This window comes from Phodopus roborovskii, unplaced genomic scaffold (genome assembly GCF_943737965.1).
Source record: "Phodopus roborovskii unplaced genomic scaffold, PHOROB, whole genome shotgun sequence".
Classification (NCBI taxonomy): Eukaryota; Metazoa; Chordata; class Mammalia; order Rodentia; family Cricetidae; genus Phodopus; species Phodopus roborovskii.
Window position 1 is genome coordinate 12364892 of NW_026126567.1, and position 144179 is coordinate 12509070.

At 45.6% G+C, this 144179-nt stretch overlaps 1 protein-coding gene across 1 annotated transcript; it reads right to left on the minus strand.

Annotated features, from left to right (window-relative positions):
- Nucleotides 1-2064: 2064 nt before the first annotated feature.
- On the minus strand, nt 2065-109055 carry Fer1l6 (fer-1 like family member 6). Its single transcript, XM_051202647.1, has 40 exons — nt 108976-109055; nt 103774-103894; nt 100009-100063; nt 99781-99912; nt 96488-96550; nt 92729-92807; nt 92248-92404; nt 91294-91480; nt 90231-90423; nt 87382-87731; nt 82437-82545; nt 80302-80485; nt 75550-75670; nt 73917-74017; nt 70847-70937; nt 68238-68357; nt 65831-65983; nt 59280-59457; nt 55178-55302; nt 50626-50760; nt 47522-47671; nt 38598-38708; nt 38166-38327; nt 36680-36860; nt 35079-35302; nt 33256-33381; nt 31480-31516; nt 30307-30431; nt 28643-28774; nt 27648-27773; nt 24928-25055; nt 21282-21452; nt 19353-19513; nt 17665-17807; nt 16597-16685; nt 16124-16222; nt 13913-14154; nt 12903-13066; nt 4232-4332; nt 2065-2256 (listed from the first exon to the last, which is right to left on the minus strand). The coding sequence occupies exons 1-40, from the start codon at nt 109052-109054 to the stop codon at nt 2070-2072; spliced, it is 5592 nt and encodes a 1863-aa protein (XP_051058604.1). The 5' UTR covers nt 109055; the 3' UTR covers nt 2065-2069.
- Between the last annotated feature and the right edge of the window lie 35124 nt (nt 109056-144179).

The following is a 144179-nucleotide window of genomic DNA, read 5'->3' on the forward strand; positions in this document are numbered from 1 at the left end:
GGCCATGTATACTTCTCTCCCCTTTTTCTCCATAGCCGGGAGACAATAAATACTTTTCAGTGGACAGAGGTAAGTTAATGTTTATTAAATTTTCTACATTAAAATACTACACTCTTATTACAGAAGTTTTGGGGAAAGATCTGTAAAAATAGAAAAATAAGAAGGAAAAGAAAGGATTATACTGCTTAGACAACCACTGTTCATATTGCTATATTTCTCTAGACATTTTTCCATTATTGTATATATATTTTTACAGCATGCTTTATAGGTTTTCTAATATATATACAAATACAATGAATTTAGTATACATGCAACATGGCAGAGAGATGCATATTACTGTACAATGAGAATTGGCCACCACTGATATAGCCAATCTCACTAGGAAATAAGCCAAGGCTACAAACTTGTATTTCTCAGCACTTCAGGAAAATGTGACGGTACAGTTGCCAGAGACAGAGCATCAGCAGCCAGAACTGAGTGAACAGTACTTAGGTCTAAAACCACAGGGCCTGTAAATCAATAGTGTAATGCCTGCTCAGGATGCGCCAGGCTTTGGGCTCGAATACCAGCGCTACACCTTTGTATTCTTTAATTGCTCAAAGCATACTTTCTGTGTTCCTAGGATGATTTTCTGTGTGGATGGAAGCACCATTGCCTTTAGAAAAGTTACAACTATGCAATGCTATTAAAATCTACATAGGTAGCCAAGCATGGTGGGGTATGCCTGTAATCCTAACATTTAGGAAATGGAAGCAGGCGATCAGAAGTCAAAATTATTCTTGGCTACATAGGAAGTTTGATCTTCAAATGGACTATACCAGACCCCATCTCAAAAAACAAACAAACAAACAAACAAAAATAAAAGCCATAGTCGTGATGCTTCTAGCATCAACGGGAACCCCAAGTTAGCTTCCCCAGAACTACTCAAATGACCCTTGGTGATAGCAAGAAGAAAAATGTGTGGGGATGAAAGTCCTGCAAGGGGATCAGGGCCAAACATCCCTGTTCTTTTATATCCTCGCTGTGACTGAGAAAAGTGGCCCTCGATCCCACGCCCACGTACACAGCCTGGAATGCAGTGCATGTGCTTCAGAGACCAGAAGTTTCCTTACAGATGCACTGATGCGTGTGTAGGACAGGTGAATAAGCTGTTGTTCCTAACACTCGTTTTTACATTCTCTTCTTGAGACTTGCGTTAGAACCTGGCTGTCCTGCTGGTCGGGCAAGGGATGAGCAGAGGCATGGGAGGCGGTTCATGGCAGTCATGTGGTCAGTGGGGGGGTGCAGTACTTGGTGGGAGGTTGTGTATCTAGCAAATGAGAATCCCACATGGCAGGGACCCCCCCACACACACACACATGCTGTCATATCTCATATGCCTTAGGACAAATTGTGAACACTGCAATTGGAAACCACCATAGAACAAATTAAAATGAACTTCTCACTGCCCACTACGTCTACTGCGCATGATCAGTTGACTTCCGAGGCAACCGACTGCATTTTGTCTCTGTAGGGGAATTTCAAAGGTGAAGTATTTTAGATGATCTAAACACGTTTTTTTGTCAAAAGGGGGAATGTGTCTTGTGACTGTGAAGATTAAATCAACTGATATTTGGGACACGTTAAACAGCTAGTAATTTGCTAAGTACATTCAGTCTATTTGCTAAGACGTTTTACTTGAAATATGAGGCTTCTAATCAAATCTCAGACTCAGAGTTTAATTGTTTTGAATAGAATATATTACATGAGGAAAGTTTCACTGAGGTCGACGAGAGGTCACTGTTGATTAACCCCGAGTGAAAGAGTCACTGTTTCAGGTTACTCCTGGGCAATACCAAGATTTGGGACTTAGGGGTCTGAAGAACGGCAGGAGGGACTTGGGCAGAGAGACCGCCAGAGTCCAGTCTTCCTAGAGAAAACCTTTGTCCTGGGACCCAGGGGTGGTTATTGGTTCTTTTCAGTCTATTCTTCAGCGTGCACCACAGCATCTCCCATAGCATGTGATCTTAGAGGTTCCCCTAGGAAACCCAGAGAGCATTCCTGAACAGGCCTGAGTGGTCTCCACTGCCCTATGAGCCTCCCACGACGATCCTCCGGCTGATGGCTCCGGGCAGGGTATAGATGAAGAGAACCAGGAAGATGACGAGGATGAGCAGGATGAAGGCGATGATGATGTACTTCTTGTAGTTCTTCCAGATGAGGTGGTACAGGCACTTGAAGGGGCTCACGAACCACGAGAAGGAGGTGTCTGGGCGGCTAGGGAAGAAACCAGGGAAGGGGTCATGTTCCAAACTCAGGAAGTTCCAAGCTCCCCTGAAACACTTCTGATGTGTCTTTCTGGGGGCACAGGGGTGGTCTAAGAATAGGTGTGAAAGGCCAGACACTCTGTCTAAAGCAACAGGAATAGAACACTTCACCAGGTGGTCCTTAACGACTCCTTCCTGGTGTTAAAGGTTACTCTGAACAGAGCCAGAGCTGTTAGAACCCAGCCTGAAGCCCACACCCTCATTCCCCATCTGTCCCTCTGTGGCCAGTTCAAGCCCACCTCCTGCATAAAATCTACGCTGACCACCGTGGCCCATTGGGACTCCTCCTCACTCAGAATTCCCGCCTCACCTTGATTGACCCTCTTCCCGAGTACAGCATCTCTGTCTTCTGTGTTCCTATTACTATTTTATGGGTCTCCATGCTATGTCTCCTAAATAAGCTTCTGGAAGGCAGAGCTTATGCCTTATATTTCTTTTGTGCCCTTCAAGTATTTTTAATTTTTAGTTTTTAATTGAAAAAAGTTTTTCATATGAATATTATGATCACAGTTTCCCCTCCCCCAACATCTATCAGACCCTCCCGACCTCCCCACCCACCCAACTCCATGCCATTCCTTTCTCTATTTAGAAAATAAACAAAAAACAAGCCAGGATAAAAGCAGAGAGTGAGAGGAAGAAAGGAGGGAGGAAAAGAGGGAGGGAGGGAGGGAGGAAAGAAAGGAAGGAAGGACAGTCACAAAATCCATAAAAACACAAGACTGGAAACTGGAATATTAAAGCAAAAGACCAATAAGACAAAAACCGTGCCAAAACAAAGCAATATGAGACACAAAATCTACAAAAATACCAATGAGTTTCTTTGGTGTTGGCACCTACTGCTGGGCATGGGGTCTACCCTTAAGTGTAGTTTATATACCCAATGAGACTCCATTGGATAACAACCCTTAAGTGTGGTTTATATACCCAGGGAGACTCCATTGGATAACACCACTTTTTCTTTTGCAAGCAGGTAGCTTCTTGGTTAGGGATGGAAGCCCGTGCCGCTTCCCCCTCTCAGCACTGGGACTCCGCTTTTGCCTGAGCCTGAGCAGAACCTACGGGTGCTGCCATAGTCTCTGTGAGCAAAGCGTGTTTAAATGGAGGCTTTAATAAACAACTCTGAACTAATGAGTAACTAAGCATCCATTATATTCCTGACGTTATGAGAGGTGGACTGTGGGTAGAGAGAGCATCACGAACCCCGGGTCTGGGGAGGCACAGGGCCAGCATAATTCCAAAAGTCATTTTATGCACATATTTCGGTTTTTAGTGGCTATGTAACCAAGAATCGAGTGCGATCAAGTACTATTATTTTTCTAATAACTCTGATTCTGGGGCATTTCGCTTTTAAAGTAATGATGTATTAAAAAAGAAAATGTGTTCACCATAGCAAAAAACAAAAACAAAACAAAAGAACAACAAAAAAGAAAAAAAGAACGAAAAAGAAAAAATGGCAAGATCGAGTTGATTATCTGATTGTGGGGTGATGACCAAGTCGACGATGGGCACACGTTGATATGGGACATTGTGCTGGTCTCAAAAATCCTAATTGGACCAACTCTGCAATGAAGCAAAACTTTGCAATCGAGTGTGAAGTCAATCCTGTTAGTTTGGTTAGAGGATACATAACCAACCAGCTCACATGTATGTAACACGGGCGGAAGATGGAAGTACCTCTAGGAAGGCTGGCGAGGCACATCACAGGTGCATATCACTGCTCCGTCTGCAAACAGTCCGGGATCTTTAGGGCATTTCTCAATTATAGAAACAATAAAGTACACAGGTTGGGCAGCATTGACCTCCTGACCCCTGACTCCTGAGTTCTCTGTGAGGTATCAGGCAATGCCAAGGCCTCAGAACCCCCTGGGGGCTGCAGAGGCCCTGCCCTTGCCCCAGGTTCCCAGCTGCAGCCCAGCCATACTCACTTGGGCTTGGCCAAGGGCTCGGGCTCCTTCCGGGCTTTCCCAACAGGGTTTTTCTCTGCTTCTTCTGCCGTGACCAAGTGGAACTCAGCTTCAACCTTGCCCTGCATCAGACAGAGATGTCAGTTTCTAATCACACAGGCCTGTCGGGGGAAGGCCAAACTCTCTAAAGGTGTCATCGTATCAGATCAGGGTTTTGACAAGTCTGTTGGTTTCTTATACGAAGGATCTAGTTTTCTTTGGTTCTGGGAGAAACCAACTTGTGGGGAATCATAAAGGCCCCAGGGTGGACCTGGAGAGAGGGCTCAGTGGGTGGAAAGCTTGTTGAGAAAGCCTGGAGACTCAGCTCAGATCCTTACCATCCACATAAAACCTGAGGTGGCAGTATCTATGACCCCAGTAGTGAAGACAAATAGAGTAGCGATCCCCGGAGCCACTGGACAGCCAGTCCAGCTGAAGCAGTGGGTTCCGGGCTGAGTGGAGAGACCTTGTCTGATGTAGAATATGATGATGAAGATACTCCAACATCAACTTCTGGTCTCTACCCATGCATACCTGGGCACACACACCTCTGCACACATGTGCACATGCCTGTATTAGTCATATACACCATCACCACCACCACAGAGGCCCGTAATGATGCTACGGTTGAGTTTTGTGCATGGAGAGGGTCCCACATGTGCAGATAGACACAGATACACAGACACAGACAACATACATAGACCACTCTAGGATCATCAATATGAGAACAAATACGACTAATGTTGGAAAGCGGACAGTTGTTAGAAAGGGAGCTGACGACTCAAGTGGCAGGCCTCTTTATATCTGCTATTTCCTTTACCTTCAGTTGTCAGGAAGAAATTGGTAGCTGTGACCCTGAATTTCAGAATGGCTTTCTGTCACCCAGCGCTTGTGTGTGTGTGTGTGTGTGTGTGTGTGTGTGTGTGTTCACAGGCACTCACTAATGATATCAGAGCTAATCTTTTACTTTAGAACTACCTCTGCCTCCTCTGTGACAAACACTCTCTCTGATGTGAGTGCCCGCTGATTCTTTCACGCACCAAGCCAAAGTTATTGGCAGTGATTTCAATCCTGGACTGGCAAGCTACGGTGCAGAAATCAAGTTGTTCTTGTTCAATCACTCATTCACCACACAGCTCTGCTAGCCACTGCCGGTCCAGGCTCTGGGGACTCTGATTGACTGGGAAACCTGTTCCTACTGGAAGAGCGTTTCTCTCCTCCTGCCTCCTTAGTTCTTGTACACCGAGACCCAAGGTGATGCGGCAGGGAAGGGCAGGAGAGCTGGCAGGGGACTAAAGCATCACAGAAGCATTTTAATGCCTGCAATCGCTGTCACAGCTTCTCTCTCTGGGTCTCATGTGGATTAAAAATTATATGACTATTTGGTTGATTTCTTATTACACTCAACCATGGCCTGTGATTTAGAAATGTGTCTTAACACATGACTATGTGTCGTCTCTGATTCCCAATGAGAAATTATGGCAGTCAATGACCTACCTTCGAAGTGCTCAGGGAATATTTTAAAGCTAAAGGAAATAAATGATATATAACTTCTGTAGCTTACAGTCGCTCTTACAATTATCAGCAAATAATAATAATAATAATACCGAATAATTCAAACTGCAGTTATACATCCTCTCTCTGGCTCATTTATTCTATTATCTCCAGATCTGTCTCAAAATCAGGCAAGGTAGCTATTCCTTTTGTAGATGGAAAACTGAAGTCAGAGATCAAACAACGTTTCCAAGGGTACACACGCAGAATAAGCTATCCAAGTAGTCTGAATCCTGGTCTGGAAGACACAAAGTCTTCTGATATATCCATGGTAACCAACTGTCTGGCAGCTCATCCACTCATTTGGTGGACACTGGATTAGCAGATTTAAAATGCTCTTCTCCAATGATTTCACGATGTAACCGTAACCACCAGCCAATGGAACTTGTCTCCTTGAGTCTTGATCTCCCCATCTGTCAGCCGCTCTAGAGTGAGCTGCCCGTGGCATCTGGGATGTGCAGAGGTAGAGCTCCAGGGAGCTCCTTAAGACTAGATGATTGGAACAAAGCTAACAAAGCAGCTTCGTGGCTTAGGGAGTAGTCTCACTACACACCCAGAGCTTTCTCCCAGGGCTCTGTTACAGGTCGCCTCAACTCTGTTGAGCAGTGTTTGGCTTTAACAACTTCATACAGTTGCTTTAATTTGACTGAGAGTCAGCTTGAGAGGTGCTGGGCAATTACTGAGCTCTGGAATTCTTGGAACAGGATGGAAATCATCAGGGAAGACTCAGGACAAGTGTAAAAGAACCAAAGCAACTTCTGAAGACTCTAGTGTGTAATGATAAGCTCGGCTACAGAGCTCTGAGCCGAAACGGTGTTCCATTTGTCTATGATCCAAAGTACCCAGCTAAGTGGACAGCATTTCCATGTCCATGTTGCAGACAGAGAAAGCTTGGAGCTGCTTGCTAATCTCTGTTGCGCGGTTATGATGAGAATCCTGAGACTTACATCAAGACTCATTGCTCTGCTACTTCATATGTCCAAGCGACTTCTTGCTGAGAACAGACATTGTTTCCAGGGATGTTTAACCAGGAGAGAAGCCTTGCCCTGGATTTGGGTGGTTCCCCACCATGAATAAGGAAGAGGAGAAGAAGTTCACCTCTCTCTACTTCTTGACCGTGGATACAATGTGACCAGCTACGGCTGCTATGCCTTCTTCGCCATGCTGAGCTGCATCCCTTAAACTGAATTAAAATAATGATTTCTTCCTTTTGCCAGGTATCTGTCACAGCGAAAGGTGCCTAACGCACACAGAGAATGTGGGAATAACCAGTGTCTCAAGCATAGTTTTCACAAGATGACATGCATATGTGTGAGTTCTCTGCATCCCGTGTGCTTGCTTTTCCTGTGAACACATGCCATACACATTCAAACTTAACACCAGGCTTTATAAGTGCTGAGTGGTGGTAGCACACGCCTTTAAACCCAGCACTCGGGAGGCAGAGGCAGGCAGATCTCTGTGAGTTCAAAGCCAGCCTGGTCTACAGAGTGAATGCCAGGACAGCCTCCAAAGCTACACAGACAAACCCTGCCTCAAAAAAAAACAATACAAAACAAAAACCAAACCCCCAAAAACAAAATACAAAACAAAACAAAAACAAACCCAGCCTTTATGTATGAACACTCCCCTCTGGTCTTAGAAAATTGGTATCTGCCACTTGTGTCATGATCTGTGTGCAAAACAGCCTCCTTGGCCAAGCTGTGAACTCAGAGATGTCAGGAACTCACCCCCTCCATCACTGAACCCTTAGCTCATAGCCACTGGGGATGCTGACAGCTGCTCATTCAACCTGAAGTACAGTGGCCTCCTCTTTAATTTAGGGCTTCAAGGCCCTAGGACCTATCCGAAGATATATGCTAATTTGTGGGATTTGCCTGTGGAAGGAATTCTCTGACCTCCATTATCTTAAAGGAGTGATTTATTCAAAGATGGTCATTTTCCCTTATTCAGTATTTTACTGTGATATTCTTTATACATTTTGCAGTTGCTATATTAGGATTTAGCATGATTTTAACTGCTTATCAACATTCTTGGTCATATCCATTTATGTCCATGTATATTTACTTTTATTAGGAGTTAATTTTATTTATTTATGGTTTTTTTTTTGTTGTTGTTGTTATTGTTTGGTCGGTTGGTTGGTCTGGATTGGTTTAATTTGGTTTTTCAAGATAAGATTTCTCTGTGTAGCTTTGGAGCCTGTCCTGAAAATCACTTTGTAGACCAGGCTGGCCTCGAACTCACAGAGATCCGCCTGCCTCTGCCTCCCCAGTGCCGGGATCAAAGGCGTGAGCCACCATACCTGGCTCAGGATATAAATTTTGTAAAGTCTAGGAAAAGCTGACAGGTTTACAAAACTATCCAACCGAAACTTATACATTTACTTTGCTTCATATACTTAGCAATATTTAATATTCATTTATTTGGAGTTCTTTCTTTTACTCTTTCTCATGCATTACATCCCAGCTGGAGTCTCCATTCCCTCCACTCCTCCCAGTCTCTCTCCCATCTCCCTCAGACTCACTGTTCCTCCATTTCCCTTAAAAAAAAAATCAGGCCTCCCAGGGCTATTCACTGAACTTGGCCTAACAGGTTACAGTACGTCTGGACACAAGCCCTCATATTAAGGCTGGATGAGGCAATTCAGTAGGAGGGAAAGGGTCCCAAGCACAGGCAAAGGAGTCAGAGACATCCCCCACTCCCACGATGGAGTTGGGCGAGGACATCAAGCTACACTAACAGGAGGTACATGGAGAGGACCTAGCCCAGCCCTGTCTGTGTGTGTGTGTGTGGGGGGGGGGTCCATGGTTGTCACTTCAGTCTCTGGGAGCCCCTGAGAGCCCTGCTTGGCTTTTAAGAGGACTAGTTGTTGCAAGAAGTATGTGAAACAGGGTGCAATGTGTGCATGTGCCCTTCTGCTCTGCCAAGGACACCCACCCTGAGCAATTCCTGCAGCCAGCTTGCATTGACTCCAAGGACAGCACACTGCACACTGGGAGCTGTGTGAACCCAAGTGTCTAAATTATGCAGCTTGGGCTACAGATAAGCAGCTTTAAAAATAAGCCTGGCAGGTGTCGAAGATTGTAAACAAATCCCTTCACCCCATCAGTGACCTGGCACAAAAACACTGAACATTCCCAACACTTTGTGAATGAGGTTGTGTGTGTGTGTGTGTGTGTGTGTGTGTGTGTGTGTGTGTGTGTGCGTGCGTGTGCGCACGCCCACTTTTGAGATGGGGTGCAGTGAGGGAGTCCTCACCCTAGCTCAGGCTAGTCTGGAACTTACAATGTAGCCTATGTCAGTTTCAAATTTATCTTCCCAAGTGCGGGGAGAACAGGTTGAGCCATCATCCCCAACACTATGAATAAGATCAAAGCACAAGAAGACCCACCCAGAGTTGGAACTTGATAATGTGCCACAAAACAAAACAAAACAAAACAAAACAAAACAAAACAAATAAGCCACCTGGGGCATCCAGCTCAGCCCTTGCACCTTCAAGGGGCTGAAGGCGATCCAAATGGCTTAGGTTTTCCTTTACGCTTTGCTCTTGGACAACCCAGCTTGTGTCACTTTAGGAGAAAAGTCCTGGGACACCTGGCTTCGTGGTCATGTGTGTTGATTGGTTACAGAGCAAACAGGAAAAGAGGGGAAGCTGGGGCAGGACTTTCAGGACCCGGCCGGAACTCAACCTGAATTTAAAATGAAGTCATTTCACATTAAGAAGCATAGGGGAAATGCAGATTTAAAAAGACGTGACTCTTTTTGCTGATGACAAGGGAAGAAAGCCAGGAATAGCTCAGGAATAGGAATAGGTTTGCTTTTACAGATACAAGCTTAGCCCTCCATGGAGAAGATAGCTAATAACTCAGGACCAGGGTGGGTAGGAGCAGGCTTGAGTTCCTCCATTTGCAGGAGTTTCTTCCATAAAGGGAAGTGTTGTACAATGGTTAAGACCAAGGAATTTAGTAGTGGACTCTTGGGTTTAAACCATGCCCTTCCTTTACCAGCCATGTTGGAGTTGTGTGATGACCTCCCTACGCCTCTGTGTGTGTACATGTGTACATATATGTATGTATACACATATATCATGGAGATTTAGCAGATGAATGAATTCATAACCATTAAATGTTAAGTTCTATGGGAAACACTGAAGCCCACACAAGTGACACTAAACAGAGACTAATGAATCACAGCTCCATCACTTGTCAGCCCCCATCACTTTGGCATGACAGAGACTCAGAGAGGCAGGCTGTGGAGAACGTAGCATGGCCAAAGGGAAGCTTGAGTTCTATGTGGTTCACCGCCTGGGAAAAGAAGAAGCAGACTAGCTATGTGGTTAGTTGCAGAGCTGGTGCCCTGAACCAAACACGACCATGCGAGACCGGTCTCTGCAGAGGCTGTGGTTTGGTTTTCAAAGACTGGCACTATGGCGGTGGCCAGAGAGCAGCCTCGGCTTTTGCGGTGACAATGCGGCCTCACTGCTGTCAGTTTGCATTTTCAGTCCTTCACAACCTGTCCGGCACACTCAACCGCTGTCAACAATACCTGTCACCGCCACAGACAGGTCACACCCTGCTGTGTCAGCTGGAGGCTACAGGCTGCTTTTCTAGTTCGTCTTCCCAAGAGACAGCAAGCTCCTTGGGGCCGGGGGCTGCTTCCTACTCAACAGTCAGGGGTACCCCTAGGAAAGCCCTGTCAGGAGGTCGCTCCCTGTAGCGACTGAGATAAAATGACTAGCCGACACACCAGTTAAATGACCTACACTCGAAAAAGAAACGTGGCAGTCGGCAGAACCGACCGAGCCACATTTAATTAATAGCCCCTAGACTCCATAAACAGCCTTGATGACAGACTGTCCGCTATCTTGGTCAATTTAGCGGAAGTGTTGTTTGTAAGTGTTTGGTGAGAATGGCTCTATTTATCGACCCATTAGGAGTGGACGCCGCTGTTTATAGATCAGATACTTAGCCCTTTTGGGAGGCAGTAGTGGGGAGGCTGAAAACATTGCCATACCAGGACACACAAATTCTGACATTCGTTGAACACTTACAATGTTCCAGACCCAGATTCTGTGCCCTTTCAATGTCACCACAGCCCCACCAGGTACTCGTGTTCATTGCCTCTGTTTTTGCAGGTTAAGGACACCGAGGCTGGGGGACAAAGTTGCCTGAGATCACGCTGAGGGCTAATAATGAGGCCAGGCTCTGCACAGGAGTCGGCCTGCAACCTACTGTTCGAACTCCCTTGCACCAGTCAGCAGTCATATCTCTTCCCTCCAGACTCTGTAACCTCCAGAGTATGTGGTGGAATGCCTATTCTGTACACTTTATATAGACAGAATCGGATAGCATGTGGCCTCTGTTCCTGACTTCTCTCCCTTGCCGTGATGCTGCCGAGGTCTGTCCATTGTCATTACTCCACCCCTTTCCATGGCTGGATAGTAATTTTCAGTTGTATATGTGCATTGTTCTTTATTTATCCACTCATTAGCTGATGGACGCCATAGTGTTTCCACTTTTAGGCTGTTGTAACTAATGCTGTGGTAACTTTTACAGTTCCATTTTTAAAAGATTGCTGGGACCCTTTCTGCTGCTCAATCCAATGGACACATCCAAATAATGTACCAGACACAGGCTGTGTGGATCAGGCCTCACTGCCGTCTTTTCAGGGTGTGGCGAGGCCGGCGGGAACACGTAAGAATGGCCTCACCTGGATCTTGCTGTTAGAAGTGCAGGGTGATGGGCCTCCCCATATACTGAATAAGGACCTTCCATTTAACAGCTTCCTAGGGAATTCTTACATACATTAGACTTCCTTGATGGGGGTCAGAGAGATTCAATGGTCTATCTTATGTTCCATGTGCAGAGTCATGACTGAGAGCATGCATTTAGATTTGTAAGGCAATTTCCTTTCTATGGGATTGTGGTGGTTTTGCGTGAGAGATGTTCCCTATAGGTTCCAGTGTTTGAGCATCTGGTCTCCAGTTGGTGGCGCTGTTCAGGCAGGTGGTACAGCCTTGCTGGAGGAAGTATGTCACTGGGGGGTGGGCTTTCAGGCTACATAGCTTTGCCTGACTTCTAATGCACTGTTTCGTGTTTGTGGTTGAAGATGTGTTGTTCCGTTTGCTTCCTGCTCCGGCTGTGGCCACGCCTTCCCGCCGTGACAGACTCTTAACCCTCTGGAACCAGAAGCCAAATAAACTCTTTCTCCCCTAGGTCTCTCTGAATCATGGCGTTTTAACATAGCAACAGCAGTAACTGACACAAGGAAAAGCTCAGCAGCCCTTCTTAGAGAAAGTCCTCCCTGGGCTTCTGTGTTAGCCCATCTCCTCGCTTTACCCCTCCATCCTTAGCCTCGGTCTGGGATTGATCCTCTCCAGTCAGTCTTAACTCCTAAGCCCTGGGCCCAGAACCAGCATAGACTTATCGCGCAGTTAGCTCAGAGTCCTAAAAGATTCTAGAGCATGGATGCTATCTCAGTTTCCCTAGGCATAGGGAACTAAACTAAGAATAGAGGGCAGAAGAACATTTTCCAGGAAACACAGCAAGAATAGACACCAGGGCACCAGCCCATCAGCTTCCAGGGGCTGTGTTGTCTTATAGCCTCTGAATCCAGAGCAGAGAAAGGCTGGCCGGAGAGAGCCTGCTGCCTGCCTCAGTGCCTTTGTACAACCTACATGCCCACTTACTTATACAAGCCCTCCATCTCCACAGGGGAGCAATGGCATAGAGGGGGTGGGGAGTTTTAAGAAATGTGAAAAAGAAGCATCCTGCCCAATATCTTTTTCTTTCTTCTTTTCTTTCTTTTTTTGTTTTTGTTTTTCAAGACAGGATTTCTCTGTGGCTTTGGAGCCTGTCCTGGAACTAGCTCTTGTAAACCAGGCTGTGGAGAAAGCTTATGAATTGAGTAGGCTGAGGTATGAAAGGGTTATTAATGCATTTATAATACTTTAGAAAGTCCAGCTTCTTGGCAGAACCTTTGGTAGGAGTGCTCTAAAAAGCCACTTCAAAGCACTTAACTTGGAGCTTACAAAGTGACTCGCTAAGAGAGCATGATGGCCCCTCACGGCCCCCCCAGCCCACCTGCCACAGCTGTCATTTACCGTGAGCTCTTTGCTTTTTGCAAAAGGCCACCAGCCACGCACACGCTTTTGCTGGAATATGGAGATCTTGCTCTCCTCGCTTGCGTTTTCAAACTTGGACAGATCACAGGATTTTGCAGATTTGGCCGCCCGGGGGAAGCTGTTAAGATTCATTTCCAGGGAACCTGTAAAGACATGGCAATAACAGTTACGGAGGGGCTCTTCAGCACAGACACCGACACTCACCAGTCACCCAGTCTGCGTTGTATTGCATGTGAGATGTGCTAGCTATATGAGTAGGTGTAAATGGGATGGAGACGTGTGGTGTGGTGCCATCGAGAGGTAGTAACATGGTAGCAGGTGGCAGGCAGAGGAAACTGATACAGGAAGTTTCAGCCTTCCATTTGGAGTACTGTTACTTCAGGGCGTCTTCCCGGGTCTCCCTGCAGCTCCCTGGATGACAGGCCTCAGTGCTGATCTCCCTGTGACAGCCCCCCAAACATCACAGCCAAAGACCTTCTGATTTGCATCTATTCTCTAGGATAGAAGAGGGCCTCCCAGGTCACTGCAATATTGCTTCAGGGTAAGATATTGTCATAAAGGAGTTGTGTGTCTCACTTTGACAACTTCCTTATTTGGGGGGGGATTGTTCAAGACAGAGTTTCTCTGTGTAGCCTTGGAGCCTGTCCCGGAACTCACTCTGTAGCCCAGGCTGGCCTCAAACTCACAGAGATCTGCCTGCCTCTGCCTCCCGAGTGCTAGGATTAAAGGTGTGGGTCACTACCACCAAGCTTGTTTCTTAGTGTTAAATAGAGCAAAGACTAACTTGCCTGACTGTGTTAGGAGCCTATCATATACATAGACTGTAATTTTGCCAGTTCCCTAGTAATGGCTGATGATGATGATTTCTGTTTTTGTAATCACAAATAGCACTAAAATTATTGTGCTCATAAAACATCGAACTCAGCTCTCCAAAAGCTAGGGTGGCATACTTAGCATTAATAACATACTTGAAAAGGCCACTGGCTTACCTAGGAAGTCATCTGAGGACAGCCTTTCAAAATCCCAGACCTGCAGAACCAGCACAGCTGGGGTCTTACACTCCATCTTCTCCAGGGAAAAGATGTTCTCCCGTTTGGTGATGACCATTTGCTTCTCGGCCGGCAGATACTGGAACGGAAACAGGAACCTCCAGTTGAAGTTCCCTTCTCCAGTCAGGGAGTTGTAATGGACATCGGTCTCCTGCTTGTCATCTTCCAAACCCTTGATCCACCTGCGTGAAGATAAGGAAATTCAAACACACAGAGTGTGTTAGTCAGGTACCAGCAGAGTCAAGGGTGGCATAGCCAGCTTCCTTCCATGTGCCTGAGCCACAGCTTCCCATTATATGAGGCTGGGCTCAGACGGGAGTTTCCATACTAATGTGAAAGAGAGAAACTGGGATCAAAAGGAGACATCCCAAAGCAGGCTGTGTAGGTGTTGACTGTTCATGGATCAGAAGCTCTGTGCAGTTAAGACAGAAATAGGACATGGATGTGTGGTTGGAGCTCTTGTCGTGCTGGGAGTCCCCTTTGTAAGGGCTGTCGTCTCTATTCCAGAGTACTAGAACACCATTACATTGAAGCCTCTATAATTGGGTGTGTAGACCCGCTGTCATGGCTGGGACTCACCTCTCCTCTCTGGCTCTGGTCCTGATAGTGAAGCAGGTTTGTGTCACTGTGGCAGGGGTAGGAGGAGTGGATGTGTGTATGGGGGTGGGGTAGATAGGCTGCCCACAGCCATTTATCTCCCAAATTCTGGCTGTACCCACTCACCATGTGGCCACTGGTCAGTTATGTTAGGTCTTTGTGTCCTACACTTGTCTGTAAACATGGAAGCTGATTTGGCTCCCGGGTCACAGGGCTGCTCTAAGGAATTGCATGACACATCTGTTAAGGATCCTGGGGACTCCAGATGACCTATGACACACTTTCTTCTTGGTAATATCCATTGCTTTTCCTCCATGCTAAGAATGATGCAAGCTTCAAGTAATATGTTCCCCTAGTACTTCGTCCACTGTTAACTAATTCAGAAAACAAGTGCTTTTTATTAAACTAATTAAGAATTCAAACAACTTGTGCTTTTTTGAAAAAAAAGATTTATTTTTATTATTTTTCATTATGTGTGTGTGGGCATGAATAAAAGTGTGTATCAGTGTCCAAGGAGGCCAGAGGTGTTGAATTCCCTGGAGCTTAAGTTAGAGATTCCTCTGAGCTGTTGTATGTGGGCACTGGGGGACTGAACTCAGGTTCTCTGGAAGAGCAATGTGTGCTCGTTACTGCTGAGCTGTCTCTTCAGGGCCCAAACCACCTGCTTTCTAAAGGCATCCACCACTCCTCCCTAGAGGAGAGGAAAAGCCTTTTCTTCACAGAGGAGTGGTACCATTTTGGGTTTGGGCACACTTATTTAGCTAAAGACAAAAAGAAAATGGCAGCGAGACAAAATAGTGGAAGGAGAAGGGGCTCAGGACAACAACTTAAACTATTAACTGCAGGATGGAACTCTGAGCTTCCAACCCCTGAGAAATTAATGACCAGCCTAGGAGTAAAACAGTAAGAACACACTGCTGCGAGGTTAAGAAAGAGAGTGTCTGCAAAAGGGGGCAGCCATGTTGGGCATCCCTACCGCACAAGAAGAGAAAGACTAATGAAAAGGACAAACCCAGGCAGATCCATTGGAATTGGAGATAGGAGATCCGTGTTTGTGCAGTGCTGGCAAGGGAGCCAGATGAGTTATGAGAGATGAGAGATGAGGGAGAGGACAGTGAACACGAGCATCTTTCTATGCTGGACTGAGATATAAGAGAGATATTAAGTGCTTTGCACTAGGGTCCCAATGTGGCAGCAATGGGAAGACCTAAATGCAGGCCTTTGCCTTAGCATTTCAATCTGCTGAGCAAGTGACTTATCCCTCGATAACACTCATGTTGCCCCGCCTGTTTCAGATGAAAGGCTGATGAGCTTTTAAGGACACTTAAAAGGTTAGGCACCTAACATTTAACTGAAAGATTAAGTCACTAAAATGTTTTCATAAAAGAATTCTTAGCAACATGAACCAACAAGACAAAGTTTTCACACAGAAAGTGGCCTTGCTTAATTTAAAGCAGAACAGGTCGTTCTGTGAATGTGGGTAGCTGGTCCCATGAGGCACATACTGGCTAGAGACTGAAGAGTAATGACAGAGAAAGGAAGGATGGAACTTACCCTTTGACATAAATATCACTTGATTTTTGACCTGTGAAGATATTCTCATCTTCTAAAATGACATCTTCAGTATTCCAGATGGTCACCCTCAGCTCATACCTGGGGTGAAGATACACTATGTTAAGTAAACAACATGGAAATGGGGCCAAAAAGCATTGTGCTCTGTCTGTAAGCCTTGTCTCTGTCAAGTTCATTAACATCAACACTGGAGGTTGGTCTGTTAGAACCACATAGATCTCAGATTCACAAGGGGATGGGTGGGGCAGGGTATCTCCTCCTTTTATGGATCAGCATTGTCCAGATGAAGAGCTTGATATGGAAGCCATTGCTTCAACCACCTCTGTCACCATAACCCATACACCAGTGTCACTGGCAGGGTTGGAATGCTTGGGAGCGTATCATCTCCCATCTTAAATGCTATAATCTTTTATTCTTGAACCATGGCCCCCTCCTGTCATGATGAACACACTTACCCTTTGGGTTTCCTTGGTGAAATGTCAACAGGGGGTCCAAGCTGAGGTGTGTCTTTGGGAAACATATCTACCCACATCTGTAGACGGCCCTTGTTAACAACAACAAAAATTCCTTTAGCTTTGATAAAGGTGAGACATGAAAATGGAAAATGGACCATTCAATGTTTCAAAAAATCTCTTTTAAAAAATGGAGGCTAACATGATATCTGAATCTTCTTCGAATCCCCCATGACAGCGTCCCTTACCAGCAGGAAATAGTTTGGAAAGAACGACGCCCAAATTCCCAAATATTGTGTATAAATGTTTGTTTTCATTTAATTGGACTTTGTTATATAAAATTAAATAAAATAATAATAAAAAAATGGAGGCTAAATACGATTTGGTGTTTTTATATACATGCAGCTTTTTTAAAATAACAATAGTAGAGGCCTCTCTCTCTCTCTCTCCTTTCCTTTCTCCCTTCTGCCCTTCCTTCGATAGCTAGACTCTCATGTAGCCTAGGCTGGCCTTTGAACATATTCTATACTTAAAGCTGGTCCGGAACTCCTGATATAGCTGCTTCTACCTCCCAAATTCTGGAATTACAGGCATGCACTACAGATAACTTACATTTTTATTACAAATTTACTAACACCCGAGTTAAGAGCCAAGGAAAGGCAAGGACACCTTCATTGAGCCTTTACTATGCAGTGGGCATGGCATTATGCACTAGATGCATATTGTCTCTTGTATTCTTGCAAATCAGTTAACTTTCAGCATCTCAAATGCCAGAGTTCTTCCAAAGGACTTTGATAATTGAAATTATAAAAACGAAATAAAGCAAAATGAAGCAGTACTGACTAGTTAAGTATAGAGACCTCTTGAATTGTACTAAGCCTAAATGTCATGCCAGTACTTTTAACACAGATTTGGGGTTCAATGGGCTCCTTTTATTGTCTTCCCAATGTAGACACATTTAATAAATCTTTCTTTGCTTTTCAGTAGGACTTCGTTTGATTTGCCTACTGAGGATGAGTAGCCAACCCTAACTCCTTTAGGCTCTGGCATTAACAATGCTGGTAACACTACCTGCTCCATTCCTGGCTTATCCTTGTGGTACAATGGCCGTGTTTCTATGTGCTCAGGAACCAGCCTACATCCGACCTCAGGGATGTCCTCCCAAGAGTGTAAGACCTTTAGGGCCAAGTGTTCATAAGACTCCACCATCTCCTCTGAAGAGAGCAAAGACAAGGAAAGATGATCATTTGATGCTGTTTCCCCAAAGAGTTAGGGCTGTATATGCTTCTTAAGTTCTTCCTGTAACCATCCATCCTAAAGATGCTAGGAGATGGGAACAAAAGAAAATCGAAAACAGGAAGAGCTGGAGGTAGCACAGTATGAAAGAGAAAAAGACTGAATATGGAGACAGAGATCTGAGGCCAGGTGATTGACAAGAAGACAGAGACAGCAATCACACCCTGGAGTGGGGATCTCTCTCTCTCTCTCAACCAGACTCCCAGAGATCCCACAGGTCAGAAAAGATAGATACCAGACTCTAAAAAGGGTTTGATTGCTAATGCCATGGCATGGGGGCCAGGAAATCAGAGTGGCCTTAAGTAAGATGGTGGCACAAGGTGTGTCTGTGGATGCCTTCACTCTCCCGGGATCTCCCAACTGTGAACACCTAAACTTCATTCCACCAAAGGAGGTGATTCATGATTTAAAAGATAAAAACAAAAACAATAATAACATTACTGGTGAAAAGAATATCATGAAACAAGACAAAATTATTAAATGAATAAAATCTTTTGACCAAGCTCACTATGGCAAAAATTGGATATAAGATGATCAAAGCTGACTATTTATAAAGGTACCACAGAAACAATCACCTGGGGGCAATAATTACATTGGTAAGAGCTGATAGAGTTAAACAATCAACGAAAAGAATCTTTATCTTAAGGGTTTAATCACTCAGCAACTGACCTTATGAACATAATTTCAGATTTTAGTGGGCAAAATGGTAACTATTTAATCATTATTTAATCAAATGTAGACTTTTGACCAAATAATTGCATCACTCTAAGAGTGTACTGTAAAGATTTTTTTCAGCAGACATCCACATCAACACATCACCAATACACTCTCTAAATAGCAACAGCTCTGCATGCAAGAACCTTCAGTGTGTTCTTAGCTACAAAATAATGAAGTAAAAAAGAAATAAAAATGGTGGAAGTCAATATCGCAAAACAGCCTCTACCACCTTAGCTTGAGTCTGCAGCAGAAGCTTTATACCAGAATTGTGCTGTATCATTAAAAATGCTCCCCCCATCCCAGCCTTCCCTCATCCCAGCCTTCCCCCTCATCCCAGCCTCCCCCCCATCCCTTATCCCAAATTTATGGAAGCTTCTTTGGGATCCCCAGGGCATGTCTGTGTCGTGATACTCATAGAAAAATATCCACCTAAAATGAAATAGTTTGGTACAGTACTTGAGGGGTAGTGGGTTTTTCCTAGTGTTTCCTACTATATGATATTCACTTTCTGCTATTGCTTGCTTTGCACATTTACAAGTCCTTAACAATTAGCGCCCACATGCGGAACAGTAAGCAGAACTTTGTCATTGTGAGCGCTTGTCATGAGCCTACTTGATTTTCCCTCTTTGCTTCTGGGAGCACAAGTACTTTTGTAATCAGATAGCCCAACATCCACCCCAGCTTCACCCCCACTGGAACCAGACCAAAGGACAGCTACATCAGCAGAGGGCTGTTCTGGGAGTTACCAGAGTCTTCCTCGGTGAAGACAGTTTTTCCGGAAAAGATCTTATTTCCGATCTGTATCTTTCCGGGATGAAAGTGCGGCCCATCCAGCTTGTTGTCTTTGCAGAGCTTGGTCAGGATTTCTGTGGGTTTGGATGCATCCCTCCAGGCATTGTACCCTTCTCTGAGAAGCGGAGAGAGGGCAGAGGAAGTGAGGCTGGCTGTCCTCTAGGAGACACCCTCTGAGACCCTCAATGGAAGCTCCACTCCAGTTATACACCTGGGCTAGTGCTTTTGGCTTTATTTCCTTTCCTCCTCTCTCTAGCCAAGCACCTTTGCATGTGTACAGCTTGCATGTAAGACAGGGCTTGCAAGCAGCTTGACCAAAAGATGGTTTGCGGGAAATTTCCAGGTTCTTTTTGTTTTGTTTTGTTTTGTTTGGTAAGTCTTCTTAAAAACAAAACAAAAAACATTGAAGTGAAATTCATGCAACAAAATCCATCGTTTGAAGTTCTCGTCCAGTGATGTTGGATACATTCACAATAACATGCATTCACTCCTTCTGCCTAGTACAAACAGCTGCTATCACCCTCAGAGAAGACTGCATCCAAACTGAGGCTATTATCTGTTCTCGCTTACCAGCTCCATTAGCTTGGACCAGTCTGTTTTGGTGCTGCTGCAGGGTCCGGGCAAGTTTAGCCAGTGTTCAGTCATTGTGTGTACTGAAGAGGAAATCCTAGCTTATTACCTCACTGTCTCTCCTCCCGTCCTATCCGTTCCCTTACACAATTCATCTTACAGATGCATATCTCTGGCAGAAGGTTCTGGCATGTCTTTCTAACCAGTGACTTTCCTACTGGACTCTTGTAGATCCCCCCCAACCTTTTCATCTTTTAAGAAATCATTAATTTGAAGAAGCATATCACAGAACAGGGTGGATCATGGTTTCTACTCACCCCTTGCATCCTAGCCTACCACAATAGGAACGGCCACTGTCTTACAGACCTTACACATCTGCCATACATCTTACAGATCAAAATTTAATTGGCTATACCACTTTATCACATGTTCATATGGTGGAATACTATACAGGCCCAGTAAAGCAAAGACTCAAGCAATATTAAATGACAACTACAAAATAATTAAGCTACAAAGTAAGAACAATAAATATGGAAAGCGTAATCCAAGTTCATAAGTAAGTAGTATAGTAGAAATACTAAAAGGAAATAAGCAAAAATATTTATGTGAATGTTAAATTTTTTATCAATTATGCAAAATAGTGATTTGTGCAAATTACTTATATTGACAAACTATGTAAATTAGTTACCATTTTCCATTTTTTTTAAATTTCAGAATGAAACTACAATGAAATGTCAATATTTTATTAGCTATAATTTATAAGATTTTGTTTAAAAATATAATCAGATTCAACATACTTAAAAAGCAAATCAAGCTGGTAGCCTACATTTAAAACCAAACCGAAATTGCAAATCTTTGTAAAGGATGTTGAATTCACACTTCCTCCACTTATAAAGTGGGGTTAATAAAACCCCAGTGAGTTCTGGGAGAACTGATGAGCTATTCCATGCAAAGTTCTTAAAGTAGCAAGTCATACACGCCTACAGATGTTGTTTATAGAATGCCCACACTGACGTTTGCTTTGTATTAACCATCTTTCATCTAGCACCATCTCCAGGGAACACTGACCACCACAGGTGGATACACACCACATCACAGCCTGGCTCTTTTCTATTGAAGAACCTTCTCTGGGTTTTTAATCAGAGCTGCTTCTTCAACCCCATTGGCTCTCAAACGCATGGAACAGACTCCCCAACCCAGCTCTGCTGTTATGTCTGCCTTCCTCAAGATGGATAAACACATGCACAGTCCAGATCCCCTGCAAGACTGTGGCCCTGGATACCAACAGGGTCTCCACAGGAGAAAGAACTTACATCTCATATTGGCTCTGTAGACCGCAGATAGCTCTGTGTTTGCTGTAGAAACGGTTCTCCAAGTCGATCTTGGTCTCCCCAATGAGGTCATCAGACCCAATCATGTCATGGTCATAGATCAGGACGGAGAGCAGGGACTCCTTTGGCAACGTGGCCTGGATCTCAAATGACCTGAGTCCAAGCAGAGGACTGGGAGTCAGAAATGTTTGGTAGGATGGAGCTTCACCAGCTTCCTTTCAGTTAGCTTACTATCTGGGTGGATGCTCTGACTGGATCATCAATTCAGTCAGCATGGACAGGAATCAGGGTAGCTTATTAACCAGGTACAGCTAACTTCAGATTCCTTTGTCAAACATCCATAGACAATGATGCCTTTTCATCAGCCATGTCTCAGAGTGGCTTATTGGGAACTTTGGTCTGATTTTCAATCTGATTCTGGACCTGAACATTCTGGTTGTTAAACAGTGGGTATGTTACTTCATCTCTTCCACCCTCCTTGTATGAAGATGAGAACAAATAGGGCTTCTTTATAACATAGTGTGGTGCTTAGATGCAAGGTTGATCATCCAGAACACACATTTCACGTCCAAGTTTTCAGCTCAGACTCAGTAGGAATATTACCATTCCTTTCTGTTACAGCTTTATCAAGAAACACCAGCTGGGGTTTTCAAAAAGAAAATCTTGCTGGTGGAAACAGAGACTCTCAGACTGTCTCCGCAAGACTAAGCGCCTTAAAAAACAGACTGCTGTTCTCTGATTTCGGCATTGCTTTGCTGGAGCTTAGACTTGACCTGCAGAGAATACACATTCAATGGCTATTTCTTTGAACTATAAAGCATATGAGAAACCTATATCCAATCCTCTATTTTGTAGATAAGGAAATCAAAATCTAGAGAACCCAAGTGAAGAACCATAAAGTTACCCTTCCTGGATCATGTGTAATGAAATCCCAAGGCTAGTATGGCAGAGACTGCAACCCATTCAGGAGACAATTACCCTTCCCCCATGAGAAAAACAAACAATCTACAGCACCAGGTGTTATAATTGATGGAGCATGCTCTAAAAGGTTCTGGTGGGGCTTCACAGAGATGAAATACAGATGCTCTCCATCTGTTACACATGATAGTGCCTTCATTGTTTTCAAATCCTGGCTTCTAGATTGCAGTGGCTATTCTGGGGGGGTACATCAGAAGCAAGCACCCAGCATCCATCACTGAGCTTTGCTGTCTGATGGGAGATGTCATTCTGTAAATATGTTTCTCTTATTGGTTAATGAATAAAGCCCTGCTAGCCAATAGGAAAGCAAGATAGGTGGGACTAGGAGACAAGGAGAATTCAGGGAGAGGTAAGAGGAGATTCAACATGTAGGACTGAGAGAGCAGAACTCCCGACCAAGTGGAAACACTTAGATTAATAAAAATGGGTTAATATTTAAGACAGTTAACCAATAAGAAATACTAGGAACAGGCCAACAGCATTATATCTAATACAATGTTCCTGTGTGTTATTTGGGGCTGGTGCGGCTCTGGGGCTTGTCTGGTGGGAAAACCTGCTCGTAACAGCTGTCTCCATGGTAACCATCAAGGGAGGGTTCAATAAGGGTGTCACTGACCCTGGCAATTTTAGTCACTGACCCAAGCTATTTTAGTCACCCAGGTTCAGCAATTTGAGAGCTGTGAAGAGCTGCCAAAGACCATGGTCATACTCAACGTTAATACAGAGTTCCATTAGATCTCACCATCACGGGAAGGAAGTTTTGTCTGTGTACCTATTCTTTCACTCATTCATTCTGTCATAATAGCGCTGTCCAAGGTGCTGGAGAAGTAGTACTACCCACATGAGCTCATGCACAAACAGATCTAGTAGAGAGAAGACAGTGAATGGACACACAAACAAGTAAACCAATGCCAGAAGCAATGAAGGAGAAAGAGAGGCAGCTCGAGGAACCAGGATGTTAGCAGAAGGGGCTGTGACATCCTCACATGAACAAGGGAGCAGGTGTTCCCTTCAAGAAGGGGGGTCCCTAAGCCCCAGGTTAGGCACACAGCCTTCTGGAACACAGTAGGTTGAGCCAGGAATGTGTGTTCTGGAATAATAATGAAAGATGTATCCCACCAGTCATCTGTACCTAGAGACTATGAAAGAAGCCCCATGAAGCTGTAGAGAGATGTAAGGTGCATCCATCACACCGGCCTCCAACTTTCCAGAGCCATAAAATAAGGCTGAGAAAGCAAGTCTAATTCACATATGGGAAACTGTAATGGCAGAAATGCATCAGTAGTTACATAAGTGACAGATTGCAGTAAAGGTCATCTCTGGATCAGAGAGACAAGGGCACACTTCCCCAGTACAGTACTGTCATTTTAATCGTTTCCCTTAATTCAGACATGCTTGGTCATTTATTGCCTCATTTCCCTGGCAGCAATAAAATCTAAGAAGCTGATGCTGATCAAATGCCATGGGGTACAAAGCCAATACAAATGGATATGTGAATTTATATGCATCTGGTGGAGATTTCATCCCGTGCTCTAAGTTCCTCAAGAAAAAAAATAAATATACTTAAGATATTGCTAAAGTAACCAAGGAGGGAGGAATGGTGTCGGATGTGTGTTGAACACCGTACCATAGAAGTCTCACGCATTCTCCCAATGGAGTCTAGAGTCTGTCACTAGAACTTTATAGATGAGGAAAACTCCAATCAGAGGCAAAGTTAGCTTCATGAGATTACAGAGTGTCCATGACTGTGAACCCCATGTTCCAATCCCAAGGTCAGCAGTAGCCAGTGCATAAACTCAAGCAGGAAACATGTATGGTATGTCACAATAAAGTCAATGGGCTGTGACCAGAGTGATGGCTCAGTGGTTAAGAGCACTCATTGCTCTTGCAGAGGACCTGAGTTTGGTTCCTAACACCTACATGGTAGCTCATAACCGTCCATAAGTCCAATTCTAGGAGATCTGATGCCATGGGAATTGTACACATGTGGTATGCGTACATACATGTAAGCAAAACATACACACACACAAAATACTAAATTTTAAAAAGAAACTTGTTGCCCCATACCAGAAAATTCCTGTGTCTAGTTCTACTGCAACCCATGCATACAGTGTATTTTAACAATTTTCAGGAAAATAAAACTAGGGAAAAACAACTAGGGAATGTCAGTTCAACTTTTGGACCCCAGGACTGCAAATGGATGGCAAAATGATATGATTGAAAACCCCTCTCTAGTATGAGACTGAAAAGCCAACATCAGTCTCTTCTAATTCTAAGTTGTGTGGATTTGAATATAGTTCTTAAACTCTTTGGATCTTAGATGTCTTAATTGTAAGAAGTGCTCTATACAGAACCAGGAGATGGTATTAATGACCCTTCAAGACATTTTTAAGTTTAAGATCTAGGAAATAGTTGCTACAAAACTATGTGTCTGAAGATCTCTACATCAAATCCCAACAGGAAATCTTTCCACATTTCATAGGCATTTAATTGGCTGTTATCAAGAGCACATGTCAATACTGAATCTTCAGCTTCTTCTTTACCCTTGACACCCCTCCACAAACATTAGCCATTTCCCCCAACCCTCCAGGAAGAAAGCAGCAGCCAATGCAGAAAAGGACAACACAATCCAACTGAAATGGCCACTGACCTTCCAAACACTGGATTCAGTTGTTTGGGGATGTATTTGTCTCTGTCTTTGATTTCTGTTTTGCCAAGTCTGAGGACGATGTAGGGGTCTGATTTGCCATCTGGATCGGCTGGGCTGAGATTAAATGCCTGGGGAGGAAAAAGGGAAATGGCTGTGACCCAGTGGTCTTGGCTGTGCATGGGGACACTTGGGTGCCAGGTTCTATCTTGAGACGTTCCAGCTTTGGGACTTTTAGTGGCTCCTTAGATTTTACAGTGCAGCAAAAGCAAAGAACCACTTTTTCTTTAGCATCCAAGTCCGGCTGTTAAAAAGAGCCACGTTGGCATCATCTTTCTCTACTGTCATCTGCCCAGAGGAGGCCAGTCCTTGGGACACGCCAGTGAGGAACATGTTGGAGCAGGGAGCAGAAGACATGGGTCCATGTTCTAGTTCTAAGTGATTGTGTCATCGTGGACAAGCCATGCTGTTCCTGGATCTATCTATAAAAACCACAAGGTGGCCCTGAGGACACTGTCCAGCACCAATGGTTCCTGAAGGCACTACCCAGTGAGTCTTGCCGTTGGCCATGGCTCCCTGAATGGTAATGTGTTTCAGATTGTGAAGCCTGACTCCAGACTGGCCTGGCCCTTAGGCTGCCAAAAGTGAATATGATGTAAGGAAAGGCCACAGTAGGAGGCCAGTAAGACATAGGAGGCACCAGCACTGAGAAACTCGGTAGTGAAGAAAGCTGAGAAACAGCCCCACATTTAAGACTGTCCCCCAGAGACAGAACAGGATAGGCAGATCGTCCACTGTGCTGTTGCTTTGTCTAATTTTATACTTCCTGGTCCCCATACTACTTGGAATTAGCGTGTGACCTCCATGAGAATGAGAGTACTGTCCTGCTCGTTACTTTATCTCAAGGACGTGGAACAGGCTCTTCTCAATATTTGTTGTATGAACAAGTGATATTATAGCTACTCAAGAAGACGCCATATGGCCGCTAAAAGCTGTGAGGTCATGTACTGCTAATGTCTGTGCTATCTTGTGAAGTGAGAGGAACACAGTTAAAAACTTTGATTTCTTTCTGTACCCATTTTCTAGTTGTTACTTTTTAAACAGCTTTTTAGTGTTTGGTAAATTATTTTAAAAACCAGTGTATCATATAACCAGCTAATTGTGTATTAATACGCGATAGAAAAGACACACACAATCACCACTGCTAACAAGGTCCATGCCAAACACGGCCTCTCCATCTTGCAATGACTTTTATTCAAGTCCTCCGTGTCCTCAAACTGCAGCCCAAGCCAGACCTCTTCTGTGCTGCCAGCCCCTGAGCCGGGCGGGGACCGGGTCTACAGCAGCCCTGACCTTTGTACTGAGAGCCCTCGACAAGAGAAGCGCAGGGAACGGTGTGTCTCACTGTAATTCAGTGAGAGTAAAGGGTGGTGGCCGGAAGTGGAGACAGTGCAAAGGAGGTAGCAGTTCAGTTGCTTGCTTCCTGAATTCTCTGAGTAACTTCCATAACCTCCAGAGTTAGAGCAGAAAAATCAATTCTTGAACACAATATTTCTCAAATGTACTCGAACATGCACTGTGTTTCTTGAGGAATATATATTAATTATCTCCCAGGACACCAGGAGCTTCCTGGACAACATTTTGAATAGGCTATTGTACAGCACCCTGTAGGCAGGCATTTATTATAGGCTACCAGCATTGTCTGAGATTTAGCATAAGCGTGGCCACCCTCTCTAGCTAGACTGCCTTTCTAAGGACAAGACCCCATCACACTCACCACCTGCCACACTCACCACCTGTGGCTGTGCTATGACACCAAGGACAGAAGGACACCCAAGAAGTGCACAATGGAAGGAGAGTTTGTTTTCTCTTCTTGTTAAAGTTTGTTTTCTTCTTGAGACAGAGTCTCACTGTGTGCTTGGCTAGCCTGGAACTCTCTACATGGGCCAGGTGGGCCCAGAACTCTCTACATGGTCCAGCTGGGCCTGGGACTCTCTACATAGGCCAGGTGGGCCCAGAACTCTGTACATGGGCCAGGTGGACCCGGAACTCTCTACATGGGCCAGGTGGACCCGGAACTCTCTACATGGGCCAGATGGACCCGGAACTCTCTACATGGGCCAGGTGGACCCGGAACTCTCTACATGGGCCAGATGGACCCGGAACTCTCTACATGGGCCAGGTGGACCCAGAACTCTCTACATGGGCCAGGTGGGTAACCTAACAGCTGATAAAACTTCTCAGACAAGTCCTGTACACCAGGAAGCAAAAAGCCAGGATATGTCTGTATTCCTGATCAGCCTTCATGCCGTGTAATGGACTGATCTGGCTGCTTTTAACTGCACGTGGTGAAGCCTAACTGTGTTGGACCTATGGCTGGTTATAGCCAGGTGACTAAAATCAATAACGTTCCAGTAGGCAGGTGACTAAGATCAGTAATGTCACAGGAGTGGAGCCGCAGATTTCAGACGTTGCTCTTTCTCATCCCCAGAGAAACGGCCATGTGAAGACATGGTGAGGAGGCAGACACCTACAAGCCAGCAGGAGGGGCTTCAGGAGACACCGACACCACCAGGTGTCCCCCAGAACTGTGGTGAGCATGTACTTACAGTCCTCAGAGCTGTGATGAGCACATTTCCATTGATAAGCCCGTTTGTGATATTTTGTGACCGCAGCATAGATAAAGCTAATCTACCCACTGAGACCAAAGGAGGACGGCTTACCGCTACAATGTACACCCTGATCAGTACTTGGATGGGCTGGTTGGGTGGAATTCCTTGCTGGATCCTCAGCTGTCCACTGTCCTCTGAGGTAGACTCCTCTGGGCTTTTGTAGATGCAGAAGGATCCCTGAAACCATAAGCCAGAAAAAAGAACTGTCATATGACCCCCAAAACCCACAGTGAGCCCCACTGTCTGAGGGACATGGGTGAATGCCAGCCACCCTTTATCACAAGGGAGGGGGTGTCCTTGGACAGTTTGTACAAGCTGTCTGCCTCAGCACTTATTCGTGGCACACTAGTGGATGGGGTTAGTATGTTAATGCTCTCATCACAGGGCCATCACAAGAAAGAGTGTCACAGATGAGATCTGAGGGCTCTTCATGTATGGACTACTATGCCCAGGCTTCTCTACTGCCCCCCTCTGTCCCGAGTACAGTATTACTCTTTCCAGATACAGCAACTGAAGCTTCGGCAGGTCAAGAATATTGTTAGAGATACTAGCTACTACATGCACCGAGCTACTAAAATAAACCAGATTTAAATCCAGGTTGGAGAACCGAGTCACCCAGGGTATTAAAGGCCCAGCACACAGCAGAGAACTGCAAATAACAGAGACTTCTTGGTGATGCTGAAACCCCAAGTCTGCCCCAAAAAGGGTTTGCATTGTTTGTGTTATCTTAGTTTTTCAACTGACGAGTCTGCATAGATCACATATTTAATGTGCTACAGACAGGGCAGCAAAGCAAAGGACAGTGTTCCTTATGGGTAGTGACAATGTGTCCTTACATTACACAGAGTGAGTTTAACCCACTGTCCAGAAGTCAGAAGTCTCTCCAAAGGCTGTGGCTCAACCTCGTGGGGTTTCAGAGAAGGTGCTGGGTGGGCGTTGAGGACCCTCCCAGCTCCCATACCCCGTATCACAACCCCTTATTAGAACCGAGTGACAGCTGACATTGATGGACAGAGACGAAGGATGAGGTCCACACGAGAACTTGCCTTGAACTTTCCTATGACTCGGTCTCCATCCAGACCGTGATCATCTTCTGTAGCTTTGCCTCTGAAGAGTTCAAAGGTCTTCACCCAGTCTTCAAAGTTGTTAAATTCACTCTCAAGATCTCCATCGTATATCTTTGGAGGGAAGGGAGATTATGCTAAGAGGGCAGACCTTTAAATTCATTCTCATTCAGAGTTTGAAAACAAACCAAATACAGACAAATTCTTCACCAGGGTATAACAGGAATAGCCTCTTGCTCAGTCCCCGGTAGAGTCTTTGTTCCCATCTGAAACCTCTACATGTCAGCATTCTGGTCTTCCGAGTTTCACCAGAATCATCCATTTCTCTGTTTCCTGTTAGCCATGAAGGAATAGCTGTCTGCTACCTGATGTCATGATGATCTGTCCAAGCACACAGGCTGAGCCATACATGAACTGAACCCTCTGAAACCCTGAGCCCAAACAAACCCTTTCCCCAAGTTTTCCCCTGGTACTTAGAGCAGAGCTGTGCAAAAAGGCCTAATACAAAAGGTATAGTGTGGATTTAATGAGAAAGAACAGAATTCTCAGAAATTGGTCTTAAAAATATGCCCCAGGGAAAAGGTAAGTGACTTGTTGATTTATCCTTAATAAGACAAGGAAAACATTTAGCTAAACACTCCTAAAGCTAACTAGTATGGATTTTATAAAAATCCCTTTGCATAAAAATTTAAATTCCAAGAAGCATAGCCCACTGTAAACATTTTCAAGCGTTGCTCATTTTTATGTGTATGTTTTGCCTTTGTGCATGCATGTACACAACCTAGTACCTGCGGAGGCCAGAAGAGGGTGTCAAGATCCCTAGAACTGGAGTTACAGATGGTTGTGAGCTCCCAAGTAGGTATTTGGGAAGCAAACCCAAATCCTCTGCAAGTGTTGTTAACAACAGAGCTCTCTTTCCAGCCCACAAAACATTTTCAAATGTATAGGCATAACCCTTTTATGCTTAATTGATGTTATTGGCCATTAAATATAGACTGTAGTACTTTTGGTAAGTTGAAATCATTAATATTTGTTAATTCTTAACACATTTAAAATGGCAGAATATTTATTTTTATTATAATGCATGCAGACATGAATTTTCCAAGTGGGAAATAATATACAGGCTTTAGAAATGCAAAGTGGAATTCAATTTGGGGTTTAGAAATATAATTAAAATACTTTTTCAAATTTCCTCTCAAAATTACTTACCCAACTCGATTATCTACGTAATTGTTGTTCTTCAAATTTTCACATCTTTGCCTCCAGCTAATACCCTCTCCCTAATAGGAAGATTGGTCTGATGGAGCTGACTTTAGTTAAAGCTCCTGCTATTCTGAGTGCACACACAAAACAGTGCCCCAAGAGTAGTTGGAGGAAACTTTTACACCCCCCCACCCCACCCCAGGTTGAAGCTAAACAATGTATGTTACACCCTTTCTGAATACGGAGCTGTGGAGAAAGGAAATGAACACGCTTCCTTGTCCTGGCTTGCCCGCATGCTAGACTTTATTTCCCCACAGCAGTGCCTGTCATGAAGACAGCATGAGTCAACTGAAAGAAAGGAGTCACTAAAGTTGACCAAAGCACCAATAGAAACTGGCGCTGAGCTTTGTGACCCACCCGTGGAGGCCCTTGGGCCCACAGACCTTCAAGACAGCCAGATTTGGGATTCCATCACTTCCTTCATCTTTCAGTCTCTTCTTGAGCATTTTGTCTTTCTTCTTTTTGGGGCCACCATCTATATCCAACACCACCTCATCTGGCTTTGTCTCTGGATATTTGGCAGAAATTGTTATAGAATTGTTAACTGTGGGACTATGACATACAGCCCTGAAGGTCATATCATATGTCTATGCAGTGTTTGTGGCTACCCTGGGGCCAGGCCAAGTGTTGAGTGGGCCAGAGAAGGTACATTGCTTGCTCCCCCCCCCCAGCTAGGAGAGAAAAGACCCTGAATTTGGATAATTCTAAGACTTTTGCTGCCTTCTTCTCAAATGTCCTCAGGATCTTGAGAGCGATCTAGTTCAATATAAGGCCATGCTGAAAATGTCATTTAGTAAAATTTTAGCAGCATTTGTGAAGAAAAAAATGACTAGAGATGGGTGTTGAGCTCTTCTTTTTCTAGCTGTGTGGCCTCTTTGTATCTCTGTCTCATCATGTGTACAAAGGAAATGCTATTGGAGATGGCTGGTCATAGGAGGAATGGGAAATGAATCGTGTTAGTTAGGACTGGGTGTGCACACATGCGTTGGTGTGTGTGTGTGTGTGTGTGTGTGTGTGTATGACCATGCCATCTGAACCATTCCTGGCTGCTTGTTTTTACTGCTGTAGTTAGGCTGTGACCTGAACTGAGCTCTTGGTCATGTCCCAAGTTTCTTTCATTGGACTTCTGCCAAATCAGACCTAACCAAGCCTTGCAAAGTGCGTTTTGGATCCTGAATCCAGATCTTTCCACTCAGTACTACTCAATTTTATATAGTTGGTTTAGGCCTCTGCTTCCAGCTTGATCCTATTTTTAATCTGCTCCTTCTACGTGAAAGTTCTGTACAGGACATGAGCCCATAAACTCCAGAAATTAGTTTGTATTACAGACCAGTTCGGCTCCACTACCTATAAGACTTTCTTTTCTGGTACTATGGGACTCAACCCAAAGCATGCCAGGCAGGTTCTATCCACCAACCCTCTGGAAGACATTCGTGTTGCCATCTTCTTTATGTGGACAATGGAGCTGAACTATAGCGTATCTCCCATGAGTTCCACTCAATTCTTACTGTAATGGATCTGTTCTGCATCCAAGATCCCCCAGAATAGCCACTCACCCATGGCCCTTTTCTCCTTGGGCTTGTTCTCCTTTTCCTTAAAAAAAAAAAAAGAAAAGAAAAAGAAAAAAAATAAGATTATCAACACTGCTATGTCTAATTACTAATCCCAAGTGCTAACAGCTCTAATTTGATTGCCCCAATTCTCTGTGTCCCTGGGAATGCCATTTTAAGGATATTAAAATAGTCCCTGCAACAAAGCCTTACTGGGAAGACATGGCTTCTAGCTGCAGTGAGGATCTCCTAACCCTAGAAAATAGGTTTCGGTAGTCAAATACTCTACCACTGAGCTATATCCCCCAAAATAGGTTTCTGTACATCCAACAATAGTGTCATCAAGGTGGAGATCAGTGTTCTCTGTGACAGGTTCTTCTCAACTATAGGGAGGACGAATCTATTTTCAATTCCCCGCAGCACCCCAGCGGCGGGCCTGCCCCTGTGAGTTTTTCCTGCTGGTATTTTGGGCCCTTGGGTAGGTACCAAGGATTGAGGAGGGTAGTAGAGAAACAGCAAAGGGTTAACTGTTCATAGGAAGAGGAAGCATCCATGCAACAGAAGGAAGCTGGTGGAGGCAGGGGCTAGTGTTTGATTTGTTAATTCATGGCATGCCGGTGTTGAGTAGTCCTGGTTGAAAATCAAGTCTCTCTAAACTACAGATTCCAAACAGTCTCAGCTATGATAGCATGTGGCCAGTTCTTACTTTCTTTTTCACTTGGTGTTGCTGAATCTTAATAACACTGCTCCCCAGCTTTAACTTGAATTTCCAGGCCTATTCCCTATGGCTCTCCAGGGTTGTGACCTGATCCCTGTCTTAGTCCATGTACACGGGGCTCTGTGGTTCCTCTGGCAACTCGCCAATTGTTGCTATTTGCTATGCCAAGATCTTCCTTTACTTGGATCATTTCCTCTACAAATGTAGAATTCTGCCGAAGCCCTGATGCTCTGTGGCCCGGGTATCGCCAGCTACTGATGCTAACTGTTGAGACTTCATTTCTTCTTGCTGACCTCCCTAAGTCTCCCAGGGGTCAGAGCCTGAGGATACTGACTGTACTGAATGTCTTTCCAACAGAGCTTACGCACTATACCAGCTACAGCCAGAGGGTGGGGATCTTGTAATCAGGACCCCAGTCTTCTGGTTTTTTCCGTACTGCATTTAACAGAACCACATTTTTAAAAGTTGATCTTTTTAAAGTCAGTTCGTTGGTAATTTCATACAATGAGTTTTGATTCACCCCTCACCCAGCTCTGTCCGGCTTTGTGTCTTTTTCCCATCACAGTCACTCTGTGATGCCCAAATGTTCTCGGATGCTCAGTCCTATGGGCCATTTGTACTGCACCCTTCTTCAAAGGTTAGGGATCATCGTGGAAGAGAGGACCAAAAGAGAGTAATAGCCAGCAGTGGTAGGTGACTACCACAAGAAAAGCATGTCTTCTGTGCACAACAGGGAAGCTGCCCATATGGACACATGGGACAGCATGCACAAGACCTGTGCAAGCCCAAGCCAGACCAATTCCATGGAGACAGAATTTGAGCCTGAAGTTTTTCCCTTAAATGGGGAAAAACTGTTAGCAGTTTGGAGAGGAAGGATCGGGTTTCTCTAAGAGCTTAGCCCCAGATAAGTTGACCAGACCACAGCGGAATGTCAGACAGGGTCATGTTTAAGCCCTAGTCTCTTCACACTGACATTTAAAGGGAGATATGTGGCCTTGAGGGAGGAGGGAGAAGATGCCATGTTCTCTGAGTCCCTCGACTGTCACAGGCAGGGGAGACCCTACCTTCTGTGCTTTCTTTAGGGAGGCGTCATACTTGGACCACCAGTCGATGACATTCTCAGCAGACTCGTCTGCTATGGTCCTCTTTCTCCTTTTGGTGGATCTCCGGGAAGGCTTCCTGGGATCTTGCTAAGGGAGGAGAGGTAGGTTACTAGTTGGGCCTTGTTTGTTACATGCAGAAGCCAACTGGTTCTCTGAGGAAGTGAGACGTGGATAGAGGTATGTGTTGGTTTTATGGTAGCAGTTCTACATATTGCTTCAACAAATGAACATTTTAACCATATTTTCATCCATCCTTCAGTAAATTCAGCCAACAGTTATTAAGATGCTGTATACTGAGTTTGACTTTAGGGATGCAAAAGGACTTCAACACAAACCCAGAAATCTCCAAGTGCATTGGAGGAGACAAGGTTTCAGGCCATGTGACACAATGTCACATGGGAAGGAGTACTGGCTACAGACAGATTTAGGTTAACAATCACTAGGCAATTGACATGGGATATGTGATTCTCAGTTTTCTCAACCAAAGATGATGACACTAGCCTACTCACTGTGGGAAAGTTCTACTGACATGAAGTTAGCTTTATTTCTCATTTAAGAAGTGCAAGTGAGTGACCTCTAAAACATAAGTGGTGGGTGGTAGAAGAGATTTAGTCATATGTAATAACTATCAATACATATCTCAGGAGGCATTTAAAGAAGACAGCTGTCTACAGAAGACTCATAATGAGCCCACCATCCCTTCTGTTCCCAGCATCTCTAGTGAACCTACTGAGTGCTGGGTACTCTATCAAGGACCAGGAAATACAAAGACACAATGAGGATAAATCACATCCAAACCTGGCTAACAGGTTCATGATATTAACAAACTCTAAGACTCAAGACATGTGTGAGCATCTGGTGCATAGCTGGGACAATGAAGAAAACCTGGTGAGGAGACACAGAAGAAGAAGGAAGGATGTGATTGGTACAGCCTGAGAAAAATATCAAATATCCATCACTGTGGCATACTTGCTTTTGTGTTCCAGGTTTTACTATTTACAAGGCTAGAAACTCCTTGGGATTTCTTCTTCTTCTTCTTCTTCTTCTTCTTCTTCTTCTTCTTCTTCTTCTTCTTCTTCTTCTTCTCCTCCTTCTTTTTTAATTTTGAGACAGAATCACACTCTGTCTCGAGAACAGCTTTGAATTTGTGATCCTCTTGCCCCAGCCTTGTGAGTGCTGGGATTACAAATGTGTACCATTATAGTTGACAAAGAAAAGTTAAGAATGATCTTGGGGTTTGAAATTAAACCTGTGACTTCAGAAGACTGATAGCATCTTCGTTCTGTGTGGCCCTCCCCATCCTCAGAAACTCCCACCATATTTCAACCAGGACCAACCCTGATCAGCTCTGAGGTCAGTGACCGGCTGTGTTCCTGCTGCTATGACAGTAACACACCTTCCAGAAGCCCACTTAACTCCTCTTTAGACTTCAAAGGACACTTCTTGGCCATGTCTGACCTTGTGCAAAGGAGTCTCTAAATGTTTGTGCAGTAGTCCTGGACGAAGAAACCCTTGCCTTTCCAAGCTAATGAATTTAGAAGAGTTCTGTCCCATTAAATATTACCGTCACATCTGACTAGCACTTTAATTTCATACACAGTGACTTTCCAATCCTTCACAACACTACTTAGAGGTAGGCAACGATACCTTCACTGTGAATGAGAAAACTGATACCCAGAAATGTGAAGTTGCTGGCTCAAGGTCACATAGCTTGCACCTGTCTACATTTTCCAGTGCAAATTCCACTCAGCCTGGCAAAGAGGAGGCAGATTGCATTGACCGACCTTCACTTTCTCATCTTTTGGTGGTTCCTGGGATACAGGTTTGTGCTCAGGCTCCAGCATCGGAGAGGAGTCAGGGATGTCGACTAGGGTGGCTGGCTGGGCCTGGGAAGAGTCAGGTACCACTGTGGGAGGAGGCTCAACATCCACATAGATGTGATCTGATGGGGGATCCTGGGAGGACCTGGGTCCGGAAGACTCTATGTCTGTTTGTGAATCTGAAATGGCTAGAGGAAAGCTCGTTCGTTAGTCAAGGAGCATAGCTGATGGGAGATGTTACTCTATGTAGGTTTCTATTATCAGTTGATGAATAAAACACTGATTGGCCAGGCAGGAAGATAGTTGGGGCTAGGAGACAAAGAGAATTCTGGGAAGTAGAGGCAGAAGTCAGTTGCCATATAGCAAAGGAAGGAGTAACATGTCCAGACCCTTCTCAGGTAAGACAAGACTACGTGAAAATACATAGATTATTAGAAATGTGTTAATAATTAAGACAGAGCTAGCCAATAAGAATCCCTAGTCATTGAACAATAGTTTCATAATTAATATAGTGTCCATGTGTTCATTTGGGGGCTCAAGGGAGCAGCTGAGACAAAAAAAAAAAAAAAAAAAAAAAAACTCACAGCTGTTATAACAATTTAAATGTAACAAGTTCTTGACATTTCTGAATCTCATTTTCCTTAGTTCCAGGACGACAGTAACTTTTCCTTGGGGATAAAATGAGACCATGATGTATGGCATCTGTTGTACGATAGGCAGTCAATAAATGGCAGTAGTAACCATTTGTTGCTTAGAGAAACTGTGGACACTAGGTTCGTAAGAGCCAAGGTTTAGGGCAGCTCCCTTACATTGATTGACACCCCCCCACACACACCCAATGTGTATATCTGCAGAGAGTTTGAGCTTCCAGAAGTCAGTGAATGCCCAAGTAAAGGCGGTACACTGATCACATGATCGCATGTGCTTAGTGGAAGGCACAGTTACATCCTTGGACTCTATGAGATTCCAACTGGGCTGCTGATGGCATTATGGGTCATAACACTTGTCCGGAGTTGCCAACTGTCCGGAGTTGTACAACTCAGCACCGATGGGTATTTCTGAGTCTGGAGTTTCCATGGTTGTCAAGGCCTTCAGAGGTTCTCATTCCTCTGAGCATGGCTTTCACCAGCAAAGTTAATCCAACAAATTCTCATAGGCATCACTCTTAGACATAGATACCCAAGCTGAAGCAGACACCCACAGAATAGCAAACCTCCAATAACCAAACACAGCAAAACTCAACCCTCCAAAATTGGATAGCGGGAGGTGAAGAGGAGGAGGCTAGAGAGGAGGGTGCAGAAAGAGAAAAGGGGACCAAATTAGAATAACACAAAGCATGAAGCTGAGAAAAATGGCAGAGCACGGGGGCTGGGCAGAGGAATTTAAGGAACATTCAAAGATATCTCAATGGAGGACTTTATTCTGACACAAGAGAATAAAGGTGTAAACTCACCAGAAAGGCCCAGCCAACCACTTGAGAATTCTTTGAGGCAGATACCACTGTACCCACAGGCACCCTGACTCTACAGCTCTGTTCACCCTAGAATCTAGGATGCTCTTCCTACCTGGCCTGGCCAAGGCTGCATCTGTCTGTGAGGCCAGGGCAAGGGTCTCTCTGGATTTACACAGAAACTGCTTCAAGCAGTTGATGGTGTAGGTGCCCACAAGAGTGCTCCTCCCGAAGGCTCTCCAGTCGACCACACAGATGCTCAATGGTGGGTGCAGGAGCTCATTCTCAGGCAGCTCCTGCAGGAGAGGTGGAGGGGAAATGCCACTGCTTGTGTGGCTCTGCCTGATGCAGTCCTGTAGACCCATCTACAGGCAGGCGCAACTGGATGTTCGCCTATCTTCTCTTTACCTTGACATGCTAGTCCCAAGACCATCTCGGCAGCTTGCCCAAACTCTAGGGGACTGTCTTCCCAAGCCAGGAAATGAGCACTAAAACTATGATGGATATGTTCTAATAGCAATTCATTCCAGGTACAAATCCCTAAAAGATTTCAGTTGTAAAATATCTCCTTCTCCTGTCTTTCCATAGCAATATTTTCAGTCCTCCATATTATGAACAGCAAGAACCTTGATGTCCAAAGGTAATTTAGCCAGTCCCAATAGATAGAGGTCAAGCCATGGGACATGGAGCTAAGGTGACAATGCTCTACACACTTGTCTCTCCTAGTGCCCCGAGAGGACCCATGACAACCACTGTGGAGGGTTGCAGACACTCCACATGCTTTAGGGGCCCCGTTGATCATTTGGAACATGTATAGACAAAGAAAACGTTTTATAGCAAATTCCAAACCAGAGCAAAAAACACCAAGTATGCTGAAATACTGAAATAAATAAAAGCACGAGTGTCAAGAGACACAACTTTATATATGACAACCACTGACATTCTAAACACAAGGGACACTATTTAAATGTGGTCATCAAAGTAAGTTTCTATAGAGCCTCTTATAGCCAGCAGTTCTCAGAAGCAACTGGAGGGCTTGTTAAAGCAAGGAGGTCTGTGGCTCACTCCACACGCGTCTCTATTTAGTGTGTATGGGCATTGACCCAGGTCATCACACATGCGAGGCAAGCACCCTGCCACTGAGAGACATCTCCAGCCCTCTCTACTTTCATTTTTAGGACAAGGTCTCACTAAGTTGCCCAGGGTAGTCTGGAACGCTCCTCATAGCCTGGCCAGGCCTTGAACTTGTGTTTCTTCTGCTATTTCCTGGGTAGGTAGGATGACAGACCTGCCTCACGAGGCCTAGCTGAGAACGCGTAGTGGGTGAGGCAGGTGTGGATGAGTTGGGGGCTTTACGTCAAAGAACTCTGCGTAGGCAAACATTCTCTAGCTTTCTCGGATTTATTGTCAGAGCTAGACCTGAACATTTCAACAGGTACCCACTTTTTATCACCCTGAAGGCCTGGCTTTCCAGAATTAGGCTACTCGTTCAGGCGGTGTGCACCTACAATCTTGAAGCGTCTCCCCGGGCTAAGTGGGCGAAGGCGAGGAGCCCAGCTGTGGAAAGGGGCCCGAGTCGATGAGGGAGGAGAAGCCCATACCACGTCAAAGGCCTCTGCCTGCACACTGAAGTTGGGGTTGTTCTTGTAACTCTGGATCACGCAAGACTTCACGCCTCGTCCCCCACATTCAATGAGAACCTGCGGCCGGTCCACAGAGAGGAGCTGCACCTTCTTCATTTCCCGGACACCCCAGAAGAGGACCTGAAGAGAAGGTGGGCAAAGCCAGAGAGAAGCCTGGTGTATGACCAATGGAAGAACCACCTGGGACCCCTCGGAGTGACAGTGTGGTCTTCCAGATGCAAACCGCACAGCTGGTGGTAGACCTTGTCTTGTACAGTTCAGTTAGTGGGGCCACCTCTGGGTCACATGCTCATCCTGCCACACAGCTCCAACTATGCTGGTGGGACCCCACTACCCCACACACACACCATGAGTCCTATCCGGCAGGCCTCTCCACTCCCTGAGCCATACCTCAACCCGGTATTTACTCAGCACTGGTCGGATGTTGGAGGGAACAGGATAGATCTGTGTGATGTCTGGTGGGTCAATGGGAGGAAGGCTCTGTAGTCCAGAAGAAGGGACCTGCCATACACAACAGCCATTAGAGAGAGGGGAGGCGTGAGGAAGGGGAACCATGCTATGCTACCTCCTCGGCCAGATAGCTTTATTTCATCAGGACCTTGCAGCATTCTGCCTTCAGGCAATCATTACTGACAAGAACATTGATTGACAAGTGTTTAGTGAGCACTCCAGGGTAAGCCATGATGTTGGTAAGACATGACTTTCAGTAAACTCCCAGTAGACAATAGAGAAGGGAAAACCCCCACAAGTGTATAGATGTTCACAGCTTGATAAACGTAACACACAGAATTGCAACAATGGATGGGGGGGGGCTGTGATGGGAGGGGGCTGTGATCGCATGCTGACTTCCGAGAGTCAAGAGTGCCAGGAAGTTCATAGTGTACAGCTACAGAATGAGATCGTATTTAATGGAATAGGGATGTACTGCTAATCAGTGAAGCAGAAAGTAAAAATCTCTTGAGTATGGACCTCAAGAGAAAATGGGTTGCTTTTGTGGCCTTGGGTGCAGTGAAACTCCGAGACAATCAGCAGGCTTTGTAGAAACATTCCATAAAGAACCCAGAGAATCCCACTACAGACAGGGAATTTCCCACATGTAGACCATATTGCCATCTCTTCTAGACCTACCTCGCTGCCCACATGTGTCAAGAAGCCTTTCCAGACTGGGTCCCAGTTATTGTGGCCATGTTCCTGCCCTGTGTTCATTGACTGCATCACATCTTCTATAGAGACACCCAAGTGGGGGAATTGGGTATGAGTGACTCACTGAGCCTCAGACACTGAGCTGGCTGACACTTCAGGCCTGCAGGATTCTCTGTTAAATACTGTTTGGAGTCTGTGATTCAATTCGCTGCGGCTCTTGTCTGCCTACCTGCAAAATTCACAGAGCTTGGCCAAGAGGAAGTCTTTCTTTCTTTCCTTACCCTCAAGCAGTACTGCACACACAGCAGTGTCTTGACAAGTGTTTTACTAGCCGGCTGACACATTAGCTCCACATGCTACAAAGTGCCCGATTGCTCATCAAAACCGGCAAAGCACACGCATCCCCCATTTCATCATTACAGATGTATTCTGGTTGGCCATGGCAGATGTGGCTAAGCTAATTACAGAAAAGTCCCGAAAAAGACAAGCAGACGCTACAAATACCAAATAGGCCAGAGAATAGCGAAGCTGCAGAATGAAACAGAAAAAGAAGCTGGTTCCAGGAGGACAAGTTCCCAGACTCCCAGTGGGCCAAGGTGAGTGATGCTATCTGTCAACATGGCCTCACCTGGGAGGTCAACCGCTCCTCTGACATCAGTCACAGAGCCGTGAAAGCCTAAGAGGCACACAGATACCGGATGCCATGTGACTTCCCTCATTTGTATTTCTTAGAGTTTACGTAGGTATGTAAAGTTTTGTGTGCATATAAGACTTAGAAGTGAGACTGTCTAGATGGCCAAAGAGGACTATGGGAACAGGGAGAGAGGGTGCGTGCATTGTGTACTCGAATGAAAACGTCCTTATGTAGCCCAGCATAAAATAAAAATAGAAAAACAAAAAAACAAAAAAACAAAAAACAAAATAGCTGAGGCCATGTCAGGGGAGCAGCAGCTGCCTGTGGACATGCTTTGTATTCTATTTTAACTTGACACAGAACAGCTGACTCTGCATAGTTATACTGTATAAAGCAGCATGGCCTTTTACAGAACGTGGAATAATCAGATGGGGGCCTACCTATCACTCCAGGTAGCTATCGTTTCTTTGTGTGGGGTGGGTACTCAAACCCCTCAATTTCTACTCATTGCGTTTGTCCTACTGCTACAGGGACATTAGAAATGATCCCTCCCACCCAACTGAAGGCATCAATCTTTTCCCCAGTCCCACCCCCTTTATCACTTCCCAGGCTCTAAGAACTTTATTGGATATGCTTTCTACAATGTTCTGTGTATGGGGCTGCTGACCATTCCGCAGTTAAAGGCACTTGCTTCTCTTGTGGAGGGCCCAAAAAGTTCCTAGCACCTACATGGGAACTCACAACTATGTGTAACTCCGGTTACCAAATACCCTCTCCTGGCCTCTATAAACACCAAGCATGCAGGAGGTGCACATACATGGATGCAGGCAAACATTCATATATGAAAAATAAAATAAAAATAAAAAGGGCATATTTTTAAAGTATTTAAAAAAATAAGTGTGCTTTCTTATCCTGGGAGTTCTGCGATGTCAGCCTGGGCAATCCTCTAAAAAGGCATGCATTTATAGCCTTAAATATTCACCCCCAGGCCTTAAGGTGTCCCACAGCGTGGTGGAGCTGGAGTGGCTGACTGTCAAGGTTATGTTTCTTCTTAATGACATGGGTCAGTGTGGCCTGTAGGAATGTTTGTCTTTCCTCAGTGCATGGGGCCCTGGGAAAATGAGGCACTGTTAGGGAGTGAAATGATTCAATTCTGGGGCAAGCGGAGTGATTCGCTATGAAGGACATACTGTTCTAGCATCCCCGGGAAGATGAGACATGAGAAACTCAAAGAGGGTCTGGCTGTATAGCTAGGGCAAAGGTGAGGCGCGCGGGTGCCTGGCGCCAAAGTTAAAGAGCTGCTTACTCTCAGGGCCGTGCGTGGCCCTGATCCCAGCCCTGTACATCTAGATAATCAAGATGTTTAGAAGCCTTTCTCTATCATCTTCCACTCATCACCTAGCCTTCAACTGATTCTCCGACTCAGCACAGCAACGAAGGACCAGGCTTGAGCTCTCTAGCTGTGGGAACTTGGGAAAGTTACTTTGGATCTCTGCCTCTCAGTCCTGTCACCGGTGAAATGGGGACAATGACCTCTAAGTCACGGAGTTGCTGTGAGGAGGTGTGGATAGGCGTGTGCCACCCCCCACGTGCTTTCCCGCACAGAGAGTTCTCTAGGAGCAAAGCAAGCAGCATCTGCCCTGCAAAGAACAAGGCACAACTTTAAATTGTCTCTAATTGAAATTGTCCCTACCTATTGTTATATACAATGTCCATTGTGCGATAAATCATGGTATGTAAGGAGACAGGACAATGTAGCCAACTTCCAAGAGAAACAACAACCAAAGGAACAGATCCCAGTAAAAGATGCCGTGAAGGATTTCTGTAAAGAACTGAAAGCTAAAGGAAGAAGGAAGAAATGGGAATTCTGTGACCATGCGTATAGGCACCTTGGTGAAAGGCCGCTTTTTTTCAAGGAGCAATAACAAGAATAATACACAACTTCTCATCAGAGAAGGGAAGCCCAAGGGCAGAATGCATCTTCAAAATATGGAAAGAAATTGTCACCAACCCTGGCAAACTATAAAGGTCTCTGAGGAAATTGAGGAAATATACCAGGTCCTATTTCAAATAGCAAATGTGTGTGTGTGTGTGTGTGTGTGTGTGTGTGTGTGTGTGTGTGTCCCAGCTAGACACACACCTTAGTCACATGGGTTGCACAGAAGCAGATAATGATTCCTAGGAAGGAAATATGAAGGCAATATTGTCAATATACTGACATGTTAGCTACCAGTGGAGGCATGTGCCATCTCTGTGATGAAGTTAATGGTGGAAAGTCTCCAGGAGTCTGAACAGAATGTTCTAGAAGGCCTTAACTATGCTGGAATCTTCCTTCATGTTCCCCTAACCTGTCATTAGCTTATTTCAGGTGAATGGCTTCTACGAAATTCAGATCAGTAGATCACTAATTGATAACTTTAAAACAGAAATGACACACAGAGACGCTGTATAAGGCCAGCTCACTCACTTACTTAGACCACTAGTGAGCCAACTTAATGAGCAGCAAATATGAAGCAGGAGACTCCTACTTTGTTCAAGCCAAGTGGGAGTCAGTGAAAGGCACGGACAACGTAGCTTTTCTTTGACCTAGAAGTGGTTGGTGTAGGATCTAGGAAGGCAGATATGCCACTCAGGTTTATAAACACTGCACTGAGCAACTCCAGGGATGCTACTCATGCGTTCTTGGGATGTGCTGTGAGCCCCCTGGGTAGTTAAGATGAGAGAGCATTTCCAGGATTTGGAAAGTACAGTAGACAGATAATGGCGGCAAGAGCTGTGCTTTGTCTACTTAGGAACGTTCCTCGGGAACACACCCACACATAATAGACACTGAATAAATACATGCCTGGATGTATGAATCAATGAGTAAAGCAATCCCTGTCTTCAAGGAACAGACGCAGTGACAATGGCGGAGGTGAAGGCTGTTTCAATCGCCTGGGAACAATGGGCAAAGAGGCACAGCTCAGGATGAGCCAGGAGAGAGCCCTTTGAAATAGAATGAATGGGCACGCTTCCTGGAACAGACACCTATTGCTTCGAGTTTTGGTGACTCACTTAGACAGGCAAATGACTCTGTGGGAAGTGAGGGCAGAGTGGGGAGGCCTCACATCGGGTTAGTGGATTTGCTCAGCATGCTGAGTAGCTGAAGAATAAATCTATGTGATCCAGGAATCTGGAGGGGGTGGGGTTAAAGAGGCCATAGTGGCTGCAAGGTAGATGGGACTAATTAATGTGTGACCCTGAGAAAGTAGTTGGAGGACAACTTTTGAGACAGCTTAAAAGCCAGACTGAGAATCTGATATTCATGTACAGTCTAGATTTTTCTCTTCATGGAGTGTTAGCCATTATAATAAAAACAAAATGGTCTTGAGGTTACATTTGGAAATAGAAGGTTTTGAAAAAGATATTTTTAAAAATCCTTCAGAGAGCCTTTTCTGTGATAGCAGGTACTTCAAATCCCCAAGAGAAATGTTCCAGGAAGCACCTTTCAAACTCTATTCACCGCATTTGGAGGAACTGGTACTTTAGAAAAAGCAACATTTGGTATATGGTCTCATAGGTAAGGAGCGGCGAGCAGCTAAAGATGCAGAAGAGGAGCTAACAGATCAACTCGTGTCCTGGGAGGAACATGGAGAAGATACAAACAGGAGAACGGTTAACAAGAGAATTAGAAGAGTCCAGGGAACAGAGAAGGTGGGAAACAGGTGTGGAAGCCGCTACGGGGCTGCCCAGGCCATGAGCATAGATACCATGTGTAGAATTACACTGGCTTTGGGAACTTCAGCCAGGCTAACACCCGAGATGGGCTAGGACTGGGAAGAGAGAGGGGCAGCTAGCGTGGGTGGCCGATGGGAACAATGGATCTGGTGAGTACATAGAATCCTCATGCCACCAACTCCTGAGTCAGGGGAATGTCAGCATTGGAAGCAGGGAGATGAAAGCTGCCACAAATGAAGGCATCTCCAGGCCCAGTGCGCTCAGCATGTGTGAACTCCGTGTGCTAAGGCAGACCCACTGATGACCAAATCACTTTTTGAACAATGAGTGCAATGAGAAGTCCTAAGGAAACCTGGCAGATTGCTCACCTCTGACAATGCCTGTTGGCCACCTGTTGGGAAACAGCAGGTGTCTCATCAGTGTGCTCTGTTCTTAGAGAGAGGGTGGATAGGACCTGGCTGCCAAATGGCAGAGCCCTCAGGTCATCTTCAGGGGTCAACTTGTTTAGCCCCATATAGGAAGACTTCCACAGAGACTTGGAGACTCGGGCCAGGAGACACAAAGGCAGCTGTGTGTTGAGAAGAGCAGCTGCCTAGATTCAGCTCAGCTAACCTAGAACCCAGCATTCTCCGTGTGCATGTGTCCGGCCAGGTCTAGCTCTAACTCACACCCACAGCTAAACACTGAGCCTAACTGAACTCCAGCTGCAGAGAGGAAGGACAAGACCAGGCTACAGAAACCCACAGAGACAGCTGACCTGAACAAGGAGGAGCTAATGGATCCCCAGACTGATAGCTGGGAATCCAGCATTGGACTGACTCAGACACCCTGAACATGGGTCTCAGTTAGGCCTGGGCAGTCTAAGGGACCTCAGACAGTGGAACCAGGATGTATCCCTGGTGCACAAAAGGACTTTGGGGGCACATTCCCCATGGAGGGATACTCCCTTAACCTAAATCCAGATTTAGATGATCCCTCTTGGAAGGCATCACCCTACATGTGGAGTCGGGGGTGGGGTAGAATATGTAATATGGAACAATTATGGCGTTTCCCCACTCACTAGATTTGGAGGAACCCTAGTTCCTAGAAGACATAGGAAATGCTTTTCTGCAGTCACTGAGTCTGAAGTCTGCAGTCTCTTGGGAAAGGAAGCTGTCAGCTGATGTGACATTACGGAGGAACAGAAAACAAGGGCTTCCTCTAGAAGTGGGGAGAGCCATTAGGGCAGAGCCCCTCTTGTCTGGGTTCAGTGTTGTTTGGTGTCTCTCTGGGCTGGAACCAGAACAGCCTGCTGACAGCTCACACTCTCTGAGCAAGGCTGGACCAACGGATTTGGAGGTTGCCTTCCGTTGACACCCACCTTTCTGGGCAGCACTCAACTACCTGGCTACAGAGGGCGTTGTTGGAGACTGCCTGTGTTAAACACCCTGGCATCCTAGAACCTAGTCTTTGTCTTTCTGGTTCTATATTCCTACACTGCTAGACTTCAACTACTTGGAGTGGAGCTAAGCCAGACCTTGAGTTCTTGTTACCTTAGTACTACTTATTTAGACTCAGTTTCCCTGAAGAGTTCACTCTTTCTCCAAAGCTGCCATTTTCTCCATAAAAAAAAGTTTTTCCTTGGGTGACTCCAGTGACAAACTCTCTGTTAGGATGACCTTAAAAATGCACCACTATAGTCAACTGCAACTTCCAGGCTACAGATGGGAGGAGAATTTGGGTTTGAATGCAAGTATGTTTAACTTAAATTGGCTCCCGTAAGAATTTACACTGTCTAGCCCTCCGTTTTGGTTAGAAATCTGTCTACATAGAGTCTAGATTCTGACCACATTATTGCCTTTCTATTCATTTCAATTTCTAAAATCAATAGTTGGGACCAAAGATCTTGTTAAAATATCCTATAGCATAACAATATTATTAATAATAAAACAGCATGCATAGACTGCTCTGTACAAGATACTTTAAGTAGGTTGATCAACATTATACATTATTAAAAATTAAAGCCACATTAAGACAAGTAGTAGGCCTGAGATTTATCCCCACATGATCTAGCCCCCACCCTCCAACTTCATGTCCATTCATGCTGTGTATGTTAGGAATGTGTGCCTTCCAGTTTCTTCATCAAGTGAGTTGAGTTATTATTATTTTTGAACTGGGATTTCTGAGAATCAGGTTTTCCTATGAAAGATGTTATTGATCCAGTGTCAAACTTGGATATTCAAACTGTAACCCCATCATGATGACATTTGGGGTTCAGCCTTAGAGAAGAATCCAGAGTCTTCATGAATGTGAGGGCTCTTACAATTAGAGACCCAAGGAAGAACATGGCTCTCCCAGTCACGTACAGCAAGAAGGTAGCCGCCTATAAACCAGAAGGTGGGCTTCCATTCAATACCAGGCCTATCATTGCCTTTTTAGAATCCAGACTCAACTGTGGGACCACCTTAGAGTATTTGTTGTTGAGGTCGTTCGTCAATGGTGTTCTGTTACAGCAGCCTGCATGGACTAAGATGAAAGAAAGATTTGCCTGATCCAAAGGCAAAGAACCAGCAGCGCCTGGTGCCTCAGAGAGTGTAGGGTCCAGGAGAGAACCTCTGCAGAACCCAAGTTCCCTTACACTTGGTCCTTATCAGGTCCTGCTTGTTCTCTCCTGGACATCCAAATGTCAGAAACCCAGCTTCCCTTCCTCTATGAATGCACACACACATGTGCGCACACTCTAGGACGTCAGAGTCGAACTAGGGAGTTTGTTGACTTTGGAGAACAATGTGATATGGAATAGGAAGTAGAAGCTTTAATGGCCCAGGTTCAGAGCCGAGCTTAGCTGCCTATCTACAGAAGGAGATGAGGCTGGCCAAGTCCTCTGTTCACTGTCTCTCAAATAGGAATGGTAGTATGTGTCTCCAGAGGCTCAAGCAGGGGTCTAGTATGTTGAAAGGTAAGAGATGCCACAACCATAACTTCAGGCACATGGCACGTGGCAAGTACCCCACAAATGCCTGATGCCTTCTTTTTGTTCCATATCCTTCTATGGTCTGATGGGATTGAAGGAGTCTGCTGTAGCTTGTAGTGAGATATCCACCCGCCCTCACCTGTTGCACTGACCATGCCCATTGGGGGTGACAGGGCCAGACATGATGTGATGTGAAGGAACTAGGTCTGGGGTCTCTTGCTTCTTATGGAGACTTCAGCTTTCCAGCTTAGAACAACTCTATTGTAACTCTATTATGCCTTCATCCTAGGACTAGATATGTAGATCTTAAGTTTGTATGCTCTTGATTTTCCTTTTCATAGAGCACACTTGTTATTCACTGTTTTTGTATATAGTTTTGTATCAAGCCTAAATCTTTTCTTTAGATTAAATGGGGAATTTTAGTGAGGTATTCACTCTGTCCACACCTGTTGCATTGACCACGCCCATTGGAGGAACTAGGTCTGAGGGAGGGACCCTGGAGTGCTCTCTCGCTTGCTGGATGGAGACAGAGAGCATCCAGAGGCATCCTTAGGACTGGAACCTGCTGGCATTCATCTGTCTCTGTTGTAAGTTATTTCTCCCTGAATAAACATCCATTCAGATGACCCAACCCTTAAGGATCTTTCATTCTAGGATACTGATTTGTGGTACAGAGATTCTGGAAATAACTAGTGTTATCAAAATTCTTGAATGTCAGCTTCTAGACACACAGAAGAAAACACTCACAGACAGGGGATAACAGAGAGGGGCCAGGCATAACTTCAGTAACTAGAACATCCAGAGGAGCTGCATCTCTGGCTAACCAGAGCAAAGAGACTTCTGGTCCAGATGCTGTGGACCTCTTACCTGCAACAGCTCAAACACCGCAAGAAGGTCCCCTCCAGAGAGGCTCCCACAGAAGATGGGGTGATAGCACAGCTTGGGGGGCTCATAGTCCTGGTCAGCTAGTGTCACAACTGGCGAAGCCACCGTGGCACCCAAATATTCTGGCTTCCCCTAGAGAGGGAATGAGTTTATAATTAGTTCTAACCATCAGCATCAGCAGAAATTGAGTGTAGATGGAGTTTCTGTCCCACCTGGCCCCACAGCTGTTTAGCCCCAAATAAACACACAGAGACTTATATTAATTATAAACTGTATGGCCGGTGGCTCAGGCTTCTTACTGGCTAGCTCTCTCTTCATTATTAAGCATAACTATTAATCCGTGTGTTTCTCATGGCCTTATCTTACAGGAGTACATCTGGAGCATCCTGTCTTCTTGATAGCTAATGATGCCTCTCACAGTCCCTCTTTGCAACCTCTCCTCGCAATTTTCCTTGTCTGGTTAGCCCTGCCTATACTTTATGCCTGGCTACCAGCCAACCAGTATTTTATCCATCAAACGGGCACCCCCCCCATCAGTTGACCGCATCAGCTTTCCCCTCTCATCTTTTACTAAGCACCTCTTGCCCAGTCCCATCTGGGCTTGTGCTCTCAGGCTCCCAGTGAAATGCTAAGAAGATGTAACTTTGGGGCCTCACTGGCCCAAGACTCTTTCTATACAGAGCTTAATTAAAGTAAACAACCATGGTAGACAGGAAGAGGAAAAGAAAACACAAGATAAGAACAGATGTTCCAAGTCTCCCCTGTGGACAGGATCATGGGCTTTGAACATAAATCAACCTGGGTCTGTGGTCTCTAATCTGTCTCTTTCTAGCTCTGTGACCTAAGCCTGGCACTCAGCCCCTTTGAGGCTCATAAATAGGGCTGAAGTTTATTTCTGCTCATGACATCGTAAGAAGTAATCTTATATATCATTTGTATTGTGTGCTCAATCCATAGTAATGGAATATTGATGCTGATGGTAATGGTGATGACTGAGGTCAGTATGTTTAAATGAGGCAATAAAAAGGAGGAATTACCTCTGTACATATGTACATGTATGGGCTTTGACTTTCTTTAAGAGATATGGATGGCTCCTGCCTCTTTCCCAAGCCAGCTCTCGGGTCCATGCTCCTCCAGGAGAGGCAGGAGCTATAGCAGCTGCTCTGCTTTCCACAATCATGAGACTATGTGCTCCATATGGGTTGGACTTCCTGCCTTTTTCACCACTGCATCCTCTAGCCTGGGAACCCGTTCAGCGGGTAGCGGCTGAGTGACAGCTGGTAGACATGATCTGCTTAGACTCAGGACAGGGCCCACCTTCTATCTTGTTTTAGGTCAGGTTTTAGCAGCCTTGCTACATTGCTGACTTTGGATTCAGGAGCCAGAACTTGCACTGTCGCCAGGGGGGGGAGGTGGAAACAATTGGCTCAGCCACACTTGACAACAAACAAAACTGCCTGCTGATGTCCATGGGCATCCATTGGGAGAAGGGATGGGGCCAGGACAGCTTGGCACAAAACGAGTGTTGTGCTTAACGATTAGTTTGTTAATCATTCTTATGAGGCATAGTTAACTCAAATGAGCCCTGGAAATGGGAGCATAAACCCAGGCAAGCAAATTGCCGAGTGCGGATGCATTTCTTATAGCGCCAGTCAACACTCACAGATCACAAGCCATTAGAGAATGAGAGGACATTCTAGACTGGAAACACGTGGGCCAGAAGAGTTCTACTTCAATAATCTGATTACCATATATTAGGTTTGCTTTAACTGCTGCCCAGAGACATGAATAAAATCTTATGCGTGCCTCCCCATATTTCTGCAGGAGGGAAGCACAATCCCTTTTCCTTTATATTTTAAAGTATTAGCTTGGTTTGAATTAGCATATGCATGAAGAAAAGGCCCTCCAGTGGGGAACTGGAAGGGAAATGAAAATAGGGTAGCGGCGGGCTAGGGTAGCAAAAATACTCCAAAGATGGTGGATTCCTTTTCAAACAGAAAACAAACACTTAGGATGGGACTAGTATTCCAAGGAAGAAGTGTGAAAGGTATTTTCTTTGTGAGTCTTCCTCCAGAAAATCTGTCCTGCATGCTGAACAGGGAAATGAGACACACACATTCAGCCCCAATTCACAGCAGCGATGGAGGGGTGGAGGGAGGGGATGCCTCACTTGCTGCCACCAACTGTACATGAAGGAGTAGACTCAGGAGTTGCACGCTCCAGTCCTGACTCTGCCTCTCACTAGCTGTGACTTTTACGAAGGCGTTCGAACTTTCTAGATCCACCTTCCTTTCTAGAAAGCAGGAAGGGCAGGACAAAACCTTCATGTTCCACGTGGTCCATAAAACCCTTGGGACTCTCGCATCCCGTTGCCTCCCCGACACTGGCCCACCACAGGGCTACCTGGAGCACACCGAGAGTGGGGAGGCTTTGGAAAATCCTTTCAGAGCATTTTTTGTACTTTATAGACGTGAGCTTCCTGAGGAGATGGAGACGTCAAAGAAAAGAAAGAAATCTTTGTCATTCAGATTTCTTAACTTAGAGAAGAATGCTTGTCATAGTCATTTAAATTCATCAGTCGGCTTTGGGGGTCACCTAAGATTTCAGAGCATAAATGCCTTTGGAGAGGTTTGGTGCATCACCAGAGAGCTGTGATGAATATGCTCTTGCAGGCCCAGCTGCAGGCAGATAAAAGAAGCGACCCCGTTGCTCAGGCTGAACCAGTGAAGATGCCCATGCATTTCCCTCCTGCTTGGTGTGAGCAACACAGACCTGTCTGCAAACAGCAGTAACATGGGACTGACAGGGGGGTCATGGTAGTTGTGGGTTGGCTTAAGCAAGCATCATATCCCTACAAAAGTGGGAGTTGGCTAAATTTTGCTAATTGGATGCAACTTTGACTATAATATAACGGGGATTCTAAAGAACAAACCCTGAGCAGTGGCTCCCATCAACACAGTTCCGTATAAGGCAGGGCATTGACGTGAAAGCCACTGCTGGGCCCCGACCACTCACAGCGTCAGGACGTCATTGACATTCAAATCACTTCCTTCAGTAGAGCATCAGTGTTGCCAGGTGACACTTACCACCGCGTCACTGTCATAGAGTTCCACTACCACTAGGGGCGGGGACTCGGCCAGCTCCCTCTCCTCACCAAACAAAACCAACTCATTGAAGAGCAGCATCTGGTTCCAGGTCGGGGAGAGAGTCTGAGAAATGATCTGGAAGAAAACAACACGGGAACCATTTAACGGAAGTGTTCAGTGGACTCATGTTGGGCAAGGAGAACCCATTGTGACTCTTTATTAAGTGCTAGGGGATGCAAATTCGCAGTCTCTGGAAAACTTTGTATTCATAATGTCTTATCAGCGGAGTACTGCTTAACGTCCTATTTGCATGAATAATTTCAATTTGCCATGGTGCTGCCCTTTAATGAGTGCTCATAGTGTGCACCTGCAGCATCATGCACACACTCTCGTTCAAACCTCAAAACCTTCTGGGTACAGTTGTTTACACACATGTTAAAGGCCATGGAACAGGTTCACATGTCTAGAGTCTACAGAGGATAAACTGAAATTCCACCTGGATCATCCACTTTCACCAGGCATCTCCACTTTAGGGGTCCCCACCACTGAGAATGGGGGATCAAACATAATCTTGCCATCAAAGGCCCTACTGTTGGCTTTTAAATCTCATACACTTTATGTAGAAGTCTACAGCTTTGTGGCTATCCACTGGCTACTTTGAATAGACCAGAATCTTCCCTCCCCATTTGACATGACATCCTTCTTTCTCCGAAGTTGCTATGGCAGCAAATAGCAACATTGGTAGTGGACTGTACCCATCATACAGATGGAGAAACTAAAAATCAAGGAAGGATGATAACTTGAAGAATTTGTTCAAAGCTCATTAGAATTAGCTAAAGCTTCCTTCCCAGACTGCTCAAGAGGAACCTTCAGAAGGGGGAATGTTATTTAAAACTGAATTTCCTTCTTTGTTTATTTAGACACTGGAAAGAGGCCAGTTTCACAGACAAAGGGCTGAGTCGTTTGCTCCAGGACAGACAGGGCCCCATCAGTCTGTGAAGCCTGTGCTGCGAGAGTTCATGGTCACAGCTCTCCCAAGCTGGGCAGTCAAACGGGTTTCATAAGAGAATGTGTTCAGCGGCTGCTGGATCCTGGGGAAATTTCCACAGCACCTCAGAACTGTACCTTAGCCGCCACTGCCAACTCCAGGAGGGCTGGAAGGAAGAACCGGCCTACACTAACCATCAGACTTACATAAAACTGCTGGCTCAGTTATCCAGCCAGCTCCAGTTAAATTGTTGGCACTGTGGCTACGGAAGAATAGCTTTATTGCTCTTTATGTAAGCTGTAAAAGTATTGTGTACCTGCAGTCTGCCTCTCTGCTTGAGTTTTTAGTTTAGACTACTTCACATGTCAGAAACGATGAGTTTTTAAAACACTTCTGAAAAAAAAAAATTTCACTTTTCTAATATCAAAAGACCAAGGTTCAACCAACTGATAAATGGGAGTGATACTGTTGCAATGCAATGTTGTGTGCTTCCTGTTGCTTTTGTAGAGACAGGTGAGCTCTCCGCAGGGTACGCCTGACCGACAGTGTAATGTTGGAACAGTCTATCATCTTCATTTCACAGCATCCCTCCCTGCAGAGGCGTTTGGACCACTTCCTTCCCATGGGTGCGGGAAATGCCGTTGAGTAAGCTTCTAGAGGCCAGCATCCATGTACCTCCAGTATGCTAGCCGTATCCTCTGCAAAGTGGGCGCTCGATAGCCATTTCCATGGATGGATGAGTGGACACTCGCTTGTTCTCCAAGTCACCACCATGTGTGAGATGTCACCCGGTCACCTTGGAGCCGTGTTAAATGACTCACCTAAGCAGAAATCTCCCGCTTCTTCGCTGAACCACCCATGATCTGCCTTGTTTCTTAAGGCGCTGACAAGGGTTTAAAGGTCATTTAGAAGATCGGGGTGAGATTTAGTTAGTCGGATGTCCTGGAAGGAATATAGCCCCAGGAGCAAAAGCTCTAACTGGAACCCGGCTTAATTAACTACCCTGTGACCCAGTTGCACAGGTGACTTAACATCTCCAACCCTCAGTTTCCCCTCTTCAAATGGGCTAGCAGCATCTTGTCTGAGGTAAAGAATAGTCACTGCCTGGTGTACACTAGGTGCTCAATAAGTGCTTGCTACCCTCCCTAACTGTGCTCCATCTCAGTCCACATTGCTTAGAAGCGAGTAAACATTTAGGCCTAGGAAGTGGCTTGGGAGTAGAGTACCTGTCTAGTATTTGTCAAGCCTGGAGTCTAATTCCTTGCAACACTCAGTCAAACACACACACACACACGCACACACACACACACACACACACACACACACACACACACACACACACACACACCCCTAAATACCTACTCTGTACTACCCTATGATCTCTACCATCTAAGGTACCTCTCCCTGCTTCCTTTTCCGTCATGTCCTGTACACACATCTCGCTCCTCTCCTCATCCACTCTCAAACCCTTTCTCTGTAGTTGTCTTCCCCTTCCCTTTATCCTTCAAGTCTGCAATAACTGGACATCCCAGACCATCTTTGTAAGGGACTGACGTGCAGGTTGCTCTCTAGAGGCTGGCTCTTCCACACACCAGATGCTCAGTTCTCCTGGGAATCAGGGCCAGCCCTCAAGCTGGCCAGGCTCAGCTGGGCTTGCAAGGTCTCAGACTCAGATTTCTGCAGTAGAAGTATGACCAGGCTCTCAGTCACACACCAGGCCCTCCAATATAGCCCAGCATCTAGGCAGGAGAAGGAAATATGGAGCTTTCTAACCAAAATCAAGACAGAGTGGCTAGGACAAAGGCAGCCTCGGAATTGGAGAGACATGGGTCTCCATCTCAGCCCACCACCCCCAACTCTTACTAAAATGAGGACAAAGGCACGTGAGTCCCCAAGTTACAGTGAGGGGTGATAAAAAAAATGTACACAAAATGTTGATTGTTGTGTCTGGCACGTGAGAGCCTTGCATAAGTGACAGCTGTGGTTACTATTAAAATTGGACACATTCAGGGTCCAGCAGAACCTATTTTCCCTTTCTGGTGACTATTTGATAAACAAAGTCCATCTGTGCCCTTGAGATGTGTATCTAAGTGAAACCAACACGCTGTATGGAGATGAAACCCAGCAGGATGGTTGTGCAGTCTGGTGAGCAAACACGGACTCCCCAGGGGCGCTTCAGAGAGCCTGGAACTGCATGGTAGAGGCAAGTGGGTGTACCTTCTGAGACTGCTCTGGTTTGGGGATGGCAGTTGAAATAGCAGCCATCACGGCCAGTCAGGCAGGAGCTGTTCTAAGCCATCGACATTTCATTTCCTCTCTTTATTAGCGAGATGTATATGTTGCTATTGTGCCTTCCACAGATGAAGAAACGAAAGGGAATTCTGCTTAATGTCATATAGCTAGTAAGTATGAGATAGTGGATTTGGACCAGGGTGACAGAACTCTACAGTTGTGTATTGGGTGTGTGTGTGGGGGGATGCATACATATTTGTAGGGGATGCACATCTGTGTGTTATGTGTACACATATGTGGCAGCCAGAAGGTAGCCTCTGATTTCATTCCTCAAAGCCATCTATCTTGGTTTTTGAGACAAGTACACTCTCACTGACCTAAGGGTTGGATGGCTAGTCGGTGAGCCCCAGTAATCTTCCCGTCCCCATTCAACTCCACAGTGCTAAGATTAAAGTGTACACCACACTTGGCTTATCTAGAGAGAAGCTCAGGTCCTCACACACTTGCCTGGCAAGCACTTTGCAGGCAGTACTGACTCCCGGCCCCTCTCTAGGACCTATTGTGCAATCACTGTTGCGTGTCCTCTCAAAAGGCAGCAAACAGGAAGGTCTTCTGCCTTCTTGTTTCCACTAGACAACGGATGAGGATGAAGACACCTTCCCCCCAAGGTCTCTCTACACTGTCTCTGAGGCAGAAGGAACCCATCTCCCCAAGTGCTCCTGGAGGACTTTGCACACCCACACACAGAGCACTTAGCCTAGTGCGACCAGCCTATCTGCCCGGGGGACCACATCCATGCCTGCATCGTACATTATGCCGGAGGAGGGTCTGCCCCACCCACCATCTCCTAGAGCCCATGCAGAACCAATACTCAGCAGACACTGGCTAAACAGATGTGTTGCTGGTTCCTATCATGCTCTCGGTCTATGCGTGATAAATCAAACTATAGTTGAATCCATCACCTGGGCCACAGGGCCACAGGGCCATAGGCCTTGTCTTGGAGAAAATGTGTGCCCGTGCTGTCCGTGGTGGCTTCTCATTCTCATTCCCTCACTACTCTCTGTGCCTGGCGCTCCTGCAGGTGTCCAGGGCGTGGCAGGCGCCTCTTCTAATTCTTCTATTCTACCCTTGTCTTAGCTTGTCCACCTGCTTCAGGGTAGTGCTCAAGGGGACCAATAAGCCTTCTGCACCCATCTTTCCTGGCGCACAGCACACTGGCTTCTCTGTCGGAATGACTGCACACTGGGAGATGCAGTGGGCAGGGCTGGCCTTATCTTTCTCTCCCCAGCTCTGCTACAGCAGCAGGGAAGAGGCTGCCGGCTCCCTGGTTACCTTTGTGGTCTGGCACTGGGACAGGAATGTGACTTTAGCAAAGGGATCTGAAAGTCCGTTGCTGTCAGCTGCGATGAGGCCCCGGGCTTGGTACATGTGAGCTCTCAGCTGGAAGATGTGCTGGGCTGCGGAGAAACCAGGGAAAGGGAACACATTGGTAGGCTTTTAGGAGTAGTATGCGTGAGTGAATGTGTGTCGCTAGTGGCCGTGGCTGTGCATCCACAGAAAGACCACGGTGACATGAGTCCTGCCCTCCTCTGTGACCGGGCGGGGAGGTACCAGAGCAGAGTCTCTTAGAAGCACACACCCTGATGAGATTTTGTCACATTGTGGTTCTTAGTCATCATCACAACTATGTGAAAAATGTAATTATCTCCCCATTAACATATGAGGAGAATGACCCCAAAATGAAGGACACACTTTCCCAAGTATGCACAGAGCAGAATTTTCCTCTGCCTAATTCCAAAACCCACCCCTCCCAAATGTCATATTTTAGCAAGCTTTAAAGAGTGGCATGAATCCCTTGGAATCTCTTCTGTGTGTGTGTATATATATATGTATGTGTGTGTGCATCTGTGTATGTGCCCACATGAGCACGTGTGGGCACATGTATGCACAGGCTCACACACAGGTGTATAAGGCTGCTTTATAAATCACTTTTACTTCACTGAACTCAATAGACGTACTGAGTTACCCATCCATCTATTCTACTTTGCTGGTCATTGGCATTTTGTGTGCCTGCAATGTAGCATTTTGGTACTGGTCTCTAAGGCACAATTGATTGTATCGGCAACAGGACAGTCATTGCCCTTGGAAGCTCCCTAGAGAAGGCAGAAGATGAGAACTGGGATTACGGGATTGGGAGAGCGTGGCTGAACGGTTATGAGAGGTCTGGCCAAAGGGCCAGGAGGACAACCGAGGGTGAGCCCAGCAGGATAGGACACAAAGAGGGACAGGCTGGAGGAGGTGAGCACTCAGTGGAGGACAGTTCAGCTGTTTACATCCTTTGGTTTGTAGGACCTCACCACCACTGGCTCTTCCAACTCACTTCTTATTTTCACATTCCCTTATTCCCCGTTGCCTTCTTACCCACCCATTTCTGTATCGCTGCAAGGCACTATAGTAGTAAAAGCCATGTCTTTGTGTTGGCATGGGAACCACTGCGTAGAACCCTTATTTACTCATTGAAATAGTTTGGCTTACTTTTAAAAAGGGCACAAATATCCTCTGAGCATCCACTCCCCCAAACTTCATCAACTGACTCCAGCAACGTCTAGGCATGTCACACATGAACTTGAATACAATGGCCTATAAAATGGAGGCTAATCCTAACTCCTCACAAGGCTACTAGAGGAGGCGGAGGGCTGAGTAGGACAGTGCCTGGCACTGGAGAGTGGCATGAAGATGCTGGTGTTCTGTTCCTCTTGGTTGTGGTGATGCTGCCCACATTGATGAGCACCTGGGTATACCCTCAGCAGAATGGACAGGAGACATGTGTGCAGAAGTAAGGGTCACAGACAGTGGCAGTCACGAAGCATCAGACCTTGGACATGTGCATGAAGCGTTAGAAAGTGCGGTAGGCCCCGTGGGACTCTTGAAGAGGTAGGTGTGTGTGTGCGCGCTCATGCATGTGTGCACACACAGGGACAGATGATATCACAGCAAGAGGTCAGGAGAATAAAACTGTAGATCAGGCTCTCAGACAGAAGAGATGTAAGGGGTGGATCTAAGGAGTCAACAGTGCCCCTTGTAGGTGAAAGTTGAAGGACCAGATCGCTGCACACTGATGGAGGGATTACAATGAGAGGTTCGGAAGACCTCGATGCCCTATTGGGATGGTGGAGAACTGACTCCGACAGACAGGGTGTGGATGGACAGGGAAGGCGGGATGCCAAAGGCAATTCCTTAGGTGACTGTCATGAAACCTGAACATTTCTGCCTCTACCCTGTGCCTCTAAAAGTGTACAACCTTCCCAATCCCCGTTCTAATCCTGCAGGCAATTAGGACACCCGAGCTGTGCACATTGTCCAATTAAGCCTATTTCCGTTCTTACAGCGGAAGGCTCTGCAAGCTCCGAGCAAGTCAGCGGAACAAGAGAAGCGGTTTTGGGGTCTAAGTTCTAATGTCCTGCCTGTCTCCATAGACGCCAATTAGCTCTAACGTTGACGGGCTGGGCTCTGCCAACAAGAGTCCCTTAAAATGACAGCAGTAAACAGAGCAGCCCACAGCAGCTGTCACAGGGACACAGTAACAGGAGTCAGCTGGGAGACAGGCGTGTATTACTTCACATACTATCGAGTTCAGCGGATTTCTCAGTAACCCTTGGGAAGGTCCCATCCCTTGGGAGAATGCCCCTTAGCTGCCCTTGCAATGACTAATGCAGAGGATTTTAGCAACTGAAGCTACATAGACAGCATATTGCACAACTCTAGAGAGTGCCATTTACTTAGCCTACATTTTGAGTTTCTTTAGGAACCTTGAATCTTACCATTTCTGATCCTTGGGGCAATCTAGCCAGACTCCTCATGCTGTGGCAGGGGGCAACCTCCTGCCCCCGTGGTTATTAAGGCCACATCTGGGTGCCCTATTTGAAGTTAGGATCGCCTTTGGCTCATCTCTACACCCACCCCCCACCAGGTTTTCCAGCAGGCTTTCCAAATATAGATGCAAGGTAATTATTTGCTCAATGGCTATCCTCTGGAGCATAAAATTCACCAGTCTGTGTGGAAGGCAGCCAATGTCACCAAAGTCAGGGCTCGGCAGAAGGTCATTGGGTAACTCCATGCAAACGACATGCCTCATGGCTGCACGGCATCTCCTCCCCTCTGGATTGTTAGTGGCTGAAACAGTGAACACGTCTGGGCCTTTGGGTCTGCAGAGATGTTTGTATATGCAGACCAGGAGATAACTTGATGTGGGTGTTATTTGTCCAAGGATAAGAGTGCTCAATGGTTTAACAAAAGGCAAATAAGAAAGGAGTGTTTGGAGATGGTTTGCCCAACCCTTCAGCAGCTGAGTGTATTTTGGGCAATTTCTGGGTGTCTTAGAAATGTACTCTCCCCATCTGTGAATGAACAGATCCTCCCAGGCTTGGACCAACTCTTACATGTAGCATATATGGCAGTGAACTTGGCATTCTGTGTTACATGTTTTCCCCAAAGATAACACATGTGGTGACCTGGAGTGCAGAATATATGAGCTGAACCACTGTACACACATCTCCAGATTTGTGTCTTCTCTGACTATGGAGCCGCTTGGAATACACTGGCAGTCAAGGCCAACCGACACCAAAGGAAGGCACACTACAGATGAGACATGGGCACGTCTGTACTCCAGTGTTCACAGCTTTGGCTCAGCTCAAAACTCAGCTTCAGTAGAAGTGAAGGCAAGCTGCCATCGGCTTTGTCTGAATTCAGCACAAAAGTTAAAGTGATCTGACAACAGAGCAGAATGCAAAAGTAAGGCATCAATGCTAACAACATAATCCAAGTGTGTGCTGAAATGTAAACATGAAACTGATGAAAGCAACTCTATGGCCCGAGTAATTTCATAAACTGTGCTGCCCTTCTGTAAAGAGGCAGCCAAGCCAGGAACCGGGCCAGAGAAACACAAGCGACCTCGCCAATGCCAGTTTGCGTGGGTCACTGTGAGGAAATGAATGAGGTTCAAATCTCAATGCTGTGCAAAAGAGGGGGGAGGGGACCAACTTGATTTCATGAGTCATGTCTACACAAGAACTTAATGCTCACACTCTAAACTCATTTGAATGAAGTCCATCTACAAAGAAAACCCATACTGCTCTCCCTCTATTCACAGAAATGCATAAAATTCACTGCAGGTGTAATATTTCTAAAGGGAATGTCACTTTCTATTTAGGAAGGGAGGACTCGGGATTGTCGTAAGGAAGGCAGGAAGTGAGGGAGGACTCTTGGGATTGTAAAGAAGGCAGGAAGTGAGGAGGACTCTTGGGATTGTCGTAAAGAAGGCAATGGGGTTGGTCCCCAGTACAACACCACAAATGCTTGAATACTGTCCCACACTGTTTACACAGAAGCCCATTAGAGATCTCTCTTCCCTCTCTTTGCCCTGTGGGCACCATACCTTGGTACAGCAGGGCGGATGGAGGGTGATGGGTGCCAGATGTTTTGGAGGGCATTTCTGCTTCATAGCCTGCTGGTAAGTTGTCCAAAATGACATTAGAGTATCTGATGGAGCCCAGCCACAGATAAATGTCAACTTTTGCCTGTACAGTCCAGCCAGCTGGCCGTTTCCCGGGAAGCTGGAGAGAGGGGACAAGGAAGGTTGTTTTAGCACCAGAAGGCAAGCAAGGGCCCTCCCTATTCTGAAAAAGGGGATCCTTCCTGGACACATACCTGGAGGCCCTGTTTATATCATAAAGTTGAAAATTAAAATAAAAAGGCCCAATTACCACTATACATAACGGGGGGAGGGGGGGGCGGCGACCTCGGCTTGGAGGCTGTAGCCTTAAGCATCTTCTCTCCTAACCACTGCGTGAGGAGAGTTAGACTCAGACTCGAGGTTGAGTGGGCTCTTGGCCCTGAGCGCACAGCCTGTCTCTCTCTTCCTCATGCTTTTCTGTTTCCCTTGCTTGCCTTCCTAGAACCTTGGCTACTGCGGTTGCAGCCTGAGTGTCTGCCCCTTCACTTCATTCAGGGTCCCTGCCTTACTGCCCCATCCCCCACCTCCCCATGAGTGGAGGTCCTGCTTGACCTCCCAGCCCCTTCTGCCTGGCAGACATTTTCGGATCCTTCATCCTCCTCAGGCAGTGAGGCTTTACCCTCTCTCCTCTCCACTTCCTCTCTTGTGATGGCTGGCCTCAGATGTCATAAGGGTCGGGGGGAAGGGTATTTGTGTGGGGGGTGTTGTGCTGGGAGCAGGGAAGGGTGTGTGGGGGCAAATGTATGTGTGTGGGTTCGTGTACCCCAAGAGCATAAGGTGTAATCAGTGTGCCTCTTTGCTTTCTTAGTCACCAGGTTTGGGATCTCGCTGTCCCCACCTGCGAAGGTCCAGGCACCAGCTCTGGCTGTGTTCAGGGCCTCTGACAAGCAGAGCCGATGACACTTTAGACATGGCTACTCCTCCAGATTCTATTGACTTTTGTTAAGTGCCTCTTCATGGCGGGTTTCGGAATTCCTCTCAGTAACTTCTCTCCGATACTCGGTTCTTTCCACAGAGGATCAGATCACAAAGCCCTATTACCATCAGCTAGAACTTGTTCTGACAACTTCCAAAGCACCCACGGAGAGGCTTTGACTCTGAATTGAGTACAGCTGTTTGCTTTTGTGGCTTGCCCTGAAGGTCCCAGAGGCAGATCTGGAACAACTCATCAAACAGTCACTACCAGAACATCAGCTAAGGGACTGGAGCCAGGGAACACCGCAGACTCTGAGACTCAGCCCGAGAGTTCAAACCTGGACACAGGGACTCAGTCAAATGGTGGATGGAGAGCTTGATTACCGTCTTGATTGGCTTAATAGGCATCTGACTAATTAGTGAGATGCACACACCGTGGGCGTGTCTGTGAGAGGGTTTACATGTGAACAAGTGGAGGGAGTGAGGGTAAGACACACACTGAATGCCCGCTACGCCGTCTCAGAGCTGGAATTACAGAGTGAACAGAGAGGAAAAGGAGGAAGTGAGGTCAGCACTCTTCTTCCTGTCTATGAACAGAATATGACTACCACACCGTGCCCCCCCCCACCCCCCCCAGCCTTCCCAACGGGCTTTGGCAGACTGTGTGGCTTCAAACTGGGAGCCAAAACAAACGCTCCCTCTCAGGTTGTTGGGTATTTGGCTAATGCAAGAGGGAAGAGAGAAAGTCTAAGGCAAATGGTTCTCAACTTGTGGGTCGTGACCCCTTTGGGATCACCTAGCAGATACCCTGCATAACAGACACTTACAATATGATTCACAACAGCAGCAAAGTTACAGCTATGAAGCAGCAAGGAAGATGATTTTATGGCCGGGGTCACCACAGCATGAGGATCTGTTAAAGGGTTGCAGCGTTGGGAAGGCTGAGAACCACTGCTCTTTGGGAAAAGGTAGGAACATGCCTGTCCCATCCTTTCTTTAAGAGTCAAATGCACAGCTCTGTACTCAGCTTTTGCCTCCCCTTCTGCACATCCAGGGTCTCGTGGGCTAAAAGTTTTAAGCGGGAAATTTCAGAAATAAGCCATGGGTGAGGTTTACTGTAGTACACTGTTACAAATGTTCCATTTTATTACTAGTTACTGTTACAAACCTCTATTTGTCGACTAAACTTTATTATAGGTGTGCATTTACAGGGAAAAATAGTGTGTATGCTGTTATTGCATGTGAGGCCCCACTGGGTGTCTGGAACACTCTCAGTGGCCAGGAGGGCACACTTAGCTGGGCTTTAGTCGATACCTTAGAGTATGACCAGCCCAGAACACAAAGAGATCTGCTAGGTGGAGCTCACATTGAGTGCTTATGCTGTACCAAGAATGGTTCAGAATTTCAGACCAGAAGAGCTCACATCAGTGAGCACTGGGCCAGTACCGAGGAGTCGGGATTTAACCCTTAGGGAGAAAGATACTGTTATTTACTCAGCTAAAAAAAAATAAACTTACTTGGTTTGGGGTAAAGGTGACTACTCTACAGCCTATAACTTTTAAAAATTGTAATAAATAAGCTTCCTTCATCGTTTCTTCGATGAACTGAAAACTTTTCAGGTGAATACCTATTGAGAAGGCCAGGGACCTAATTCAGGGAGCACTGTTTGGTTCACAGCTGGACGGCCCTGGGTTTGATTTACAGCACAGAAGGAAAGTGGGGGGGGGGGAGGGAGGAGGAGAGGCATGGACGAAAGAGAACACAGATACACGGATGGGCATGTGTCCGCCTAAGGTCATTTGTCATAGTAACAGCATTCCTTCTGCCATTTGTAAGCCATCCCTGGGACATTAATTCACAAAGGCGAGGCTTTTTGTCTATTGTGCCACAGTGGTGTCTCCACATCTTAGAAAAGAATTCTTGGTGCCAGAAGAATGCAGCAAGTATTTGTTTAATAAATATTGTGATTCCCCCCCAAAATGATGACGCCTGACATTCCTTGAGAACTTAAGCTGGTCTAGGCCCTGGCCTGATTCTTGAAGAATGGTCTAGAACCTGCATGTGGCTGGTTTCATTGAGTCTCCCAGTAGTTCTGCAACACTTTTAACGAGTCTCTTTTGGAAATAAAGAAGATAAATGCCAGGGAAGCAATCACAATTTCCTAACGTCACAGAGGAAGACAGGATTAGTGTGAATACACACGCAACTCCTCGCGCATGCCCTGTATGTCTGTGCACATACATTACCTGATCATCTAGCGAAAGTGTGGATTCTGACCCTACAGGTCCAGAGTGGGATCTGAACTTTAATGATTCTCTCTGCTGGTGCTGGCCTGCTGACCTACAGATCTTACTTTTAAGTATTTAACCTGCATGGCTCTTACCATACTTTGCTATATTCCCTCCAGAGTAGGATGAAATGCTTTATTCTTTAAGGGAAACCAAAAGAATACATCATCATCTTATACTGATAATGACTAAACTGTGTGTGCATGTGTGTGTGTGTGCCCATGAGAGAGTGTGCGTGAACTTACAGCGAGAACCAAAACTCAATTCAAATCCTACAGAAGTATTCCACAGGGTCATAACATAAGAATGAATTTTCCAAACAAACAAAACCCGCCAGCGTATGTGACAAGTCAGAATTGCTCTCACACAACCAGGTTTGGTTTATTCAACCTTTTTAGACTAGTACCGAGAGCTGATAAAAACATAAAGAACGGAGAGGTTATATAAACAGCCTGATAAGCAACATCACAGTCCTGCATGAGGTGGAATTCTCGTCTTAGCCTTTCCCATGCCTCGCCTACCTCCCACCTCCCCGATCAGGCCCTAGACTAGAAGGTCCTTGAGAGTCCTTGCTAGAGTTTGGAAGGAGACTGTCCCTCCTGGACATCTGAACACTTGTTCCCAGCTGCTGGCTCTGCTTGGGGAGGCCGAGGAACCGCAGTCTAATTAGCAGGACGGGTGGAAGACGATCTCTTCTCCTGTGTTGGCCTGCTAGCTCTGCTCCCTAATCTGTACACGAAGGAAGCCTCTCTACAAGCTCCTGTTATCCTTCCTTCTCCACCATGAAGGACTGTGCAACACTGTGGGCCCTTAGGCTGAGCTGGGGCATTCTGACACAGCTATGGGCAGCGTGACTAACACAGTTGTAAGTAACAGATGTTCTGGAGCAATGAATTGACAAACCTGGCTTTCCTAAGCCTGGATGTTTCCTGACTGCAGACCTGTGGGCACTGTGAAATCCCAGCACTTTCCTGTATGACAACCACAACCTCCTCCAGCTCTTTGAACAGGGGAGGTTTACAAAGCCACCCAGCAGACAACCGTGCCATAGAATAACCTTTGAGGGATTCCTGGCTTAGAAATCATACATTTACAGCCTACGCTTTTTATATACACTTCCTATTCTCCACGAGGCACGCGGTATGAGATGGGGTCTCTCTGACACAGCCTTCGCTTTATTTCAGTTTTTTTTTTTTCCAGACTTACTATTTTAGGAAGGAGGAAAAAAAGAACGTGGTGGGTAGAAGTTGAAATGGAAGGTGACGGTCAAAGCAGGAACGGAAGAAATGATTTTGCTGAATCATCCTTTCACGGTGTTGGTGGGAGTAGAGAATGTGGGGGTGCCCCCCTTGCCACAGAAGTAACTGAACTCAAGTCATCCACGGTGACCCCAGAGAAAGATAACAGACGGGCTGGAAGCCTCTGGAAAATTCCTCCCACCCCAGCTGCATCTCTGTCCTGGCCTGACGTGACAGATGCTCTTTGCTCTAATTCTCACAGTGCCAGGACACATCACAGTATTTAGCGGAGGGGACCTTTATACCACTTTCTAGTATTTTTAGCGCAGGGCTTTTGGAAATGACTTGCTATTTTTAAGACAAACGTTCCTTGCTTCCGTAGCACACTTTGAATGGAGGAGGTTAAAGACAGTCTCTGATATTTGGGATGAATGACTTGGGTGAAAAAAAAAAATCTGCCCCTTTTTTCACTTACGATTTTACAGGAGCATTTCACAAGTTATTTTTACATACAGAACAGAAAGAGAGAAATAAGCCACTGGGTCAATAAGAAAGAAATAAGCAGTCGTCTTTCACCGCTGTGCCAAATTCCGGGAAGGTCACCTTCAGGAGAGAAGGAGTCGCTTAGGCTCGTGGTTTAAGGGAAACTACGGTCCGTGGAAGGTAATAGGGGTGGGAGGTGAAGTGGCTGTCCATCAGGTCCACTTCCGGTCCAATCAGAAATCAGAGACGGAGAGATGCCGGTGCTCAACTCTTAACCCATTTCCCCTTTTCTATTCAGTCTGAGATCCCAGCACGAGGGATGGAGCCACCCACACTTAGGGTGGGTTCTTCACACATCGCAGATACACCAGGCGGTGTCTCGCGGTCCATTCTAAAGCCAGTCAGATTAAACACCACAGCCACAAACAACAGACTACAGTGTCCCAGGCGCTGGGTGCCCATTGTTTGAGTGATTGCTCTGCGTGAAGTACAGGATGTGTGCTTTGCTTGAATTTCCTCACAGCCCTTCTCCACGCAGTGGATGCAAGCAGAATGAACAGCCTTGAAACAGATGACGACTATAGGATACATGTCCAGTAAACATCTGCCCAGAATTCTGTTACGGGTTGAATTATGTTCCTCCCCGATTCATCTGTTTTAGTTTTTAATCCTCAGCATTCAGATTGTTGCCATATTTGGAAGTAGGGTCACTGCAGATGTAATTAGTTAAATGACTATACTGGAATAGGGTGGTCCCTAAATCTGGTATGACTGATACCCTTATAAAAAGAAAGCTCTCTCTCTCTCTCTCTCTGTGTGTGTGTGTGTGTGTGTGTGTGTGTGTGTGTGTGTCTCCCCTTTCCTGTCCTTCACAAATTCCTTTTTTCTTTTTCTCGTCATTACTGGGGTGGGGTGGGGGGTTGACCCTAGGGCCTTTAGTGTGTTAGGCAAGTTCTTTACACTGAGCTACATCTCCCCTACATGTCCATTCTTTTATTTTTTTTATTAAGAAAATATTAAGACAGTATCTCACTAAGTTGTTTAAACTGGCCTTAAACTTACTTTTTAGCCAAGGTAAACCTTGAAATGCCTCAGATTCCTGAGTGTTTGGGATTGAAGACCTTCCTCACCAGAACAGGTTTGAATTTAAACAAACATCTTAATTGTATATATGAATGAAGTTTGTTAAAAATATATAGACTAAAAAAATATATACTAACTCCTCTGAAGAGAGGCCTTGGAAAAATTATACAGGAGAACCAGATAAAGAAAATGTCCAGGCTCACTAGTACTCAAAGGAGTGAAAAATCTAAGCTAGAGGGTTGGTCATTAGATTGAAAGAGAAATATACATGTGTCGGAAGATATGATAAGTGGAAAGCTAGAAGAAAGATCTGACCTGAAACTCAGATCAAGAAGCCTGAAGTCTCCCAGCTACCCTCTGTTTCTGAAAACATTGGAAGGAATGCTAGTCATGGACTCATGCTAAAGCTTCTAAGCCTCTCACCGTAAAAAGAAGTTGGTCATCTTTTGGTCTCAAGTCGACTTACCTTGAGAAAGTGGGTTTTGATCTTCCCACAGTGCTTGCCCATCTGCTCTCTGACGGGGGAGTAAAGCAGGTCTTTGGCAGCAATGCGGGCATATGCTACTCTCTTGTTGTTACTGAGCATCCAAATGAAGACATCCGGGATCGTGTGCTGTGGCTGTGTGGAGGAGGGAAATGATCGGATAGGTTGGTATTTAATGGATGCGTTTCTAGAGTTTACCTATCCCCAAAGACCCCTTCTTCTGCAAACAGAAGATAGAAGAAAACAATGTAGGTATTTAAACATCTGTACAAAGCAGTCACTGAAGTACCACTTCCTTGAGAAGAAATCATCTTGGCCGTGAGGTAGTGACTCCCATTGTGTTTGCTGGGCCTGGTTGGGGCATCCTTTGCCCCTATGGTTCTCGCTATGCCAAGCGAATGCATTTCTACCGATTTCTTTCTCAGTGTAGATACTGACTTAGCTTCAAAGCATTAGATTTCTTCAGAGCAACATTGCCAGAAAGTTCCGATGAAAAGAACAAAAGTGAGCTAATGCCTTTGAACCATTTCCCAGTTGCTTTTAGGAAAGCGAAAACAAATCTAGAGGAGCCTCGTGCCATGCCTGTGCCTGATCGAGTTGCCAAACAGCTGACTTCCATTTCAGCCACTGGAGACCCTCCACTAAACATTTAAAGTTTTAAAAATTGAGCTATTCAACAAGAAAAGGCAGGTTTCCATTTCAAGTGTTCCATGATCTTGTGTTTGAAATGTACATTTCTGGACCGGTGTCACTACCAAACCAGGAGGCACAGTGATTTGAGTTGGAAGTAAATGCTCTGTCTTGCTCACCCTTGACATACATATTTGATACTGAAAAGGGTTATCCATCCATTCTATCTGTTATGGACCAAAGACAAAGGTAAGGGATTCTAGCCAGCTCACAAAAATGGCTTTGGCAGGCCTTGCCCTTCTCCCCCATCCCCTCCGCCATGCTTAAAGACAAAAAACAAACAAAGAAACAAAACTATTAGTTTATATTCCTAAAGCTAGCCACCAAGGTCTATTCCCTTATCTGGTCACTTCCTCCTCCTCAGGCTGACTACCAAGGTCCAGCTATCGAAGATTTGAAGTCCAGCGATTAGAGCCCCCTTGGACACGCCCAATTAACATGCCCAATTAAAATTAAAGACCTCATCCTAATACGGGGTTCCCCCTTTTACCTTTATAAACTGCCATTTTCCTGTGTGTCCTGTCTGTTTCCTCTCTATCCAGGGGCAGTGCTTTGTCCATCCACGACAAATATTCCTGCTACCTTGACCTTGTTCCCTTCTCCTTCTCCCCCTTCCTGTCTTTGTCTCTTTACTCACTGTCCTTTGTCCCTCTGGGGTTAATACATCTCTTTGTGCTGAGAATGTGAGCCAATACCTTTCCTTTCAAAAGGATAGTCGGTTGACAGAAGTTTCTGTCCCACCCCATCCTGCCGCAGTTTAGTGGAAAATAAATACACAGAGACTTATATTAATTATAAACTGCTTGGCTGATGGCCTGGGCTTCTTATTGGCTCTCTTAATTATTAGCCCATTTCTATTTATCTGTATATCTCAACATGGTCTTGGCTTACCTGCCTCTTTCTTCCTCAGCAGCTACATGGTGTCTCCCTCTTGACTCACACCCTGCGTCCTTCTTCCCATAATTCTCCTAGTCTGGTAGCCCTGTCTATACTTCCTGCCTGGCTACATTCTGCCTGTCCATTGGCCAAAACAGCTTTATTCATTAACCAGTAAGAGAAACACATATTCACAGCATACAGAAGGATATCCCCCAACAAATAGTCTTGCAGACACATGCTGGACAGTTACAGACAGGAAGACCCCAATCCCAATTCAAACCTTCCATGTTCCTCATAAAACCCTCTTGTCAACTGTTTTTGACATTACCTGTCTCACTACTTAATGTACTTCCAGGGAACAAATAATAGGAGAGAGGACCATCATGTTCCCCAACAGCATTCCCCACGAAATCCAGTGCAGAAAGTATGCCCACAGCTGTAGGCTTCAAGAAAGATCTGGTATTCGACAGGATCAAATATGATATCTCTTAGAGATCATTCTAGAAGATACCAGTAAACATCCCTTGCTTTAAAATGGAATGCTGTTTGATCTTCATTGAACAGGAGTTTAACTACTCTCATGGTTGAAAACCTAATGAAGTCCCCAACCTCGGCGTCTTATTTGGACTTTTCTTGTGTTATGGGGCATGCGTTTCATTCTGCTGAGCACTGGCTTTATGAAAAGTCAATAAGCAATCTATGTTTCACCTAATTTCTTTTCCCATCACTAAGCAAACGAATGCTCAACTCACTCATTCCCTTCTCTGGGAAGATTTTTTTTCTCATGTGCCCAGAGAGATTTGTCTGAAGGGTCGATTACCTCATCCACAAGAAATCGAATCTTCTCTACAAAGCCCTGGGCTTCACAGATCATCTCATCAACAGATAACTTTTTCTTCTGTTGTTGAATGACCCCTTTGGCTTCCTTGGCCATTGCCTCCTAAAAAAAAAAAAAAAAAAAAAAAAAAAAAAAGACAAGAGTTGGTGTAGATCTTTCTAGAAGTCTGGTGAACAAACATTGCACTGTGGCTGGAGTGTCCTGAAGGTGAAGGTGTTTGCCAACTTCATACAAGGACTGTTTTGAGTCTGACATTGTGTACATTGACCATTGACTAGAAATTATGTAGGAATGTGGAGACGGTAGATACCATCTCCTCTGGTAGATAGATGAGATGCTGAGACCTAGAAAGTGAAGAAACTTGTCCCAGTCACATGACTATGAGACAGTAGCTGAACTAATCTTCGCAGTGCTTAATAACAGCTGTAATAACGGCTGCTACACTGTTATTACTCTATGCCACGCATGCTACACTGTGTTATTACTCTTTGCCACACATGCTACAGTGTGTTATTACTCTATGCCACGCATGCTACACTGTGTTATTACTCTATGCCACACATGCTACACTGTGTTATTACTCTATGCCACGCATGCTACACTGTGTTATTACTCTATGCCATGCATGCTACACTGTGTTATTACTCTATGCCACGCATGCTACACTGTGTTATTACTCTATGCCATGCATGCTACACTGTGTTATTACTCTATGCCATGCATGCTACACTGTGTTATTACTCTATGCCACGCATGCTACACTGTGTTATTACTCTATGCCACGCAATATTCTCTCATTGCCCCTCTTAGTGACCTTAGGAGGTGGGTACCATTATTTCCATTTTAAGGTGAGAAAAAAGTCACACGCAGCTCCTGGTCCTTTTCTCCAGCTCAGTCTGAATGTGTCTCTTCCAGTCCAAGCTACCCTCTGGGAAGCAGGAAGAGTCACTAGACACAATTATTTTATAACCCAGACACGATAGCACACTTCTGTACCCCAGTGTTTGGGACGGGAGAGTCAGTAGTTTAAGGTCATCCTGGTGAATTTGTGTTGCCAACTAAAATGAAAAGTTTCTACAGAGGTTTAACAAGAGAAAAGACCCACCCTGGACGTGGATAGCATCATCCGTGGGGCTGGATCTTAGGCTTAATAAAAATGTGGAGGTCCTCTGAACCCTGCCACCCCACTTCCTTGACTTCATGACCTGTGGAGATGTGGCAAGTCCAAGTTATAGCATTAACCTTTCAAACCCTGGGCCAAAATAAATCTTTCCCCTTATAACATCGTTCCCTGTGGTGAGAAAAGTAAGAGATATAAGGCACTATTAAGATGCCTCCATGATGGGTTGGACACAGGGGCGATGGGCAACAGAGAGAAGGCCACCAGGGGGCCAGAGCGGAAAGATCTCACAGGTGATGGGAGCTCCCTAGGACATGGGGGGGGGTCAGAAAAGGAATGTTCTGGAAAGAAAGGTGAAGGAAGAAGTTAGGCACCTGTGTTTAGTCTCTGGAACTGGATTGGCTAGTTGTGATCTCTTTAAAAAAAAAATCTTCCCGAATCCTGCTCATGCCTTTAATATGTCCCCCAAAGTCAAATACTGAGAGGTTCTTCTTGGCATAATTGTCACAGTATCACTCAAATGTCCCTCGCTGCTATTGCTGGGACTGAGAACTCAAGGTCAAGTATTTCAGGATCTGACTTGGACTGGTATTTCTCAGCTGACACTCATTCAACTAAGGCTGAGCATCTGTTAGGTAACTTTAAACATCCACAAGCATGGTACCAGTGGGCAGGACACAGAAGGAACTGGGTGTTTCCTGTCCTCAATCTTCTGGCAGCCCTTAACACAAACCACGATGAGGACCCGAGGAGGGGAGAATTGTCACCTCATCTTTTAGCTTCTCGGTTTGTGAGAGAGCCATCAAGGTGAAAGAATCTAACGACATAGCCTTAAAAAATAGTGCCAAAAAAAAAAAAAAAAAAAAGCTGGGGGTGGTCACGATTGCTTTTAATCCCAGCATTTTGGACACAGAGGCGGGCAGATCTCTGAGCGTTCAGGGCCAGCCTGGTCTACAGAGCGAGTTCCAGGACAGGCTCCAAAGCTACAGAGAAACCTTTCTCAAAAACAAACAAACAAACAAACAAACAAAAACAAACAAAAAAAAAAAAACAAAGCAAGACAAAAACCAAACAACGAAACGGGCACCATGTGCAATTCGTGCTGAGGCCAGCAGAGGGCATCAGATCCTCCAGAGTTACAGGCAGTTGTGAGCCTCTGCATGGGTGGGAGCTAAGAATCGAAGCTAGGTCCTCTTGAAGAGCATCCCTTTCTCCTAACCACCCAACCATTTCTCTAGCCTGGGTCTAACAGCTTTAAGAAAATGCGGATTTCGGGAAAAATAAGGGGGGATTCCAGCTCATCCTTAGGAATCCCGAGTAAATGCGAGTTCCTTTACCCACCGCAGGCTCTTTCCCACCGCCGTCTCTGCCTTGTCCTTGTCTGGCCTCCGACCTATGTGTCATCCATGAGGTTTATTTTTAGCGCTCATACTTTAACTCTGTTCAAAATATAAATAGCTTTTTCACATACCAGCTCTTGCCAGCAGAGCGTGAGTCGTTTCTTATCTAACGCAGTCTGGTTCAACATCTTCGGTTTCTTTTCTGCTTCAGAGATAAAGGCACTGGAAAAGAATATCCGTTTTGCAACCTACTTAGTAAAAATCTATTTGTGTGATCCCAGAGATTTGCAAAATCCAGTTCCTTTGTCACAATGGAAAGCTGATAGAGCCACAGAACTGAGGTTTTTGATTTAGGGTTAAACAATGGTGTGCTCACATTTCCAATAGAAAATAGAAAAAAAAAATCATACCCAGTCATACCCAGACCCTGTGCTTGTGTAGTCTTGGGAATTTATGAATTTCACTTTCTTTCAATACGAACCCATCACAGCTGCTATCAAAATTTGTAGCAAGTTTACATAAACTAATACAGTTCTCTAACTTACATAGCAAGACTTTTGTAAAATGTTACATACCAAGCAGTTACTTTAGAAATAAGACTGTGATATGTGCCCATCTTCTTGAAGAGTAATATTTTTGTAATGAAATTTTAAATGTGTCAAAAAGGAAATAGAGGCTACGAATGCAATTCAAGAAGAAATGTAAATGCCCCAAAACTCTTAAGGAAGTAACATTGTCTGCAGCGATGACTTAAATGATATTAAAACCAATGCTACTTCATTTATAAAATTAATATTTTGCAAAATGAGTGGTGGTGTGGGAGAGTACAGAAAAGTGTTTGCTGCTATAGAAGTAACTGATTATTTCCTGCAAACTACCTAATAACACCTACGAATATTTTAACATATTCATAATTTGATTTAAAAAATTACACTAGAATTCTTGACCCTTGGAAATAGTGGAATGATTTTGCAAGGATATTTTTATTTGTTTTAGTAATAATCTAAGTGGAACAGTAAAAAATTGTTAAAGACAAATTAAATGTATTATAACATATCTATTTGTAAAGATGCCTATGTTGTATTGCTGAGTGTAGAAGTAACCTGCTGGACAAATGTTGCTATCACTGTGAAGAAATGAAGTGTCCTATGAGTGTTTATATGTAAGGATGTGTGTCTGCAAAGGCAGGAAATACCAGTCCAGGAGGACAAATTAATCTCTCTTCTCTGAATGTAGGAATATAGAGAAAATTGAAAATGTTATTTTTAATGTCATATCCACAATAGAACTATGGAATGTGGAATATAGATGTACACATTATACAATAAATGTAATACCTTTGGGGTGAAAACTACCACAAAGGAAACTTACAAACAGGAGTGTAAGATGAGAGACCCCCATACCTGCACTCTGCCTGGTACCTATTGGAAACCTGGGCAGATTCTCTTTGGGGATACTATTAAAGAAACATTTCCTGTTTCTGTTTATGGAGAACAAGAGGATTATATCCGGAGATGGGAATACTCTTGATGCATTCCTGTGTTTGCTAGAAGTATGGGAATCCCATCCAGAAGTAGACACATTGCTCCTTAGGTTCTCTCCTGTCACACAGACGCTAGTGGAAAGACATTTTCTCTGCATCACAATTTGGGTGAGTGATAAGGAATGAAACACATTCCTTCTCTTAAACTGTGCACAACCTGGTCACCTCCTTGCTGTAGAGGAAACCCCAGAAGACCAACTGCTCAGCCAGGAAAGGAGCAGGGGGCAGGAATTCAAATCTGACCTTGGGTCCAACCTGCTTTCTCAGACCTGCAGTTAGCAACTATCAAACTACAGTTTTAATCATCAACACCCATGGACGTTCCTTCCTTCAGTTGACTGGAGCCGTGAAGACAAGGGGGGACCATTAGTTCTTACCCTCAAGTAACCCCTAGTGTAGAAGAGTTATTGGGCTATTACTTGCTTGCCAATACTCTCCTCCATGAGAGATGAGGTTATGAAGCATTTTAAAGATGCTTCAAGGGAATTATAGACAACACTTGGCTCACAGCGGGACTAGTGTTGAAAAATGAAAGCAAATAAAGAGAGCATAAACACCACATTTATTTCTTTGTTTACATATGTGTGTATTATATGTGAAGATAGAATTATACACACGAATTCACACACAGCAGAATATCTGGTGTATCTACTGCTGTCTCCTGATTTTTACTTCTATATAATTTAATCCCCACTAGCTTTCTTAGTAATTCTATTGTTAGCAAATTCTCATTTTTGCTTGTCTTGACTGAGCTAGTTTTAGGAGATGCTTTAAGCTGCTCCCACATTGGACAAGCTGCCCCTAAAGACCCTGAGAGAGCCCTCCCTACTGCAGAATCCCCCTGCTGTTAATGCAGGCTGCACTGGAGACTTGGTTCAGTCAAGACCCATTGTGCTTTCCAAAGACCCATTGTGCTTTCCACCTGACTGACATTCTCTCCGACTCCTCTCGTCTGTTCATCTTGATAAGAGTAAAGGGTTGAGGCTGGCCCAAGAAGAACTGAACTCTGTAGATAACCAAATGAGTGACTTGGGAAGTGGCTCCTTCCTGGCGGGGCCGAGAGATGCCATTATCCCAGGTTACCCAGGGAGTCCTGTGCTCAAAAACCACTTCTGCGTTCCTGATACATACAAGGTGTGATGTGATAACACTGTGACAAGCCACTAGGTTTGAGGGCGAATTGTTACTCAGCAATAGGTCGCTATACCCTGCTTTTAAAGGCTCATATTATATTGTCTGCCACCTGAAATAAAAGTCCTTAGTTGAGATTTTTTAATCAATTAATAGAGCATTATCATTTAATCAATCGACAGAGCATTCTGCACCTAATTGCCACACAGTTGTTAAGTATCTACCGAATGTAAAGTGCCTTGCTGGGAGCTGATGCTGGGATGACTTCTTCCATAAAGAATCTCAGCTGCGCGCCTGTTAATGTTGGCTTCTCCCTTTGGTTTATGTTGTAGTTGTCTAAGTATCAGGAGGGGATACAGCACTTTAGAGTGCCCACCCATCCATGTGTATGTGTGTGTGTGTGTGTGTGTGTGTGTGTGTGTGTGAGAGAAAGAGAGAGAGAGAGAGAGAGAGAGAGCAGCTGACAGCTGATTCCTCAAGGTCCTTAAAAGCTGAGTCCATCCGAGCTGTCTGATGCTGTTACCCACCTGCTTTGACTGATGAAGGCGCAGAGCACGGTCTTCATCTTCTCTTCTGGCGCCTCCTCTGAAACCTTGACCAGCTCCCTGACTTCTTCTATCCCTTCTTCCTGGAGACAAATACAGAGCTGTGGGACTCGTGGGAAAGGCCACTGACTGTCACATCCCAGAAACAACAGTCGCGCGGCTGTGTCACTGTGGTTTTGGCGAGGCAGGAAGAGCCCCCTCACCATCTTGAGCTTAGCCTGGAAGAACCGCTATATTCCTGCTTTGATCTACCCTCTCCTTAGGTCCAGATGAGCATTGCTGTATTACTGACAGCCATTATGTCCCAGGCCCATTCCTACCTAACTAAGCATCATACCATGTCACCCACCTTGTGGGAAACCTAATATCATGAGGAAATATTCCCTAATTTTAAAATTTATATGTTATTATAAAAAGTGTCAAAGTCAATATTTAAGTGAATTTTACAAAGTAATGTAACCCTCCTGACATTAAAAAATGACTCACTGTTTTGAGAATATCAGGTTTGGGGGACAGGGAACAGGGTAGGTTGGACAAAGCGGTGTCTATATGCTGATAACTTAATAGTCTTGCATTTTTCTTTGGGCCTAAGGCTAGGCTTCTACTCAGCATCCCAGGGGGAAATGGGGTCTGCAGGGAAATGCCAACATTCCTACTACTTTGCTAGAGTTTACAAAAGCTGCATTTCCTACCACCTGCCCAAATCTGGTGCCTTAGGACTCAGGCTCCATCCTCCAATACACAAAGAACAGGCATCCAATGGGGTAAGTAAGCTAAGGGTTTGAACTCTGACTTGGGCTACCTGGGTTCAAATCCAGGCTGCCACTTACTGGTAAACTAATCTCATTACACACAATTTCTCATTTACAAAATAGGAAATTAGCAGGAACCGTCTACACCACCACCATAAGGGGAATAAATGTAGTCATGGAAGCCAGCAAGGGCTGTTGACACTGAAAAGGGACTTAGAAGAACACTAAAGACTACTGTAGACTCTGGGGAATATTCTGGTTTGTTTTGTGATACACTGTATCTACTCTGTCTGAAGAATAAACAAGGCCAGCTTCTGGAAGTCTGTGGCCTCCACATTGTGTGAGCCTAGTCTAGACCTTTCCGGCTATTTCCAGGATCTAGCTTCTCAGCACCAAGAGTCCCACAGCTGGGGTACTACTTTACTTTACGGAGGAGAGAGATGCACGTTCTTTCCTTAGCGTAACTTCTAGGGGACTCAGGAGCCATCGGTGAGCCCACTGACAGTGAGTAGAGGACAGGAGACTTGTGGGTAGGAAGAAAATGAGAGTAGGGAAAGGGCTAGTTGAAGCCAGGATCTGTCAACTTTGTGAGATATCTTCCCCTCCTGCACTGGGCAGATAAGGAATCAGCCACTTCTTAGGTCCTGTAAGAGCAAAAGGCAGAGAGGGAACTCTGATCTGGATAGTTTGGTTTGAATTCCAGGGATTTTGTGTGACATTCTCATTCCTTGGGCTCCCCACAGTAGAAGCCATGAAACACAGTAGCCCCAGTTCAGTGACGCTTAACCTGAGGCCAAGACTCTGGTTGAATGGAAATGCATATCTTTATGCTAGTTTCCTCGTATGCCAATGAAGCCACCTACCAAGAGGTCAGCCATTTCCCCCAGCATGTTGGACCAGTGCAGTCTGAACGTCTGGTCTCCCCAGGAACTGGTGAAGGAGACGCAGGGCTTCTTGGCACCGAAAGGCAAATAGTTGTAATTTCTGTAAAGGCACATTAGATGTGGAAGTCAGTTGGTAACCAGTGGCTTTCAAGCATTTCCAGACATTTGTCATGTTTTCTGTGTTCTGTGGGGGTGCAGAAGGGTCGGGGAGCAACACTACTAATGCCATTCTTAGATCATAGTGGGATCTGTAAACAGTGAGAGCTATATGGCTACCACAAAAGGGTTAAGAGTCACCACCAGACCAATGTGGTGGTGCACATCTGATCCCAGCACCTAGAATGTGGATGCAAGAGGAGGAAGGAATTCAAAACCATCCTCAGCACAGGGTAAAGCTTAGAAATTATCCCCAGTGTGTAGAATGTACTGGGCAAACCTTCCTCAAAGGAGGCTTAAATTGATAAAGGAAAAGAACAATATTACTTTGTATCAATACATATTCTGAGCACATTGTATTGATCCATTGATAGGAATGAACTTTCTGGAAAAAAGAAAATCATATTATCAATGGGGATAAAGGTATACATCCCAATCTAAACCATCAGTTTGTCTCTCCATCCTTCCACTGATGCATTCACCCATCTATCCATCCATCCACCCACCTACCCGTCCATCCACACACCTATCCATCCATCCATGCATGCATGCATCCATCCATCCATCCCATACTTAGTGTTACCAGGCACCAGTGCCACTAATAGGGGTGATTTGCTTGGCTAGGAAGGAATAAGGCATATAAGCAACCAGCAAAGGTATGGAGCCCCAAGGAATGCCTGATGGTGGCAGTGAAATAAATATCCTTTAGTGCTGATAGGAAAAGGTCATTAACAGAATGAGATGGAAGTCAGAAAAGATAGGACTAATGTGTAGATTTGGTTCCCAAGGAGGGAGGAGGGGTTGGGTGGGTGTGGCGGTAGGGCAGGTACAAGCCAACACAACTGTTTGATGGTCAGGTTTTATCCTAGCCTCCCTGTAATTTTCTCACGAGCGTATGAGACTGTAAAGGGAAGTATGGATGGAAGGCAGAAGCAAATGCTCGATGGGTATGTGCTGATGTTTGAGAATGTGGACGTCGTTTAGAGAAACGGATTTATCGTGGTTTGGAGAGAGAGGGACAGAAATGGGGCAGACAGAGCCATAAGAGAGGGAGAGGGAGGAGGAGAAAGGGGAGCAGGAAGAAGAGCTAGGAGAGGGGAAAGGAGGGAGAGAAGGAAGGGAGGGGAGGGGAGGGGAAGACGGGAGGAGACAGAGAAATGGAAAGCACCGTAGAGGAGAGAAAAGGGAAGGGGAGGAAAACATGTTTTGAAAGCTAAAAATGAACATCCAATCTTTAGCCTGAAAGCCTGGATGTTCATTTTTAGCTCTCCAACCTAAATTTCTCTGGAAGTCTTTCAGAATTAGCAAAGGCCCCCTGTTCTGCTCTGTAAAATATAAACAGACCAGCAGGTGCCGGCTCAGAAAAGTAAGTCAAAGCGATTCTTGGTGGGGAACTGAAGTTGTCCTTTTAGCAGGAGAACAAGAAAGGCAAAAAGTCAGACACCGAAGCCCTCTCTGTTTTATCTCTAAAATCACCCACAATCCTGCATCTAAACAAGCACCCGCACACACAGTTGAATTCTGCTTGGTTGTTTTGTTTGCTTTTGCGTTGGGCTAGCTTGTGCTAATGGCACTCTGGGCCTTTGTCACTGTGGTTTTCAGTTTTGTTACTGTGTCTTCAAGGACCCGGCAGTTGAGCCTCATTGGGTGAACAAACCCCAGTGTAAATGGGAGAGCAGCAGACAAGATGCCTGCTTGCCTGCGGGATGTGAAGACCGCCAGGACAAACCATGCTGAGCACCAGCATGGTAGCTTGTGGCTTTGGGGGAGAATAAGCCTGTAATCCTGGGAATGTGATGATGAGCCGCCACTGGGTGCCACCTAGATTTTATTCCTCATCTCTACCTAGCACAGATTGTGTCAAATGCACACACTTTGTAAAACCAGAAATCCCAGAACATGTGCACAGTGGAATTTTATTAGTGGTAGCAGTCATGCATTGTGTGTGCGTTCATGTCTGTGTGTGCCCATGCATGCCCCCCCCTCTCTCTCTGTGTTTGTGTGTGTGTGTGTGTGGTGCTTCAGTTATAAAGTCAATGCATCCTCTGCCTCCCTGGCTCACTACTATACGGAGGAATTGAGAAATAAAAAGAAAGCTCCAAGGCGCAGGAAACCTCAAAGATCCCAGCATAACTTACATTGGTCAGCTTCAGCCAGCTGCCCAGTTCTAGCATGGAATCCATCCAAGGGCACCTGGACACTGTGTGCTCTAAACCCCTCCCATACAACAGGCCTGGGAGTCCCAGTGGCAGTCTACTATGGGACAGCCCATCCAGGCCGAGAACACCTGGGGACACAAGGCCCTCTGAGTAGTCCCAGTAGTCTTCCTGGGCTGCTGGCCCCAGGGGCAGGAACGCTGCCACTCTCCAGCTGCTGCAAATTAAAGTGTCTGTGACCCTGGAGGGCCAAAGAAAGCCCTCTGAAGGTGACCCATGGAAAGGCGGCAAGGTTCAGAAAATGCAGAGAATACCAAAATCCGAAAAGGAAAATAGCTAAAATGATTTTGATTTTACCCTATTTTGCCCAAGCGCTCATCTCTAACCCTGAAATCCCTCTCATCCTGTAAGATGTCATCTTCTCTATGAGTGTCTCAACTCTGTACTTCCTCCCAGGTAGAGTTACTCACCCATCCCTCCTCTCTGTTCCTATAGCATCCTGTGTCCACATCAACTCCTTAACTCACTGTAAACCAGATAGAGTGTCAGGTACCGAAATGGGCGAAGATGAGGTCCCTGCCCTTAAAGTGCTCAGTCTTACAGGCAAGAGAAACAGGTGAAACCATCATAGTCCAGCATGATTAGGGCTCACTGAGTCCCTAATAAGTACAGAAAGCGTAGTCAGACTTGGGACAGGGGAAAAGATCCTGGACCACAAGGGAAGCCAACAGGCAAGGTGTGGGCTTATTGCCAGGCAGTGAGGAGTGTGTTCAAAAAACCCAGGGGGCAGCAGAGGACAGTGCTCAGCTGTGGTCTTCCAGGAACATTAGATGGATGGATGGATAATCCATCTGAGGGAATGGCGCGCTAAAGCCAGGTAGACAAGTGTGCGTGCGTGCAAGTGTGTGTGTGAGTGTGTGTGTGTGTGTGTGTGTGTCCTTGAACACTTGGTGGTCACCACAGGCTTGTGCTGTTTTGGAAGGTTGGAAACGTTTTAGGAGGTGAAACCTCACTGGAGGAAGGATCACCGGATGTATTGCCTGGCCGCATTTCCTGTCCACTCTCTACAACCTGATAATAAAGGCCATGTGACCAGTTGCCGATCCTTCTTCATCATGGTGAACTGTACGCTTATGACTAGAAGACAAAATAAATGTTGCCTGAAGTTACTTTTGCCAGGTATTTTTGTCACAGCAATGACAAATACAATTAAGGAGACAAAAAAAAAAAAAAATACCCAAGATTTCTACTGAGTGGACATTATCATTTACTGGCTTTGGGCAGGACAGAAAATGGAGTACACTGCTCTTAGAGAGAACCTCACAACCTTCACTCTGTTCCAGGGGACTCAGCAGGCATCTGCTCTCACACACCTCACACAGACACAGACACAGTCTCTCCCTCTCTCTCTCACACACACACACATTTAAAATAAAATACATCTGTAAAATATCGAAAAGAAATACAACTGACAACCCCTGAACTGTGGGTTGGAAGACCCCGAGTGGAGGACTCTCTCAGAGGTGGGAAGCTTTTGAAAGACAGAAGTCTGGGGAATAGTTTACAAAGCGCACAAATGGGGGCGTCTGACCGGCCTTTTAGGAACAGGACTATCTGAGGACACAGACTGGGAAGTCGTTCCTAGGGGAAGGGTATGGGCTGTAAAGAGCAGAGGGTTAACAGGCAGTGGCATGGCCTTGATGTAGCTGTGTGGCGTCTCTAGATTCCAGTCTCCTCACATGTAGAGTGTGGGCAGCCATGTGCAACCAGGAAAACACATGGCATTAGCGATTACTCATGCGCATGACACAAGACGAGACAAGAAAAGTCTCGCGCATGTGCTTTCATTTCTTCTCCTGAGCAGAACCTGACGGTGCCTTTGAACCAACTCTACTTTTATTATCGGCTGAAATGTGCATGAATTAAAGAGTTGTGAAGCTGAGTATGGAGGCCCAGCTGTTTTCTAAGATGCTTGTCTCTAGTACCTTCCCATCACTCGTTAGTTGGTCAGTTACTGTGGCAAACTTAAGGTCAGAATTTACGCAGTCAATAATCCCACCAGGTCAAGTTCACTCCGTGGCACCCTGACCAGAAAGGTAACCATCAACCAGGTTTGGGCTGAATCTTAAAATCCTCTTCCTGGTTTACCACGCTCCTAAGCTGAGAGTAAAGGGCTTCATGCAAGGCAGCCATCATGGATGCTCTGCCTTTAGATGGGTTCCCTGGGTGGTGTCATTGCAGGGCTGAGGGTTTAATACAATGGTAGTTGTTCATACTTCCCCGTTCGCAACTTATTCCCAGCACTGAGATAAAGTTTGCCTTCCTTATTTGACTGAAAACTTGAATGAAACCGTCCCAGGGACTGGCAAACCTCTCACACGGTAGAAACTTTGTCCTCACTCGCCCTGTGTCCTCCTACCTGTTCCCCTCTGTCACCAGAGGCTTCTCCGGGTGTGTGGTGGAGGCCACGGAAATGACAGAGTCGTGGGCCACATCTTTTTCTCCTTCGTGCAACAGAGGAGTGGCGTCTTCTTCTGCCAGCTCAGCTGATTTCTTCTTACTGCCATGATGAGACCCTCCGTCAATCAGGTTCCCAAAGTTACCTTCAGGGATGATAGCAAATCGGGAGGGGCTGAGCATCAGCTACTGGATCAGTCAGCTGGGCATACCCACACGCTCTCCCAGTAAGGGCATAGGGTCTCAGGATAAAGGCAGAAAGAACAAACGATAGTGAACACGAAAATAAGATTGTCAACGACAAGGACGTCTTGTTTGTAAAAGCTACACATGTTGCAAATTAAGAAAGACAGTTAAGGAAAAGAAAATGCACTGGTGATTCTAAGTTTTTATAGCCATGATATTTTTTATGTATTTTAATTCTATTACATTATCTTGCGTGTGTGCATACACTCGCGAGCAAGTATGGAGGTCAGAGGACAACATGCAGGAGTCGGGGTCTCTCCTTCTATCTTTCCAGATGATCATCAGGCTTGGCACTACATGACTTTGCTCTCTGTGCTATGGGCACATTTAACGTCTTAGTGTATGTAGCCTACCAAGACTTGTCACAGAGACTTGAGAACTACCATTGCAGATATGCTAGTTTGTAATCAAGTTAAGAAAAGACTTCTTGCCTGAGTGCCCAAAGGCGACATCATGTTTTACAAAGTAAGAGTGCATTTGTATTGAAAGAGGTAGAGCATTTGTGGCGGGGGCAAGGGAGGGTTCCAACCAGGGCTGCTTCTGTGCTATACATGTCCTGGTATAAGATAATGTCTCCCCGACATTCACGGGGCCTGCACAGGCCTGCTCCAGTTGGGGGTCCTACAGCTTAAAGAAGAGGACACAGGCCCCCATCCCTAGCCCAGAAGCAATCTCAAATTGATAACTACTCTCACATGAAAACTTCATTCTCTCCAGGGAAGTCATACTGGGGAAACAAACTACTCTGAAGGCATCTGCTACTTCTTTGACTCATAATGCCATGTCAGGGCTTTTCATTTTTTTCCTGTTTTAAATTTAACCTTACTAATTCTTATTTTTATTTATGTATTTTTATTCTGTCTTTTTGCTCTTCAGGATATATATATATATATATATATATATATATATATATATATATTCAGTTTAGTGTTTTTTAATGGGATTCCTAAGAGTGAGAATGAATGGGTTTCTGTTACTTCGTGCTATCTCTTGGGCTCTTTTCCTTCTGTTTGCTTTGACCAATTGTGACGGGCTAATTTTTGTTTCATCATAGCATAGCAAATTATATTATACTATATTATTAATCCCTTAGAGGCCTGTTTGTTTTCTAATGAGAGACAAAAAGAAGGTGGATCCAGATGAGAGGGGGGGGAACTTGGAGTGGAGGGGAAGGAAATCAGAATCGGGATATAGTATGTGAGAAAAAAAAAATCTATTTTCAATAAATCAATAAAAGGGAAAAGTAGATAAAGCCCCTCTTGTCAGAGTTAACTTTCACAGTTCTAACAGACATCTGCACCCTGTGGACATGCAGACAGGGGCTCTGTGCCAGGTCCCCAGCTGTGAGGCTCAGGACTGAGACCCTTCTCTACTTCCTTCTGCCCTGTTACAACAGAACCGCCCAAATGTGAATCCATTCTTCTCTGACTGGAAGGGTCCTCTTAGCTGAGCTGCACATTAGCCAAGGAAGATGGCTAATTACATCTATCGAGTGTGTGATGTTTGCATCGATTCACCAACCCTTGCTGTTCTGTGAGGAGTTACTGTCTGTCCCATTTCATACATGAGGGAAACAAGACATGGAGAAATTAAGTCAGCCCAAAGTAATGGAAACAAGATTAGTAATCCAAGTCCCAGAACCCAAACCTATATCGACTACCATTAAACAAACAAATAGCAACAAAACCTATAGGAATAAATCTACTCTTTATGTGACATTGGGTAGACAGGAAACTGTCATTTCTTGTTGAGGCACCACCTACCATCTCCACCAAAGTACTTTATGTAAGGCATTAATTCATTTAGTCAAGAAATAAATGTGTCCCAAACATTGCATGTGTCTGCACTCACCAATAGACACTTCAAAGCTGATGGGCTTGTCTCCAATCTTCCGGTCAATCATGGTAGCTTCAAAAAAGGCTCCAAAGAGTAAAAATTCCTCATATTTTTCTGGTATAATCTACAGAGAGAAAAAATAGCTAGACAGAGCTGGCTTCCTTTTCTCACTAGAAAGCCCAGTTAATGGTCTAGTGTAATTTATAGATGCTTTAGTCTCTGTCACAGCTGGACATGCTATGTCTAGACACTAAGCAGACAGGCAGCAATCATGGCCAACAAACACAAGTCCAAAGGCAGCTAGCCACTGTCCGAAAACGGCACAGAATCACCCTAGAAAGAAGGCTGACTTCATGGCAAAAGGTAAGCTTGTGTGTCTTCCCGAGACACTTTGGAGGGCCCAGCACAGAACAGGTGTGTAGACCCAGAAATTCAAAGAAGAGCCACCGAGAGACACAGCGCTGAACCCTCGCACATGAGCATAACCGTAGATGAGGTGCTCACACACATTTATTATTCATTCCCTAGAACAACTTTGGGAGCGTGGAATCCGGACCATTCCCATTTTACAGGAAAGGAAACTGAAGGGATGGAAGCTTGTGTTGTTGAGTAACTTTGCCAGGAGTTTTGATCACAGACCCCGGGTTCTTTGAGCCTAACATGTGCTGGTCTGTAGTCAAAGTTTACTTCCTCAAATAATTAGAATGTAGACAAAAAGGCAGGGTGTTACACATAGGCAGAAGCACCACCAATCAACCCCATGTTTCTGGGGTGCTGCACACACCAAAGCTGTTGCAAGGGATCCACTTGTCTGTGTTTCACAGATGCTTTCATATTGCAAAGGGCATTAGAGATATCTATTCCAACCTCTACCAGTTTCCTATGTAAAGTAAAGCTAAGAAAGATTAAGGGGCTTCCAAGGTCACACAGCAAGTTAAAGTCGGCTAAGACTGAGGCCCGGTCTTCACCAAGGCTGCTTGCTCAAGGAGTCCACGGGTGGTCTAGAAGACTGGATTAAGGCAGGAGCCATTACACAGTGGTTCTCAACCTGTCTCCCCTCCCCTCAAAATTCACATTATGATTCATACTGCAGTTATGAAGTCGTAATGTTATGGTTGGGGGTTAGCACAGCATGGGGAACTGTATTGAAGAGCTAGAGCGTTAGGAGGGCTGAGAACTCTGCAGTGCATGGTAATACTCATTTCTTTGCAAGTAGCTCTTCCTAAGGTGGAACATGAGCAACGGATGTCACTGAGGCCCAGGCGCCCAGCATCACACTTCTGAGTGAAGACTCTATGTGAAGTAAAGGCCCCTAGCTTTGCAGCTGGGTTTATGAAACTCCACAGTAAGAGCAGAAAGGTGGAGCTAAGGGAAGCAAACAGCTGTGACCTCACAGATGTAGAGTTTGGTTGAGCAGGAGTCCTGAACCAGATTTCCGATAATTAGTTAAGAGGCAACCGATCTTTCCTGCAGCATTGGACAACCCAGGACATGTTTCTATCAACCAGAAACACAGGGCAGAGTGGGGCTGGGTGCTGGAACTTAGTCACTGTCCATCCTCCAGCCTCTTGTCTTGCAGTCCAGGGGCTGAGTTTACTCTCTGGGAGGAGGGTGAAAGGCACAGAGAAACTACAGGGAAAGCAGGCCATGGGACCTCAAGGGTGGCAGATGTCACAGCAAAGCAGCCAACCCGCCAGCTATTGGACTTTGAGCAAGTGGCATCCATTTTCCGGCTGTTGCTTTCCTTATTTGTGTCAAAAGTATCACAATAGACCCGGGAACACTCGGTGGGAAGCAGACACAAACCCTGCGAACAGCAACGGCAGTAAATATTTCCATAGTTCCAATGAATTGACCTTCTAATCCTCCATGTTCTTCGAGCTCCGATTTAAAGGGCCCTCCCTCTGGAAGCACGCCTTAAACTGGAAAAATGATGCTGCACTGATGCTCACTGAGCTCACAAAGTGAGCCTTCTTCTCTCTCCACTTCCTGCCTGTGGGTGCAGCGGGGCCAGCTGCCTCAGGCTTCTGTGGCCGTGACGTCTCTACCATGGTAGATTGTACCCTCAAACTGTGAGCCATAAAATCCCTTTCTTGAAGTTGTTTTGTCACAGCAAAGAGAACAGCAGCTAGCATAGGGGTTGAGTGCTCTGTCCAAAGAGACAGACAGATGCAAGCCTGTCTCCAGGGCTGCCCAGGGCGTGACCACTGCACTGTACTGACCCAATTTAAATCCAGCTGTCTTACTCAGAGGCCTAACGTTTTAACCACTGAACTTTCTAACCCCATCGGTAATAGCAATTTATAGCTCCTAATGCACTTCGTGTTGGATGCATTTTGCATGAGTCCTCCCCTTTTACATCATAAGCTCCGTGGAGTTAGGCTCTGGGTTTACTTTTGCCCTTGTTGAGCGAGATGTTTGTTATGAAATTGTTCACCCAGAATTCACAGAATTTAGAAACAGTACATTCCCAGGCTGGCTATGTTCTGTGAGAGTGAGGTAGAGGAGAGAGAATCTCCCACGGTAATGACGGAGACTAGGACAAGGCAACATCATAGGGACTCTTGGTGACCAGATGTGCGGTGAGGATGTGGCAGCCAGTGACGCTGGGGCTCTATGACTCTGGGAAGCTGAAAAGGAGAAAAGACTCAACAAGAAAGGCTTGAAGAGAGCAGGTTGATCTGCTCAGGCTGTGGGAAACATAGTGGCCCTGGGTAGTAACTTTAAAATTCTCAGCTCATCTTCCCCCAACTCTCTTCCTTCTGCATAAAGCCTGGATAAAATGATTCGTTCCTAGCAAGATGAAGGAAAGCAGCAGAATGTCAGCCTGTGACATCGTGGCTTGGTCATGACTTTGCCTCCTCTGAGATCACCACCCTAGGGGAAGGAAATGAACTACCATGACATAAGGGTACTCAGAATTTAAAGGCGGTCCCTATAGTAAGGAACTGCATTCCCGTGCCAATATCCAACAGGGTACCAAGGCCTCCAGAGTCACATGGCCGTCTTGAGATGGGTCCTACAGTCCTGTGATACCCTCAAAAGGTCACAGCTTCCGCCAAGATCTTAATAAAAGTTTCCTCCAAGGAACATGGGGACCAGAACCACTGTACTAAGGTACCCCCAATCTTCTCCTCACTCACAGAGAAAGGAAGCACTTGATTAAGTCACTACACTTTGGGGTGACTTGTTGAGCAGCAACAGATGACTAATGAATCTGTCAAGAAACTGCCACCAACAAGACACCGAGACAAGCAGAGGGTGGAGGCATAGAAGCGCCTGGGTTGTCCTGAGTCTACCTCCTTTTCCACAGTAGCCCAGCAGCCTTCTCTATACCTTGACATACAGAAGAGTGTACACCCTGCCCACCTCCCTTGCTTTCTGCTAGAATATCCTTCAAGAACCCCTAGCAAAGTATCTTAAGGATGCTGACTTAGATTATGAAACTCTCCTCGTAGCTTCTTTCTTCTTGGCTGTCCCTACCCAACCCAGCTCACAGCAAGAATGGTTACCAGACATATATGCTTGAGCGGCCACAATATACCACACACGCTACCCACGTGCAAAGTCAAGTTTCCAATGTTGGCTTATATCCTAAATACACATGCGCTTGCAGCCCCATGAAGACAATGCCAATTCCGACCCCAGCAAACTGATAAAGTACATGTCCAGAGAATCCAAACAGCAGTGTGGAGGAGTGGGAACACAAACAACAGGTGGCAAGCTCTACACAGCCGCTCCTTGGCGGAAGGGGAGGGCCATAGACGGCAGCCATAAAGACATAGCACGCTTAACCGTGTACATGCTGAGAGATCTGACGACAATTTATATATACTTTCTTACCAGTTCCCAGAAGTTGTCTACGACAGAGCAACCTATAAGACCGCACTTAGTTAAAGAATAGTGTAGGGCAGTGTTAGCATTGTAACCATGAGTAAAACCAACGCCGGGTTTCTAATCCATGCTCTAAGTTCTCCCCAGGGGTTTGTTAATTGGTTTGGTTTGCTTGTTTAGATTTTTGAGACAGGGTTTCTCTATGTAGCCCTAGCTGTCCTGGACTAGCTCTTGGAGAACAGGCTGGCCTTGAACTCACAGAGATCAACTTGCCTCTGCCTCCCAAGTGTGCACCACCACCGTCGGGCTTCCCCAGTGGTTTCTTAAGATCCCAGTTGGAAAAATAAATGACTCTACCAAGGTAAGAATGGCTCTCCTATTGTAGTCCTGGGATCTTCCCAGTCTTCCTAGTTCTGGGCAAGCAACTGTCATCTCCTGGAGACAGGACTAGCCAGGCTCGGCTGGAATCAACCCTCCTCTGCTACTGATGACACAGAGAACCCATTCCCTCGGTTGACTACAAACCATACAACTAAGATAAAAAGTGAGAGGATGCTCGCGGCTGATGCTCATCTTGACGCCCCAATCTCTTGCCCATCCTGCAGGGTGGGGCTGTGGAAATGCTGGTGTTTTAATGGTGGGAACTAGTTGAAGACGAGCATTCTGCGTGGTTGTGATTTTCTTCCTGGGTTTACGAGGTTTCTCAAGTTCTTTTCACCCAGCTTGCTGCCTACTCTTCTCCACGCTCTTTCCTCTTCCTACATGGTCCCACATCCAAAAAAAAAAAAAAACTCCAACATAATGATGCAGCAGAAAGAACTGGACGGCAGAGTTTACACATCCATCTAGCATCCACTTCCATCAAGATCTCCAACTACATTTATGCCTCCTTCTTTGAGTCCCCTTGGGATCCACACAAGAGATTCTAAAGGAATCTGTCATGAGCACACGACCACACTGCTTGCAAGGACAGAGGACGTACCCCAGGACTCAGCACTAGCCCAGCACGATTTTGCAGGGAAGAAGAAAAGGTCTTCTGGAGCATGGCAAGTGCTGTCTCCCCCCCCCACACATACACACACACCCTGGGCACCCTTAGGTCCCGAGGAGCAGAGCTCACACCTACCTCTGGGGGCACAGTGAAAGGTTCCACTTCCACCTCTGTGGAGTTGGTTTTGTCAGCAGCCTGCGGGGCTTTGCCATCGTCGGGCTTGCCAGTTTTGTCCTTACTTGAGCCTTTAGAAGACTTGGAGTCCTTGTTGGAGGGTAGCTTCAGCTCCTTCAGAGCCTTGGAGAACTTAGACTCTTGGGCCCCACCAGAGAGGATTTCTACAGCAATTTCCACCAAGATCCGGCCCCTGAAGGATACACCTTCCCCAAAGCCCTCATTCAACTCCTGGTAGTCATCCATCAGACTGTGGTTCCTGGGGGAGCCGTACAGGTTAATCCAGGCAGGGCCAAAGGTTGGAAGAAACCCTAGGGAAGCCCAAGCATTGGGTTATGATGAACTTTCGTGGCTACCATACGTTTGCTTTATAAAAGTTACACATAAAGATACACGATGTACGGGGCTGGAAAGATGGCTCAGAGGTTGAGAGCACTGGCTGTTCCTCCAAAGGTCCTGAGTTCAGTTCCCACATGGTGGCTCACAACCATCTGTAATGAGATTTGGTACCCTCTTCTAGCATGCAGACAGAACACTATATACTAAATAAAAATCTTTAAAAATATATAATATGCAGACATAAAAGGAAATGTTTTAGCTCCCCAAAGACAATATTTAAAAGGCATCCTCTTCAAATACCAATTTGCATCTGGTCTTCACCTGTGTAATATTACAGAGGGTGCTGTGCACGCTTTTGTCATCATTTAGACATCAAATGTTTGTTTACTCCTAACATGAGCTAGGCAACATGCTAGATGTTTACATTAATGTTTACATTATAGACGCTATGAAGGGGATACGCCCGGTGTCGCAAGAACAAACAGTAGGTTGATAGAGCATGGAGGAATGGGGTACGGGGCAGTGAGCAAACGCCAGGCTGGTGGAGCATGAGGAACATGGCAAGGGGGCCGTGAACCAGCTGGAAAGAGTATGGAGAAGTGTATGTGACAAGAGTTTGGACGGGGGAGAGGTCTTAAGGCCTTGTTAGGGGTTTTGCTCACTTCTTAACATCACCAAGAAGATTGTAAAGGGGTTACTCAAATTGATAATGTAACCGCGTCTTTAAGACCATTGCGACTACCACGTGAAGGCCTACAAAGGGGAAGGCTGCTTTGGCGACCGTATCACATAAAGCTAAGGGCACGGTAGCTTACACTTGGGGAGGGTGGTAGAGCTGGTGAGAAACGAATGCTGTAAAATATTTCCTAAACACAGAGCTGAAAAGACCTGGTGACTTATTTATTCCTGCCCTAAGGGTCTCTCTCCCTAGTAAAGGACATCTGAGAAAACATACGGCATCCATGAGAACATCCGTGAACACTATGTCTCGGTACTGGGACTCAAACCCAAGGCCTTTCACCCTGTAGGTAAGTGCTCTCACCACTGACCTACACCTTTGGGTCTATGCATGCTCCTTTGTGAAAGGCAAAACTGCATGGTGTTTCTGAAGAGTCAACTGGGTGGGGTTCAAATCCCAGCTCTGGGACTTTTCAGCTGCATGAGCTTGGACAAGTTTCTTAACTTCCTTGTGCTCCAGTTTCCTCATCTGGAGGAAAAGCCAATAGTGCCCATCTCACCTATGAAGATTAACAGGATAATATCTATGAAGCACTTCATATAGGCCCTTAAGACATTGCCCTACCATTATGAATAATGAGGGAGTCACAATTTGCTTATCAATCCTCCCACAGCTGGCAAGCAAATGTTTTCTCATATGTATGTGTGTGTGTGTACTGTATGTGTGTACACACTCACACACACACACACACACACACACACACAATCGTTCTGCCTAGAGTCTATCCTCGAATTCTGTTCCCCTTTGAGAAAACACAAAGAAGCAGGGAAATCATTGTTAAAGGATAGAAAGACTTCATGGTCCCTGCTGTCTGCTTCTAAAACACAAACATACATCTTTCTGAAAACCGCCAAGAGGCTCTTAACGCGCTGCGAATAAAGCATGTTAACGTCTAGTTGAGAAAGTGTAGATGGATGACCGGGATTTATATGAAGAGTGGTAAGTGCCGCTGCAATATCAAGAAATGGACAACATACATTTCCTGAGGGATTTCTGTAATGTCAGCCTGTGAAGGACATAAGAATGTGCAAGTCTCTGCTCTTGGAAAATATTCATCTAGTTAAGGAAAAATAAAGCTGTTAAACTAATGTCATCTCCACATGACACATGATTAGATAGACTTAACACATATATATAAGCATGTGTGTTTGTATTTGACCATTTAACTGTATATGTTTGTGCTTGTCAACTGACAAGTATTTGCAGTGCAGAGAGATATTGTTAGGGATTTAAATGGGGGTAATTTAGGACTTCTTACACATTACTGTGACTTTGCAAAGTCGTACACTGAGTAGGGGTTTTTCCCTGCCTGTCACCCTCAGAACTCCGTGGATTTCCTGAGGCTCTGACAGACCACTGAGTGCACAATCACCCACAGCCCTCCGCCACCCTCATGCTGTCATGTTCCCATCAAGTGACCGGGGGCATAATTTTTATGTAGCGGGAAAACCAACCGCTGAAACATGTGAAGACTGTTTATTAAACAAACAAACAAACAAAAAACCATGGGGCAGGACGCACTGGGCCTGTGGCTTTATCAGAACTCCATTCCCTTAAGGGAACAGAGACACACCACAGGTAGGTAACAATGGTCTTGGAAGACCTAGGACCAAAGTTTGGTCCCATCCACAAGCCAGGCCACAGACCACAGAACCATCAAAGGTGTTGTACATGCCTACATGGCCCTCTCTCTTTAAAGGGAACTATGGCTTTGAGACACAGGAAAATCTACCTTTATCTCCATCCTGCTCGTTGGAGATTTTCTTCAGGTCGATGAAGTGGGTTGCCAGGGCTACGTCATTCATGCTGCCTTCATCCCACACCTGAATTTTCACCCTCCGGCACAAGGGAGGGAACATTTCCTTGAAGATCACCTGTTCGTGCCACACGGGATCAGCACAGTTCTTTTGCACTGAGGTTCGGCCCTAAAAGTACAGCCAGGGAGACGTGAGCCACAAAAATAAATGGCTAACGAAACACTTCAAGCACCCTGGGGATGGGCTTGCTTCTCGTGACATCTGTGACAATCGACGGCATTACTGGTGACTTGATGTTGTGAGGAGCACCAGGACAAATGTGGAAATTTCTACTCAACAGATAAGTGTTGCGGTGGACCCCTGTGTAACGAATTCTAGCTGTTTGACACATCTCCGGGAAGGCACAGACATAGCTAGACCCTGAGCTCACACCTACGTGAAGACCCAGGTGCACGTTACATATGACCCGGAGGGAACTGATGCTGCAGCCTGGGCCTCAGTTTCCTTGCTATAAATGGGAACGATGTCCTATATGCCCTCCAAATTCAACCCATGTGAGAAACACTCCAGCATTTACTCCTGCTGACGGGAAGGGACAGTGACATATTTTGAAAGTACAAAATATGGCCGAAGTTTCAAAGTCCAGTAAGGCCGAATCCAGCTTTGGCCATGAACCTAGGCCTTGATTCTTCCAATGGCTCTTGAGAAAGGAACAGAGCTCTCTGGGGTTATATAGGAAAAGGACTGCTTGGAACATTGTGAAGTGGGTCAGGTAATGCTGCAGAGCCTAGTACTTGCTTAGAGAAATAGCCAGAGGCCGGGAAAGGTATTTTCAACCTGGCCCCAAGCTGCAACACATCCAGGCATAGCCCCTTTCCACAATGCCCAGGGATTGTGAGTGGGCAAACCTCCTCTACACTTCCCCGTCTTATGACAAGGTTTTCTCTGGGGTCCTCTTAGCCTAATTTCATTTGATTAAGCATGTTTTGGATGCAGAGCAGGTCATAACTGCCACTATTGTTGACAAAGTTTCCTCACCGTCTGCCCAGCAAAGGACACCTCCACAAAGGGATCCACAAGGTCCTTACTGTCACCCACAAACGCTTTGGTGACATTTGCCATAATGCTGGAGTTCATTTTGGGTAGCCCCTCCGCTCTATAGAGCCTCACATAGAATCTGGCCCAAGGTCTCTCTGACGGGAATCCTTGAGGAATCAAAAGGTTCCTAGAGGGAAAAGAGATTTAAAAAAAAAAATGAAAAGGTCTGTCCCTCAAGAGTAGGGAGAAAGGGCAGGTGCAGGTTGGAGGCAGAAAGAAATATCTAGATATAGAAAAACTCTAGGATTCATCACTAAACTGAGTTTTCTTTCTAGTTCTTTCTAGAGTTTAACTTTTTTTTTTTTTTTTGCCATAAACCAGTGGCTGAAAGTATGATTATTTCTAAGAAAAGTCAGCTCCATGTGGCTAGGTCATATAATCTCAAGAATTGCTTACTTGCATAACACATGCACTTAAGGGAACATGGAAAGGGGGTTAGAAGGGCTAAAAGAGCCAGAGGACAACAGCTGGGAAATAGTCTTTTCTTTAAACAACAACAAAATGACACAAGGTGGGGGGCGCAGGGAAGAGGGGTTTGATCTGGGAGGGGCGGGGCGAGGACTCTGGCGTGAGTATGAACAAGATGCGATATATGAAATTCTAAAAGGGTTAATAATAGTAACAATGATGCCAATAGAAGGGTCTGTCTAAAATAAACTGTTACAGGGAAACAGAACCCACGTTTTCCCCCAGAATCTGAGCTCCCAAAAGAGCCACAGCTTTGAGGAGATATTTTCCGGGGTCTCTGACAGAGCAGTCTCCGGCGGAGGCGGACAAGCCGTGAGCTTGGTGGCACTCTGCTTGTGCACCCACGAGGGAAGGAGTGGAGAGAGGAAAACAGACATAAAGCGGGGTGTTTAATTTCCTCTAGCGTCTTGGACGAATCTGTCTCACTTTTCTACTTGCTCCTCGGCATCGAAGGTTTTGGGGTTGGTCTTTAAGATGTCTCCTTTCCCCGTCACACTGATGTCACACTTCAGGTAGCCCTTGGTGCCAGTCCGGATGTCACCAGGGTCTGTAAGCAGTGCCCACTTGTCGCAGAACTGATGACCTATAAACACACCTTGTAAGTTGTACCCTCCGCAGATGGCTGGTGGCTCCCTCATCCCTTCCCATCCCCCTCAGGCTCCTGGTCCCTTCCTTCTGCGCACAATGTAGTAGCCGTTTCCAGATATCCCTGGTCCCCAGGCTACCTCACTCTCTTCCTTTCCCTCCCCCTCCCTGTTTCCTTCGAACCCTCTTGTCTGACTCCAACTGACCATAGGCATTCTGGGGACCTTCGATCTAGAGAACCACACAGAGGACTCCCAGCTTTACAGAGCAGATAAACCAATGAAGAGCAAAAAAGCAAGATGGCAGAGAGGGGCTTGCTTACCAGGCTGGTTGTATATGGTCCCCACGTCCACTCGGAAGGAGCCAATCAGGATACTTCCTATCAGCTTGTGATGTAAGACCTACAAAAGATAGAGAGCCAAGCCTGACTCGCTTGTCCTTGAGGATATTGTTGTGAAATGGGCTCAGAATCCACCAAAGAGGCTCCTGGGACTTGGCCGTTTCCAGAGCGCAGTGAAATTGCTCACGAACCCACAGGGTCCTGAGTGACCTCAAGAAGTGTCTCATCTGAGCCTCTTTCTCCAGCAGCTTTCTGGCTCATCTGCTGAAGGATGCATGGCACTCTCAATGCCACAAAGGCATTTGTTTTGTTTTTCAAGACAGGGGTTCTCTCTGTGTGTAACACCTCTGGGTGTCCTGGAACTCACTTTGTATACCAGAACCTCTGCCTCCCAAGTGCTGGAATTACAGGTGTGGGCCAACACCACCCAGCTGCCCCAAAGGTTTATTTTTAATCAAACAAACCATGGCCAGCTACCCTTCAATACACCTCGTCCTGCTCAAACTTGCCCCATCCTTCAATGGCTAGAGAAATGTCACCTCCTCCAAGCATCTGACCTTGATCTCCCTAGCTGCCACTGTTCATTCTTTCTACAACCTCGCACACATTTTTCACAACTTTCTTGAGAGCTTATCGTGCCTTGCCAGATGTTTTGGTATTGAACAACAGAGTCGGTTCTGTACAGTATGGTGTGTGTTCGTCCTGATTAGCAGCCAGCAGAGTGTCTAGCTTGCTTACAGCAGCATGCTAAAAGGCTGCTGTAAAGGAAGGTGGCACAGTAGACGCCGTATCTGGAAGTCACAGCGTGCAAGCAGCTGATGGAAACCAGGGATAGTTTAACCTTTAGTGCAGAAATCAAGAAGAGGACGGTGTGGCTGAAGAGCCCTCACATCTTGGGAATGTTACATCAGAAAAGGGGAGCATGTTTCCCGGGGGGTTCTCAAGGAACAGGTTGAGATTTCCATTCAATTAAGGATGCTACTTCTTAAGTTAGTTAGAACCTCTCATCAATGAAGGGTTCGTTCTCCAGAAGTAGTGGCATCCCTATCACTGGAGCCCAAGTGTCCCAAGAACTCCATGCTATTGTCGAGGTGCCCCTGAGATTCCTGCTAACTCTAACTGCTGTGAGTTCCTTGATCAAAGGCAGAAGTCCCTTTGTATTCTATCCACCACATGCCTCGCTCATAATGGCTACTCAATGAATATTCCGTGAGTTAACGGATGATTGAAAGAAGGGTGAATGGTAGGCTCTTGCAGCTTCTGAATAACTCTTTTTGTCACAGGCAGTAAGAATAAGTAGTCAGCTGACCCCAAGAAATGACAGCCATTCCTATTTCCCTCCTCTCCCCCCTCCCCCTCTCGCTGTCTGGCTGTGATTTTCCAGTGTCGACAGAGGGGAAGCAAGGACAGCTTGGCTTTGGTGCAGCAACTATTTAAAACCACACACGAAGCCGCCTCTGTCCCCCGCCCCGTTTTCTATGGCTAACATGAGTCCCCGAGGCCTGAGGAGGATCGGACACCTGTCACAAGTTTCACAAGGCAGATGTCTCTGTTAAAGATGGAACACAAGTCCTCAAGTGATTCTTTCTGTCACACAGGAGACCTCTCTATGAGTAGCTACCTATTGCCTGAGTGCCAGCCAAGCCTGCTGACTCTGGCTGTGAGGTTACCACTGGAAATGTGTCACACACAGTGTGCTGAGGGCCTGGGATCCTTGGACCACTGTTAAAGAAAAATAGTCTGGTACCACCAAGGCATATTACTTATTATACCCGGGATACCCCAAGAGCATCTAATTATAGTCACCCCATCCACTTTTTAATAATATTCCTAATGCATTATTAGAGAATTTCATACAAATATATAATTTTTTGTTTGTTTTTATCATATCCAACCCCATTCTTCCCCACAACTCTTTTTTGGAAGCCTCTAACATGTCTGCCTCCTAAATTCATGTGTTCCCCCCCTTTTGTAACCCACTGAGTTCAATTAATGCTGCCCATATGTGCCTGGATTTGGGGCCGTCCACGACAACATAGGCAACCTATCATTGGCTATACTCCCAAAGGACAATGGCACTGCCTCCTCCAGAAGCCATCAGCTGCCTGCCTCAGCTAGGGTTGGAGCCTCATGAGTCTTGTGTGAGTCACACTGGGATTTTGACTGCCTTGTTCCTATATAACAGCAGTTTCATGCTACAATGGGAATCCAAACACTTTCTGATTGAATCTGAGGGCTGTTCCCCAGGAGAGAATTTATGCCAGGTAACATAAAACCTGGTCAAAAGTTTGTGGATGAGGAAGTGACAGGATCTAGAGAGAAAGCTACTATTGCTATTTTGCTAAGTTGTCCTTCTGTTAAACTGCCTTCTGAATGCTTACATTTACACACACAAATCTGTGCTGCTCTCTGCCATGGTGAGATAATCTTTTTGCAGTGACCAGTGGTCCATAGAAGGACTCATAAACGTCAGAGTGCTAGGAACATATGACTATCTCCCTTTCCTTAACACTGAATTTGTTCTGGGAATGCCAGCCTCTAGTTTATGAACCAGCAGAAACATTGCATTAAACAGAAGAGGGAGGGCTTTCCATTAAAATCTTTGGTCTCTCTCCCTAGGAGTCATTTAAGAACTACAAGACTATCTTCTCCCAAAGAGAGAACAAGGCAGGCAAATAAGCTTCGATCCTGTGTCTAAAATTCTGCGCCCCTCGAGTAGTCATGACTCTTGCCTATGAGATGACTTAGAGGCCTGGTGATGAACTTCATCTGCAACCTAGCAAGTCCCTTAGGAGCTACTACAAGGTGTCATCAGGTGACTGCGGGCATGATGGCACAAATCCTGGCAGCCATTCCAGCGTCCAAATATCTCCTGCATCCTTGTCATCACGCCTTGTCACCACACACATCAAATGCTAAGGAAGTTTGCCTCTCAGTGCTTTTCATTCCTCAAGAGTCGTCTTCAAGCGCTCCTGGGTGGACAGTGCCACACCACTAGAGCCTGGCTCCTACTAGGGGGCTTGTTGACAGTACGCTGCAGTTCAGAGGTCAGATTACATATGTGTTGATCTAGTGTGTGTGAGTGATAAAAAACAGTCCAGGAAGAGGGATGGACAGGGAAGGAAACTTCCAAGATGCATGTCAGCCCCGCAAATCCCATCAGAGTTGGTTTGAGTATTGAGGAAACCATTCCCTTGTTCTCTACACATTTTTGCTGACATATACAGTAGGAGTTCTGTTCCTTGAGAAGTCTTTGGAAGATAATTCCTGTCATTAGGCATGATCAGTGATGAGGTGGACATACGTGGTGCTTCCACGGTTTCTATTCCTGTTTCTCTATTTATCACTAACTATGAGAAGAGATGGATGTGATTAATTAGTGTAGATATCATCCCGATAGAAAAACATCACATTAACTTGCTTTTTAAAAAGTATCTGAAAAATAGCAATTAAGATACCATTTGTAGCAAATGTTTCCTAGTCCCACATCCAATTAGCCAAAGTCTACTGTAGTTTGCTGCTTGCTTCCAAGAAGCAAAGATTCTCTTGGGATGGTTTTCCTTCCTAAAATCCTCCACATTGGGGGTTTCGATCTCTAGCCTGCTACTTCCACAGTCGCCGACCCATATTTCTCCCCCTGAACCCTAGCATCCCTAACCATGCTGAACTGACCCAGAAAGTCCCCCGTGCCTAGAGTCTCTCCTCCTTCCTCTGGACCACCAACTGCGATGGTGTACTTACTGAGATTTTGATGATCTTGTCGAAAAGATGCACTTGGGGTCCAATGCAGTCAAACACAAAGTACTGTAAAACACGAAATTCATCATGGTCAACAATCCCCAGTTTACACCCAAGAACCTTGTTCCTGGAGAGGGTGATGTTAGATCTGCATCTCTAACACTCTGACGCTTAGTCCTTTCTGGTACCAGTAACATCATTTAATTGGCTTGTCCTCTACTGAAGATCATTCAGGCTATTTTAAGTTGTCTTATATATTATTTTATGTATTATATTTAAAATGCTACCAATAACATTCTTGCACAGGGTAACTATAGTGATTCCTCTAGACTTCAGTAGAATTTTTGGATCATGGATTGTGCACATGTAAAGTTTTAATTCTATTTAAAGTTCTTTTCTGAAGGACTAATAATACTATTAAAGTTTTACATGCACATAATTCGTGATCTAAAAAATATATGTATGTCTATTAGCTACTTTCTTGTTGCTATGATAAAATACCACAAGCAAGGCGTGAGAGAAAGAGTCCACTTTTGCTTATGGTTCGAGATGGAAGAGAATCTGTCACTGTGGGGAGATCTGGGTCTGGAGCACAAAGCTAAGAGCTCCTGTGGTAGACACAAAGCAGGACAAAGCTGCACGCGGCGCCAGGCTTTTCCTGTCAGAGCCGTCACTAGCGACATACTTCCTCCAGTATGGCTGCATCTCCTAAACCACCGCCCGGCAAAAAAACACCAACTGAAGACAAGTGTCCAAATATCTGAGCCCATGGGAGGCATTCTGATTCAAACCACCATAAAAGGCATTTGACATTCTGGCTTTTGCTGTGTCTTTTCCAACCCTTGATATCATTACTTCTTTACCTTTTGAGTTTCCAGTAATAGGTGAAAAAGGGTATCGTAGAGTGGTTTTAATTTCGAGTGAACACATTTAAAATCTTTCTCGGGATTTTCCTGTTTCAAGAAGTCTTGTAAATTTACCAAGACTGATCATGGAAGGAATGAAAAAAAAAAAAGATGAAAGAGACTTTTTGATGGGGAAAGTTATTAAATTCCAGTGTTAAAGAATTACCTTGGGGCTAACAATATGGCTCTGTGGGTAAAGACATTCCTCCAGAATCCACAGGGTAGGAGGGGGGAACAGATTCCTGACCTCTGGCCTCCATATGTATACCATGATACATGCATATGCATGCACAAGCTCACACACAGACAAATAACTAAAATGTAAGAATTGTCTATATGGACCCCAAATTTGCATATATAGGAAGGCTGATGACCAAAGAGCTTAGCAGGCGTGCATTTCTGGCTCCCTGGCCACTTTGTATCCTAAAGAAGGGAAGAGGTAAATAGTGGAAGTTTCACAGAGGTTGAGTCTGTTCCTCTCAAATGAGGTTGTAGGATTTAAAAGTACAGAGGACTGGGGAGGTGTCTAAGGAGGCTCTTGTATGGAAGAGGAACAGTGCATGGTCTAGGAAGGATTGGGACAGCTGTGTCCTGGGTTCTCCCCTTTGCTTTGAGGCAAAGATATAAAAGGATGATCAATTGTGGGTGGACATACCAGTGGGAAGAAAAAAATTGACAAATAACACCTTTCTTTCTTGGAGATCTTCATAATGGTGTTTCTGGGGCTGAGGCGTGGCCCCACAGTAGAACCTACCATGTGGGTTAGATCCCTAGTGCCACAATAAATAAACTTAAAGATGACATTGATTATATGTTCTTTGATAAGAAAACAGGAATGACCTTTAAAGAAAGTTTTCATAATGTCCATATCCATATACTTCATACCCATTTTACTCCATTTTAAAATGTTTACATGGAAATTTCACCTTAGTGAAATTCTTTGCTGTAATAAGGATGGCTATATCTAACCACTTATAGATCTCTGAGCCGGCACCCATTGTCTAGCTTGCTAGCAAATATTCGTCAGCCCCTACTTCCTCCTCCAGCACCTCATGACCTCCGCCTTAACAGCAAAGAGTTGTGATAAATGTCCTTGGTTTGCCTTTCATTTTTTTCTGGATCTCCTACGTGCTGCACTTGGGCTCCATTTAATGACATTTAGAGCCTGGGCTTGCAGGCCTAATTATAACATTTGACAAGTAAGTGGGGCTTTGCAGTTTAAGAAAATTTGCATGCACACTCTTTAATATCACATCCATGCCAAAAGACAGGGGAAAGAGTGAGGCAGAGAGGGAGAGAAACATCTGGAAGGCTCAGGGGCAATAATGACCAAGGGGAAACAGCTCCAATGTCATTATCCACGCTGTCCCTGCAATTCATGTGATCAGGCAATTTGGCGATATCCAAATTTAAAAGCCCGTGCCCTGTGTCCTCAGACCACGAAAGTTTATTGTACTAGCCAAAGCCTGAAAGTTCAGTATCTGTAATGAGAGACTAAAGGGTCAGGAAGTTATGGCAGATGAAAGCAATGGAAAATTCTCCAGCCGTGAAGCAGGAATGAGCTTGACCTGTGTGACCAGCTGTGCCCGACCCCGAAGCCCGCTGTTCTGTAAGAAGCACAAAGCCTAGGACAGTGTGGGTGAATGCTGCCGCTGGGACATCGCTTTGTGCTCCTGTCCGTGCGTGCGTGGACTCTCGCTGCAAGAGTCTGGAGTATGTTGAGTGCTAGGGTGCAAACATTAGAGGGAATGAGGGTCTTAGCCATATATTATTGTATACTCTGCCATATTTACCAAATTACATTTTATTTACAAAGAGACTATTCAGAAACGTCCTTTTTTGGGGTCTTCTTGTAAATTTTCTATGCCTCTCCGAAAAACCGGAGTGTTTTGCTTTCCAACAAAGTATGCTTATTCCAGATTCAGCAGCAATTAAGCTTTCAAGGTTCCTCCTGTACCGTCTCTCTAACCAATATTCAGGGGTCCCTGAATGCAACCCCAAGGCTTCTGAAGAATGGCATTGAGCTCATGAGAAATAAGAAAGCAGATCTCCTGTCTACTGTCTCCTTATCAGTGCCTTGGGACTCAGACAGCTGTGACCTTAGATAGGAGACAGAGGAGGAGCACTGTGAGCTCAGATGGGAGATGGGGAGCACTGTGAGCTCAGATGGGAGATGGAGAAGGAGCACTGTGAGCTCAGATGGGAGATGGGGAGCACTGTGAGCTCAGATGGGAGATGGAGAAGGAGCACTGTGAGCTCAGATGGGAGATGGGGAGCACTGTGAGCTCAGATGGGAGGTGGAGAAGGAGCACTGAGGAGCACTCTTCTCTCCTTGGCTGAGGAATCCTTGGTATGTCACTGAAGGGGCTGTGAAGACACTCTGTGACTTACTTCATTATAAAATGGGCTGTTGGTCCCTTCCTTCACTGTGCTTTGCTTCTTCTCATCCCCAATCTCAATGGTCACAACTGGGTCGATGTTCTCGCCCACCAGCTGGCGGGCCTCCGTGATGGTTATGGCGATCTATAACACAAAACAGCCCTCATGCTTCTCTGGCCACGCTCTTCCCTCTAGTGAGGAGAACTGGGGGATGCTGGGTAGGATGAGCCAATCACTTACCTGATAGTTTTGAGATTTGACCTCCCCATCATGGATCTTAGCCTGCAGTTTTGCTCTATTAAAGCAAAGTTTAATATATTGTTTTGTATCCATTGATAGTATTGTACACAAGTACAAAATAAAAATAAACAATGTAGCAGCAAATTAATATATTTCAAAGTAAGAACATCAGACGTGTAAGCCATGATAACGTTTTCCCAAGAGTTACTAAGTGCTTTCATTTACACTCTATCACGGATTCTCTCTACAACTCTTGGGAAATAAATACAAGTAGATGAGAGACTTAAAATTCCTATGACTCAGTTTCCCTGTCCTAGTAATGAGTCTAATAATACCATTTATACCACAAGGCAATTGCTAGAGTTGACTAATATAATATTTACAGGCATTTAACCTAGTGTCTAGCAAAAATAAATGCTGGCATTTCTTAATCTCTTATCTGATCTTGGTTTAGCTTTGGTAAGTGGTATCTTATTTTTCACCATTTTAAAAATGTATTCTACATACCAACCACAGTCCCCCCCATCCTCCTTCCTCCCGCCTTCCCATCCTCTCCGCCTCCATCTCCACCTAAATTTGATAAGGCCTACTGGGGCCGAGCTCCAGGAGTCCAGGGTGGAGGGAGTGTGTGAGCAGCTGCTGGGGAAACCCGCAGACCGCTGACAGTTGTGGGAGCTCACGGACACTGGAGGACGGCTAGGGAGCCAGCATGGAACCAACCCAGGCCCTCTGCACCTCGGTGACAATTGGTCTTTTGTGGGGGTCTCTAGCAGTGGACCAGGACCTGTCCCCGACACATGAGCTGGCTCTTTGGAACCTATTCCCTATGGTGGGATGCCTTGTTCAGCCTTGATGCAGGGGGGAGGAGCTTGGTCCTGCCTCAGCTTGATGTGCCTTGCTTTGTTGATCCCCAAGCTAGGATATGTCTGTATGTATGTATGTTTGCATGTATGTATGTATGTATGTATGTATGTATATATGTATGTATGTATGTATGTGTGTGTATGTGTGTACGTGTGTATACATATACATATATATACATACATATATATATACATATACATACATATATGGTTTTTCCGTGTTATTTGTATGATAACCTTATAGAAATGGCAACTCCTCGGAAAATCAGAGGCAAAGATGGGTTGAATTAAGGATCTGCTCTTTGCCTGACTAGTTTTAGAGGCAGGAACGCCTCATCCCTCTAGAAGGCGTAACAATTGTGAGTGTTGTGATTGCTTTTGAGAGGACTGGTGAAGAAGAAAATTGGAAGGGGTGACCAAAATGCCATCTCACTGACTTCCACACTCCGGGATCTCACTGACTTCCACAGTCCGGGGATTTATTTACCTGGCCCGTCTCAGGTAATTGAAAATGGCTGAGCAACAGCTGGGCTTAGATAAGGGCTAATCATGGGCAGAGAAGGAAGGATCCTTGCTTGTCACCAGGGCCATACCAACGGGTGGAAAATGAACTGAGGTGAGTCTGATTGAATTTTGTTTTTCTGGCTTCTAACAGTGACATCATGTGCTGCCTTCATCCCATATCTGCTGAGTGCAATTCAGCACAATATTAAATGCTATAAGCTATAAGAAAGAAAGAAAGAAAGAAAGAAAGAAAGAAAGAAAGAAAGAAAGGAAGGAAGGAAGAAAGAAAGAAAGAAAGAAAGAAAGAATTCCCAATACTTTTCAATCAGACTGTCTGGGTTAGGATATTTATTCTCCTCAATTTTAGGCTTTCGCTTTAATTTCCTTAGCTGAAATAATAATCGCTGTCACAAAGGGCTGAAAGTGAAGAAGGTATATGTATCATTCATTCACATGTTCATCAGTCAAATGGCAAGCTCAAACCAATCACACATAATTTGAAACCTAGTGCTAGGCTTAGTTAAGAGTAAAATAAAGACAAACATGCCATCGCCTCTGCCCTTGCAGAGTTGGCAATCTATCCAGAGGAAAGAGGACCAAGGGTATAAGGAAAGATCGAGTATGCAAGTGTTAAATGTCCCGTGTGTGTGTGTGTGTGTGTGTGTGTGTGAGAGAGAGAGAGAGAGAGAGAGAGAGAGAGAGAGAAGAGCTGTAGAGAAGAGCTGTAGAGAAGAGCTGTAGAGAAGAGCTGTAGAGAAGAGCTGTAGAGAAGAGCTGTAGAGAAGAGCTGTAGAGAAGAGCTGTAGAGAAGAGCTGTAGAGAAGAGCTGTAGAGAAGAGCTGTAGAGAAGAGCTGTAGAGAAGAGCTGTAGAGAAGAGCTGTAGAGAAGAGCTGTAGAGAAGAGCTGTAGAGAAGAGCTGTAGAGAAGAGCTGTAGAGAAGAGCTGTAGAGAAGAGCTGTAGAGAAGAGCTGTAGAGAAGAGCTGTAGAGAAGAGCTGTAGAGAAGAGCTGTAGAGAAGAGCTGTAGAGAAGAGCTGTAGAGAAGAGCTGTAGAGAAGAGCTGTAGAGAAGAGCTGTAGAGAAGAGCTGTAGAGAAGCATTTGCACAAGGCTCAGTGAACAAGAAAGGCCTAAGTACAGAGGTGGGGTCCAAACTAGTATTGGTGCGAGGGCAGAATTAAATCTGTGGGGAATGCTCTGATCAAGTAGGAAGAATAGGCCATCACTCCTTATTTGTCTTCCTACTGCTCTGCACTCTTCTTAGGAATAACTGAAGAGTCTAGTCAGTGGCCACCGGGAGGAGAATGGCAGTTGTCAAGGTGCAGTGTAGAAGGAGAGAGAGATACGACAGTTTGCACACAAAGATGTCTTGTCGGCTTTTGAGTGTCACGTCTGTGTTTTCTCTATGACTTCTACCCATATCCTTACTTCCTTCTGACTTCCCCTACATGCACCATGATGTCAGAGCTAATCTGTGTCAGTAACACATCGTCATGGAGGGTGAATGGGAGGACCCATAAACTACCACTCCTCAGATACTGACATCAACAAATGCAAAAGACAGAAAACACCCGTGACCCCAACTACTGGCCTCTCTCCTTATTGTCCCCTCCCTCTCTAACACGGGCTGTCCCTGTAACTTGTGCTGGACGACTCTGCATGGGAAACTGCATGGGAACTCTGCTAGTTCTGAGCCTAAGTCTCAAGAGGCCTCACATGCTTCCTCTCCCCTCAACCCTCCCATGGCCGGCATTGGAACACTCCCTGCCCTGTGATGAGTTCAGTGCTCCTCATACGAGATCAGCCTGCCGCCAATCCTGAGCCACTAAAGCCACCAAGTGACTATGCACATGCCAATAATAATTTGACAACTACTTGGGACCACTAAGACCATCTAACTGATCCACAGGTTCAAGGACAATAATAAGGGCTCATATTAAGCCGCTGATTTGGGTGGCTTTGGTTTGGTTTGGTTTCCCAATCGCAGCCAAGTGGTACAGCATGCCAAGCTCTACTGAATCTCCTCTGGTTGTTTAAGAAACACCTTCTTTGTTGTTTGGGAGAAACACAAAACTAAGGTAGCTATGATCATGATGAACTAAGGAGGAGGTTAAGGGACAGCTCCCAAACCTGCATTCTGTTCCTATGTTCATTCCTCAACCCCCAGGAATGCAACCAGAGCCATTTAAAGTCTGAGGCTAGTGGGACCAGAATTCTGCTGAAGGCTGGCCAGCATCTGGAGGCTGGCACTCAGAAGCTAAGTGGACATAGAGCTCTCTTCCTTTGTTAGACCTTTGGCTCCTGGTGGACCATGACTATGCCTTCTCTCCAATTCTCTGAGAGCCTGGCAGACCCATGGTGCAAAGTGTGTATGCTGACTGCCTGTAAAAACACCATACCTCCTCTGTGGAGGGGCTGAGGGGCCAGGAGTGATGGAAGTATCGTCGTGAATCGCATCTCCTTCTGGTCCTTCCTGGTGAGGAGGCCCTTCCTGGGGTGCTTCCGAGTCACTCTGACCATCTGTAGACACAAAAGAAGAAAGAGAATCTTGTTACATCAAGGTAAAGGTAAGCAAGCCTCCACTTTGTGCCCACCACCGTGGGAGGCACTGTAGCCTCTGCCACTATTGAATTTGATAGTGTGTTGACAGAAAAGCCAGGCAAGCAGACATACAATTGCATGTGTGTGTGTGTGTGTGTGTGTGTGTGTGTGTGTGTGTGTGTGTGTGTGTTCATATGTAAGAACAGCTAGAAGGTTCAAACAAACAGATCCACAAATTAAGGAAATCTATCCAAGACCTTGACAAGACAATCTCCAAAGATCCCAGGTGAGTAGTCATTCTTGTACATGCTGGCCAGCTTCAAATGACAAAATGTCCTTCTGCAAAAGGGCGGGGCCTCATCCTTGGACCGTGCAGGTGGTGCCTCATATAGTAAAAGCAAAGCAAGGCAGGGCAGGGCCATGGTAGACACAGCTAAGCAGGTTATGCTGAATTAGCCGGCGGGTCTTAATTGCAACCACATGTATCCTCACAAGAGGGGACAGAAGGAGACCCTGGTGGCGAAGATTAGACTAACCGCTGTCACAAAACAAGTACCAGCACAGCCTCATCTACCCAAGTTATGATTTAGATCTTAACTGTTCCCCAAGGCCATGTGTTGATGGTCTGGTGGCCAAATTAGGCCACAACTGGGAGGTGGTAAATCTATCAGGATTAGGGCCTAGTGAAAGGGAGTCATATCACCAGGGTGTGTCTGCGCAGTGGACATTGGGACCCTGGTATGTCCCCTCCAACACCACCTTTTCCAGCCTTTGCTCTACCATAAATTCCCTGTCAAGATGTTCAGTTCAGCTACTGACCTCCCCCCCAAAACAGGACCAAGCAACCAGGAACTGAAACCATGCACTAAAATACATCTTTCCTCCCTATTGTTAGGTCTAAAACCCAGGACAAAGGGTTAACTGGGGAGCCCGTTTAACATCAAAGCAGACCTGGCTGCCATGTTCTCCCAGCATCCCTCAGTCCCTAGATGTTACAGGGTATGGCTGGCACACTGGGCCTCCTACCCTGAACTCAGGGGCTGGGCTGCCCTTCCCCCCAAGAAGTTCTGCCCTATATAATCCTGCCATTTCGGCTATGCTGGCCCTTCATTACTCTTTACCCTCCTGGCTTCCTAGCCTCTTGGCTCTCCCCTCCCCCACTCTCCTCACATGGCCTGGCTCAGGGTCATGTTCACTCTGGACTCGCCCAGATGTTTCTGCCTCTGGCTATGCTCTCCCTCATATCTACAAAAACAAAACAAGCAAACAAACAAACCTCCCCTCCATCATACCTAGGAGCAGCCATGTCCTCCTTTTTATTTATTTATTTTTTTGTTTATTCACTTATCAGATGGTCACCTGTGTTTTGTCATAGTGATGACTGAATGCAACAGAGGTTGGAGGGAGATGGAAAGATTGAGATTTTTGACCCAGGGATGCTGAGTTCAGACACCCAGGCTTCATAACTGTGAAAGAATAATGTGTGTTGTTTTCAGTTACCGAATTACCTACACTGGAAAGGACAGCTTCCTAGGAAGCCCGAGGAAACCAAGTTATAAGCACTTAGCAAACGCAAGTGTGGATTGCAGTCATAGTCTTCCATGCTAATGAAGATTCTGGCATAATTCATGGGAATACTGCCTGGATGCCAAGACTTCAGTCCCCAGATGATGATCAGAGTCGATATACATATGCATGTTACTTACTTCCTCTCGGTTCTGTGGTTTTCTTATCTGTATTTGAGGGAGGCTGATGCCTGCTATACCAGAGTCATCAGGAAGACAAACAACACAGCGTCCCAGCCCTGTGCCTGTCACAGCCTAAGGATGGTGGCTTAAATGAGTCATGAAAAATATCTCATTTTTTTCCTTCTGTAAAATGAAAACTGAGACAGGAAAGGATCTCCAAAATGTTTTAAAGCAGTCTCTTTATTACAGATACAATTGTATTTTGAAACTCTCTCCTTCTCTCAACCTCTCTCTCTCTCTCTCTCTCTCTCTCTCTCTCTCTCTCTGTGTGTGTGTGTGTACAGTTTAAATAATCTTGTCATCCAGGCACCGCCCCCGATGAATCAAAGCAGTACAGATTATGAAGGAGAAGGTCTCAAAATGACGCAGTATATACACCAAAAGCTCCCTTGTTCCGAGTGGGGTGGAGATGAAGCTCTCCACGGGCGTCACCTCTACCCTGTGCAGACAGCCCAGGCTCATGAGACTCATCCTTAACCACATCAACTCAATTATTTCTAACGTGTTTTTCCATCTTCAGCATGGGCAGACAGCTCTGGCAGCCCACTGCCCGGGAGCTGGAGACCCTAGACCTCATTATATTCTCAGCAGCTATGGAAAGGAAAGCTAGAGGAACCACATTTACTGCAGTCTCTGTCGGAAAACTCAGGCCAAAGTCAGACAACAGGGCTCGCAGAATTAGCACAAGGGCCTGGCGGAACACCTTGCAGCTCACGACAAGAGAGAACAAACACTCTCCGAAGGCTACAGAGTCTTGTGGGAGCAGAGCTGCAGGCATGGGCGCAAACGTGCAGTGAGCACCCTGAGGTACTTCAGAAAAGCTAGACGGTGTGCAAGGGTAGGACTGGAGAGGCTCTAACAGCTGCCGGCCCCTTCCTCCAGAGCTTATGCTCTGGAAGGTGAGGGAGACCCCAAGGTAGAGAAGTCACCAGCTGCAGCTTTTGGAGAGCGTCACTCTACACTGACTGATGTACTGTGCTCTCACACGCACACACGTGTGGGATGATCTTCACAAAACGAAAATGAAGGATAGCTTCTCTCAAAGCCTCCCCGTGGCTTCCCGTCCTACTGAGAAAACAATCCGAAGGCCACACAGGGCTCAGTGTGGATGCCCTCTTCCATCTGGCTTCTACCTGCTCCCCCTGACGACCTGGCCCTATCGCCCTTCACTGCTCTGTGCCCACCCAGGCCTTCCTCTGTGCCCTCTGACCTAATTCTGATTCAACCTGCTTCTTATCCTTGAGATTTTCCCTCACAACCCCCCCCCACACACACACCCCAAACCCTAGCTTCCCAAGCAAAACCAAAGATTCTGTTCTGACACCCATGTTTGTCCCTTCCCTACAGGGCCAGCCCCTCCCAGCAGGATAGATGCCATTTACTTTCTAGGAGGGGCTGATGGACGGACGCCTGCCCTGTTTGCTTTGTGGGCTGAAGACTCTTAACAAGAACTAGTCACAGGGCTAGCTCCCCAGCATGCTTGTCATTGACTGCTCTAGTCTCCTCCATGCTGGTTAGTAGGGGAGGACTCCAGGCCAGAGGCCACCCACCAGCCAGGAAAGCCCAGGCTCCATGCCAGCTTTTCCACTTACAAGCTGTGGGACTCATTCCGGGCAAGCCCATTAGTACCTCTGTTCTGAAACACAGGCAACAGACTCTGCCTCGCAGGGTCACGAATGACACATGTCTAGTAACAAGTAACAGAAACTTATGAAATATGTCATATGTGTAAATTTCATAATGTCCTGGAGGGAAGGGGCCATTCCTTAGTCAACCTGGTGTCCCCAATATTTAATTTCAAGGAGCAAGAAAAAAATCGAGAACCTCTTAGATCTCCCATCCATATTATCAATTTGATTGATTAAACAAGTATTCCTCGGTGGAATGAGCTGTGTGTGTGTGTGTAGAAGCCAGAGGTCAACTTTGGGTGTCTTCCTCAGTCATTCGTCATCTTGATTTTTGAGACAAGGTCTCTTACTGGCCTGGCCTGAACCCTATTGATTGAGAAAGGCTGGCTCACCAGCCAAGGCCTGGGATATGTCTGTCTACCACCCCAGTACTAGAACGGCACACCACCCTACTGGCTTTTACAAGTGGGTTCTTGGGATCAAACTCAGGTCCTCCTGCTTGTATAGCAAGTTTAATGACAGAGTCATCATCGTAGCCTTCCCATTCAGCTCTAAGCCTTGTAGCTGCTGAAAATGTACAGCGCCCCCTTCCCATCCCAGGGTATGTCTTAGTCATGACCACCAACATCTCAGTACCAATGCTTCCTCTCTAAGCCTGAGTTTTACTCAGAACAAATAGCTTTAGGAAGGGCCTTACGGCTACAGGGCACTGTGATAGGGGACGGTGACGCAATTCAAGATGGCTGAAGATGGGTTACACACATTGCACCATTCGGGTCTAGGAGTGGTCCAGAATGCCAGCCTTCAACTCAGTGTTATCAAAGCCACTAGGCAGACATCACTGGGCCAGCACCCCAGACCTGGCCACTTGGAAACCACAGATGCAATTTGATTTCATCAGGGCTGAGTGTCTACCCAACATGAGCCTTCATCCTCATTTGGCAGAAGTAATGACCTGTTCAAAGCACAGAAAGTCAGGCCTGGATGGAGCTCCCAAAGCATCAGCTTCCCGGAAGGCTCCCGGACGCTCAGGGCAAACTGAATGACAGGTATCCTACTCAGACAGAGCCTTCTTCAGAAAAACCTTGTCCTGTTTGATTTAGGCACTAATGCTGCCATCTCAAAATCCCTCTTAATTTCTTAACGAGGACTCTACATTTTCACCCACACACCCTGGCCTTCACAATTCTTCAGCTAGCTTTGCCACGCTTCGTTTGTATTCTCCCTGTATCTCTGTAGTCTTGCTTCAAAAGCTGGAGTAACAATTCCTGCAGGTGGGAGGGATTAAATGAGATGATGTATACAAGGCCCCTCCCATCTGACTTGGGGAATCCTGACTTTAAATGCCCTTGATCCCCTGTGTGAGGTCAGTCCGGTTACCCATGCCTTTTGGTAACGGAGACTTGGCGCTACGGAGTCACTGATCCAGAGAAAACAAAGGCAAAACTGAGCTTGAACCTGTTTCCACTTCCTCAGATGGAGCGCCCCATGGCCCAGCAGGTCAACGATGTTGGGCCTTGGGGTGACTTCCCTGAGGCCCACACCTGTGTCCAGAAGAACCTGAGAGTCAGCAAGTGGATTACTGCTCCCTGCGCCATAGACAGCCACATTCTCGGATAAGGAGAGTCCCCCTCCGTGAGGACCTTGGCCTGGGAAGTGGGCAGTGCCACACGCCACACCTCACCTTGTGCACCCTTGTTGGTGAGGATCAATCCCTTCTCTGCTTTGTTTTTCTTCTTCTTTTTCAGCTTCAGCCCAAACATTCCTTTTCTGCAAAGAAGAAAAACTCATCAATGCAGTCATGGAAATGAATCATCGCCCCTGCTGGGAGAAGGCAAGCACACAGAGACAGTGGGTCCTACGGGCAGGCTAGTCCCCCTCATCTACTCAGGGTGGGGGTCAAAAGGCAGGTGTTCTAACTGTGTTCGCCTCATGCCTCTCATGTCTTCTGGCTTGCCCAGGCCAGGTGCTATAATAGACTCTCAAGGAATGACATCATTTGCTAATGACAGTAATTGTCTGCTGCCCAATTTGCAGATGAAGAACCAGAGAGGGTGGCAGCAGTTTCTCAGGCCACACAGCTCCTGGAGATCTGCTTAGCCTCACAATCCACTGTGACCACCATGAAACCTGAATGTCCCAATCCTCTTGCCATCATCACCTCACCCCAGCCAGGCTCCCACCCTGCTTCTAAGATCAGGAGCTCTGGTAACCGCTGAGGCCCTGCCAAAAGCACACTGCTCATCTGTACATGGTGTGCGTCCAAAACCGTGAGCAATGTGGAGAACTTTGCTTCTCACTTCACACACGTTGCTCAGGGCTGCAGGGTGTCCCACGAACAGGGTATCAGTCCCACTACTCTCTCCTCCAAGTTCACACTTCCTAGACCCTGGGCCTGTGCTTCTGAATGTGGGACTGATAAGGCAGTGAGTTCCGTGGTCAAGGTCAGCCTGCCTGTCTCTCATCTCAGCCTAGAACAGCCCCTGAGCTCTCCCAACAAGATCCACAGATGGGTAACAATGTAACAAATGCAAAGAAATTAGCATGGTACGTAAAATATGTTGCTCATTAAGCCTTTGTTATCATTAGCTTTTGTTGTTGTTGTAAGGGGTAGTATTAAGACCAACAAAGAGAAGAAACAACTGTCCATTTTATTGATTTGCTTATTTGTTTCTCAGGCTTTTGTCTTTCTTTGACTTGGGTGAGGAATTCAGGCGCATGCTCACTAATGCTGAACAATGGAATGGACTCTATCAGGAGGGAAAGTGTTCCCTTCCCTAAAGGTCCAGAAAACAAGGATGCTGTAAGGATACTGTATCCAGGACAAGCACCACAATGGAACTCTGTCCTAAGGGATTTGGGAGTGGTTGGGTCTGAGATGCAAAGAATTGGGTTCGGTAACACCCAGACATGGACTGGACTCCTCCTTCCCTCCTTAGGGAAGTCACATGGCCTCTCCAAATACCAGTTTCCTCGTTTGCATAATGGAGATATACCAGATTACTTGCTTCATGGCCCAAATGGGAATGAATAAAATGTAGCAAAGTAAACAGAGGGCTTAAGCAGTGCCTGGTATACAGGAAGTGGCATATGAGTCCCTCCCTCTGGGAGGGATTGTCATGATCCTAAGTCCTCTTAGATTGCTCAAGAGAGCAAATACATGGGAGCCTCCCCTTTCTGGATTTTAAGAGAGCGTTCCCAGTAATAGTTGTTATTGGCCTCTTTTCAAAGGGTAGCTACCAAGCAAGGGACCCACGTCTGGCACCTTCCAAACTCTGAAGCCATACATATGTTCCCCAAGAGTTCATTGTCATGATTGGCTCATGAAGACAGAACATCATATCCCCAGGAACTTGGCCAGTATCTGCTGGCTGCTTGTCAGGGCTGAGTTATTTCCATCTGCAAAAGGGAAGTTGCTACTAGTCATTGATAGCGGTACTGGAAAGAGACCCAGCACACGCAACATGAATGGCCCGGCATGCAGCCTCTCCCAGAGGTGACCAAGACTAAGCCATTGGGGCACAGCTGCGGATGCTACCAAAGCAGAGGAAGAGAATGATACCCACCCTCTGACACAGACACCTCTTCCCTTTAGAAACAGAGTGCTTGACCCTGCTGTGCACTGGAGTCTCCTAAGGGCTTGTGCTTTTTGTTTTCTTAAATACTGATGTCTTGGTCTACCTGTGGAGAGTTTTACTTAACCCAGGGCAGGGCTGGACTTCAAAGGCTCTTGTCTACCACTCAAATCCCGGCAGAATAAAGAACTCTTTCAGGAGTGCCCCGGACACTTCTATCAGTCTGCCTCTTGCTGCTGTCGAGGTTACTCCTGGCATGAGAGAGTTTCTCAGTGCAAACTGAATTCTCCTCCACCCCCAGCCCCTCCGTGCCATCCCTGGGCTGCTGGCCCTGGGTTCTATGAGAAGGTGGGTTGAGGAAGCCATGGGGAGCAAGCCAGGAAGACACTCCCCTGCACGGCCTCTGCATCAGCTCCTGCTTCCGGGATTCTGCCCTGTTGAGTTCCTGTCCTCACTTCCTTCAGTGATGAACAGCAGTATGGAAGTGTGAGCAAAATAAACACTTTCCTCCCCAACTTGTTTTTTGGTCATAGTGTTTTTGTCACGGCAATAGGAACCCTAAGACATCCCCCAAATGACACAAAGACATTTCTTACTCATTTAAAAATTACATTAAAACAGGAGGTATAATTGTAAAGTGTAAGCCTTCTTACAAATTACTACAGTATCAATGAAAAGGAAATAGAAATCTTAGTTTTTACACCTATTATGAGCCACGTGACAAAAATACCATTTTACATGTGATCTCCTAGGATCCCCACAATATACCACGGAATAAGGGCTACTGTTGTCATTTCTCATAAAGTAGAATTGGGGCTTCTAGCCACATGGGAACCGAACACCAATCAGGAAGACCTGACATGGCACATCTCTATCCCAGCTTCCCTAACACCTACCCTCTCCTGCTTGGGGATTATTCAACATGGAACTCCAAGGAGATGAGGCTTCCCAGCACAGGATCTACGATCTCTCCTCCCAGGACACCCCAGGAAAAATTAAGAGACACACAGACACACCCATACCAACCTGGTCTCCTCAGGGTGAAATCTACCGTGACTCCGATATCTGTGTCCAAACAAGAAGAATGTTAAACACCGCCTGGATTAGACTGGTTTCTGCCCAGTGCTGTGGCATTGGTACAGAGCACCTGGAATGCCAGACACAGTGCCAGACACAGCGAGTGTGGCACGGCGGAGGCAGGGCTGGACTGGTGGTAGCGCTTTTCTAGCCACTTTCTAATTACTTCACTGATGGTGGCCATAGAGCTCCAAACACCGGCTCTTCTTCTGGGTTGGGGGTGGTCCTAAGTTACCTCTGCTTCCCAAACTGGGCCATGATCCAGACAACCTTAAGAACCGACTGATGAACTATTTATAGAGAGCTGTACCCATCTCTATAGGTAGCTAATTTCCTGTCTCTTCTGAGGCTCCAGAACTAGGAAACGGCTCAAAGCTAGAGTCGTGTGATTTCTTAATTGAGTCATCAGATTCCCTTCCAGCCTTAGTGCAAACTAGAAACAGCTTGGGCCAAGTGGCCCAGCACTGAGCCAGCTGTGTCAGTGCAGGTCTATACCACCTCCTCTCTAAGAGGCCTTGGAATACAAGCTATTCAGCTATCCCACCTTCCAAACCCTCAGCCACAGCATCCAGAAAAGGAAAAGAGCAAAAGCAAATGCAAGCTAAATACTGGGTTTATCTCCAACACCTTTTGAGTGTTAAACTAAATGTAACAATACTTCTAGTAGAATTTTGTTATCAAGAGAACAAATGTGTATGCAATGTTCTGCCTTAAAACTGAGGGTCAGCATGATGATACAAAGCTGTGATCACACACTGAGGAGGTGTGATGCCAAATTCTGGTCCAGCCTGACCTATATAACAAGACCCTGCTCCAAAACCAAAACAGACCACAACAATGAAAATCACAATGTTTGCATCATTCTAAGATTATCCAAACTCTTAGATAAAGTTCTAGTTGCTGGAAATGAGCATCTCAAACACATGAACCCTGTATGGATTCTGTATGTTTTCTTTCATCCCGAGTCATGGCCTTCATAATACATGGATGTGCTTTCAACAGAGCCCTAACATCCCTTGTTTTATCCATTCCAGCCCTGACACCCGTCATAATGAGAGCCAACTGTTACAACTTGACCAGTGGGCATTAAGAACCTGGGTATTTCAACTACAGGAAGTCAGCTGAGTCTAGTACACACACCTCCAAGGACTCTCATTAATTTGTCCTCTTCCTGTGAGTTCTCAGAACCCAAGACAGTCTGTGAACAATCTGGAGCTGTAGTTCAGAGAGCTAGGCCAGGTGAAGCCAGACTCCCATAATTCATCAAAAGTATATGCCAAATGTTCAATTGCAAAGCGGCAGGAAGGTGTAATTGGAAGGGTGCCCCAGGAAAAGGAGGACTCCTTTCTTGCATGATCCTCACTCATGACAGCAATGATTCCCATAGATGCCATCTTCCTAGGGCTGAGATCTCCTTTCCATGCCTGGGTGTGTGCCTCCTTCCTCCCCAACGCTTCCTTTACCCAGCACCCTCCTTTCCCATAAGCATCAGCATATCACAATGTCACATGAGCCTGAGCTGGCCAGAACACAAGGAAACTAGAGAAACAGATTGTAACAGAGTTAGGACTTTTTTCTTTCCATCTCAACACCTTCCCCTGCTTGGGCCTCTGATAAATGGGGCATCTTTCCCATACCGCTGACTTTACAAGCCAGCTTATCAGAGCTGTAGTCTCTACTCCACTAAATGCCAAGGAACCAATCATCTTTCAGCCAAACTACACTATAAGTAGCTTCCCAACACTGGAAACACGTAGCTTTCTCCCTTTGTCTCAGTACAGATACCTCCAAACTTCTCTCTTTAGCTCTGTGTGCTTCTTTGCATCCTAAGCCTTCTGCCTCCAGTATACTCCTCGGTTATCTTTCTGTAGAATGAAGAGTGTGGTGGTTGCCTTACATTCCTTTCTTGGGGTCATTCCTTTGGAAGTGGGGTTGTCTGCCCACCCATGAAACATCCAAACTCTGCCTGATCCTAATGTTAAGTGGACGTAAGCCTCTGGAGCAACTGGACCTCTTCTCCTATAGCTACATAGGTCTGGTCCAGCCTAACTGGTCCAGAAGAAAGCATTGGAAAGCCAATCTGGACTCCTGTCCAAACTGTACATAAAGCAGATCTTTCTCCATCTAACCAGCACCATCTATTTGATGCCTGAGTCTAGTTCTTAATGGGCTTTGGCCCGTGATGGGGGAAGCAGGGTATGGTTACAACCCTAGAATGCTGCCAAGAACACCGGTGTGCCAACTTAGAGCAGATCTATAACAAGTGACAGTCATAACGCTTTGTCCTGCACAAAGAGGATCTTGTGGCTTAAATGTGCGATATTCTCCACAGGGTCTTATGTTCAAAGATTTAATTCCCAGCAGGTGGCACTGCCTTGGAAGGCTGTGGACCATTTACGAAATGAAGACCAGCTGGTGACAGTAGGGCCCTGGTTGGGTACAGGTTGGTTTTTGTCACTTGACACCAGCTAGAGCCACCTGAGAAGAGGGAACCGAGAACTTTCTCCATCAATTGGCCCATGAGCATATCTATGGGACATTTTCTTGATTGGCAATTGATATAGGAGAGAAGCTAATATGGATGGTACCATCCCTGGACAGATGGTACCTGGGCAAGCCATAGGAAGCAAGCCAGAACACAGCTTTCCTCTGTGGTCCTGCCTGGCTTCCCTCAGGGATGGACTGTGATTGACATGTATGAGCCAGGTGAACCTTTCCTGCCCAAGTTGCTTTTGGTTATGGTGTTTATTATAATATCAGAAGCCAAACTAGGGTGACTACAGGATTTATAACTCTACTCTGTTTCCTGTTCCCTCTCTACCTCCAGTCTGCCCTGTGATATGACCAGCAGTCTCACATACCACAGGGGAGCGCTAATGATGCCAACAAGAACTGTGCACTCTGAACTATGATTCAAAATAAACATTTGACAGTTGCTTCTGTCACACTGGAAAGAAGAGTGAGTAATAGAAACAGGACCTACGGTGTCCTTACAAGCAATGCTGTTTGTTCTTGTGGGCATCAGATGCAGGAAAATGTATGCCTTTAAGTAGCTACCTATGTTGGGAGATACTCAGAGCCTTATATGCCAGTGTAGACTGTGACCCTCCAAGTGGATGGTGTACTCAGCCTTTCCAATAAACATGAATATGTTTACTATTGACCTTAGGACCAATAGTAAGAGAAAAAGAATGCTGCCAGCATTAGAGTTCTCTCCACTCCCACATTCCCTCATTTACCTCCACATCTCCTGGCCTAGCTCAGGACTTAGACTCCTACCCCACCTCTATCATTTCATGTGTCGTGTTCTTCATGTTTGCAGAGGGGACCAAGTCACACGTCCCTCTGGCCTCTATCAACACTCTGTTCTTTGATTGCTTACAGCATTCGTCATGCTGACATAATAGTCTTTGGAAAGTCATCACCCATCTCCATTTTATGCCGAGCATTTGAAGGCAGTGGCCATCCATGCCTGGTTTCTGTCTGAATCCCAGGTATCAATCACAGTTCTTGGCACTTACGAAGAGACCCAGAATGTTGGATTAGGGACAGATGGAGGTGGATAGCACATGTAGATATAAAAGCTTTACCAAAAAATTCAGAACTTCTTTGTCCCTGGTTTAAAATGTGTTATATGAGTCACAAAAGGTTTAAAGGCAGCCCTGAGACAGAGTGGAAGAAAACAATCTAATATGTCAGTGGCTGTCTGAGCCTTGCCCCGGTGCTTACCCTGGAGCCGTGAAGAGAAAGTAAATTATCCACTCTGAGACCCGGGAAGCCATTAGTACTCTGTTAAATGGGACATCACTTCTGGCTGTTGTCAAGCCTCCATCCATTTCTCACAATCACCCTCCTCACTAATGCATCCTCCTTTTTTATTCTCTTTAAATGTCTTCTATTGGCAGGTAATTTTTCTCCTGTCTGGTCATTCAGGGAGAGTGTATGAAGTTGTTTGTTTGTTTGTTTGCTACATATGGGTTTACAAAGATAAATGTTGCAGAGTTCCTTAGCTGGGGCATCTGTAGTGTGGGTGGAGTCTTAGGAGCCATATGACTGAAAGCTCAATGCTAGAAGTACTCTCTGAAACATAGACTAAGTGCTTCAGACAATGAAGAATGACTTACATGGTCCTGGAAGGGTCAAGAGAGGCATTAGAAGGAAATGCCACTCTAACTGCATCCTAGAGGAGGAATAAGGTAAGCAAAGAAATGACTGGGAATGGTGGATGCTCACCAGATTCCTACCATGCCACATGTCAGATTCCCTTGAATGACACTGTTCATATAATGACCACAACTTCGGAAGTAACCAATAGCACTCTCAAAACATGCAAAACGTGGATTTTAACTTAAAGAGTCTAAGCCGCTTGACCAAAGTGAAGACAGGATTCAGATCCCAAGGGCAGACAAAAGGAACAGCATAAACATTTGATTCCTCCACTGACATCTGTAGAGCCAGGAGTGGGCAGAGAGGCCCTTTCTTCTTAACTAGCTATGAGTCAAGCTGTTTTCTTTGGCTTCTCCTCAGGAAGATCTGGATCTCTCAGAAAAGCATCTTGTACCAGCCCCAACACTACCAGGTCCATAAGCAGGAGTCAAATGAAAGCCTTCCCGCAAGCCCCCATTTCTCCAGAATAAGGCCTTCCTTAGGGGGCTTTCCCAGAATGAAAACCTCCCCTCCAACCTCCTACTGAAGTCAGCGTCAGATCTGAGGAACCACTCCGCCAGCTGTGTTCCACATGTTTCTTTCCATATAATCTCAGATAAGATACCACACAAAGAGCCTAGGATTTCACAGCCAGTCCCTGCTAACCCACGGCATCTCAGAGCTGTAACACTCTTAAAGACTCCTTTAGGCATGCCCATTAGCTACAATCGAGCACAGTTCTTCCATATCTCTGGGGATGAAGGGTTCACCGTCTTCCAAACTATCTGGTAATATGGGTCACTGTTTTCCTCGACGTGTATGGAATGAGTACCAGTTGTCGAGTTGACAGGATTTAACATTATCCATGAGACAAGTCTCTGGGCACATCTGTGAAAGCGATCCTAGACTAGGTTAACTGAAGAGAGAAGGTTCACTAAAACTGTAGGCAGCTCCATTCCAGACCCAGAGAAAGCAAGCTGAGTGACGCCAATCACGTCTCTCTGCTTTCTGACTGTGGGTACCATGTGACCAGCTGCTCCAAACTTCTGCCTCCATCCATCCCCTTTGTGACTGACTGTGGCCCTGAACTCTGAGACAGAGTAAACCCATCTTTCCTTAAGTTGGACTTGCCAGAGATTTTGTCAAAACAACAAGTAAGTAGTATGGTAGAGAAAGGAGCAGATACGGCTGTACTTGGATGCCTGTCAACCTCTGCCACTTCAGAGCCACCTGAAGCTCTAGGAGAAGACAGCACCAGGTTCCTTCTGCAACGGTTGGTGGCGGGGAGCCAAGGGAGGCACAGCAGCCAGTAGGCCCAAAAGGGGCTCAGTGGCTCTCAGGGTTAGCACCATTCTAAGTGATACCAGTCCGCCCTGTTCTGAAAGGTCTCAAACGCCAATACCAGGTTCAGACAGAGGATGCACACCAGCCTTTCAGTCGATCTGTTCTGCCTTCCCTATATCCCAGACAATGCCATTCCCTGGACCAAGCCTGAACCGGCATTTAAAAAAATTCCTCTCTGTGATGCTGGGCTTCTGCTTTGTAAAAGTAAAGGTCATCTAGGAAAAATTCCCTTCACATGCCTGAGTGTGGAGTGGAGGGATTCCATGCCACCCTGTTCAGAAGGACCACTACAATTTTCTTTAGAACAGGCTGGGCATACTGGTACACAGCCATGGATCCTAACATGAAAGGTGATGAATTCAAGGTCAACCAGGACCATCTAGTGAAACATTTTCTCAGAACAAACACACAACAATAGGAAAAATAACCTCCCTCAATACTAACAAGGATACGAGAAAAAAAGAACTCTTGGGTACTGTTGGTGCAGCCCCTATTAAAAGAGAAACAAAACAAAACCACTACCATATGATCCTGAAGTATGTAAGCATGGCACAGAGGCACACATTCATGTTTATTGTAATACTCTCCGCAATAAGCAAGCCCTGGAATCAGCGTAAGTGCCCAGGCACTGATGAGTGGAGAAAGGAAATGTGATATATTCACAGGATAGAGTATTACTTGGGCATAAAGATCAAAATCATCGCCTGCACCCCTCACTGCCAGCTGGATGCTCCCCCTTCTGTCCTGTGCTGAGACTGAGCCAGTCTGCAATTCTCCATGATACAGGCACCTCAGTGCATATGAATGAGCTCTTCGTTCTATTCTGACCCTCAAAGTGTCTGGAGACTGCCGTCCTAGACTCTGCTAAACTGAGGGCATCACTCAGTCTTAGTAGCATTAAGCAAGGTGTTTGATCTCTCTTTCACATGAGGAAATTGATGTGTAAAATCTGGCTAGGGGTCAAAAGATCAGGTGTAATGGCACAGGCCTACAATCCCAGAATTTGAGGCTGAAGCAAGAGGATTGGAAGTTTAAGGCCAGCTTACATGAAAGCCTGATTCACACACACACACACACACACACACACACACACACACAGAGAGAGAGAGAGAGAGAGAGAGAGAGAGAGAGAGAGGCAAATATTTAAATGAAAATATAAAACCAGGCTCTGCCCAACACCCCACCATACCAACAGCGGAAAACTCCCCACCCCATCTATCCTGTCTAATGCCCACGGCCACCCATTCCCTAATGTCAATCAGAGCCACCAATTTTTCAAGCAGTCGCCAAGAGATGCCATGCAGTCCTCACCGAGTTCAGAGCACTTCAGCTCATAGAGTTGAGGAACCTCTGCCCACACAACAACCCTAACACTGCCTCTGCTTCCTTCGCAGCCTCACCCAGCCGGGTCCAGGCCTCCAAGAGCAAGCATAGGAACAGCATCTCCAAGTACCCATACCCGCCGCAGCCCGCCCTGAAGTGAGCAGAGCTCTGTGAAGAGATACAATAACACTGGCTCTCACCTTGACTTCCAGGCCCTTGAGCAGGCAAAGAAGCCCACACTCCCTGAACCAGTGTGCCCCACGAAGGACAATACCCAGTGCTTGCTTGTCCTGGAAGGAAGAATGCTCCCCTTGGGAATGGGAGGCTCAGCAGCTGCCCTTTGTGGTACCAGCTGCCCCTCCCACTGGGCAGGTCCTGCCCCCGGAAGTGCCCTTCCGTGTGTACTTGCCTGGCAGTGCCCTATCTCTGTTTCAAACTGCTGTGCTCAGGTTGGTTGCCAAGCCAGAGGGCTCTGATCAGCAAATACAGAAATGCAGGACAGGTCCAGGGAGGAGAGACTGCCTGCGTGTTTTATCCGGAATCAGGAAACCACGGGTAGGTTAGGACTTGGGAGAGAGCTGGGGATTTAGCTAGCATGTGTGAGCCCCTACATCCTACCTCCAACACCAAACAGCAAACTCAAGAAAGCCTAGCTCCAGACAGTGACAGAGCCTTGAGTCCTGCCTTCATCCGGCCATCATGCTGAGACCTTTAACCATGCTTGTTGTCAGTTGCAACTCTTCATTGTTAATAATAATAATAGTAGTAGTAAATACATTATAATAGTAAATAATATTAATTGTTAATAATAAAGTTATTGTTATTATACATTATTACATATAAATTTATTATTATTTATTGTCCTTCACTGAGCACTCTTCTTGTGGCCAGATAGCTGCCATTGAAATCATCCTACCCACAGCAGCAGCCCTCAAAGTTAATGCTGCCATTCTGCCCAATGTACAGATCGCAGAACTGAGCCACGGAGAGGCTGCTAGGTGCTGGGTTTTGATTGGGGATTCCCTGATCCAGGAGCCTGAGCTCTCAGGCCCTCAGACTGCTGCCTCAACTTTGTGACATTTCACAGGGATGTGTGATCTGATGCCTGTTCCTCAGAGAGACGAATTTCAAAATCAAAAGAGCTCCTTGGCCCCAGAGGCCCCAAACCATCACCACCTAAGACCTCAATCCCTCTTGAAGTTCATTTTTCTTTCAGCAGAATGAGGCCTCTGTGTCTGATCCAGACACCATCCATGGCATATCAACAGAAACCATCTACAGATGAAGCCGGTGGCTTCGCGTAGAAAAATGCTTAAACTGCTCAACCTCCTTGCTCTCGCTGTGGCCACACACCTTCCTCCAAGGATGACCAGGACGTACTCATTGAGGTCTCTGTACAGCTCCTCTGCGTGCCTGGTGACATCACCACACGTCTTGGTCCACTTAGCATCATGCTCTCAGAAGGGCCTTCCACGGCAATCTCTGGACTCAGCATACCCAGGCCCAGCATATCCCCTGGCTCTAAGGGTTCTATGATGTCTAACTTTTTGTCATTACAATACCATGTTATCGTCTACAACTTCCACACTTGAGAACTGCACAATTAAGTTACCGAAAGTCACATGAGAACCCTCATGCCAATCTAAGTAGTCTGTGATTTTGTACTGGGTCGTGTGCAGAGTCCTCCTGCTGGGGCAAACACGTGGACCACAAGTTAGACATACCTATAATCACTCAAACGTCCAGTGATGTCTCTTCTTTCATAGAAATTGTATATTCATTAATTTTATATATTCGTTGGCACAGCATCTCACTGTGTAGCCTGAGATGGCCCGGAACTCATGATTTCCCTGCCTCACCCTTCGCAGTGCTGGTGATAAATTGTTGTACCTGGCTTTGTGCTTACATCGTGTGTGTTGTTTGTTACTAACATAGGCTTCCACCATGCGGTGAAATGCTGCTCCCCAGGATCCATCATACAGTGGGCACATGTGGTTTGTTCCTGAGTTCACTCCACAGACATTCATTGTGGAAAATGCCGAGCTGGTACAAAGAAATGCACCAAGCAAAACAGAAAATAAACCACCACCATCAGGAGCCAGACAAAGGGCTACCCTCCACTCTTAAGAGGCTGCGCAGCTACAAATCACCTTGCTCTCGTAGACTGCCCTGCTCCCCAGTGTTGATCCCTGGCTGGATCTCCCCAGAGAGAAGGAGTGGGCCAGCAACACTCCAGCAGTGTGTCGTGTATGGTGCTCAGGGGAGTGGACTTCAGTGGGGCAATGCTGTGCCGTCATTGATGTGTGACCTGCTGATACAATTAGCGTCAGGTTCATTTTCAAAATGCAAAAGAGATATACTAAGATGTCTGTTCCTGTGCTAAGACACCTGGTCCTGTACTAAGATGTCTGGTCCAACACCAAGATGCCCAGTGCTATGCTATGCCTGTAGGAAATTAGAACAATGAGGATGAAGACAGAGCACTGGATTAATTTAAGCAGCTGATACATATGTCATTCCATAGTAAGAGCTCCCTACTGAGGGCTGGGGCTGGGGCTGGGGCTGGGGCTCTCCCATAGGACGGGTGACTGTTAGTTGCCAAAGCCTTGACTAAATTAACAAAGGGCACAACTGGAAAGATGCAGTGATGAAAGTGGGCCAGAGCTCCCCCTGCAGGGAGGCCATTGACTGACAGCCTGGCTGCTGTGCCTCTGGCCCCCTAATGGGCTGCATTCAGTTAATTTGTGCAGCAGGGAAACGTGAACCTCAGGCTCCCTCCTGCAAAACATAGACTCCACTAGCCGGGAACATAGGCCATAAGGCACACTTTCTCCATCAACCTAGAAGAACTGCCTTAGGAAATGTTTCCTCCCCAACTCCTCTTCCTACCTCCTTTGGGTCACAGATGTCAGAGCTGAGGCTTGGTTTGAATGTTCTCCTTGTCGTCTATTCTTTCCAAGCATCTCTCAAATCGATCTCAACACACCTTGCTAGTTACAAATACATCTTTCACCAAAAAAAAAGCTTCCATTTTTCAATGCATGTGGAGAGAATAGAGGTAAAGCCAATATCATCAGCTCCATGGATTCCATTTAAATCAGCTAATGTGTAATGAGTCCCCCAAGATACTCCCAAATGCAGTGATCCTTTAGCTAATTCAACAACCGAACAGTATTATTCAGGTTGTTCATTCAGTAGGAGTGTCAAAACATCCAAGTGTCAGTTCTGCATGGACCACGGTTGCAGACCCCTGGACAGTACAGGCACACACTTATCCTGTACTTGGCTTGGCGAAGGGGCCTCAGAAGAGACGGCTCAGTGTGTTCTTTTCTCTCTGTTAAAAGGCAGTACAGTTGCCGAACTCCAAGCTTCCATCTGGTAATACACTCTTCTCCCAAAGGAGAGCAAATTAATTATTCTTTACATGAAAGCTGCTGTCCTCATTTAGGAAATGACTTCGGATCATGTAAAGCTTATTCAACTTATCTGCTTCCTGAAAATGACACAGATACAAGCAATATATTTAGATTGTCTGCAAATTGTAATTCTGGGCTTATTACGATAGGCATCACCGCTCAGAGAATTCATCTTAGAAACAGTTGCGTTCAACGCCAAGAGTCATGGACTGGACTTCAATTCCTTCCTGGTCAAGACTCAACAGCCGAATGTCAGGAGACTAAGTGACACAAGGCAAGGCATTCTGGAGCCTCTCGGTAAACAGCCTAAGGGTGAAAAGCCCAGCCTGTATGAAGACTGTTGAGAGGATGCATTTCCATGTAGCAGTGTCCATGGACAAACACAGCTGCCTAAGAGTCACCTGACAGAGTGACCACCTGGTCACCTCTGGGAACCAGAGACCAAAAATGTACCTCCCCCCAGGTTTTGCATGTTTTGCCTCTTTCCTCACAAGGGTTGCGGGACTGGGACGAGGGCACCCTCCCTCTGGCGGAGTGGGGATATTAATCGCGGTCTACCACTTAGAATACCATCACTACACCAGACATCTTACATGGATGCTATTCAGCCTCCATGATCTTCAAAGTAACCAAAACTGTTATCCTCCCTTCTAAGGCAAAGGAATACAGGCCTCAGGTGATGGAGGTACCATGGAATTTGCCGTTGGGCATATCTTTCTTATATCTTATAACTTTTTAATGAAGCTCACTACTTTGAAAATTATGAAAAACATCATAATAGAAAAATTGAGCTTATTACTAAACAAAGAAGCAGAAAGAATTAAAGTTGCTGGTATTCCAGATGGGAACATGAAAAGCAGTTAACGAAGACGTGCGACACATAGAAATGGATTCTATCCAACAGGATCTAGCTGTCCAAGAGCGCTTCCAGATCCGTCTGTCCTGTATCTACAGGACTGAAAGGCTATGTCGAGGTTGCCTGTGACCCCTCGAGCCCTCTTTTCAGGGTCAGGGCATTGCAAAAATGTATTACCTCATCCCTGGGCCATGGCTGAGCAGACCACAGGCGAGCTAACGTTCTGGGAAAAATCATGACAGCATCTAGCCAGGTGTGTGAGAGGAGTCCCATCAAGTCAGAGAGACCCTGACCTTAGAAGCTGGTGATGAGGCAGAGTCATAAAACCCACCCTGGGAAAGGCAGTCTGCTGAGACCACGGCAAGAGAGCGGAACGAGGACTACTTCCTGTACTGCATGTTGACTCAGTGGAAAACAGCAGATAGAGCAGGAGTAGAGGAAAGCACGGTGGTCGATGCAGCAGTAGGAGAAGCTGAGACAGAGTAGCTGGGTCTTCGTAAGAACCAAGCAATGCAGTGCCCTGGGAAGCTGATGCCCTGGGAAACCGCAGGATAATCAAAGTCCCTGGTGTGAACCCCAAACAGCATAGTAGCCCCTGAGAGATGTTCACATCCCTGAGATGCACGCTGTGATGAGGTTTCTGGCCTCCAAAAGGCTACTAGGGAAGATTCTACATTAGTGATGAAAATGATAGCAGACATTAATTTGAGCTTTTAAGCCCCAGAACTACAGCAAACACTTTTATGTACTTACTTCATTTGTCTCCAACCATCTCTATTTTCCAGAAGAGGAAATAGGTATGTAGATGGCTCAATTGCCCAGACTCAATCAGTCTTAGATGATGGATGGGGCCAAGACATGACTCCAAATCCTTGGCTCTTAACCTCTACATTTTATTTCTCATATTCATTATATCCATTGAACAAATTCCACCAGGGACGGTGACTTGTGGATTGTTTTTCTGTGCAATCTAAACCCAAAACACAGTTAAGCTATACATCTCAGGGAATTGTCACTGAAATGGGCAGGCAGGGGAGCCTCTTTCTATAAGATAATATTGTGTTGTAGCTCTCATTCAATTATTGGCCTACAGTGAATAGCAGAGATTGCTTGTGCTGGTGCACTGATCAACTGAGGAGGAGTCAAACCCATCACCATCATCCTTGGTGTCTTCCCAAGCATACTGACAGCTTCTAGAGGATAGAAACACAATGTATCTCATTCGCCTTGCCTTCAGCATCATAACCTCTAATAAACACTATACAACAGATGCTCAGCCTTTTAATAATAAAGAACATGCTGGAGAAAGCTTAGCAATTCAACGCAGCTATTTTACTTAGTAGACACCTTGTATACAGGTCAACCTCGGATCAAACTTGGAGCGAAACCCACGAGCCCTACCTATCATTTTAGTGCGCATGGCTTGGTGAATGGAGTCGTGTTGTGGGTGAGGTTCAAGGGAAAGGAATTCTTATGTTTTCCTGCCTCCAGCAATATAGGCTGTCTTTGGGGGAGAGTCTAGAGTAATGGTAAACTTTGTGGGCAGCCCATGTGGAGACAACCTGTCAGCATCCATCCCTGTGTAGTATCAACTCCCTGGGCACATGGTCAAAGGCCATTTCCACCGTATTATTTGTCTCCCATCCTACTAGACTACCGTAGTCACTTCCATCCATACACACATCTGCACAGCTGTTTGACAAGTAAATGTAAATCACTGAGATGTCAGCAGTCCTAGAAGTTTCATTTTGGAAAGAACATTTTCCAAATGTTCCATTTGTGTGCATGTGTTTATGTGTTCTACTTTGAGAGTTTTTTTTTTTTCTCAAACTGCATCATCTTCTCTGTTTTCCTTTTGTGGGTTTCCTTTCCTAAAACTTCTCATCTCTACCGACTTGAAGGCAGAGGAAATTAAAATTAGTGTGGACAGATAATTTCATAATTGGTTTGTTACTCCTGTTATCTTTTTCATGGAGCAGAGCAGGGATGACGGAAGCAAATCATTTGTCTTCTTGCAATAACTGCTATGTGTATTCTGCCTCCCATCACCATGGATACCTGTCAGGGATGTGCCTGTGCTGTGCACGTGTTTATGAGCCCAATCTAGACTATGTCCATGCATTTTTCTTCATCAACAGGGTTTTCACCCCAGAAACCGTTCACAGATGATGACTAACTCAACATCCATTTCTAGAAGTATTAGTTAATAAGTGGGATCTGGAACCCATTGATTTTGCAAAGATTGAATTTAGACATTGACTTCCAAGTCTCTGGAGTGGTGTATCTGGCCGGGGGGGGGGGGGGATATTCTTGGATTCTTGGTTGTTAACAATATAAAATTATAAAGCATCTTTATACAAAAGGAGGAGGTGTGGTTATAAAAACATGAAAATGCTGCCTATGAAGCCTGGGCCTGAGATGCAGAGTGTTTGCTTGTATGCACACACATCCTGCCCTCTGCCCTCTGGATCATTGCATCAGTAAGGGTGGAAGCCAGAATGGTTTGAATTCCGTTACCCTGGGAAACAGAGTCTGTGTCAGCGTGCCTTCCACATTTTCTCTCTCTCCCCCAGTTCTCACACTTGACAATACTCCATGACATCTGCCCTTCATGCTCAAGACTAGTATACCCTGTATATAAGCTAAAGCCAACTTAAACAGTAGAATTGTGGAATGGTAGAAAAGCCATGAGGGCCTAAAGGACACTTGCTTCTACAAATGACTGAGCTAATCCATCCTTGATTCAGAATTCTTCCTATAAAAGGAAAGGTGCTGCAATCTTTTATTAATTAATTTTATTTTGTGGGCATGAACATATGCATGTATATCATATGTGTGCAGGAGTCATCAGAGGCCAGAAGAGGGCATTGGGCCCCCTGGAACTGGTGTTACAGGTGGTCATGAACTGCCACGGGTATCCTGGGAACCCAACTCCAGTCCTCAGCAAGAGCAGCAAGTGCCCTTAACCATTGAGCCACCCTGCTAGCCCTGAGGTAATATTTTAATGACTTTTTGTTGGCATTGGCATAAGCTCTGTTGGGTAAGGACTAGTGCCCTGGAAAGCAGATAGGATTCTGGAAGAAGAATTGGTTTTACTGACAATGTTGCTGTAGTTAAGCCATAAAACCTCTCCAATGTTCACTGACTAGAAACGGTGAAAACCTGTTATCAAGACTGCACATGTGTTAGCGTCTCAGAGCACATAATTCTGCTTGGGTACTCTCTCTCTCTCTCTCTGTCTCTCTCTCTCTGTCTCTCTCTCTCTGTCTCTCTCTCTCTGTCTCTCTCTCTCTGTCTCTGTCTCTCTGTCTCTCTCTCCCTCTTCCCTCCCTCTCTCTTGCCTGTGTATCTATCTATCTATCTATCTATCTATCTATCTATCTATCTATCTATCTATCTCTTTCCTTCCCTAGTCCTCAGCAAGAGCAGCAGGACCTCCTCCCCCGCCCCCTCCTCCCGCTCTCCCCCCCTCTCCCCACTGCTCTCATGGTACACAATAAACACACGACAAATAGGAGACCCACGAGTAACTAACAGAGTCAAATCATGTGTCTGGCGAGACTGTTTTCTTTGCTTCATCCAAGAAAGAGCCTGGAGAATTCCAGAGAGAATGCCCGTGACCTGTTTATTGCTCACCTTTTGATTGCTGGGAGATCCTGCCCCTGAGGCTACAGGTGAATTCCTAACTCATAGCCATTTATTGCACCGGTGTCCACTTCCCTTGGAAACATCTGCCGGGTGCCCATCACTCTCTCCAGGAGATGTTATCAACAATGAGTCACTCTAAGTAAAACAGTGAGTCCTCCAGGAATGGTCTGGCAGACAGTCCTGTCTTACTGATATCTTTCCACAGCATATAAAACAACCCTGTCCCCTTATCAGTACCCTCCCACCCCAGTTATGGCAACTAGATTTGTTTATTTATTTCTGCCTCTCTCTCTTCTTTCCTTCCTTTCTTTCTATTAAATAGATTTTTTAAATTTGTTTTACATCCTTTCATCCCCTCCCCCACCCTCCTTTCATCCCCTCCCCCACCCTCCTTTCATCCCCTCCCCCACCCTCCTTTCATCCCCTCCCCCACCCTCCTTTCATCCCCTCCCCCTTCCCTCTGCCCCCACCCCCCCCATCACCATTGCACTCTCCTCCACCTCTGTTCAGAAAGAAGCAGGTCTCCCATGTGCCAACAAAGCATGGCACATCAAGTTGAGCTTGGACTTAGCTCCTCTTCTTATATTAAGGCTGGGAAAGGCAACCCAGTATAAGGAGTAGGTTCCCAAAAGCCAGCCAAAGCATTAGAGCATCAGGACAGCTGACCTGAACAAGGAGGAGCTCACAGACCCCCCAGACTGACAGCTGGGAATCCAGCATTGGACTGACTCAGACTCCCTGAACGTGGGTCTCAGTTAGAAGGCCTGGGCAGTCTAAGGGACCTCAGACAGTGGAACCAGGATGTATCCCTGGTGCATGAAAGGACTCTGGGAGCACATTCCCCATGGAGGGATACTCTGTTAGCCTAGAGGCAGAAGGGAGGGCCTAGTCCCTACCCCAGATGACTTGACAGATTTTGATGATCCCTCCTGGAGGGCTTCTTCCTCCTTGTGGAGTGGGGAGGGATGGGATGGGAGGGGGTCGGGGGCCTAGGAGGGAGGGAAGGAGGAGATGGAACTGGGATTGGTATGTAAAATAAGAGCATATATATATATATATATGAGAACAGCCTGGATGCCTTCATGAACTCTGTAACAGGTATTTAGATGCTAAGTCAGCCTGGAGGCCAGCATGTACTTTGGTATGCTAATAGGCACTACAGTTAGCCCTTTGTTTCTTTTGGACCCCACACCCATGTGTCCTTTTTGGTCCCCAAACAAGCATACTGGAATCTTCATCTGTTACTTCCCTATGCCAAAGTAAGCATTCAGATTTTATAGAAAAAAAAAAAATGGGAAAAACTTTTCTTTTCCAGATCCTCAAAAGATGATTTACACATCAATGTGATCCTTGATTTATATTCAAGTATGGGGAGAAAATTAATATTCCTACCTAATAACCCTTTGTAACGATTATATAAATAATTCTTATCACTATTCATGATGTACACAAGATTTCCATCTCCAAATTGGGGTGGGGAAGCCGTGAGGAAAGCCATGTAGCCGACAGCCCTGTGATGCACAGATGCAGGTGGCTGCACAGCTTTGTAAACCACCCATCCTGTCAAAGAAACCCAACCCAGTACTCTAACCAAGATGAGTGGAGAACATTGAGAAACAGCAATAAATGTGATCTATTTCCATTTTGTCAGGGTTTAGGATTCTTCACTCTGATGATGTGGGCATCAATAAAGTAAGATGATAGCAAACATCCCACCCAGCTGTTAAGCAGAGCACAACTTCCGAGGGGAAAACAGCCATTAAAGGAAGATTGCTACTATGACAAATGGCGCTGTCACAAAAGCTGTGAGCATTTTCAAAGGCTAGTGTATTTATTACAAAGTGCAGAAAGCCAAGACCCCAGTTTAGTACAGAAAATCTGAGTTGTCCCTTGGACATTTAGATGAGCGAACATAATTATTGTCAACGAATCTTCCCCTCAGTAGTCACGTGGTTTCCCCAACAGGTCTGTGAGGGTTCTGCTGGTGGTGAATGTTCTCGTTGGCATCCAAGAGAAGAGAAAATAAAGTCCCTTCCAGGAAGCCTCACACCTCACCTTGAAGGCCTGACCCAGGCCCCTGCTTTGGCAGCCATGACAGGCTGCAGAAAAGACCCAGCAAGATGTAGGCCCCTGACTCAGCAGGATGTGCTGAGCCCCCAACCCTGCCCTAATTACTGGGAATAAACCACCACGTACCCTCCAGGTGGTAAGGAACCAATCAGAAGTTAGCTGGTGGCTCTGACGTGCCTTACTGATAATAGTGGAATGCTGTAGGTAGCAATGGCCCTCTGATGGCCTCTAGGCATAGCAACCTTTCTGCAGCTGCAGCTGACCAATCAGAGCTAGATGGTTTCCCCAGCCTGGAGGTGCACCAATCCTGAGACTATTGCGAAGCAATTAGCAGGCCCCCAGATACTCCCCTTCCTCTACCCCCACTGAGGCTAGGGATTCCTCCTACTCCACCCGCTGTGTCGGGTGGATGGAGGTCCCCAGTTTATTTATTTTTAAAATAAAAGACTCCTTGCTTTTGCATCAGATCTGGTCTCTTAGTAGTTTTGTTTTGGGGGTACAGAGTCTGGGCACAGCACACCCAACAACTGGATTCCGTGTGACTGCTCACCGGCCAGATAGTGAAGTTTTGACCACTGGTTCCTCTTGCGTAGTTTGATTCCTTGCTGTGCCTCAAACTCTGTCTTTTTCACTGCCTGTCACCTCCACAACCCTAGGAAAATTACAAAACTCCTCCAGGTTCTTGTTTTATTTTCAATCAATAGGACTAATGCGGGCATCTGTGTTAGATGGCATCGCAGATACCAAACTCATACATTAAAGTAGTGACACTAGTGGCTGCCATATAATAATGGAATATGGCACGGGCCCACATGTCCTTTCAATTTAATCAGTTATTTTCACTTATCATGTGAGTGTGGTGTGTGTGTGTATGTGTGTGTGTGCGCGCGCGTGCGCATGTGTGCCTGTGTGTCTCTGTGTGTGGGGGCCTGTGTGTCTGTGTACATGTGTGTGAGGTATTGTGTGTGCGTGCGCGCACGCGCATGCGTGTGAGCACACGCCCACGTATGTGGGGGGGTTGAGGGTGTGGGTGTGTGTGTGTCTGTATGTGTGTGTGTGTATGAAAGAGAGTGTGTGTGTGTGTGTGTGTGTCTGTGTGTGTCTGTGTGCTTGTGTAAGTGTGTGTGTGTGTGAGAGTGTGTGTCTGTGTGTGCATGTGTGTCTGTGTGTATCTGAGTGTGTCTGTGTGCGTGTGTGTCTGTGTGCATGTGTGTCTGTGCGTGCGTGCGTGTGTGTGTGCATGTGTGTGGGTGTGTGTGCATGTGTGTGGGTGTGTGTGTGCATGTGTGTGTGTGTGCGTGCGAGTGCGCGCACCTGTGGAAGCCAGAAGAGAGTATTGGAACTCCTGGAGTTACAGGTGTTATAAACTGGCCAGTGTGGGACCTGGATTTGAACTCTGGTCCTCTAGGAGAGTAGAAAAGTACTCTCAACCACTAAGCCATCACTCCAGGTCCCAAACCTATGTCTTACCTAGTCTTTGGAGCCAGTGAATTAGAAAGTTCAAAAATGCTCTTATTTTAATTACCCCCTAGTAGAGTTCAAGATAGCATTTTATAACCAAATGTGTTAATGTTTTCTATAATAAAATATACAAATCACATTATTTGGAACAAAATAATAAATAGCCAGCCATGTACTAGTTCTTGAAACAGGATTTTGCACCATGCTTAAAGAAAACTTTTTGTTTAGAGATTTAAGATTTAGAAATTGTGTGTGGGGACTGTGAGACACAGCTTATCTTCTGTAGGACTTGCCTTGCTCCGTGCCTATTCTGCTCCCACAGTCTTCCACGCCTGTTAGATCTCCATTTTCCAGGGGTTTGTAGGGTGCACAGGTGTGTATTCGCACTTCTATGTGTATGGGCACATGGGTGTATTCGCACTTCTATGTGTATGGGCACGTGGTGTGGAGGTCCACCTGAAAGTCTGGCACTGTTGTTGGGAATCTCCCTCTATAGCTCTTCCAGCTTCTGCCTTATTTACCGGGTGGGGTCTTTCAGTCAGATCCATTGCTCATCAGTGTGCTTAGTCTTGTTAGCCAGCTTGGTATGCATTCTGAGGCTGAAATTACAGGCGGGATACCACATGTGCCAGGCATTTGTGTGGGTCTTTAAGATCTGAACTCTGGTCCTAATGCTTCTACAGAAAGTGCTTTAACCCCTTAGCCATCTTCTCAGCATACCCCCCCCCCTGAGTTTCTGATTCATTTCTGAGTTGTCTGTTGACAGCTGTGACCTCTTGCTGCACAAATTTTCCCTCCTTAATTATAATACCAATTATCCTACCCATCTAGCGATCTCAGAGGTGAGCTCCCCAAGCTGCCCCGTTCCTCCTGTGCAGACTCCTGTCTCTAACTAAGCCCCAGAGCGAGCTTAGGCAGAAGGTCGATGCTCCAACAGTGTTTTCTGCAGCTGCAGTATCCCCTGTTCCCTGCTTCCTCCATGTCCCTGGTGACCTCCTGTGACTCAGACAGAAACCTGCTTATCTCTCTAGGCACAGATGCTACCTTCTGTCACACAAAACAAACGTCCCTGCCCTCAGATGGCAGTCCACCCGAGCACCAGAATCTCAAGGCTTCCTATACTTAGAGGTGATGTCACAGGAGCCACCAGCCATTGTACCCAGGTGGCAATCGCCAGGTGCAAGGGCGCCGTGGAACATGTGACAGATGGGGGAAGGAATTGTCTTATTTCAGGCTGGCCACAAGAAAGGCTGTATTCAGAGCATCCCCAACTCCAGGGTTTACACACAGAACAAGCCCTGACCTCACCCACCAGCGGAAGTGGCTCCTCCCAATGCTACTGCAAGTCCGCTGAGAGGCAAATGTCTACACCTTAGCTCTGCGGGTAGACACCCCCCACTCTACTAACACTGTTGGTTACAACTCCAGTTGATCCCATGTGGACCCCCTGGATTAGGGACTCCTCAATACCAGGGCTGGTGTGTTAGCAATATTCCACTTCCAGCATCCAAGGAGAGATGGCAAAACCTGTGTGAACTAATCAGAACCTGACCCTCCTCTCTGTCTTCCACGAGGTCTTCACACAGAAGCCTCTCTGACGAGCTTAAAGCTGTTCTTAAGGACTCAAGGCAAGATTGTTCGTGTGCTCTGAAACTGCGTCCAGTGTTTTGTGTCCCTGCTCATCTAAAGCAGCGGTTCTCAATCTGTGGGTTGCAACCCCTTTGTGGGTCAAATGACACTTTCATGGGGGTCGCGTAAGACCATCAGAACACACAAATATGTGCACCAATTCATAACAGCAGTAACATTACAGTTATGATGTAGCAATGGAAATAATTTTATAGTTGGGGGTCACCGCAGCATGAGGAACTGTGTTAAAGGGTCAAAGCATTAGGAAGGTTGAGAACCACTGGCCTGAAGATGCCCACTCTTAACCCTCTCCTAAGCACAGCCCACATCACACACCTCTGCACATAAGCAAATTGAGTACACGAGGATATTTATTATATAATCGTTACATAATAACTCAAACATCCAGCCTGAGGATCTAAATAAAGACATGTTATGTTTATAATGAAAAGCTAAGCAGTCGCTGGTGACAGCCGGACAAGCGTGCACTTGTTGAACTGAAAAGGTGCCCGTCTCTCGAGATTTACTGGTTCAAGAAGAGAATCTGAGAAGCTTTAACAGTCACAGTGTCCTAGAATGCTGAGATGAAAGAGGCCAGAGAGACCACAGACTCTTTTAATGTTGAACACTTCCCGGTCATCCACCCCGTAAGAAAACACTCTGTGTGCGCTGCAGAAAAGTGGGTTGCAGGACAGTGTGAAGAAGACTGTGCAGCCTCTGTGCAAACAATGAGCACATGCACGTAAGGGTGGGGGATGTTCCCTCAAAAGTATTGCTCTCTGGGATGGAGAGCTGGGTTCATTTTGTCCTTGTTTACATCTGTCTTTCTCTGTCTCCTTTTCCATATTTATAAAGATTGTGCACTACGTTCGCATTCTGAAAATAGCATGGAAGTTCATGTTTTGGCAAAAGGGGCAATACCTGAAGCAAAGAATTTCTCATCAAATACTAGTTAAGTGGAAACTTCCCAGAGTCCTTTTGGTGCTGCGCATCATTTGCATACGGCTCATGAATAAATGAAGATCCGGAGGGCCATGCTAAATGTCACAGCACAGAAAAGCTGCCCTTGCCTGTTTTCTAAGTGAACGCTGAAGACCACTCCAGAGTCAACTCAGTACTTGCAGTTCCAAAAGGCTTTTACTCTGTGTCTCATCAGACCTTCAAACAACCTAGCTGCCCAAACTGAATCTTCCAGTGTTTCTTTGGTTACCACCAGTCAACATTTCCAGGTTGGTACCACTGTTTGCTGGATGGGTGGATGGATGGATGGACGGACGGACAGATGGACGGATGGACAGACAGACAGACAGACAGATGAATGAGTGAGTGAGCGAGAGAACAGAGAAAAGAATGAGCTAGCACACCTTTTACTGACAAGAAAACTGAGAGGCAGAGGTGAAACAATATGCCTGAGGGGATTTAACCAGCAAATCATAAAACCACCAGATGGCACTCATTAATTATCCTTACCCCAACCCCATTATTTTTCAGAAAGACATACCCCTCAATGTTATAGATACCATTTGTTAAACGGGAGCCATAGTCAAAACACCCATGGCACAGGTATTGACCTACTGAAACACTACCGTAAGCCCCAGCAACTGGACAGGATCTTAAAGGCTTCCTGCTAGCCCAGGCTTCGACTCATGACTGTTGCATACAAGTGGGTCCTAGGTGTCAGAGGGCATTTATGGTGCAGAAATAGTTCATTATTACAGCAGCCAAGGGCCACACATGTGCGTGCACCATGCCAAAACCCACACACACATGGGAAGGATTGCTCCTCAAGGAGAAGCTGCTCTCTTCACTCCGAGCAAAGCTTTTACAGTGCCACTAAAAACACCCACATCCTTCCGAGCCCACTGTGCATGAATAAATGCATTCAAATGTCACTGCCCTCTCCTAATATTATCTTGAGATGTGGTAGAGGCACATTTTCGGAAATGAAACAAAATAAATCAATCCTTAAGAAATATACAGAAGGCTGCGAGACCAGTCCTCACCCCCTGGAAGCCCAGAATTCTCTGACCACGTGTTCTGGGAAGCAATCAGAATGCCCCAGATTCTTGGTGCATTATAATCCAAAAAGGAAGGAAGTCTATCCACAGATAGATAGGTTATAACAAGTGAAAGTTTCAACAAGAAAAACACACTGGGAAGTCTGAGGGAAACTTTATTCCCACAAAAGAAAATTTGGAGTTTGCTTGAATAAAGCAACCTTGGCTTGGATCTTCAGGAATAGGTGGTGTTTGTAACCTGGAAAGAAAATGTGCCCTTGGCCATCAATACAGGCCAGCCTTCACAGACACACCATTACCAAAGGTATTGATTAACAAAAAGTGAAAGATGGACATATGTACATACCTACTGACCTCATTCTGATCATCTCCACACCTTTTGCTATATGGCCTGTCCTTCTGGAACATTCTCCTTCACTCCAGTCTCCATGCTCAAGAATATTACTGGCTAGCCCTTCTCCAAGCTTACAAATGTGTTCTCTAAGAACATTTTCTTCATACCCCTAAATGGAGGCATTCCTGTCCAAGCTCCAACATTATTTTTTTATACCTCTATCATATTATTTGCAATGCATAAGTTTTGGCTTTTGATCGGCACCAAAGAGAAGGACATCTGGGGGGGTCCGGTAAAGCATGATACTCATATATAATTAATCAGTAAAGTACTTTATTCATGCTATAATAAATAAGTACTATGACCATGATATAATCAGTAAATAAAGCACTATACTCACAATATAATCAATAAGTATTCAATAAGCAATTGGTTAAATTTTTAAAATTATTCATTACCTCAACTCCATACCAGGATTCAGATCCGTCTCTGATTTAAGCTTTCATATACTTATCTATTTCTTCACTGCCACTCGTGAATGAAAATACACAAATCAACTGCTTTCATACAGCCCCAAGGCCTTCTGTGAACAAGACTAATATCCTCTGCCCCGGGAGGCCACTGTCATCCCTCGACCTACGCTTTAGCCTCTCCACAGTTCTGTCAACAAGGCTGTGATGGTGGCCAGTGCACAACTCACCTGAGGGGGGGGTGGAAAGGTCTTGACCCCCACTAACAGAGAAGAAATTTGGCAGCAGAGGATGACCACGGGGGAGAAAAGAAGTGGCTGCCCGAGTAACCAACAGGAACAGGAAAAATCCCTGCTTTCCGATCCAAGGTGTTAAATTACTGCTCAGTCCAGCTCAAGGGATGGGAAGAACCGTTTTTTAACGTTAGCAGTGGTTGTGCCTCCAGTGATGAGTGGTTATTAAAATATTTCTTTTCTCATCATGGAAGGAGAAGCATATCTTTCAAGTGCATAATTGGGCCCTGTTGTTCCTCTGGTCCATGGCCTTTGCCTGCTCAGCTTTAACTCTTAGTTAGTGAGGAAGCTTCTTACTCCCTGCTCCCCAGGCATGACCACACCCAGAAACCCTCCATTAAGAGAAGGCAGTACTTACTTGGCTTTAGCTGGCTTCTCCATTCTCCCTGTTTTTAGTGGCTCCTTGGGTCTGGGAAGTGGCAAAATCCTGGTGTCTGGTTTTATCAAGGTCCTGGACACAGGCTTTTGAGTTTCAGAGTAATCTGATGGGTGAGGCTATTTGGGGGTGTGGCTGGATCAACAAGGCTGGCTGTGCATGGCTGTTTGCAGTGTCATGTTACCCAGTGCAATCAAAGGTACAAAGGTAAACTGTCCCCTAAGAAGGGACCAATCCGGCAGGCTTCTCAGCCATTCTTGATGTCTGTCTGGCATGCTCCTTGGGTCTCTTCACTGACAGAACTAAAACATAAATGCCTTCAATCCTCAAATATCAAATGTGATAACGATCTCATCCCAATGGCAGTATTGGCTACAACAAGATCACCCAGGACTCCCAGAATAAGGATGTTGACATGAGCCTATTGGATGTTTGAAGCACAGCTGGTGCCATAGGATAAATATGTATATTTTAAAGTTACTATGAGCTACTGTTTTAAAGACCACGGTTGAAAAAAAATCTCAAAAAGTTATTTCTAGGAAAAAAAAAAAAACCAGTAAATGTTGGGATCCATGATTCTCAACCTTCACAGCTGTGAGATCCTTATTTTTTCCAGCAAGGCAATTAAGCCAAGGGCTTCATACATGCTAAGCAAACACTCATCATGCATTAAGAACATTATAATGCTTAAAATTAACAAAAGTTCTATTGCATTTTAATTAAGAAAATTAAAGAGATCAAAACTAAAAATCCCATAGTACCTTTAATTAGGAAAAGCATGATAATCAAAGTAGTAAAGAAATCTCATACTTTCAACCGTACTGTATCAACTGCTACAGCATCCTGAAGCGCATGCATAGTAGACGCAAATACTGTGTAATTTTGCTCTGATTTCCCATATCTCCAATACGTGGGTCCCAAGGACCTCCTGAATAACTACACAGCCACCAGTGACCACTCCCAAAGGAAGAGTGCATATGGAAGTCAGGAGCTACCAACCACTGGGGTTAGGAGAGAGGAAGGGGGGAAAAGGGGAAGAGAGAGGAGCCCAGCAAAAGAGGAGGCTCTCCAAGTCACACAGACGTAAATCAACAGTGGTGTCAGCCCGGCGCCCCAACTCTAAGAGCCAAAGGAAAGAAAGAGCTACAAAGCCACAGACACATGACTATACTGGAAATTATTTCCTTTTCTTCATTCTATTGGAAATGGGGAGAAATAAAAGGAGCAGAGTTTCTACATATAAAAGTGCATCATGAGCCATTAATATGAATATGCCTATGAGAAACTGGAATTTAGTGAAATTCAATAACTTGAGATTCTAAGTTAAAGGTTTTAATAACTTTTCCAGATCTTTGTGGGTTTTATTCATTATCCATGGGTATTGTCTCAGAAATAAGCAGTAAAGCAACAATCATCTCTTCAAAATAAGTCATACTAAATTTTTTTAAAAAATCAGTTCTTTGACAGTTTCGTGTGTGTTTCCCACATGTGCAGAGGCCTTGCGGATATAAAGTTCTATAGGTGAATGGTTAAAGTCACCAGGTGTGACACTGAACTACACCAGGGCTTAAAGGCAGTGATCTGGTCCTACGGTATAACAGGATTATTTTAAACATCGACAAGTTTCTTGATGTACCAGGGTCTCAGATTTCATATCTGTTAAGTGGGTTTAGCCCATCATCTTGAGTTGTGAGAAACCAGCATCGTACCATGCCATATGCGCTCTACAGAGAGCAGCCACTGTGAGCCCAGCCCATCCGTGTTCTTCCGGCTCTCTGTCACCTTGGTGGGTACTGTAATATTTATGCTGGAAGCGGCTAACAAACAGGAAGCTAGGAGCTGAGGTTCAGTGAACTCCCTTATTTGTTCACTCCATGTCAGACAGCTTCTCCCACTGCTAGCAGAAGCCAGAGGCGAGCCCACCATAAACCTAGGGTGTGTGGCGACAGCAGAGTTCACAGCTGTTCTCTCTTCCAGGGTAAATTTGCCCTGTGGCTCTCTGGAATGAAACCAACAGTCTGTTTTCAGGAGAGCATGGGAATTCAAAACAGCTGACCTCCACAGAAGCAACCTCGTATGACAACAGTTCTGTTCGCAGCATCAGGTGCCAGGAGCCCTGAGTTGGAGGCTTTGATCTCGGCGTTCATAGATATGTGTGCCTGGGCTTCTAGAGTCCCTTTCCCCTAAAAAAAATAGATTAGGTAATGTCCAGTAATCATTGGGACTGTTTCTGTAATAGCATCCCAGGATGAACTGATTAAACCAAAAGGAAAATGAGCACAGATTACAGAGCTCCATAGATGCTGGGCTGTTTGACTTCAGTAGCTCTTAGGTTCTGAGCCTTGGTTTTCATGTTGAAAATGAGCATGGCTGTTGGAGGACTTGCAATGGCTAATGTCAACTGCAACATCATGCCTGGATCACTGCAGCTGCTGTTATCATCATCCTTGCCATTATTGCTTTTGTCTTAAAAGGTTACATCTCAAAGATGTTTTTATCACATAGTAATTACAGAACATCCAATAACAAAATCAACTCTTAAGTTTTTCTGAAACGCGTCAGCCTTTTCCTCCTGCATATTAATTGCTATTACTCTTCGATTTTCTGCCTGAAATTGTTCGTTTCTATCTCTTTACTTAATGACAACAAACAGTATGGATTAAGAGGAATGTCATGTGCATTGTCACCTTGGCTCCATCATCACCAGTGTCATCAAAATCACCATCATCACCATCATCATCAGCGTCATCATCTCCATTTCCCATTTTACAGCAACTGAGGTCGACCATATTGAACCACTTACCTAGCCCTCAACACCCATTCAAACAGGAAATCCAGTGAAACCTTCAGACTCTGAAGTTCACGGTTCTTACATCTTGCCACCAACTTTATAAATTAATTTGACTTTTCCCTAGCTGCTGCTGCCCTAACTAGTCTTAAAACACAGTCTTTTTAAAGCAACTCGCTCCTCCATTTGTTGAACATGAAGCACGTACTCCTAACTCATCTCTCTACCTTACACAGCAATTTCTGTTCCTCCCATCAGTGCCAGAGAAATCTTTCCAGCACCATTTCCAGCAAGCCCCCTCCAATCACAGCCCTTGTTTCCTGCACAATAAAGAGCGCCCCTAGTATCCCGAAGGATCCAGCTCCATCCACTTCCTGTATGTCCTCTCAGTCCCAGCCACTCATCTCCACGGGAACTGCAGTGAGGCTAGCCCCAAGCATGGCTTGCAACTTTCTTCTTTGCATCTTTACCTGAACCACTGCCTGCACGGCAGAGTTACCCAAAGGTATATTTTGATCACATTGTTGTCAGTTTTGTTTCTTCCAACCTACTGAAAATGTTTTAAAAGATCTTTAGCCAGGGGTAGGGGTGCTCGCCTGCTGGATGAGGCCATAACAAGACAACGCACAAAGAACTCTCTAGCTTCTCCTGAAGAACTCATACATTGTACAGTCAACTGAGCTGAGAAATGAATCGTCTCTTTTCAATGGCCCAGAACCCTCTATGCCCACAATTTCTCATTGTCTTACATCCAACTAGACTCTCAGTTGAGATAACCATGCTTCCTTAGAGCTTGTAACCTTTGGCCTATGTTCTCATCCCCAGAAATGTTCTATCACTCAAGCTTCTTTTAAATTCACAGGTGGCCTTCAAATCATGCTTTCTCCATGAATTTGTATTGGTTCCATTTATCTCTTCTTCTCTGCCTTCCTTTAAACTTATTAGTTGGTGCCCCTACCTGCATCAATGTAAAGACTTTACCATCTCTAGCCCTCTCACTGGATCATAAACTACAACGAATTCTAATTCAACTTTGTGTCTCGATGTTGCCTACGACGACACTTTACCCCTAGTGAATGTCAAGAAAGATCTTGACTTGGATTTGTCTTCCTTTAGTTCAATCAACAGTTAAATTTGCTGGTCTCAGATAGTGTTTGCCAGCAACTTCTAGGCTGTGGTGTATTAGTGTTGACAGAGCCGGCTTCTCACGAAGGGCCTTACCTAGTTAGGAAACAAATGACTGTTCTAAGTTCTATTGATGTAAGATTTAGGCTCTTAAATTAGTCATCATCCAAGGAGAAGCAGAGCAGTGTATTGTCTTTGGCTGTGAACCAACTAAAGCCCAGACTCAGTGTTCCGCGAGAACTTCCCAACAGCAGACTCAGAGTGTTCCACAGAGACTTCTAGAGGAGAGATGGGGGGAGGAGAGAGGCAGAAAGGGAGAGAGAGAGAGACCCATTCTCCACCCCAGAGGGGATTAAATCGCCTTGCATTGTGGTCTGTTCACAGACTCCACTCTGCTTAAGTAGTAGATGCTCTCCCCACACACAGTATTTACTCTTAAGAACCCATTGTGCTGCCATCGCGTGTAGGTTATATTTCTGTGAGTTACTTCCTCCTCTTCGTGCATTTTCTCCTCTCTTACAACACAGAGCCTGGATCTGATTTAAGTGTGTAGTATTTTATCAGGATCTATGATAAGTTCTAGGACAGAGAAACAAATGTGTTTCATTCTCATCATGGAATGATCCCAGCCTAATGTGGGAACAAATAAAGTATTTGTATAACCAGTGTGAAGCAGTACACATAACAGAATGAATCTCCAGCACCCCACTTTCTGTGCAGGCTGTGTACATCATGGAACCTTCTTTGTCCCCCTGTATTCAGTTTAGGGAATGGTCATTTGTGACACCATACTGTCATCTGAGCTCCCTTTCAATGCACTAAGCATAGAAGACAATCCTGGATCAATCTGGGTAAGAACATGACTAAGGTGTAAGGGAAGCCCCTTAAAAGACAATTATGCCCCATGAGACAGTTATTAGGTGACCCCTCCAACCCATACTGGAAAAATTCCAAAAGAAAAGTTGGCTTGCCTAATCAGATATTGAGCCATAGCAAGTTCAAGTGCTGACTGACAGAGCTGGAACACAGCACAGGCCATGAGTAAGGACACAAAGACAGCTTTCCCCAGGAGCCGCCTTCCCATACCACATTCAGGGATAAGGGCTCACAGCTGCGCGGTGTGGGCTAGCTTTGCTGTGAAGTCATGGGGTGCAGAGCTGGAGTTAAGTGCTTTCCGGGTCTCCCGTGTCTGCCCTGGAAGCCTCCAAAGAGGCCACCGCTTCGGAATGTGAAAGGATCTGAGTGGCAGAAGTACTTTGGTAGGAGGAAAGCTAAGTTCATTAAGTTGTCAGATGTACTCTCAAAGAACATCACAGTCTTGCATAACTAAGCATCATTTCCCAGCAGTGCCCAGATCACTGTCTCCATTCCTTTTTGCTCTGCAATTTGCCATCCCAAGGGTACTGAGAATCAGAGCAGCATCACGGTCTGCAACACCGACGGCCTCAGTGGGTCCCTTTGCTTTGAATACAGGTCAATACACACTTCGTGTGCCTGTATACTATGCATATTTTTGTTAGAGGGACAGCAGGTGCTAACCTTCCTGCCATACCCCTCTATTCATATTTAAGATGCATAGGAAATAGGTTTCACTGTGACATCTTCATAAATACATGTCATTGTCCCCCTTAACAGATCCCTTTCTCACACCCACAAATAGTCCCTCCTTTTTATGCAAATGTTGGCTTTGACATAATTTTGTATTCAAAAAACTAAATTTGGATTTTCAACTTAGTTCATTTTTTTACTTAAAATTAGAATAGTTGTTAATTATGTCTATGTACTAATTAAACTATTTTGAACATTTGATACGAAAACCTATTACATATGTAAGGAAAAGGTTTTATGCTTTTAGATTGACTTTAGATTTATATGAGGTACGATGTGCACTGGAAGGGACTCAAACCATTCTCTCACATTTTGTGCAGAGACCTCTTCTGATTCCACAGCTGAGTTGAATGTTTGCAACAGAGACGAATGGTCCATAAAGCTTAAAATATTTATTGTCTGGCTCTTTACAACTCTGTCAACTCCTGCCCTCCTGCCAATGTAATATAAATTATGTGAAAAGTCTGCCTCTTTCAATACAGTCAGTAACTCTGCTCTAAAGGAGTCAAGAAATATAAATGCTACTGAGTAAATAAATGGTCTGCTATGGGTATATAGTCCTACCATTGCCAGTAAGTCACTGAAATGGGTCTAGGCTTTCAACTGAACACCTGGGCAGGCAAAATAGTCATTGAATTCAACCACCCTTGACACTGCCAGCTTCCAGCCTATTAAAAATTATTGCTTCACTGATTTTGTTGGTATCATTGTTGTATTTTTAAAAGAGAGACAGAAAGACACCATGTGACAGAGCTTGGGTTTTTTTAATTGGGGGGGAAAGTGAATGGGGAAAGGGTGAGGAGGAAAAGGAGACTGGCCACTAGGGACAGGAACAGCAGAAGAGGCAGACGGGGATAGGGGAGAAGGAGAGACAGAGGGAGAGGCAGTAAAGCAGGAAGAGAGAGAAAGAGAAAAATGGGAGGTGGGCAGGGCCCTTTTCAAAGGGAACATAGCGAATGTGCACAGGTGGTGCTCTTAGTGGCTGCAGCTGAAGGCGCATCCTGTCAAAACCCCAAGGTCAGGACAGCCAGTACAGATGCCTGAATACTAACAGTCATCATGACAGCTAATTTGTCAAGACCTAGTGTTAGGAGTAAGGGTTTTCATGCTGGCCTGGAACCACTGTGGCACCAGCCCCAATTAACACGCAGAGACTCTGTATTAGATATAACACTGTTGGCCAGTTACTTCCACGTGGTCTTATCTTACCGGAGAGAGGGGGCCAGCGGTTCTGCTCTCTCCAGTCTCTCCATCTTGACTCCTCTCTACTATTTCCTCTAATCATCCTTGTCTCCTAGTCCCACCTATCTTGCTTTCCTATTGGCCAACAGTGCTTTATTCATTAACCAGTATGAGAAACATATTTACAGAATGACATCTCCCATCATCTCTTCTTTTCTGTCTAAATAAAAAGAAGGATTTTAACCTTAACATAGTAAATATATCACACAACAGTTATCAAATAAGAATCACAGTTATCAATATTTAGTCCATTAACATTTAGTAAGACTTAAAGAAATTATTCTATCATCTATCCTATCTTTGTGTGTCTAAAGTCTTATCTGTAATTTATCTTTAATCGGAAAACTATAACCATAGCTATCTTTCTTCAACTCCTTCAAAGACCACAGAAAGATAGTATATAAACTCTAGAAATGACAGAGACAACTCACTGCCTGGTCAGTCACCTGAAGTTCTTCTGCAATCTTCCATCTTCAGCCCATAGGTCATAGTGTGTCTGGCAGACTCCTCAGCAAAGCAGGAAACTTTAAACTGTCTTCTTGTATTGGCAGTTTGTCAGTCACTTTTCTCTGTGTCCTGCAGACTGTCTGGCAGACTCTTCCATGAAGCAGGAATACTGTAGCAATGTGCATCTTTTATCAGCGGTCATTTTCCTGGGGTCCTGCATGTCCAGTTTATACAGCATGAAGTCAAACAGTCCAGACAAGAACAGTATCTTGCCCAAATGGCTAGTCTTGCCATAGTGAAAGCAAACTCCATAATGCATTTCTTTGATATCTATCTTCCTTTCTGACGCAGGTGGTGTTGCCAGGAGCAATTGTGCCTCATTGTCAAGAAAACCCTAAGCCATTTTAAATGCCATATTCTGTAGGTCTTTGAAAGGGTTGAAGAATTCCTATCTATCTCAAATACATCTCTGTGTATCATGAAAACCTAACTAACTTAACTCTAAGTTTTGACTATCATAGGTAATTATCTATAATCTCTACTACATTATACATTATTTTTAAATGAGCTATATAAACAGAATGCCTAAACAAGAGGAGAAATATACATACCACAAAATTGACCTTAAATTTGTATCAATAAATGAAAATCCAATATCCCACTTCTGACACCAGATACTGCAGTTTAATAAGGATCAGGATAAACAGATAGGCTGAATAGATGTTTATTCAGGGAGAAATAACTTACAATCTAGAGAGATGAACACCAGCAAGTTCCACCGGATGCTCTCCTCTCCACGTCCAGCCAGCAAGAGAGCGTTCCCTGGCTCCTCCTCAGACCCAGTTCCACCGGTCACTTCCCCCCTGGCTCCATCCCCCAATGGGCATGGTCAGTACCATAGAAGGAAACAAAGTGAATATCCCACCACAACCTAGTTCACTAAGCAATAGCTCAGTTTGTGACTTGCAAATCTTTCCCATTACATTTTGCTTTATTGTGTGTGTGTGTGTGTGTGTGTGTGTGTGTGTGTGTGTGTGTGTGTGCATAGGTGCATGTATGTGCATGTACAACTTGTGGGAGTCAGTTCTCTCCTTCCATTCAGTGGCTATCAGGGGATCGGATTCAGCCTCATCAGGCTGCAAAGCTTGGCGCTGGGTCAGGAGAGTGCCTCTCCTCTCTCTGCTGCCCAGAGCCCTCCAACTCTCCTCCCCCCCCGTTGGTGCCAACCATGTGCCACCCACTGGGACCATGCCATGTGATATGTCTTACCTTCTCTTTCCCAGGCTGGTGCCCCACAAAAAAAATCTTTTACTTATTTGATCTCAAGTCCTTGACTCAATGAGCTCAGCCTGAAGACAGCCCAGATGGTGTGTGTGTGAGATCCTGTCCCCTGCCTTGAAACAGGCAGGCATCACCCAGGACAAGAGTCAACCTCCCTAGCCATTGTGCTTGCCCTGACTGACCCATTATCACCACAGGATATCATAGTGCTCCTCTGTGGCTCTGACATTGCATGTCTTATAACACCAATCGCTCAATGAGCAGGGCCAGCAGAAATACATTCTGCCGTTCTCCTAAGACTGATTCGTGAATGAGATGAATGGTCTCAGGGCCCTTCCTCCAGCCCCTTCCTGCCTAGAAA

Excerpts from the sequence above, each read along its gene's own strand:
- Fer1l6 (XM_051202647.1), bottom strand. The coding sequence starts at position 109,054 with ATGTTTGGGCTGAAGCTGAAAAAGAAGAAGAAAAACAAAGCAGAGAAG. Across the intron at positions 59,458-65,830 it reads TCAAAACCCACTTTCTCAAG|CTTCCCGGGAAACGGCCAGC; the intron begins GTAAGTCGACTT and ends CCCTCTCTCCAG. Across the intron at positions 55,303-59,279 it reads ATCCGCCCTGCTGTACCAAG|CCCAGCACATCTTCCAGCTG; the intron begins GTATGGTGCCCA and ends GTTTCTCCGCAG.